This window comes from Hemiscyllium ocellatum, chromosome 14 (genome assembly GCF_020745735.1).
Source record: "Hemiscyllium ocellatum isolate sHemOce1 chromosome 14, sHemOce1.pat.X.cur, whole genome shotgun sequence".
Taxonomy (NCBI): Eukaryota; Metazoa; Chordata; class Chondrichthyes; order Orectolobiformes; family Hemiscylliidae; genus Hemiscyllium; species Hemiscyllium ocellatum.
In genome coordinates, this window is record NC_083414.1 from 4,799,451 (window position 1) to 4,942,877 (window position 143,427).

The following is a 143,427-nucleotide window of genomic DNA, read 5'->3' on the forward strand; positions in this document are numbered from 1 at the left end:
GGCCAGGGGTTGGGAAACTGACAAGCACAGCTAATTGCATCGAATTTACAGGCCAGGGGTAGGTCACCAAACCCAGTAGGTCTGTTTATTTTAAATTCATTTATGGGATGTAGGTGCCACTGGCTGAGCTGGTAGTTATTGCCAGTCCTAGCTGTGTTTTAGAAGGTGGGGGTGAGCTGCTTTCTTGAACTGCTGCAGGCCGTGTGCTGTAGGTAGCCCCACAATGCCCTGAGGGAGGCAATTCCAGGATTTTAACCCAGCGACACTGAAGGAACGGTGATATACTTCCAAGTCAGGATGGTGAGCAGCTGGGGGAGGAACTCGCAGACAGCAGTGGTCCCTGAGCTGGTGTTCAGGATCTCACCCTATCAGTGTACCTGTTCTTTCTGAGCTGCTCCAGGTCACCAAGCGGTCAAACAGGAGACTTTGATAATGTGACTCCGACAGATCATGCACTTCCACCTGAGTGAGAACATTAACAGGATTACATAATTACACATTTACAGAAATAGGCCCATTTTGCCCAAACAATCCAGTTTCTTCTCCCAGGGTTGGGGAGTCCAAAACTGGAAAGTGTAGCTTTATGATGAGAGGGAAAAGATTTCAAATGGACCTGAGGGGCAGCTTTTTCACACAGAGGGTGGTACGTGTATGGAATGAGCTGCCAGAGGAAGTGGTGGAGGCTGGTACAATTACAACATTTAAAAGGCACCTGGATGGGTATATGAATAGGAAGGGTTTGGAGGGATACGGGCAGAGTGCTGGCAAATGGGACGAGATGAGATTGGGATGTCGGGTCGGCATGGACGAGTTGGACCAAAGGGTCTGTTTCTGTGCTGGACAGTTCTACGACTCTATGACATTCATATTCTATATGCTGAAAGGACAAGCCTTTTTGGTAAACGTAACGGAGACTGTGCCTGCCCTTTCCGAGAGACATAAACCAATGATTCCACAACAGGATTTTGTAGGATCCTCTGTGTTGTTCTGGTGAATATATATGCTTCAATCAACATCACTAAATTCAAGTGACCTTTTTACAAACAATCAGCTGTTTGGTGGGGTTTTGCTGTACTCAAACTGACGATTAGTTTCCCTACATTGCAGCAGCAAAGCACAATGTCAGGGGGTTGGAGAAAACTGTGTTCTCTCGGGAGTGTGGTGGCTGAATCCAAGAATATATTCAGGGCTGAATAAAATAGAGCTTTATGGGTCACATGGCCTACTCCAGCTGAGGGAGTGCCACATTGTCAGAGGGTCAGTACTGAGGGAGTGCCGCACTATCGGAGGGTCTGTACTGAGGGAGTACCGCACTGTCAGAGGGTCAGTGCTGAGGGAGTGCCGCACTGTCGGAGGGTCAGTATTGAGGAAGTATACACAGTGCAGCACTCCCTCAGCACTGACACTCTGACAGTGCAGCACTCCCTCAGTACTGACCCTCCGACAGTGCAGCACTCCCTCAGCACTGACCCTCTGACAGTGCGGCGCTCCCTCAGCACTGACCCTCTGACAGTGCGGCGCTCCCTCAGCATTGACCCTCCGACAGTGCGGCACTCCCTCAGCACTGACCGTCCGACAGTGCGGCACTCCCTCAGCACTGACCCTCTGACAGTGCAGCACTCCCTCAGCACTGATCGTCCGACAGTGCGGCACTCCCTCAGCACTGACCCTCTGACAGTGCGGCACTCCCTCAGCACTGACCCTCTGACAGTGTGGCACTCCCTCAGCACTGACCGTCCGACAGTGTGGCACTCCCTCAGCACTGACCCTCTGACAGTGTGGCACTCCCTCAGCACTGACCCTCTGACAGTGCGGCACTCCCTCAGCACTGACCCTCTGACAGTGCGGCACTCCCTCAGCACTGACCCTCTGACAGTGTGGCACTCCCTCAGCACTGACCCTCTGACAGTGTGGCACTCCCTCAGCACTGACACTCTGACAGTGTGGCACTCCCTCAGCACTGACCCTCTGACAGTGCGGCACTCCCTCAGCACTGACCGTCCGACAGTGTGGCACTCCCTCAGCACTGACCGTCCGACAGTGTGGCACTCCCTCAGCACTGACCCTCTGACAGTGTGGCACTCCCTCAGCACTCTCTTTCTGGGGTATTTATTGCAGACCCAGGAGGGGGTCTGTATTGAAATGCGTCAGGTGAGAATGTGAACCATATTTGTGAAACTCTTGCTCATGAATATGGTTTGATTGAAGACATGTGAACAGTTGAGGAACTGAGCAGGAACTCCTCCTCATTCCCTGTCTCTATTTATTTTACACATTTCTCTTTGGGTTTGAATGTATTTAAAGGAGATGAAAGGGATGGTGGAACACAGGGGCTTCCTGTTGTTTGCAATCCATTCATTCCTCTGGCTCTGGGTGACAGTAATATCCCGGAGTCCAGGTGATTACACGGTGTCTATCTCCCCTGTGATTGTTTTGCTGTGATTCAACTGTTGAATAAAGAAATCTTTGATATTGTCGCTTGTGTACAGTTGGATCAGTAATGCTTTGTCCTGTTAAATGAAGTGAAAACCTTGAACTGTCAGTTGGAAAAATTCCTGATCAGAGAGAGCAGAAAGAAACTGGAAACTAAACATGCCGAACCTGCTGGTGACTGGATATTGCCAGTTTTTCCTGTCAGTTGTTGTTCCTTTCTGGTCATTTGTCCGCCTCTCCTTATTTTTCCATGCTTTATCCCCCACTCCCTCTCCTCTCCTGTGTGGATCCAGGTCTGAGGCTGTGAGACATCGGATAGTCACTCAGACCATGGCTGACCTGATCACCCTCAACTCCACTTCCTTATCGATTCCCTTTTCCTCGTCCAAGACTGACTTGGCAGAGGGTGATAGTCCACCACGTGTGAGTGTGCAGTCAGTTGTTTAGCTGTGGGAACACCGTACCAGGAGGTGACCTCTGTCCCTCCCAGTAACCGTGTAGGGAGGGTCTCTCTCTGTCCCTGGCCACAACCAGATGTGGGAACTGAGGGCGGTGGCTAGTGTGGTGGGAAATGGGTTTTGTAGTAAACCACAACACCCACCCCCAACATCATTAACCTTGGTCACTGTTTGTCTATTTTAGAGTCATAGAGATGTACAGCATGGAAAGAGACCCTCCGGTCCAACTCATCCATGCCGACCAGATATTCCAATCCAATCTAGACTCACCTGTCAGCACCCGGCCCATATCCCTCCAACTCCTTCCTAATCTTATACCCATCCAAATGCCTTTTAATGTTGCAATTATACCAGCCTCCACCACTTCCTCTGGATCAGTGGTGCTGGAAGAGCACAGCAGTTCAGGCAGCATCCAACGAGCAGCAAAATTGATGTTTCGGGCAAAAGCCCTTCATCAGGAATGCCCATGATGCCTGAACTGCTGTGCTCTTCCAGCACCACTGATCCAGAATCTGGTTTCCAGCATCTGCAGTCATTGTTTTTATCTCCACCACCTCCTCTGGCAGCTCATTCCATACATGTACCACCCTCTGTGTGAAAAAGTTGCCCCTCAGGTCTCTTTTATATCTTTCCCCTCTCACCCCAAAACAATGCCCTCTAGTTCTGGACTCCCCCAACCCCAGGGAAAAGACCTTGTCTATTTACCCTATTCATGCCCCTCATGATTTTATAAACCTCTATAAGGTCACTCCTCATCTTCTGACGCTCCAGGGAAAACAGCCCCAGCCTATTCAGCCTCTCCCTATAGCTCAAACCCTCCAACATCCTTGTAGATCTTTTCTAAACCCTTTCAAGTTTCACAACATCTTTCCGATAGGAAGGAGACCAGAATTGCGCGCAATATTCCAACTGTGGCCTAACCAATGTCCTGTACAGCCGCAACATGACCTCCCAACTACTGTACTCAATACTCTGACCAATAAAGGAAAGCATACCAAACGCCTTCTTCACTATCCTATCTACCTGCAACTCCACTTTCAAGGAGCTATGAACCTGAACTCCAAGGTCTCTTTGTTCAGCAACACTCCCTCGGACATTACCATTAAGTGTATAAGTCCTGCTAAGATTTGCTTTCCCAAAATGCAGCACCTCGCATTTATCTAAAATAACCCCTGTGGGATCTTGTTGGACCACTGCATTTCCAACTAAGCAACATCAAAGTGAGGGCGATGGGCTGTCACCAATTCCACAAACAGCAGCAATGACCCAGTGTCTCGCCTGGTTTATTTTTGTGGTGCTGAGCAAGGGGTACGCTTTGACCAGAACCCCAGCGAGAGCGCCCCTTCATAATAACAGGAGAGGCCACAGGATCTTTCACAGCCCCCTGAGGGGGCAGGCATCCCGACTGGACATCAGCACCTCAGCCAATGCAGCACTCCCTCAGCACTGCACTGGGAGGGTAGCTGCGACAATAGCTTCAGCTCTCTAGCATGGGGAGTTGAACTCACAACCTTCAGACTCAAAGTGACGCAATCATCTGGTTTACTCTTGCCTTTCAGGGAGGGAAAACCGCCATCCTTACCCGGTCTGGCCGACATGTGAGTCCAGACCTGCAGCAATGCGGTTGTCTCTTAACAGCCTTCTCGGTAACTGGGAATGGGCAGCAAACGCTGACTTAGCCAGAGGTGCCCACATCCTGTGAATGAATAAAGAACTGGAGAGAGTGTGTGTGACACCCAGTGAGGTACAACTGAACCACAAGGAATCAGAAAGAGGGTGGCATGGTGGCTCAGTGGTTAGCACTGCTGCCTCCTGGTGGCGGGGACCTGGGTTCAATCCCAGCCATGGGTGACTGTCTGTGTGGAGTTTGCATGTTCTCCCTGTGTCTGCATGGGTTTCTTCTGGAAATCCAAAGATGTGCAGCTAAGGTGAATTGCTAACTTGCCCATTGTGTTCCAGGATGTGTAGGTTAGGACATGAGCCAGAGGGTCAATGTACGGGAACAGGTCTGAGTGGGTTACTCTTCAGAGGGTTAATGGGCCAAATGGCCTGTTTCCTCAATGTAGGGATTATGTGGTTCTATTCTATGGAATCCTCACAGGAACACAGCAACAAGACAAACAAAAAACTGCAAGGGTTTCTGAAGAAGTCCTTTTAGCCTGATGTTGCTGTTTACAATCTGAAAAGGTCAGTGTGCAGGCTCGAAATACAAACACTCAACCTTCCAAGGATTTGCCAGGAAGCTGGTCTCTGTCCCGCTCCTGTCCAAACACGCAGCTAGTCTTTCACCTTCTCTGGCTTCACCAAGTCGCATTGCTTCCTGCTCTTCCAGCCAGGCTTCCGGGCCATTTCCTCATGTTAAACAGCGTGGATCAAAAAGAAGTGGGATTTATTCAGTGCCTCCTGTTTAACCAGCCCTCTCCCCCCACACCCCTGCCCACCCCACTCACAGTCAGCTGTAGGATATAAAGTCTGGCACAGGTCACAGAAACAGGATTCACAAAATGAGCTGCAGCATTCAGGAGCGAGTTACCGAGGGGCACAGGATCTTAAACACAGAAAACGACCCTTGACCTATTTTGATCTCCTGTTCGATTTCTTCATTACTCTAAACATGTTCCCTTTCAGATATATACATGTTTTATAAACAGTTCCCTTTTGAAGTTACGATGGAATTTATTTTCAGGAGGACACTTCAGATCATAACAAACAGTTCATCCTATCGCAGACCAACATAGACAGATACAAATGAGGTTAGAGACAAAAACAACAACGGATGCTGGAATCCAAAGTAGACAATCAGGAGGCTGGGGGAACACAGCAAGGCAGGCAGTATCAGGAGGGAGGGGGACACAGCAAGGCAGGCAGCATCAGGAGGGAGAGGGACACAGCAAGGCAGGCAGCATCAGGAGGTGCAGAAGACGACGTTTTGTGTGTAACCCTCCTTCAGGACAAATAAGTAGCAATAGCAGGCCATTCAGCTATTCAAGAGGTTAGAATTGATCTGATTGTAAACTCAAATTCACAGTCCTGCCTGACGGTAGTAGTTTGGCGCACCGACCTTTACACCGCTGAGGGTAAACGCCAGCTCACGGACACCTCCTCCTACTGCCCCCTTGACCATGACCCCACCTCCCACCACCAAACCATCATCTCCCAGACCATCCATAACCTCATCACCTCAGGGGATCTCCCATCCACCGCCTCCAACCTCATAGTCCCACAACCCTGCACCGCCCGTTTCTACCTCCTGCCCAAAATCCACAAACCTGAATGCCCCGGCCGACCCATTGTTTCAGCCTGCTCCTGCCCCACAGAACTCATCTCCGCGTACCTCGACACGGTTCTGTCCCCTTTAGTCCAAGAACTCCCCACCTACGTTCGGGACACCACCCACGCCCTCCACCTCCTCCATGATTTTCGCTTCCCCGGTCCCCAATGCCTAATTTTCACTATGGACATCCAGTCCCTGTACACCTCCATCCCCCATCACGAAGGACTCAAAGCCCTCCGCTTCTTCCTTTCCCGCCGCACCAACCAGTATCCTTCCACTGACACCCTCCTTCGACTGACTGAACTGGTCCTCACCCTGAATAACTTCTCTTTCCAATCCTCCCACTTCCTCCAAACTAAAGGAGTTGCCATGGGCACCCGCATGGGCCCCAGCTATGCCTGCCTCTTCGTAGGATATGTGGAACAGTCCATCTTCCACAACTACACTGGCACCACCCCCCACCTTTTCCTCCGCTACATCGATGACTGTATCGGCTCTGCCTCGTGCTCCCACGAGGAGGTTGAACAGTTCATCCACTTTACCAACACCTTCCATCCTGACCTCAAATTTACCTGGACCATCTCAGACTCCTCCCCCCCCCCTTCCTAGACCTCTCCATTTCTATCTCGCAACCAAATCAACACAGACATCTACTATAAACCGACTGACTCCCACAGCTACCTGGACTACACCTCCTCTCACCCTGCCCCCTGTAAAAACGCCATCCCATATTCCCAATTCCTTCGTCTCCGCCGCATCTGCTCCCAGGAGGACCAGTTCCAATACCGTACAGCTCAGATGGTCTCCTTCTTCAAGGACCGCAGATTCCCCCCAGACGTGATCGACGATGCCCTCCACCGCATCTCCTCCACTTCCCGCTCCTCCGCCCTTGAGCCCCTCCCCTCCAACCGCCACCAAGACAGAACCCCACTGGTCCTCACCTACCACCCCACCAACCTCCATTTACAGCGTATCATCCGCTGTCATTTCCGCCACCTCCAAACGGACCCCACCACCAGAGATATATTTACCTCCCCTCCCCTATCAGCGTTCTGAAAAGACCATTCCCTCCGTGACTCCCTCGTCAGGTCCACACCCCCCCACCAACCCAACCTCCACTCCCGGCACCTTCCCCTGCAACCACAAGAAATGCAAAACTTGCGCCCACACCTCCCCCCTCACTTCTCTCCAAGGCCCCAAGGGATCCTTCCATATCCGCCACAAATTCACCTGCACCTCCACACACATCATTTACTGCACCCGATGCACCCGATGTGGCCTCCTCTATATTGGGGAGACAGGCTGCCTATTTGCGGAACGTTTCAGAGAACACCTCTGGGACACCCGGACCAACCAACCCAACCACCCCGTGGCTCAACTCTTCAACTCCCCCTCCCACTCCCCCAAGGACATGCAGGTCCTTGGCCTCCTCCATCGCCAGACCATAGCAACATGGCGCCTGGTGGAAGAGAGCCTCATCGTCCGCCTAGGAACCCTCCAACCACACGAGATGAACTCAGATTTCTCCAGTTTCCTCATTTTCCCTCCCCCCATCTTGTCTCAGTCCCAAACCCTTGAACTCAGCACCACCTTCCTAACCTGCAATCTTCTTCCTGACCTCTCCGCCCCCACCCCACTCCGGCCTATCACCCTCACCTTGACCTCCTTCCACCTATCGCATCTCCAACGTCCCTCCCCCAAGTCCCTCCTCCCTACCTTTTACCTTAGCCTGCTGGACACACTTTCCTCATTCCTGAAGAAGGGCTTATGCCCGAAACGTTGACTCTCCTGTTCCTTGGATGCTGCCTGACCTGCTGCGCTTTTCCAGCAACACATTTTCAGCTCTGATCTCCAGCATCTCACTTTCTCCTCCCTGATTAACTGATGACAGGGGTACGGCAGGGATCAGTGCTCAGGCCCCAGCTATTCACGTTAAATATAAATGACCTGGATTGGGGAACAAAATGCATTATTTCCAAGTTTGTTGATGATATGAAACAAGTCAGGATTGTGAGGAGGAGGCGTGTTAACTTCAGGATCTTCGAGATGGGTTGAGTGAGAGAGTGGGTAAACACACATTGGATGCAGTATAATATGACTAAATATGAAAAACAGAAAAGTAGGGTTTTATTTCATTGGTGATATTTTGAGAAATGTGGGTGTACAAAGGGATCTCCATGTTTTTATGCACCATTTAGTTTACAGGCAGCTACAGTGAGAATGAAGAAGGTAAATAGTTTATAGTATTAGCCTTTATTCAAGAGGATTCAATTCAGAAGTTGGGAGGTTTTACTGCATTTATACAGGGCCTTGGTGAGACTACATTTCGACTCTTGAGTGCAGTTTTGACTATCTATCTAAGAAAGGATATTCCTGCCTGAATGGGAGTTGCAGCACAGGTTTACTCGGGCTGAGACTGGGGATGAGAGGACTGCTGTAGGAGGAGAGATTGGTTTGACTGGGCCTGTATTCACTAGAGTTTAAAAGGATTAGAGGGATCAGATTGAAATGTATAAAATTCTAATAGGGCTGGACAGACTAGACACAGGGAGGGTGTTTCTCCTGGTTAGAGAGTCAAAACCCAGGGGACACAGTCACAGGATGCAGGGTAGGAAGAAATTCTTCGTTTAGAGGTTAGTGAAGCTGTGGAACAGACAACGACAGGAGGCTGTGGACACATTCTCACTGAGCATATTTAAAAACAGATTTTCTTTTAGATTCTAAATGGATCAAGTGGGAATGGAGGGAAAGTGGGAATATGGGATTGAGATAGAGGACCAGCCATGATCGTATTGAATGGTGTAGCAGGCTTGAGGGGCCGAATGGCATACTCTTGCTTCCAGTTTCTATGTTAATTAACTTTCAACCCCGGCTTTAAAAATATTCAAAGAGTCTACTTCAACCATGACGTTTTCAGAAAGACTGATGCAGCTCAGAGAACGAAATTGTCCTCATTCCTGTTCTAAATCTAATGTGGAGGCGCTGTGTGGGGGTAGTGTGAGGAGGTGCTGTGTGGAGGGGGTGTGTGGGGGTGGTGTGTGGGGGTAGTGTGAGGAGGTGCTGTGTGGAGGGGGTGTGTGGGGGTGGTGTGTGGGGGTGGTGTGTCGAGGTGGTGTGTGGAGGTGCTGTGTGGAGGGGGTGTGTGGGGGTGGTGTGTCGAGGTGGTGTGTGGAGGTGCTGTGTGGAGGTGCTGTGTGGAGGGGGTGTGTGGGGGTGGTGTGTGGAGGGGGTGTGTGGGGGTGGTGTGTCGAGGTGGTGTGTGGAGGTGCTGTGTGGAGGGGGTGTGTGGGGGTGGTGTGTCGAGGTGGTGTGTGGAGGTGCTGTGTGGAGGGGGTGTGTGGGGGTGGTGTGTGGGGGTGGTGTGTGGAGGTGTTGTGTGGAGGTGCTGTGTGGAGGGGGTGTGTGGGGGTGGTGTGTCGAGGTGGTGTGTGGAGGTGGTGTGTGGAGGTGCTGTGTGGAGGGGGTGTGTGGAGGGGGTGTGTGGGGGTGGTGTGTGGTGGTGGTGTGTCGAGGTGGTGTGTGGAGGTGCTGTGTGGAGGGGGTGTGTGGGGGTGGTGTGTCGAGGTGGTGTGTGGAGGTGGTGTGTGGAGGTGCTAAGTGGAGGTGCTGTGTGGAGGGGGTGTGTGGGGGTGGTGTGTCGAGGTGGTGTGTGGAGGTGGTGTGTCGAGGTGGTGTGTGGAGGTGCTGTGTGGAGGGGGTGTGTGGGGGTGGTGTGTGGTGGTGGTGTGTCGAGGTGGTGTGTGGAGGTGCTGTGTGGAGGGGGTGTGTGGGGGTGGTGTGTGGAGGTGGTGTGTGGAGGTGGTGTGTGGAGGTGCTAAGTGGACGTGCTGTGTGGAGGGGGTGTGTGGAGGTGGTGTGTCGAGGTGCTGTGTGGAGGTGGTGTGTGGAGGTGCTAAGTGGAGGTGCTGTGTGGAGGTGCTGTGTCGAGGTGGTGTGTGGAGGTGCTGTGTGGAGGTGCTGTGTGGAGGTGGTGTGTGGAGGTGCTAAGTGGAGGTGCTGTGTGGAGGTGATGTGTGGAGGTGATGTGTAGAGGTGGTGTGTGGAGGTGATGTGTAGAGGTGGTGTGTGGAGGTGATGTGTGGAGGGGGTGTGTGGAGGTGCTAAGTGGAGGTGCTGTGTGGAGGGGGTGTGTGGAGATGCTGTGTGGTGGTGGTGTGTGGAGGCGCTGTGAAGGTGCTGTGTGGAGGTGCTGTGTAGAGGTGTTGTGTGGAGGGGGTGTGTGGAGGTGCTGTGTGGAGGTGCTATGTAGAGGTGTTGTGTGGAGGTGGTGTGTGGAGGCACTGTGTGGAGGTGCTATGTAGAGGTGTTGTGTAGAGCTGCTGTGTGGAGCCGTTGTGTGGAGGTGCTGTGTGGAGGTGCTGTATGGAGGTGCTGTGTGGAGGTGCTATGAGGATGTGCTGTATGGAAGTGTTGTGTAGAGGTACTAAGTGGAGGTGATGTGTGAAGGTGCTTTGTGAAGGCGGTGTGTGGAGGTGCTGTGTGGAGGCGCTGTGTGGAGGTGGTGTGTCGAGGTGGTGTGTCGAGGTGCTGTGTGGAGGTGGTGTGTGGAGGTGCTGTGTGGAGGAGCTGTGTGGAGGTTGTGTGTGGAGGTTTTGTTTGGAGGTGCTGTGTGGAGGTGCTGTGTGGAGGAGCTGTGTGGAGGTGCTGTGTGGTGGCGTTGTGTGGAGGTGGTGTGTGTGGAGGTGCTGTGTGGAGGTGCTGTGTGGAGGCGGTGTGTGGAGGTGGTGTGTGGAGGTGGTGTGTGGAGGTGCTGTGTGGAGGTGCTGTGTGGAGGGGGTGTGTGGAGATGCTGTGTGGAGGTGCTGTATGTAGGTGCTGTGTGGAGGTGCTGTGTGGAGGTGCTGTGTGGAGGTGTTGTGTGGAGGCGGTGTGTGGAGGTGCTGTTTGGAGGCGGTGTGTGGAGGTGCTTTGTGCAGGTGGAGTGTGGAGGTGGTGTGTGGAGGTGCTGTGTGGAGGTTGTGTGTGGAGGTACGGTGTGGAGGAGCTGTGTAGACGTGCTGTGTGGAGATGCTGTGTGGAGGTGCTGTGTGTTGGTGGTGTGTGGAGGTGCTATGTGGAGGTGTTGTGTGGAGGTGGTGTGTGGAGGCACTGTGTGGAGGTGCTATGTAAAGGTGTTGTGTAGAGCTGCTGTGTGGAGCCGTTGTGTGGAGATGCTGTATGGAGGTGCTATGAGGATGTGCTGTATGGAAGTATTGTGTGGAGGTACTAAGTGGAGGTGATGTGTGGAGGTGCTTTGTGGAGGTGCTGTGTGGAGGGGGTGTGTGGAGGTGGTGTGTGGAGGTGCTATGAGGATGTGCTGTATGGAAGTGTTGTGTAGAGGTACTAAGTGGAGGTGATGTGTGAAGGTGCTTTGTGAAGGCGGTGTGTGGAGGTGCTGTGTGGAGGTGCTGTGTGGAGGTTGTGTGTGGAGGTACGGTGTGGAGGAGCTGTGTGGAGGTGGTGTGTGGATGTGGTGTGTGGAGGTTTTGTTTGGAGGTGCTGTGTGGAGGTGCTGTGTGGAGGTGCTGTGTGGCGGTGCTGTGTGGAGGTGCGGTGTGGTGGCGTTGTGTGGAGGTGGTGTGTGTGGAGGTGCTGTGTGGAGGTGCTGTGTGAAGGGGGTGTGTGGAGATGCTGTGTGGAGGGGGTGTGTGGAGGTGCTGTGTGGAGGTGTTGTGTGGAGGTGCTAAGTGGAAGTGGTGTGTGGAGGTGATGTGTGGAGGTGTTGTGTGGAGGTGCTGTGTGGAGGCGCTGTGTGGAGGCGCTGTGTGGAGGTGGTGTGTGGAGGTGGTGTGTGGAGGTGCTGTGTGGAGGCGGTGTGTGGAGGCGCTGTGTGGAGGCGCTGTGTGGAGGCGCTGTGTGCAGGTAGTGTGTGGAGGTGCTTTGTGAAGTTGCTGTGTAGATGTGCTGTGTGGAGGTGCTTTGTGGAGGTGCTTTGTGGTGGTGGTGTGTGGTGGTGGTGTGTGGAGGCGCTGTGTGGAGGTGCTGTGTGGAGGTGCTATGTAGAGGTGCTGTGTGGAGGTGCTGTGTGGAGCCGTTGTGTGGAGGTGCTGTGTGGAGGTTTTGTTTGGAGGTGTTGTGTGGTGGTGCTGTGTGGAGGCATTGTGTGGAGGTGGTGTGTAGGTGATGTGTGGAGGTGGTGTGTAGAGGTTGTTTGTGGAAGTGGTGTGTGGAGGTGCTGAGTGGAGTGCTCTGTAGAGGTGCTTGGTGGAGGTGCAGTGCGGAGGTGGTGTGTTGAGGTGCTGTGTGGAGGTGGTGTGTGGAGATGCTGTGTGGAGGTGTTGTGTGGAGGTGTGTGTGGAGGTGCTAAATGGAGGTGCAGTGTAGAGGTGGTGTGTGGAGGTGGTGTGTGGAGGTGTGTGTGGAGGTGCTAAATGGAGGTGCAGTGTAGAGGTGGTGTGTGGAGGTGGTGTGTGGAGGTGCTATGAGGATGTGCTGTATGGAGGTGTTGTGTAGAGGTACTAAGTGGAGGTGATGTGTGAAGGTGCTTTGTGAAGGCGGTGTGTGGAGGTGCTGTGTGGAGGTGCTGTGTGGAGGGGGTGTGTGGAGATGCTGTGTGGAGGTGCTGTATGTAGGTGCTGTGTGGAGGTGCTGTGTGGAGGTGCTGTGTGGAGGCGGTGTGTGGAGGTGCTGTGTGGAGGTGCTATGAGGATGTGCTGTATGGAAGTGTTGTGTGGAGGTACTAAGTGGAGGTGATGTGTGAAGGTGCTTTGTGAAGGCGGTGTGTGGAGGTGCTGTGTGGAGGTGCTGTGTGGAGGGGGTGTGTGGAGATGCTGTGTGGAGGTGCTGTGTGGTGGTGGTGTGTGGAGGCGCTGTGAAGGTGCTGTGTGGAGGTGCTGTGTGGAGGGGGTGTGTGGAGGTGCTGTGTGGTGGTGGTGTGTGGAGGCGCTGTGAAGGTGCTGTGTGGAGGTGCTGTGTGGAGGGGGTGTGTGGAGATGCTGTGTGGAGGTGCTGTGTGTTGGTGGTGTGTGGAGGTGCTATGTGGAGGTGTTGTGTGGAGGTGGTGTGTGGAGGCACTGTGTGGAGGTGCTATGTAAAGGTGTTGTGTAGAGCTGCTGTGTGGAGCCGTTGTGTGGTGGTGCTGTGTGGAGGTGCTGTGTGGATGTGCTGTGTGGAAGTTTTGTGTGGTGGTGCTGTGTGGAGGTGCTGTGTGGAGGTGCTATGAGGATGTGCTGTATGGAAGTGTTGTGTGGAGGTACTAAGTGGAGGTGATGTGTGGAGGTGCTTTGTGGAGGTGCTGTGTGGAGGGGGTGTGTGGAGGTGGTGTGTGGAGGTGCTATGAGGATGTGCTGTATGGAAGTGTTGTGTGGAGGTACTAAGTGGAGGTGCTGTGTGAAGGTGCTTTGTGAAGGCGGTGTGTGGAGGTGCTGTGTGGAGGTGCTGTGTGGAGGAGCTGTGTGGAGGTTGTGTGTGGAGGTACGGTGTGGAGGAGCTGTGTGGAGGCGGTGTGTGGATGTGGTGTGTGGAGGTTTTGTTTGGAGGTGCTGTGTGGAGGTGCTGTGTGGTGGGTGTGTGTGGAGTTGCTGCGTAGAGGTGATGTGTGGAGGTGCTGTGTGGAGGTGCTGTGTGGCGGTGCTGTGTGGAGGTGTTGTGTGGAGGTGCTAAGTGGAAGTGGTGTGTGGAGGTGATGTGTGGAGGTGTTGTGTGGAGGTGCTGTGTGGAGGCGGTGTGTGGAGGCGGTGTGTGGAGGCGCTGTGTGCAGGTAGTGTGTGGAGGTGCTTTGTGAAGTTGCTGTGTAGACGTGCTGTGTGGAGGTGCTGTGTGGCGCCGTTGTGTGGAGGTGCTGTGTGGAGGTGCTGTATGGAGGTGCTGTGTGGAGGTGCTATGAGGATGTGCTGTATGGAAGTGTTGTGTAGAGGTACTAAGTGGAGGTGATGTGTGAAGGTGCTTTGTGAAGGCGGTGTGTGGAGGTGCTGTGTGGAGGCGCTGTGTGGAGGTGGTGTGTCGAGGTGCTGTGTGGAGGTGCTGTGTGGAGGTGGTGTGTGGAGGTGCTGTGTGGAGGAGCTGTGTGGAGGTTGTGTGTGGAGGTTTTGTTTGGAGGTGCTGTGTGGAGGTGCTGTGTGGAGGAGCTGTGTGGAGGTGCTGTGTGGTGGCGTTGTGTGGAGGTGGTGTGTGTGGAGGTGCTGTGTGGAGGTGCTGTGTGGAGGCGGTGTGTGGAGGTGGTGTGTGGAGGTGGTGTGTGGAGGTGCTGTGTGGAGGTGCTGTGTGGAGGTGCTGTATGTAGGTGCTGTGTGGAGGTGTTGTGTGGAGGCGGTGTGTGGAGGTGCTGTGTGGAGGCGGTGTGTGGAGGTGCTTTGTGCAGGTGGTGTGTGGAGGTGGTGTGTGGAGGTGCTGTGTGGAGGTTGTGTGTGGAGGTACGGTGTGGAGGAGCTGTGTAGACGTGCTGTGTGGAGATGCTGTGTGGAGGTGCTGTGTGTTGGTGGTGTGTGGAGGTGCTATGTGGAGGTGTTGTGTGGAGGTGGTGTGTGGAGGCACTGTGTGGAGGTGCTATGTAAAGGTGTTGTGTAGAGCTGCTGTGTGGAGCCGTTGTGTGGAGATGCTGTATGGAGGTGCTATGAGGATGTGCTGTATGGAAGTGTTGTGTGGAGGTACTAAGTGGAGGTGATGTGTGGAGGTGCTTTGTGGAGGTGCTGTGTGGAGGGGGTGTGTGGAGGTGGTGTGTGGAGGTGCTATGAGGATGTGCTGTATGGAAGTGTTGTGTAGAGGTACTAAGTGGAGGTGATGTGTGAAGGTGCTTTGTGAAGGCGGTGTGTGGAGGTGCTGTGTGGAGGTGCTGTGTGGAGGTTGTGTGTGGAGGTACGGTGTGGAGGAGCTGTGTGGAGGCGGTGTGTGGATGTGGTGTGTGGAGGTTTTGTTTGGAGGTGCTGTGTGGAGGTGCTGTGTGGAGGTGCTGTGTGGCGGTGCTGTGTGGAGGTGCGGTGTGGTGGCGTTGTGTGGAGGTGGTGTGTGTGGAGGTGCTGTGTGGAGGTGCTGTGTGAAGGGGGTGTGTGGAGATGCTGTGTGGAGGGGGTGTGTGGAGGTGCTGTGTGGAGGTGTTGTGTGGAGGTGCTAAGTGGAAGTGGTGTGTGGAGGTGATGTGTGGAGGTGTTGTGTGGAGGTGCTGTGTGGAGGCGCTGTGTGGAGGCGCTGTGTGGAGGTGGTGTGTGGAGGTGGTGTGTGGAGGTGCTGTGTGGAGGCGGTGTGTGGAGGTGCTGTGTGGAGGCGCTGTGTGCAGGTAGTGTGTGGAGGTGCTTTGTGAAGTTGCTGTGTAGACGTGCTGTGTGGAGGTGCTTTGTGGAGGTGCTTTGTGGTGGTGGTGTGTGGTGGTGGTGTGTGGAGGCGCTGTGTGGAGGTGCTGTGTGGAGGTGCTATGTAGAGGTGCTGTGTGGAGGTGCTGTGTGGAGCCGTTGTGTGGAGGTGCTGTGTGGAGGTTTTGTTTGGAGGTGTTGTGTGGTGGTGCTGTGTGGAGGCATTGTGTGGAGGTGGTGTGTAGGTGATGTGTGGAGGTGGTGTGTAGAGGTTGTTTGTGGAAGTGGTGTGTGGAGGTGCTGAGTGGAGTGCTCTGTAGAGGTGCTTGGTGGAGGTGCAGTGCGGAGGTGGTGTGTTGAGGTGCTGTGTGGAGGTGGTGTGTGGAGATGCTGTGTGGAGGTGTTGTGTGGAGGTGTGTGTGGAGGTGCTAAATGGAGGTGCAGTGTAGAGGTGGTGTGTGGAGGTGGTGTGTGGAGGTGTGTGTGGAGGTGCTAAATGGAGGTGCAGTGTAGAGGTGGTGTGTGGAGGTGGTGTGTGGAGGTGCTATGAGGATGTGCTGTATGGAGGTGTTGTGTAGAGGTACTAAGTGGAGGTGATGTGTGAAGGTGCTTTGTGAAGGCGATGTGTGGAGGTGCTGTGTGGAGGTGCTGTGTGGAGGGGGTGTGTGGAGATGCTGTGTGGAGGTGCTGTATGTAGGTGCTGTGTGGAGGTGCTGTGTGGAGGTGCTGTGTGGAGGCGGTGTGTGGAGGTGCTGTGTGGAGGTTGTGTGTGGAGGTACGGTGTGGAGGAGCTGTGTAGACGTGCTGTGTGGAGATGCTGTGTGGAGGTGCTGTGTGGTGGTGGTGTGTGGAGGCGCTGTGAAGGTGCTGTGTGGAGGTGCTGTGTGGAGGGGGTGTGTGGAGATGCTGTGTGGAGGTGCTGTGTGTTGGTGGTGTGTGGAGGTGCTATGTGGAGGTGTTGTGTGGAGGTGGTGTGTGGAGGCACTGTGTGGAGGTGCTATGTAAAGGTGTTGTGTAGAGCTGCTGTGTGGAGCCGTTGTGTGGTGGTGCTGTGTGGAGGTGCTGTGTGGATGTGCTGTGTGGAAGTTTTGTGTGGTGGTGCTGTGTGGAGGTGCTGTGTGGAGGTGCTATGAGGATGTGCTGTATGGAAGTGTTGTGTGGAGGTACTAAGTGGAGGTGATGTGTGGAGGTGCTTTGTGGAGGTGCTGTGTGGAGGGGGTGTGTGGAGGTGGTGTGTGGAGGTGCTATGAGGATGTGCTGTATGGAAGTGTTGTGTGGAGGTACTAAGTGGAGGTGCTGTGTGAAGGTGCTTTGTGAAGGCGGTGTGTGGAGGTGCTGTGTGGAGGTGCTGTGTGGAGGTGGTGTGTGGAGGTGCTATGTGGAGGTGCTATGTGGAGGTTTTGTGTGGAGGTGATGTGTGGAGGTTGTGTGTGGAGATGCTGTGTGGAGGTTGTGTGTGGAGGTGCTGTGTGAAGGGGGTGTGTGGAGGTGGTGTGTGGTGGTGCTAAGTGGAGGTGCTATGTGGAGGTGTTGTGTGGAGGTGATGTGTGGAGGTGCTGTGTGGAGATGCTGTGTGGAGGTGCTGTGTGGAGGTGGTGTGTGGTGGTGCTGTGTGGAGGTGCTGTGTGGAGGCGGTGTGTGGAGGCGCTGTGTGCAGGTAGTGTGTGAAGGTGCTTTGTGGAGTTGCTGTGTAGATGTGCTGTGTGGAGGTACTAAGTGGAGGTGATGTGTGGAGGTGCTTTGTGGAGGTGCTGTGTGGAGGGGGTGTGTGGAGGTGGTGTGTGGAGGTGCTATGAGGATGTGCTGTATGGAAGTGTTGTGTGGAGGTACTAAGTGGAGTGCTCTGTAGAGGTGCTTGGTGGAGGTGCAGTGCGGAGGTGGTGTGTGGAGGTGGTGTGTGGTGGTGCTAAGTGGAGGTGCTATGTGGAGGTGTTGTGTGGAGGTGATGTGTGGAGGTGCTGTGTGGAGATGCTGTGTGGAGGTGCTGTGTGGAGGCAGTGTGTGGAGTTGCTGTGTGGAGGTGCTGTGTTTAGGCGGTGTGTGGAGCTACTGTGTGGAGGTGCTGTGTGGAGGTGTTGTGTGGAGATGCTGTGTGGAGGTGCTGTGCAGAGGTGGTGTGTGGAGGTGGTGTGTGGAGGTGTTGTGTGGAGGCGCTGTGTGGAGGTGCTGTGTGGAGGCGGTGTGTGTGGAGTTGCTGTGTGGAAGTTTTGTGTGGTGGTGCTGTGTGGAGGTGCTGTATGGAGGTGCTGTGTGGAGGTGTTGTGTGGAGGTACTAAGTGGAGGTGATGTGTGGAGGTGCTTTGTGGAGGTACTGTATGGAGGTGCTGTGTGGAGGTGGTGTGTGGAGGTGGTGTGTGAAGGGGGTGTGTGGAGATGCTGTGTGGAGGTGCTGTGTGGAGTTGGTGTGTGGAGGTGCTATGTGGAGGTGCTATGTGGAGGTTTTGTGTGGAGGTGATGTGTGGAGGTTGTGTGTGGAGATGCTGTGTGGAGGTTGTGTGTGGAGGTGCTGTGTGAAGGGGGTGTGTGGAGGTGGTGTGTGGTGGTGCTAAGTGGAGGTGCTATGTGGAGGTGTTGTGTGGAGGTGATGTGTGGAGGTGCTGTGTGGAGATGCTGTGTGGAGGTGCTGTGTGGAGGTGGTGTGTGGTGGTGCTGTGTGGAGGTGCTGTGTGGAGGCGGTGTGTGGAGGCGCTGTGTGCAGGTAGTGTGTGAAGGTGCTTTGTGGAGTTGCTGTGTAGATGTGCTGTGTGGAGGTGCTGTGTGGAGGTGGTGTGTGGAGGCGGTGTGTGGAGGTGCTGTGTGGAGGGGGTGTTTGGAGATGCTGTGTGGAGGTGCAGTGTGGTGGTGGTGTGTGGAGGTGCTGTGTGGAGGTGCTGTGTGGAGGCGCTGTGTGGAGGTGCTGTGTGGAGGCGCTGTGTTCAGATGATGTGTGGAGGAGGTGCGTGGAGGCGGTGTGTGGAGGTGATGTATGGGTGATGTGTGGAGGTGCTTTGTGGAGGCGGTGTGTGGAGGTTTTGTTGGGAGATGCTGTGTGGAGATGCTGTGTGGAGGTGCTGTGTGGAGGCGGTGTGTGGAGGCGCTGTGTGGAGGTGCTGTGTTGCGCTGCTGTGTGGAGGTGCTATGTTCAGGCGGTATGTGGAGGTGCTGTTTGGAGGCGCTGTGTAGAGCTGCTGTGTGGAAGGCGGTGTGTGGAGGCGCTGTGTGGAGGTGGTGCGTGAAGGTGTTGTGTGGAGGTGCTGTGTAGAGGTGTTGTGTGGAGGTGTTGTGTGGAGGTGCTATGTGGAGGTGGTGTGTGGAGGTGGTGTGCAGAGGTGGTGTGTGGAGGTGCTGTGTGGAGGTGTTGTGTGGAGGTGCTAAATGGAGGTGCAGTGTAGAGGTGGTGTGTTGAGGTGCTGTGTGGAGGTGCTGTGTGGAGGCAGTGTGTGGAGTTGCTGTGTGGAGGTGCTGTGTTTAGGCGGTGTGTGGAGCTACTGTGTGGAGATGCTGTGTGGAGGTGCTGTGTAGAGGTGGTGTGTGGAGGTGGTGTGTGGAGGTGTTGTGTGGAGGCGCTGTGTGGAGGTGCTGTGTGGAGGTGCTGTGTGGAGGTGTTGTGTGGAGGTACTAAGTGGAGGTGATGTGTGGAGGTGCTTTGTGGAGGTGCTATGTGGAGGTGGTGTGTGGAGGTGGTGTGTGGAGGTGCTGTGTGGAGTTGGTGTGTGGAGGTGCTGTGTGGAGGTTTTGTGTGGAGGTGATGTGTGGAGGTTGTGTGTGGAGATGCTGTGTGGAGGGGGTGTGTGGAGGTGTTGCGTGGAGGTGCTGTGTGGAGGTTGTGTGTGGAGGTGCTGTGTGGAGGCGCTGTGTGCAGGTAGTGTGTGGAGGTGCTGTGTGGAGGTGCTGTGTGGAGGCGCTGTGTTCAGATGATGTGTGGAGGAGGTGCGTGGAGGTAGTGTGTGGAGGTGATGTATGGGTGATGTGTGGAGGTGCTTTGTGGAGGCGGTGTGTGGAGGTTTTGTTGGGAGATGCTGTATGGAGGTGTTGTGTGGAGCTGTTGTGTGGATGTGCTGTGTGGAAGTGGTGTGTGAAGGTGTTGTGTGGAGGTGTTGTGTGGAGATGCTGTGTGGAGCTGGTGTGTGGAGGTGCTGTGTGGAGATGCTGTGTGGAGATGCTGTGTGGAGGTGCTGTGTGGAGGCGGTGTGTGGAGGCGCTGTGTGGAGGTGCTGTGTTGCGCTGCTGTGTGGAGGTGCTATGTTCAGGCGGTATGTGGAGGTGCTGTTTGGAGGCGCTGTGTAGAGCTGCTGTGTGGAAGGCGGTGTGTGGAGGCGCTGTGTGGAGGTTGTGTGTGGAGGTACGGTGTGGAGGAGCTGTGTGGAGGCGGTGTGTGGATGTGGTGTGTGGAGGTTTTGTTTGGAGGTGCTGTGTGGAGGTGCTGTGTGGTGGGTGTGTGTGGAGTTGCTGCGTAGAGGTGATGTGTGGAGGTGCTGTGTGGAGGTGCTGTGTGGCGGTGCTGTGTGGAGGTGCTGTGTGGAGGTGCGGTGTGGTGGCGTTGTGTGGAGGTGGTGTGTGTGGAGGTGCTGTGTGGAGGTGCTGTGTGAAGGGGGTGTGTGGAGATGCTGTGTGGAGGGGGTGTGTGGAGGTGCTGTGTGGAGGTGTTGTGTGGAGGTGCTAAGTGGAAGTGGTGTGTGGAGGTGATGTGTGGAGGTGTTGTGTGGAGGTGCTGTGTGGAGGCGGTGTGTGGAGGCGCTGTGTGGAGGCGCTGTGTGGAGGCGCTGTGTGCAGGTAGTGTGTGGAGGTGCTTTGTGAAGTTGCTGTGTAGACGTGCTGTGTGGAGGTGCTGTGTGGAGGTGCTGTGTAGACGTGCTGTGTGGAGGTGCTGTGTGGAGCCGTTGTGTGGAGGTGCTGTGTGGAGGTTTTGTTTGGAGGTGTTGTGTGGTGGTGCTGTGTGGAGGCATTGTGTGGAGGTGGTGTGTAGGTGATGTGTGGAGGTGGTGTGTAGAGGTTGTTTGTGGAAGTGGTGTGTGGAGGTGCTGAGTGGAGTGCTCTGTAGAGGTGCTTGGTGGAGGTGCAGTGCGGAGGTGGTGTGTGGAGGTGGTGTGTGGAGATGCTGTGTGGAGGTGCTGTGTGGAGGTGTTGTGTGGAGGTGTTGTGTGGAGGCGCTGTGTTGAGGTGCTGTGTGGAGGTGGTGTGTGGAGATGCTGTGTGGAGGTGTTGTGTGGAGGTGTGTGTGGAGGTGCTAAATGGAGGTGCAGTGTAGAGGTGGTGTGTTGAGGTGCTGTGTGGAGGTGCTGTGTGGAGGCAGTGTGTGGAGTTGCTGTGTGGAGGTGCTGTGTTTAGGCGGTGTGTGGAGCTACTGTGTGGAGGTGCTGTGTGGAGGTGTTGTGTGGAGATGCTGTGTGGAGGTGCTGTGCAGAGGTGGTGTGTGGAGGTGGTGTGTGGAGGTGTTGTGTGGAGGCGCTGTGTGGAGGTGCTGTGTGGAGGCGGTGTGTGTGGAGTTGCTGTGTGGAAGTTTTGTGTGGTGGTGCTGTGTGGAGGTGCTGTATGGAGGTGCTGTGTGGAGGTGTTGTGTGGAGGTACTAAGTGGAGGTGATGTGTGGAGGTGCTTTGTGGAGGTACTGTATGGAGGTGCTGTGTGGAGGTGGTGTGTGGAGGTGGTGTGTGAAGGGGGTGTGTGGAGATGCTGTGTGGAGGTGCTGTGTGGAGTTGGTGTGTGGAGGTGCTATGTGGAGGTGCTATGTGGAGGTTTTGTGTGGAGGTGATGTGTGGAGGTTGTGTGTGGAGATGCTGTGTGGAGGTTGTGTGTGGAGGTGCTGTGTGAAGGGGGTGTGTGGAGGTGGTGTGTGGTGGTGCTAAGTGGAGGTGCTATGTGGAGGTGTTGTGTGGAGGTGATGTGTGGAGGTGCTGTGTGGAGATGCTGTGTGGAGGTGCTGTGTGGAGGTGGTGTGTGGTGGTGCTGTGTGGAGGTGCTGTGTGGAGGCGGTGTGTGGAGGCGCTGTGTGCAGGTAGTGTGTGAAGGTGTTGTGTGGAGGTGCTGTGTAGAGGTGTTGTGTGGAGGTGTTGTGTGGAGGTGCTATGTGGAGGTGGTGTGTGGAGGTGGTGTGCAGAGGTGGTGTGTGGAGGTGCTGTGTGGAGGTGTTGTGTGGAGGTGCTAAATGGAGGTGCAGTGTAGAGGTGGTGTGTTGAGGTGCTGTGTGGAGGTGCTGTGTGGAGGCAGTGTGTGGAGTTGCTGTGTGGAGGTGCTGTGTTTAGGCGGTGTGTGGAGCTACTGTGTGGAGATGCTGTGTGGAGGTGCTGTGTAGAGGTGGTGTGTGGAGGTGGTGTGTGGAGGTGTTGTGTGGAGGCGCTGTGTGGAGGTGCTGTGTGGAGGTGCTGTGTGGAGGTGTTGTGTGGAGGTACTAAGTGGAGGTGATGTGTGGAGGTGCTTTGTGGAGGTGCTATGTGGAGGTGGTGTGTGGAGGTGGTGTGTGGAGGTGCTGTGTGGAGTTGGTGTGTGGAGGTTTTGTGTGGAGGTTTTGTGTGGAGATGCTGTGTGGAGGTTGTGTGTGGAGATGCTGTGTGGAGGTGCTGTGTAGAGGTGGTGTGTGGAGGTGGTGTGTGGAGGTGTTGTGTGGAGGCGCTGTGTGGAGGTGCTGTGTGGAGGTGCTGTGTGGAGGTGTTGTGTGGAGGTACTAAGTGGAGGTGATGTGTGGAGGTGCTTTGTGGAGGTGCTATGTGGAGGTGGTGTGTGGAGGTGGTGTGTGGAGGTGCTGTGTGGAGTTGGTGTGTGGAGGTGCTGTGTGGAGGTTTTGTGTGGAGGTGATGTGTGGAGGTTGTGTGTGGAGATGCTGTGTGGAGGGGGTGTGTGGAGGTGTTGCGTGGAGGTGCTGTGTGGAGGTTGTGTGTGGAGGTGCTGTGTGGAGGCGCCGTGTGCAGGTAGTGTGTGGAGGTGCTGTGTGGAGGTGCTGTGTGGAGGCGCTGTGTTCAGATGATGTGTGGAGGAGGTGCGTGGAGGTAGTGTGTGGAGGTGATGTATGGGTGATGTGTGGAGGTGCTTTGTGGAGGCGGTGTGTGGAGGTTTTGTTGGGAGATGCTGTGTGGAGATGCTGTGTGGAGGTGCTGTGTGGAGGCGGTGTGTGGAGGCGCTGTGTGGAGGTGCTGTGTTGCGCTGCTGTGTGGAGGTGCTATGTTCAGGCGGTATGTGGAGGTGCTGTTTGGAGGCGCTGTGTAGAGCTGCTGTGTGGAAGGCGGTGTGTGGAGGCGCTGTGTGGAGGTGGTGCGTGAAGGTGTTGTGTGGAGGTGCTGTGTAGAGGTGTTGTGTGGAGGTGTTGTGTGGAGGTGCTATGTGGAGGTGGTGTGTGGAGGTGGTGTGCAGAGGTGGTGTGTGGAGGTGCTGTGTGGAGGTGTTGTGTGGAGGTGCTAAATGGAGGTGCAGTGTAGAGGTGGTGTGTTGAGGTGCTGTGTGGAGGTGCTGTGTGGAGGCAGTGTGTGGAGTTGCTGTGTGGAGGTGCTGTGTTTAGGCGGTGTGTGGAGCTACTGTGTGGAGATGCTGTGTGGAGGTGCTGTGTAGAGGTGGTGTGTGGAGGTGGTGTGTGGAGGTGTTGTGTGGAGGCGCTGTGTGGAGGTGCTGTGTGGAGGTGCTGTGTGGAGGTGTTGTGTGGAGGTACTAAGTGGAGGTGATGTGTGGAGGTGCTTTGTGGAGGTGCTATGTGGAGGTGGTGTGTGGAGGTGGTGTGTGGAGGTGCTGTGTGGAGTTGGTGTGTGGAGGTGCTGTGTGGAGGTTTTGTGTGGAGGTGATGTGTGGAGGTTGTGTGTGGAGATGCTGTGTGGAGGGGGTGTGTGGAGGTGTTGCGTGGAGGTGCTGTGTGGAGGTTGTGTGTGGAGGTGCTGTGTGGAGGCGCTGTGTGCAGGTAGTGTGTGGAGGTGCTGTGTGGAGGTGCTGTGTGGAGGCGCTGTGTTCAGATGATGTGTGGAGGAGGTGCGTGGAGGTAGTGTGTGGAGGTGATGTATGGGTGATGTGTGGAGGTGCTTTGTGGAGGCGGTGTGTGGAGGTTTTGTTGGGAGATGCTGTATGGAGGTGTTGTGTGGAGCTGTTGTGTGGATGTGCTGTGTGGAAGTGGTGTGTGAAGGTGTTGTGTGGAGGTGTTGTGTGGAGGTGCTGTGTGGAGCTGGTGTGTGGAGGTGCTGTGTGGAGATGCTGTGTGGAGATGCTGTGTGGAGGTGCTGTGTGGAGGCGGTGTGTGGAGGCGCTGTGTGGAGGTGCTGTGTTGCGCTGCTGTGTGGAGGTGCTATGTTCAGGCGGTATGTGGAGGTGCTGTTTGGAGGCGCTGTGTAGAGCTGCTGTGTGGAAGGCGGTGTGTGGAGGCGCTGTGTGGAGGTGTTGTGTGGAGGTGTTGTGTGGAGGTGTTGTGTGGAGGTTTTGTGTGGAGGTGCTATGTGGAGGTGCTGTGTAGAGGTGGTGTGCAGAGGTGTTGTGTGGAGGTGTTGTGTGGAGGTGTTGTGTGGAGGTTTTGTGTGGAGGTGCTGTGTGAAGGTGCTGTGTGGAGGCGGTGTGTGGAGGCGCTGTGTGGAGGTGCTGTGTGGAGGTGCTGTGTGGAGGTGCTGTGTGGTGTTGAGAGGTGTGATGCTGTGTGGAGATGTGTGTAGAGGTGCTGTGTGGAGGCGGTGGGTGGCATTGCTTTGTGGTGTTAGGGTGTGGAGGTGATGTGTGGAGGTGGTGTGTGGAGGTGCTCTGTTGCGCTGCAGTGTGGAGGTGCTGTGTGGAGGTGCTGTGTTCAGGGAGTATGTGGAGGTGCTGTGTGGAGCCGGTGTGTGGAGATGTTGTGTGGAGGTGCTGTGTGGAGATTAGATTAGATTAGATTACTTACAGTGTGGAAACAGGCCCTTCAGCCCAACAAGTCCACACCGACCCGCCTATGCGCAACCCACCCATACCCCTACATATACCCCTTTCCTAACACTACGGGCAATTTAGCATGGCCAATTCACCTAACCCGCACATCTTTGGACTGTGGGAGGAAACCGGAGCACCCGGAGGAAACCCACACAGACACGGGGAGAATGTGCAAACTCCAATGCTGTGTGGAGCTGTTGTGTGGAGGCGGTGTGTGGAGGTGGTGTGCGGAGGCGGTGTGTGAAGTTGCTGTTTGGAGGTGCTGTGGGGAGATGCTGTGTGGAGATGCTGAGTGGAGGTGGAGTGTAGAGGTGCTGTGTGGTGGTGTGTGGAGGTGCTGTGTTCAGATGATGTGTGCAGGAGGTGCGTGGAGGTAGTGTGTGGAGCTGGCGTGTTGAGGTGGTGTGTGGACATGCTGTGTTAAGTTGGTGTGTGGAGCTGCTGTGTGGAGGTGATGTGTATAGGTGGTGTGTTGAGGTGGTGTGTGGAGGTGCTATGTGGCGATGCTGTGTGGAGGTGGTGTGTGAAGGTGTTGTGTGGAGGTGCTGTGTAGAGGTGCTGTGTGGAGGTGGTTTGTGGAAGTTGTGTGTGTACGTGCTGTGTGGAGGTGATTGTGGAGGTGCTGTGTGAAGGTGCTGTGTGGTGGCGGTGTGTGGAGGCGCTGTGTGGAGGTGCTATGTGGAGATGCTGTGTGGAGGCGGTGTGTGGCAGCGGTGTGTGGAGGCGCTGTGTGGAGGTGCTGTGTGGAGGGGGTGTGTGGAGGTGCTGTGTGGAGGGGGTGTGTGGAGGCGGTGTGTGGAGGCGCTGTGTGGAGGTGCTGTGTGGAGGTGCTGTGTTGCGCTGCTGTGTGGAGGTGCTGTGTTGCGCTGCTGTGTGGAGGTGCTGTGTTCAGGCGGTATGTGGAGGTGCTGTTTGGAGGCGCTGTGTAGAGCTGCTGTTTGGAAGGTGGTGTGTGGAGGCGGTGTGTGGAGGTGCTGCGTGGAGGTGGTGTGTGGAGGTGTTGTGTTGAGCTGTTGTGTGGAGGTGCTATGTAGAGGTGGTGTGTTGAGGTGCTGTGTGGAGGTGCTGTGTGGAGGTGCTGTGTGGAGGTGCTGTGTAGAGGTGGTGTGTTGAGGTGCTGTGTGGAGGTGCTGTGTGGAGGTGCTGTGTGGGGTAAGGGGGTATGATGCTGTGTGGAGGTGTGTGTAGAGGTGCTGTGTGAAGGTGCTGTGTGGAGGCGGTGGGTGGAATTGCTTTGTGGAGTTAGTGTGTGGAGGTGATGTGTGGAGGTGGTGAGTGGAGGCGGTGTGTGGAGATGCTGTGTTGCGCTGCAGTGTGGAGGTGCTGTGTTCAGGCAGTATGTGGAGGTGCTGTGTGGAGCCGGTGTGTGGAGATGTTGTGTGGAGCTGCTGTGTGGAGGCGGTGTGTGGAGGCGGAGTTTGGAGGTGCTGTGTTTAGGCGGTGTGTGGAGCTACTGTGTGGAGGTGCTGTGTGGTGTTGAGGGGTGTGATGCTGTGTGGAGGTGTGTGTAGAGGTGCTGTGTGGAGGCGGTGGGTGGCATTGCTTTGTGGAGTTAGTGTGTGGAGGTGATGTATGGAGGTGGTGTGTGGAGGTGCTCTGTTGCGCTGCTGTGTGGAGGTGCTGTGTTCAGGGAGTATGTGGAGGTGCTGTGTGGAGCCGGTGTGTGGAGATGTTGTGTGGAGGTGCTGTGTGGAGATTAGATTAGATTAGATTAGATTAGATTACTTACAGTGTGGAAACAGGCCCTTCAGCCCAACAAGTCCACACTGACCCCCTAAGCGCAACCCACCCATACCCCAACATATACCCCTTTCCTAACACTACGGGCAATTTAGCATGGCCAATTCACCTAACCCGCACATCTTTGGACTGTGGGAGGAAACCGGAGCACCCGGAGGAAACCCACGCAGACACGGGGAGAACGTGCAAACTCCAATGCTGTGTGGAGCTGCTGTGTGGAGGCGGTGTGTGGAGGCGGTGTGTGGAGGCGGTGTTGGGAGGTGCTGTGTGGAGGTGCTGTGGGGAGATGCTGTGTGGAGATGCTGAGTGGAGGTGGAGTGTGGAGGTGCTGTGTGGTGGTGTGTGGAGGTGCTGTGTTCAGATGATGTGTGGAGGAGGTGCGTGGAGGTAGTGTGTGGAGGTGATGTGTGGAGCTGGCGTGTTGAGGTGGTGTGTGGAGATGCTGTGTTAAGTTGGTGTGTGGAGCTGCTGTGTGGAGGTGATGTGTATAGGTGGTGTGTGGAGGTGTTGTGTGGAAGTGCTATGTGGCGATGCTGAGTGGAGGTGGTGTGTGAAGGTGCTGTGTGAAGGTGCTGTGTGGAGGCGGTGTGTGGAGGCGCTGTGTGGAGGTGCTATGTGGAGGTGCTGTGTGAAGGCGGTGTGTGGATGCAGTGTGTAGAGGTGCTGTGTGGAGGTGCTGTGTGGAGATGCTGTGTGGAGGCGGTATGTGGAGGTGCTGTGTGGAGGTGCTGTGTTCAGACGGTGTGTGGAGGAGGTGCGTGGAGGTAGTGTGTGGAGGTGATGTGTGGAGCAGGCATGTTGAGGTGGTGTGTGGAGATGCTGTGTGGAGGTGATATGTGGAGGTGGCATGTTGAGGTGCTGTGTGAAGGTGCCGTGAGGAGGCGCTGTGTGCAGGTGTTGTGTGGCAGTGATGTGTGGAGGTGCTATTTGGAGCTGCTGTGCGGAGGTGCTGTGTGGAGGTTGTATGTGGAGGTCCTGTGTGGAGAAGTGTGTGAAGTTGCTGTTTGGAGGCGCTCTGTGGAGTTGCTGTGTGGAGGTGCTGTGTGGAGGTGCTGTGTTGAGGCAGTGTGTGGTACTGCTGTGTGGAGGTGCTGTGTGGAGGTGCTGTGTGGAGGCGGTGTGTGGTACTGCTGTGTGGAGGTGCTGTGTGGAGGCGCTGTGTGGAGGTGCTGTGTGGAGGCGGTGTGTGGTACTGCTGTGTGGAGGTGCTGTGTGGAGGCGCTGTGTTCAGACGGTATGTGGAGGAGGTGCGTGGAGGTAGTATGTGGAGGTGATGTATGGGTGATGTGTGGAGGTGCTTTGTGGAGGCGGTGTGTGGAGGTTTTGTTTGGAGATGCTGTGTGGAGGTGTTGTGTGGAGGTACTGTGTGGATGTGCTGTGTGGAAGTGGTGTGTGAAGGTGTTGTGTGGAGGTGGTGTGTGAAGGTGTTGTGTGGAGGTGTGTGGAGGTACTGTGTGGCGATGTTGTGTGGAGGTGATGTGTGGATGCAGTGTGTAGAGGTGCTGTGTGGAGGCGCTGTGTGGAGATGCTGTGTTGCGCTGCTGTGTGGAGGTGCTGTGTTCAGGCGGTATGTGGAGGTGCTGTTTGGAGGCGCTGTGTAGAGCTGCTGTGTGGAAGGCGGTGTGTGGAGGTGTTGTGTGGAGGTGCTATGTGGAGGTGCTGTGTAGAGGTGGTGTGTGGAGGTGGTGTGCAGAGGTGGTGTGTGGAGGTGCTGTGTGGAGGTGTTGTGTGGAGGTGCTATGTGGAGGTGCTGTGTAGAGGTGGTGTGTGGAGGTGGTGTGCAGAGGTGGTGGGTGGAGGTGGTGTGTGAAGGTGTTGTGTGGAGGTGTTGTGTGGAGGTGCTAAATGGAGGTGCAGTGTAGAGGTGGTGTGTTGAGGTGCTGTGTGGAGGCGGTGTGTGGAGTTGCTGTGTGGAGGTGCTGTGTTTAGGCGGTGTGTGGAGCTACTGTGTGGAGGTAGTGTGTGGAGGTGATGTGTGGAGCAGGCGTGTTGAGGTGGTGTGTGGAGATGCTGTGTGGAGGTGATATGTGGAGGTGGCATGTTGAGGTGCTGTGTGAAGGTGCCGTGAGGAGGCGCTGTGTGCAGGTGTTGTGTGGCAGTGATGTGTGGAGGTGCTATTTGGAGCTGCTGTGCGGAGGTGCTGTGTGGAGGTTGTATGTGGAGGTCCTGTGTGGAGAAGTGTGTGAAGTTGCTGTTTGGAGGCGCTCTGTGGAGTTGCTGTGTGAGGTGCTGTGTTGAGGCAGTGTGTGGAGGCGCTGTGTGGAGGTGCTGTGTCAAGGCGGTGTGTGGTACTGCTGTGTGGAGGTGCTGTGTGGAGGTGGTGTGTGGTGGTGCTGTGTGGAGGTGCTGTGTGGAAGTGCTGTGTGGAGGTGCTGTGTGGAGGCGCTGTGTGGAGGTGCTGTGTTCAGACGGTATGTGGAGGAGGTGCGTGGAGGTAGTGTGTGGAGGCGATGTGTGTAGGTGGCGTGTTGAGGTGGTGTGTGGAGATGCTGTGTTAAGTTTGTGTATGGAACTGCTGTGTGGAGGTGGTGTGTGGACGTGCTGTGTGGATGTGCTGTGTGGAGGTGTTGTGTGGAGGTGTTGTGTGGAGGTGCTGTGTGGACGTGGTGTGTGAAGGTGGAATGTGGAGGTGAGGCGGTGTGTGGAGGTGCTGTGTTGAGATGCTGTGTTGAGGTGCTGTGTTGAGGTGCTGCGTGGAAGTGTTGTATGGAGGTGCTGTGTGGAGGTGGTGTTTGGAGGCGGTGTGTGGAGGTGCTGTGTGGACGTGGTGTGTGAAGGTGCTGTGTGGAGGTGAGGTGGTGTGTGGAGGTGCTGTGTGGAGGTGCTGTGTTGAGGTGCTGTGTTGAGGTGCTGCGTGGAGGTGCTGTATGGAGGAGGTGTGTGGAGGTGCTGTGTTGCGCTGCTGTGTGGACGTGCTGTGTTCAGGCGGTATGTGGAGGTGCTGTGTGGAGGTGCTGTGTGGAGGCGGTGTGTGGAGGTGGTGTGTGGAGGCGGTGTTTGGAGGTGCTGTGTGGAGGTGCTGTGTGGAAGCGCTGTGTGGAGGTGGTATGTGGAGGCAGTGTGTGGGGGTGCTGTGTTCAGGCAGTATGTGGAGGTACTGTGTTGAGGCCGTGTGTGGACATGTTGTGTGGAGGTGCGGTGTGGAGGTGCTGTGTTGTGGCGCTGTGTGGAAGCGTTGTGTGGAGGTGGTGTGTGGATGTGCTGTGTGGATGTGCTATGTGGATGTGCTGTGTGGAGGTGGTGTGTTGTGGCGCTGTGTGGAAGCGTTGTGTGGAGGTGGTGTGTGGATGTGCTGTGTGGAGGTGCTGTGTGGATGTGCTGTGTGGAGGTGGTGTGTGGATGTGCTGTGTGGAGGTGTTGTGTGGAGGTGTTGTGTGGATGTGCTGTGTGGAGGTGGTGTGTGGAGGTGCTGTGTGGATGTGCTGTGTGGAGGTGCTGTGTTGTGGCGCTGTGTGGAAGCGTTGTGTGGAGGTGGTGTGTGGATGTGCTGTGCGGAGGTGCTGTGTGGATGTGCTGTGTGGAGGTGGTGTGTGGATGTGCTGTGTGGAGGTGCTGTGTGGATGTGCTGTGTGGAGGTGGTGTGTGGATGTGCTGTGTGGAGGTGTTGTGTGGATGTGCTGTGTGGAGGTGGTGTGTGGATGTGCTGTGTGGAGGTGGTGTGTGGATGTGCTGTGTGGAGGTGGTGTGTGGATGTGCTGTGTGGATGTGCTATGTGGATGTGCTGTGTGGAGGTGGTGTGTGGATGTGCTGTGTGGATGTGCTGTGTGGATGTGCTGTGTGGAGGTGGTGTGTGGATGTGCTGTGTGGAGGTGGTGAGTGGACGCAGTGTGATTTCAAATAAATCTGCTGGTCTGTAACCTGTTGGACTGTGCTGTGTGACTGTTGTTTTAACCCTTGAATTTTAGACAGTGACTCCCAATTCTAGATTCTCCCTTAATAGAAAATTACCTCTCCACATCTCGTCTGCCATGACCCCTCAATATTTTATATATTTAAATTGAGTCAACTTTTACCATTCTAAACTCTAGTAAATACAAACATAGCCTGTCCAACATTTCCTAATAAAACAATCCACTAATTCCATATATTAGTCTACAAAACCTCCTCGGAATTGCCTCAAATGGATTTATATCCTTTCTTCAGTGTGGTGACCAATGGTCTACCCAGCTCTCTGAATGTGATCTCACCAGTGTGCTGTATTACTAAAGCATAACCCTCCTAGATTTATATTAAATTCCTCTTGCACCATATGATAACATTCTATCAGCTTTCTTAATTAATTGCTGTCCCAACATTTTGCAATTCGGGAACGGAGACCTTCTGATCTTGCCTCTCCCGCTGTTTATCAACTATGTCCCGTCATTACTGAACTTCTTAAACTCAGAGCAATTTCTCCTTACTTATTCTCTCAAAACCCACATCATTTTCTACCAAATCTCCCCGGAATGCCATTTCCTCTCGGCTGCAGATTCTCCAATCGGGGCACAGAGTCTCAGGATAAAGCGTAGGCCATTTCAGTCTGAGATCTCTTCACTCAGAGTGTGGTGAATATGAGGAACTCTCTATGGGAGTTGTGAGTGCTCACTCATGGACTATAATCAAAGTGATGTGGAGTTCTTTTGGTTTATTGGGGAATCAAGGGAGACAGAGAGCAGGAAGGAACAAGAAGATAGGGTAGATGGCTAGCGATGAGTGTATTGATGGGAGATGTTACATATTCAGCACTCTGCTGAATAGGAGTATGATTTATCCAGAGTCATGCAGAAGTTGTAATAGCTCTACAAGGAGTTTATAATACAAGTACTTTAAAGTATCTCAGAACTCACTGGATTTCAATAATGAGCAGCATAAAGGAGGGTCAATGTTACGGACCAGACCAGAGCAGACCAGATCCCCTCAAAATATTTGCAGTAGGTTGGTTCAACCCTAACTTTTTCTTATTTTGAACACAGATGTGAGGTGCTGTGTTCCGGATGAGATGTGACTGGTCAAACCATTTGACGTTAAGCCAAATACAATTTATCTAAACACTATCATTAAAATATAAACAAAAGAAAGAGGAATTTTGAATAATTTAACTCTTTTGGAAAACTTAACTGAATATTAGGTACAGTACCTATTACTGATCAACTCTTCCAAGACAGAAACATACCATAAACACAGCCCTTGGCACAAAGGCAAAGACAGACATAGATTCTCACGTGTAATGCAGGAAGCAAAACATCAAGAGAGAGTAGCAGCCAGGAGACTTTCACTGAAGCCCCCAACTCTGTTGAGACCCCAAAGGCTTTGCCTTAAAACTGAACCTCAAAGCTAAAAAACTCTAGAAAACCTGTTTTGTGAGAGCTGGCCTCACCCAAGGTACCCAAGGTACCTCTATTGGTTACTTTCTTTGAGAGATCACCTCTGCCTTATAACCTCTCTTCAAAAAACCCAGGACAAAATAACCTCTTCAAGTGACAGCATTGTCCCAGTCAATTTCAGGCTGAGATGGGGAGGAATTTCTTGGCTCAGAGTGTTGGGAGTCTCTAGAATTCCTTACCACAGAGAGAGCTGTGGGGGCAGAGGCCTTGTGGATAGTGAAGGCTGAGAGAGAGAGAGAGAGAGAGAGAGAGAGAGAGAAATTCTGGGTCAGTCGGGGAATCGAGAGGAAAGGGCAGGGAAGTGAGGAATTTCGGATCAGCCAGGATCCTATTGAGCAGGGGCCGAAAGGCCAAATGACCTACTCCTGTTCCTATTCCTCAGGGTCCAACGGACAGGAAAGTGGCACTATCTCAATTTGGATAGCTGATGCAGATAGGATGGGGCAAGTGACCTTCTTCAGCATTGTAATAATTCTGTGAGTCCACACACAAGATCTCAGCTCAGAGTTTAAAATCTTCCTGGAATCTGTTCAGTTTCAAACAAAGACCAATCAAACCTTAAACATTTAAGACAGAGCAGTCTTGAGAGGCAATCAAGTCTATTTAATCTCCTATTTCTTAAGAAATTAAACTTGCCCTGCATGATAACAATTCTGTTATTGTTCTTGCGTTTTAGCATTGAAGCCAAAATCACCATTTGCGCTCTTTAATTTTGTTTTGACAAAATATTGCTTGATGGATATTAGTCTACTTACAGTGTGGAAACAGGCCCTTTGGCCCAACAAGTCCACACCAGCCCAGACCCATTCCCCTAACACTACAGGCAATTTAGCACCTAACCTGCACAGTTTTGTGGATGTTGGGAGGAAACTGGAGCACACCCACACAGAGAATGTACAAACTCCACACAGCCAGTTGCCTGAGGCAGAAATTGAACCCAGGTCCCTGGTGCTGTGAGGTAGATTAGATTACTTACAGTGTGGAAACAGGCCTTTCGGCCCAACAAGTCCACACCGACCTGCCAAAGCGCAACCCACCCATACTCCTACATTTACCCCTTACCTAACACTACGGGCAATTTAGCATGGCCAATTCACCTGACCCGCACATCTTTATGACTGTGGGAGGAAACCGGAGCACCCGGAGGAAACCCACGCAGACACGGGGAGAACGTGCAAACTCCACACAGTCAGTTGCCTGAGTCGGGAATTGAACCTGGGTCTCAGGCGCTGTGAGGTAGCAGTGCTAACCACTGTGCCATAACATCAGGACAAATCCAGCTCAGTAAACCAGTGGAACCTCCCTGCTCTTCATCCAAGCAGTGCAGGGGAAGGTTTCTGATTCACCTGAGAGAAGAGACTGGATCTCAGTTTATCCTCCCTCCCAGAGCTGTCGCCTCTGACAGTGCAGCACTCCCTCCTTGGCAGGGCAAGTGTCAGCCTGGATTAAGGGGCTCCACTTTCTGAAATTGGACTCAATTCCGCCACCACAACCAGGTGCTTTAGACAAGGAAGAATTCACAAGTCATTCACAATATGTTGCTGTAGTGTCCAGTGACTCTAACATTTCATATTGTTTAATACCCACAGCCCCATTATAAGCTGGAGCCCAGCTCTGGCTGTGGGGCAGGAGGAGGGAACGCGCCCTCTGGTGGCCTTCTTAAAAACGGATCTGCCGAATGTCTCTAGAACAAAGACTCCCTGCGGAAAATATCTATCCCCTCCAAACCCAAATGCCCCTGATAAATAACAGAAATACTGACGGCAATTAATAAATAATGCGTTTGATGACAATAATTACGATGGAAATCCAGTCTTTTTCTTTCGACATAAATAATTTTGTCAGGATCCATAAATGTTCTTATTCCTTTAATTACATAACGATTTACTTCGATGTGAATCATACTCAGAAGCGTTTATTGGTTAATCTGGTAAACTCCTCACCCACACCCGTTACAAAAATCCATCTTTTTCAAACCGATGGGGTTTTTTGTCCCCCCGATAACCCCCTCGCTCGGTCTCGGGAATATTGTGTCCAAATCTCAGGCAGTTTTGATGTTGATAAGAGCAGATGAGGGGGTCTCAAACATTTAATCTGCTCCAATATTATCCCAACTCTCCACTAAAAAAAACAAAACGAACAGCTTTTGTTCTCAAGGTCTAACTGCAGGGAAAAAAACAGGATTGTCCCCGAGTTGGTTCACAAATTATTTGATATTGTTGCCCACAGTTTTGATTTAAGATTAGAAACCTTACTTTGTAAACTGCAGCAATAATTTGAGTAACCCCCTCTCCTCCTGGTTAAATGGAGAGAGCAATGCTATTATTTTGGGTTGACGCTAGACTGGCGGAGCTAACTCGATGGGCTGAGTGGCCTCTCTCTCTCTCTCCCTGTACAGATGCGGCCTGGCCTCCTAAGTCCAGCAGCTCCTGGTCTTGCCACGAAGACTCCTTCCCCCCCACCCCCAACCCCCCCCCCCCAAAAAAATCGTTAAAACGGCGGCCAGAGTTGTGGCTTTCCGCCTTCCTGACACCGGGCCCCGGCTCTGACACGGGTTCCAGCTGGAAAAAGGGATCCATTTCGGCATAAAAATACTTGGGATTGGAACGATGTTGGACCCAGTAATTAATCTATCTATCTGTCAAGCTGAGGAGTCACACAACACCAGGTTATAGTTCCAATCGGTTTGTTTGAAATCAGAAGAATCTGCCCTTGTCCATCCCAGTCTCCACATCCTCGGATCCTGCAGCACCACTGACCCAGAATCTGGTCTCCAACATCTGCAGTCATTGCTTTTACCTGTTACATCATTATGCACCCCTATCTTTACTTATAAATCAATTTATTCACAAACGAATTTATGTTACAATTTGCGAAACTATATCTGTAATTTATTGATTATAAATTATATTGTAAATTCCGTCCCGATTGAATGAGCTCAGATTACAGATACACGCCGGTCTACCTCACTATTCATTCATGCATTAATGAGTTGGATTTCGTTCAGCACATTTGTTCAGGTTATTGTTGGGAGTTTCAGCTCTCGGGAATATTAGGTCTGATGAAATAGGTCCCGCACACAAACCTGGAGTACATTACAACCCAGACGTGCGCCACTCTGTTAATGACCGCTCTATAGAATGCCATAACTGTAATAAAAACTTAACTTGAATAATATTCCTCCTCCCCCCCCCTTTTTTTCTTAAGTACATGCAGTTCTGAGTTGTAAATGGGAGGGTTTATATGTCATTTGGCTTTTGTCGTGTTCAGGGAGAGAAGGAAATGTCCCAGTCAACTCTAGCAGATCCCTGGGTGGCCTATATTGACAGATTGCGCCATAAATATAGGATGAATTATATACGTATTTTTAGAGAATAACAAATATTGTTGCTTTTGTTCTAAGACACACAGTCCGCCTGTTATCTGTCAGTACTTGAATCCAGTTGGCGCCACCTCCCGTCTCAGAGACTCTCTCCATCATTGAACAACAATGAGATAAATTAAATGATTTTTCTACGCACGGTTTGAACGCACAACAGGGCCTGAAATGAACTAATTACCATCCACCATCAAAAATCCTCCCCCTCCAGCGATCTGGAAAATGAAGGCACCGGCCGTAACTCCGCTAGATGGCGCCCGATGTCCGCAAATGATCCCCAGCCGCATTCTCAGCTTGGAGGGACCGTAATACAAACCCAATCATGTGGGTAAGACCAGATAAGATCACTTCTTGTTTGCGACGAATTTACATGAGTACACAATACCTCAGATATAATTTAAACCAATAAGTTCTGTTGTCGTCTCCCCCGTTACCAGGTCATTAAATGTCAGACACGCACATTGCAACAAAAACAGAAATTGCTGGCAAAACTCAGCAGGTCTGGCAGCGTGTGTGGGCAGAAAGCAGAGTTAATGTTTCGGGTCCAGGCACCCTCCTTTGCAACATTTCAATGCCTACGTGCATTTATCTTAGTGGTCACCTCCTGTTTGAGTGATCCGTTACCAATTCATTTTGCCTGGCTTCAAACCAGACCCCGCCAACTTGTTGGCCACCTCCTGACTGCAGCGCCTTCGCTGGCCAGAGGGTGTAATGACAGCGTGACATGTTTACATAGGCACAGCCGGTGAATGCCCAGAAACAAGCCCACCTCTCCAGCCACTCTTCTATACCCATCAACCATGTGCAGGGAGGTAATGGGGGTTGGGGTGGAGGTGAGGATGGGAAATGGGGTTCGGTTCATTTCGCCTCTTTCACAATGGCGAGAATCAGAGTGTGTCATCTCCCTGATCATGATGAGACTTATGAATTCTTTCGGATAATGGACTTTAATATGAATGGGGGAGGAGGGAATTGCAAGTTTACTTATTGTCTCAGTTACAAACGATACAATCTGAATTACGAGCCTGCGCTTATTAAACGTGTGTGTGTGTGTTATCACGCATTTGGGTTTTAATCATCAAAGCATTTTTCTTTTTGAAAGGAATCTCCTCCAAACACCAGCAGCAAGGTCTAAAGTACCTGAACTTCCAAGGGTTTCACTTCATTGCGTGCACAGTAACAAAGAGCTGTCTTGGATCCAACATCCCTCTTTCTTCCCAGTTGGTTAGGAGCGGGTAAAACTCGGGATAATGTAGGAACATGTATGTCTGTGTGGAATCCGTCTCTCCTCCTGCCCTGGGTTTCCGGGTGAGGCAGTAACGAATATTCCTGGGAATGAATGGACAATGTTGAATGTATTTCGCGTTAAATATCCCTCTGATGTAACCTCCAATCCACAGGTACCTGAACATCCCTGAAGGATACCTGCTCGGTCTTTATAACTTGGCTAGGCTCGCTGTAAGCCGTTAACCAGGCAGGCTGGTCGGTGTGTGTTAGTGACGGTGAGTAACTCCACCTTTCCAACTGTCCCATGAAATCAACACAACTATTTATTTATCTGAATTTTGTCCGTTACAGCGAGTTGTGGGGAACGAAGGAGAGGGAGAATGGGACTTGGAAGAATTGTGTGTGGTTTTGTGTGTATGTGCGTACGTGTGTGTGTGTGGGGGGGGGGGGGTGAGTGTGTGTGTCTGTGTTTATGTGTGTGGTTTGTGATTATGTGTGTGGTTGTGTGTATGTCTGTGTGGGGGGCGGGTTGTGTGTGTGTATGTATGTGTCTGTGTGTATGTGTGTGGTTATGTGTATGTGTCTGTGTGTGGGGGGTGCGGGTTGTGTGTGTGTATGTGTCTGTGTGTATGTGTGTGGTTATGTGTGTGTTTGTGTGTGTCTGTGTGGGGGGAGCGGGTTGTGTATGTGTGTGTGTGTCTGTGTGTATGTGCGTGGTTGTGTGTATGTGTCTGTGTGGGGGGGAGCGGGTTGTGTGTGTGTATGTATGTGTCTGTGTGTATGTGTGTGTTTGTGTGTGGGGGGGGGCGCGGGAATTGTGTGTGTCTGTGTCTATGTGTATGTGTGTGGTTGTGTGTGTGTCTGTGTGTGGGGGGGAGCGGGTTATGTGTGTGTGTGTGGCGGGGTTTGGGGGAGGGGGTGGTATAAGGTGATATGGAGAGATTGTGAAGAGTCAAATAGAATTAACAAGCTTTATTGGTCAAAAGCGGCTAAAAGAGGCCGAGCCGCCAATGTTGCTTACAAAAACACAACTTGGAAAATATAATGAAATGTTAAATGTTTGTCGAGTAGGACTGTAAATTGTAACAAACCCTCGGGAGTACCTGTATGTGGAACTCTCCTGCTTCCTTTACTCGTTCAGTTCAGAGTCGATAATAATTAACGTGCTTTCGGATAGAGAATTGAAATCAGCTACAAACATCGGTCTGGGGGTGTGATGGGGGAAAGCTATAAACGTCTTCTAACCCACGGGAGTTTCACTCAATTTCACATCTTGATGCCTCGCCGAGACAAAATAAAAGCACGTGAATGAATTCACTCCCTTATTTGAAAATCACCTTGGACTGTCAGATACATATTGTCTATTGTAATGGGTGAGGCTGGAGTTTAATGAGAAGTTCGGCTCAGCATCGTGTACTGGTTTATTTTCTGTCGGGGTTTAATATCAAGAGCTCTGGGAGAAGAATTGTTGGAGTTACCTGTCAGTAATTGAACTGCGGACGCGGTCCCTGTTTAGTTGGTGCCTGAGATATTGAGATAATCGGGGAGAGAAGGAGAGACGCAGGAAGCAAATTGAAAGGTTGATAATCTGTGAGAGGGAGATAAGGACACATTTATCTCATATAAGATTAAAGGCAATCTAACTCTGTGTCTTCCCCGAATGATCAGCGGCGGCACACCAACACTGTGAGTCCCCGAGATAAGGGTTCGCCTGTTTATTATGGTCTGTCCCCTATTGGGGGGGAGGCGGAATAATAAAAGATTAGTTTTCTAGGAATGAAAAATTGCTCTGTATTAATGAGAGCGGAGCTCACGTGGAAATGAGTTTATATATGTATATATATATATGTATATGTATATGCCTATCTGGATACATATGGATTTGTGTATTTTATTAACGTGAGTACCCTCTGGATGAGGCGTCACGATTAGGGTGTTAATTTGTGTGTTGTTTTGATTTAAAAAAAACTAATTTATTTTCCCTGTCGCCTACTCCGGGCAGAGGGATATAGAGACGTAGCAGGAATGATACTGTATTGTCATTCCATGGAATTAAACTGAAGACAGGCTGGAGTTGGGGGAAGGGGATTTTAGTTACTTTCATATCGATCAGACTCCGGTCAATTAAAGAAGAAAAACAAAACTGGGTGCTGGCTTTTTAGAAATCTATTCGATCAGATTAAATCACAGGCACGGGGCAATATTTCGTTCAAAGATGCTTAGAGTATTTGCAGCATTTGCTTTTTGTTGGCATATTTGTTGTTTGTAATGTTTATTAGGTTTGTAACATTTGGAGGAAATTAGTTGAGAATCTTTCAGCGTTAAATATCTGTAATAATTTGAAACTGCTCTCTTCCTTTCACTGAAACCAAAACGAAACGACTTTCAAAGTTAACCATCCTTTAAATCACGCAGGGTAAAATTAGATCATAAACAGCAAAATATTTATTTATTCAAAATAATATATTTTCAAGTATATTAATTTAATCCCCACCCTGAATGATTATTAACATCGCTGATTTCATAAAAAGATATCACTCGACAACTGTGATGCGAGTTTTAGAACATCTAATTCAGTTAAATTGTTACCCATCAAGTTTGTAAATTATAACCATGTGAGATTTAAACTCCAGAATTACTGCAATCGCAATCCCTGATGGTTCATTTCATTTCTTGTGAAAATTGCTACCGTCCTATATTAATCATGTGGAATTATCTGATCCTACCTCCGCCTCAGATTTGGAGATTAATTAAAGTACGGACTGTGGGCATATGACTGCGAATTACTGATAACACCTTATCGGTCTAACATCAAAGATCTTTCCCCAGAACCGTGGTGTTAAAGACAGGCAGGAATTATAGCATTACAAAGATGAGTTTTATTGGCAATTTCACTCCCTGATCTGTGATAAATATTTATTTTCTGATTCTGGTTCATTCTGATGTTAATGCCGTTTATATTTTTTCAAATCCCATTTTAAACCGGAGCTTTCTCTCTCCCTCCCCCACAGACAGACAAACACCTCCCCTCAATGTGGGGCCCGCCCCCTCCCGTCTGAAATGTTTAATTTCGATTTATTTGAGGGAGATTCTGAGGGATATCTATTTAAACTTAACTCCCGATATTGGTAGATTAATGAGATGTGCAGAGCGGTCTCAGGTTGACTCGGCTAATACAATCTCGCAGCATTTTGTCGCCTCGAAATAAGACTCACGGAGCCGACGGTATACTTAGAACGTTGGGTGATTTTTAAAAAATCTTAATGTCTCTTTAAACGAAACCAGATCTTGGCTGCACGAGCGTCGTTAACAGAGCATGATGTATAGGATATGATATACAAAGTAGGTGAGTGTTTGATATACGGTGTTTTTATACATTGTCTGATTCACTTGTTACCTTCTGTGTACTGTAGACATCATGTATTATAAGTCGAGCATATGGAATTGTATTTGATGGCGATGTTTACAAAGCTTTTCATTATTCCGTATGTATTGTACAGATTTATATACCGTACATTCGGCATATGATTTAGAATAATGTATATACATTGAATATGACCCCAGTCTTGTACCAGACTGTGAGCAAGGATCCAGTGGGTTATATACAGAGCTATGTACAAACCAACAATATACGGGAGCTAGATTTTGTCCTCCTAGAAGCTATTGAGTATGTCTATGTATCTCTAACATATAGTTCAAATTATTTTGGCATCATTTTATTTTGAATAAATTAAGTCACGGTAGCTCAGTGGTGAGCACTGCTGCCTCACAGCGCCAGGGACCCGGGTTCGATTCCAGCCTGGGGTGAGCATTGCACATTCTGCCCGCGTCTGTGCGGGTTTCCTCTGGGTGCTCCGGTTTCCTCCCACACTCCAAGGATGTGCAGGTTAGGGCGAATTAGTCAGGGGTAAAACAAAATAGGGTAGGGGAATAGGTCTGGGTGGGTTACTCTTCGGAGGGTCGGTGTGGGCCGAAGGACCTGTTTCCACACTGTAGGGAATCTATATAAAAAAATCAAAAGGAAAATCAAAAAGAATCAAATGAAAAATTCGGAACTGTATCTAAGAGATGCGTGACATACTCACTGGCTTCTAGAGGGTCAGGAAAAAGTACAGAAGTGGTTGTTTATATAATTTAGTGTCCATGCTGTATACATTAAATCACGTGTACCAGCAAGCTGCTATATTGATGTTTGTCTCGAGCTGTGTATTGGGCTCCAGACCAGGCTATGTACCTGACTCTATATGTGTTCCTGACCCTGTGTATACTTGACTCTGTGTGTACCTGATTCTGCATATTCCTGACCCTGTGCATACCTGACACTGTGAGTACCTGCTTCTGTGTATACCTGACTCTGTGTGTACCTGACCCTGTGTATACCTGACCCTTTTTATACCTGATCCTGTGTGTACCTGACCCTGGTGTACCTGACCCTGTGCATACCTGACACTGTGAGTACCTGCTTCTGTGTATACCTGACTCTGTGTGTACCTGACCCTGTGTATACCTGACCCTTTTTATACCTGACCCTGTGTGTACCTGACCCTGGTGTACCTGACCCTGTGCATACCTGACACTGAATACCTGCTTCTCTGTATACCTGACTCTGTGTATACCTGACCCTGTGTATACCTGACTCTGTGTATACCTGGCCCTGTGTATACCTGACCCTTTTTATACCTGACCCTGTGTGTACCTGACCCTTTGTATACCTGACCCTGTGTGTATCTGATTCTGTGGTGTACCTGATTCTATACGAGGGTGTACAATGCGCTGTATACCTGGCTGTGCACAGATTCTGTTTATTTGCTATTTGTTTACGGTACACCCGGACGGAAAGCTTCCTCGGTGGGCTGGCGGACGGTTCCGCCGCTGCTTTCCCCGTCGCGTTTCAATTCACCTGAAATTTGAAAAAAGTCGAGTGTTTCAGAGAGCGGCAGAGAATGAACAAAAGCTGCAAACGGAGAAAGAGAGAGACAGAGAGAGAGAGAGTGTGAGAGAGAGTGCGAGAGAGTGAGAGAGAGTGTGAGAGAGAGAGTGAGAGAGAGTGTGAGAGAGAGTGTGAGAGAGAATGTGAGAGAGAGAGTGTGAGAGAGTGAGAGAGTGTGAGAGAGAGAGTGTGAGAGTGTGAGAGAGAGTGTGAGAGAGTGAGAGAGTGCGAGAGAGAGTGTGAGAGAGAGTGAGAGAGAGTGTGAGAGAGAGTGTGAGAGAGAGTGAGAGAGAGTGTGAGAGAGAGTGTGAGAGTGTGAGAGAGAGTGAGAGAGAGAGAGTGTGAGAGAGAGTGTGAGAGAGTGAGAGAGTGTGAGAGAGAGTGAGAGAGAGAGTGTGAGAGAGTGAGAGAGAGTGTGAGAGTGTGAGAGAGAGAGTGTGAGAGAGAGTGTGAGAGAGTGAGAGAGAGAGAGTGTGAGAGAGAGAGAGTGTGAGAGAGTGAGAGAGAGAGAGTGTGAGAAAGAGAGTGAGAGAGTGAGGGGATGAGCACGACTTGCCCCCATTGCCATGGTGCACAGTCAATGCCAACAGGACAGGCCTCTGTTCCAACGCGCCTAGTTCCTGAGACTGCTCTTTTATATAAAATAATATCTTTGAATTAGGGCCGGAGAGACGGGAATGGGGGGGGTGGGGGGGGGAGGGGGGAGGTGAATCCGGAATTAGTGCCAGGTTTTGTTTTTCCCCGACGTCTTGGCAGCCCCTGAGTTTGTGTGTGTGTGTGTGTGTGTGTGTGTGGGGGGGGGGGTGTGTGTGGGGTGTGTGTGTGTGTGTGTGTGGTGTGTGTGTGGGTGTGTGTGTGTGTGTGTGGGGGGGGTGTGTGGGGTGTGTGTGTGAGTGTGTGTGTGAGTGCGGGTGTGGGTGTGTGGCTGTGTGCGTGTGTGTGTGGGGTGTGTGTGTGTGTGTGTGTGTGGGGGGGTGTGTGTGTGGGTGTGTGTGTGGGTGGGTGTGTGTATGTGGGTGTGTGTGTGTGTGTGTGAGTGTGTGTGTGAGTGTGTGGGTGTGTGTGTGTGGGTGTGTGTGTGAGTGTGTGTGTGTGTGTGAGTGTGTGTGTGAGTGTGTGGGTGTGTGTGTGTGGGTGTGTGTGTGTGTGAGTGTGTGTGTGAGTGCGGGTGTGGGTGTGTGGCTGTGTGAGTGTGTGTGCGTGTGGGTGTGGGTGTGTGTGTGTGTGGGTGTGTGTGTGTGGGTGTGTGTGTGTGTGTGTGTGAGTGTGTGTGTGAATGCGGGTGTGGGTGTGTGGCTGTGTGTGCGTGTGTGTGTGTGTGTTTTCAGGCGGTTCGCCTTTTCAACGCTAACCCTCCATCCCTGGCTGACTGCGTGTTCGGGAGTTAATGGTCAGGGTCTGTTCGCTTTGGACGGGACAGCTGCAAATGGACTGGCCAAAAAACAAGGCCTGTGCCGTGCAACAGAGGGAGGAGGCGAATGGGGGTCTCCGAAACCATCCAGGCTGATAGTTACTGACAATCCGTGGGTGGAGAATTGAGAGAAAAAAAGGAAGGCCAGTTACCGAAACCCCACGGAAAGCGATTAATTTGATTTTAAACAGAATGAACTGCTGTATAGAATGATTAGCATTTCCAGAAAGTAAAAATACAACCAGCCTTTCCTGGGTATAGTCAAGAGGCAGTGGGAATAAAATGGACAACAAGCCGCATATTTATTTATATTTTGATATAATTGTAACAAAACTCAAATTGGCAATAACAAATTAGCGATAAATATAGCCAATTAGAGACCAGGAAAATAAATTGTGACTCTCAGCTCAGACAGACCCAACCCCAAATGAAACGAGTTCAGTTATATAGTTGCAGCACACAGGGGGGAAACTAAGCAAATAAACTGAATCCGCCTTTCTGTATGTTCGTGAATATTCAGTTTCTCCCGCTTTAGTTATGAATAACTGGAAATCATACGGATTATTCGGAGAGACAGAACGCTCGATCAAACAGAGAAATAGACACTTGCTTGAACTCTGCAGGGTTCAACAATTTTCTATCCACTTTGTGTAGGGTCTTAGATTATTGTAGTCCACCAGAATTGATGATATTTTCAAACAAACACAGAAATTGCTGGAGAGACTCAGCAGGTCTGGCAGTCTCTGAGGAGAGAAATACAGAGTTAGCATTTCGAATCCAATGACCCATCAGAATTTTCAGCACTGCGCATTCAATGTATGGGAGGTTGTTTGATCCGTTATAATTCCTAATGCGTTGGTACCTGGACGCGTTAATACTACCGTGATACACCTTTTTTTTTAAAAAAAGAAAATCATTTCTCAAGATCTGACCCACGGAGAGAATTGTAATCCAGTCCGATTGGATAAAAATTAAAATGTAAATTCACAAGAGCAAAATGCTTGACCGAAATGCTATATTTTAATAAGGGCTAATAAAAAAAAAGAGACTCTTAGCAATTGCTAAGAGGAGTAAAAGAGAGAGAGAGAGAGAGAGAAAACTGCATGGAGATGTATTTTGTCATCATCTTGGCTCTGGGATTGTCGCGTTCTGCACCTGCTCGGTAACTCCATCCCGCCGCCCAGTCCCGTGCCTCAGCTTTTACACAGCTTTGCATTTTCAATCAACATTTCTTTTTTTCTTTAGAGCGGCTGAAAATGAGGAATCTTTTGTTGCAATCTGACTCCGGCTTTTTTTTTAAAATAAACAATTGCCAGTGCAATGTCAGATCACTGGCGACTGGCAAACCCCTAAAACAAAAGGGACACAGAGGCAAGAATAGAAAAAGCAGGTTCCGTTTATTTTAAGTAATGAGATGTCGCTTGCTGCCCGCTGTCAGAATATGGATATCTTTGTAATAGCAACCAGCCCCTGATCCTTTTCATTCAGAGAAGGCGAGAGATTTAAACAGCTTAAAGGGACTGGGGTGGGGGGAATGAGCGACCCGCGATCTGAACCGCCCCGCAGCCAAAATAATCGCTATAACCAACCAATGCATCTCAAACGACAAACCTGCCTTTGTAATATTGAATATCGCTCTTAAACCGTAAATATAACATTTAACCGGGACGCTGCACGGCTGAGAGGGGCCTGTGTGATCCATTTGCCCACTCTGTTAGCATCTCTCCCATAGCCCACAAACCCCCAACCCACACAGAGGTAAATCTAAGGAAATATATCAGTTCCATTTAAAAAAAAACGCAACCTCATGTTAGATGTAGGTGAATTATTTAGGGTTTAGGGCGGCGGGAACTGAGGTAACTCAATCCTCGATGATTTTGGAGAAATTTATCGAGACTACATTGTTTGACATCAGAACGAGGACCTTGGAGGGAAATCCCCTTCCTCCATCACTAACCCACACCCTCCCACAACCTCTCTCAGCTACCTCTCAGCTCCTGTCCTTTTTTTTAACTGTCCTGTATTATTTCAAAGAGGAAGTGAGATCTAATAAAATTCCCAATTCTCCATCGTCCAGTTTTTTTTGGGGGGGAGTGGGGGTGGGTTCACTGTAAAACGGGCGGGTGTACACAGGATACGCGAGTGATAGGTCGAAGGGGCGGAATAAGAGAAAGCATCTTGCGGAGCAGCTAGTAAGTTGCAGTGTGGCATCAGCTAAAAGGTGTTTATACACCAGTGAGTGCACTGCAGGTCAGTCCAAGTCAGAGAGAGAGGGAGAGAGACAGGTATGGGTATGAACATTCACAAGGACTGCAGTTTGTTTTAAAACGTGTAATTATTTCATACACCACAAAACGTTACTGGGGAACAATTTGTTTTTGGTTTTCTTTGTTAAAACATTGGACTGGGCCAGCTTCCCTCTCACCTCCATCTCCCTCTCTCTGCCTGACTTTCTATCCGTTAGCGGCAGAACCTTAATCCCACCCGCTCCCCTCCTCCCAAATTACACAGTGTTGTGGTGTGTATATATCTAATTGATGGGCAGGTCCATGGAATGATAAAGGACTCATCGAGCGGCTCACATTCGAGGGGACAGTACGGCCAGCACACACCTCTGCATAAGAGCTTTACAAATTCACTAGAAGGAAGCGGTGAGGGAACGGGGGAATAGTTACGTTGTGAGATGCACTTATCCCGGGGTCTAACAAAAAAAACATAATGTTAGTACAATCACAATTAATCTTCCTCCATACAAACGGTTTATCTATGACTCTCCGCGCCTTTTCATACTCCTTAGGTTTCCCCAAAGTGTTATAATAATGTAGACTTTGTGTGTGACTGTGTACATACATCTGTGTTTGATAGTAAATAAATATGTGTGACAGTTTGTGAATTCATGTGAATACGTGATTGTGTGGGTCCGTGCCTGTAACTGGCTCACGCTGCGTGACTGTGTGCGTGGTTCTGTATGACCCTGTAACTGTGTTACTGTGTCTAACTGCGTGAAATTACTCCTGTGTAACCGTGTAAATATGTGTTTGGGTTATAGCTTGCTGAAAAGGAGAGGGAAGTCAATTCCTTGTGTCCCTTCAGTAATATTTAGACCGTGTGTGACTGTGTGTGACTGTGTAACTGTGTAACACTGGGTGTGTTGTATGTAACCATCTGTGTATCTCTGTGACTGTGTGTTATTTTGTGTAACTGTGTGTTTGCTGGGTTTCACTCTGTAACAGGGTTAATCTGTTATTATTTGTATGATTGAGAGTTTGTCTGTACCCGTATACGTGACGACTCTATGACAGTGTGTTTGCGTCACTGTGGTTGTATAAATACTTGAAACACGAAGCTTGGAAGTTTATACTGTGGAGTTTGAGAAATATTAAAATAACTTACTCAATAAATGTATTTTAAGTATAAATGATATTCGCCCCCATACTTTCTTACAGAATCATGTCTATGATGCCCACTGCGTGTTTGTCTGGCATCCTACACTGTGTTGGTGGAGGGTTGTATGTATTATGTGTGTTGAAGATTTTGTACTGTGTAAGAGAGGGTGTGTGTGTATGTGTATGTGTATGTGAGTACGTGTCTGTGTGCGTGAGGTGTATGTCTGTGTATCTGTGAGAAATGTGTGTGTGTCTCTGTGAGTGTGTCTGAGTGTGTGTATGTGAGTGCGTGTCTGTGTGAGTTTGTGAGTGTCTGTGTGAAAGAGGGTGTGTGTGTCTGTGATTGTGTCTGTGTGAGAGAGGGTGGGTGTGTCTGTGAGTGTGTCTAGTGTGTGTGTGAGGGTGCGTGTCTTTGTGTGTGAGAGAGGGCGGTTGTGTGTCTGTGAGTGTGTTTGAGTGTGTGTGAGAGAGGGTGCGTGTCTTTGTGTGTGAGAGAGGGCGGTTGTGTGTCTGTGAGTGTGTTTGAGTGTGTGTGAGAGAGGGTGCGTGTCTTTGTGTGTGAGAGAGGGTGTGTGTGTCTGAATGCGTGTGTGAGGGTGCGTGTCTATATGTGTATGAGAGGATGTGTGTATCTGTGAGTGTGTCTGAGTGTGTTGAGAGGGTGTGTGTCTATGTGTGTGAGAGAGGGTGGCTGTCTATGTGTTTCTGAGAGAGGGTGTGTGTTTGTGAGTGTGTCTGAGTGTGTTGAGAGGGTGTGTGTCTATGTGTGTGAGAGAGGGTGTGTGTCTATGTGTGAGAGAGGGTGTGTGTCTGAGTGTGTTGAGAGGGTCTATGTGTGTCTGTGTCTGTATGTGTTTATTGCTGGGGATGAAGTCTGCCCACAGCGAGGGCAGGCTGCGTTCTATGATGGGTATGGGACCCTGTGTAAACACTGAGGTAGTGAGACTCTGTTCCAGGAGAGGGTACATGCGGGTTTCACCTGAATGTCTGTGTTGCAGTGTAACCCGGAAGAGCTGGTGTTGAGCAGAGCTGTACGTGTCTGAATTTTTGGTCCACCTGAATCCGCCGCTCATTGGCCAGTGCTGGGACCGGGATCATTAAACCCTCAAAGTCCAACTGCCAGCCCCCGGGAGGAGTGCCTGCATTCAGTGCGACTTCGCCGAGGACGGAGAGAGAGAGAGAGGGAGAGACATCGCCTGCATTAGCTCCCGCGCCTCACCGCCTTACAAGAAAGGTCAGTCACTCAATTCAAACCATTTTATCACTCACACACTAGAGAAGCCTGACAATTTAAAACGTTACTGATCCGGAGGAGGGTGGCGAGATTTAAAACTCACCTTTCCTGCTATCTCGCAGGTCCGGCTCGATAAGATACACGCTGGACCAAGGGTTAACATTTGACGGCGATAATAACGCTTAGGGTTAACTATCGCACAATTTACACCTTCGCTCGTAACCTGACTGACCAGAGAACGCTGCAGCGGCTGTAGCTTTCCCCAATTAAAGAGATTTTAATCTCTTAAATACCCGCGACCAGTAACAAAACCGATCAAGCTATTCCGAGTCTTTTAGAATCAAACTCTGAATGCACTGTGTATAAAACATTAATTTAACACAAGATAAACTTCACCAAACAAGTGTTCAGCCTTTTCTGTCCAGATCCAAATTGATAATAACTTCAACAATTTAAATCACCGCGGCCCGTATTCATATAAACCGCGTTTATTAATAAAAACGCATGGGAATGATTAATTCAGGATGGTGTGAACAGCGAGGTTAATTTTAAGGGTTTTTGGAGCGAGAGTGGGATCTGATATATTGGGCTGAAGTTCATTTCAAGTTTTAAAAAAAAAGTTAAGCTTACAAATATTGTATCGAAGTGTGGAACCTCGCCTGTTTTCCAGGAGGATTTTTTTCTCTGTGTGTATCTCTCTCTCTCCCCTTTGCCACAGAATCCCCTCGATTTTCGGTTTTCTCTGAAGCGGCGAACAACCGAAAATAACAGCGAGATTAATCCGAGTCGATTTTTGTTCAATATTCCGTTCCCCCCAGCCCCCAGATTAAAATTGCGTGTAAAATACTTTCAACACGGTTTTTTTTTCCCTTGGAATGTTCGCGGCGTGAAATTGCAATTGACATGAAATTTGCGAAGGGACTCGGTGCCGGGTGAAGGGGTGGGGGTGGTGGTGGTGGGGTGCGGAGCGCAGTCCGGATAGTTGGACCGGGTAATGCTCGATAATCCGCCTTAACGGTCCGTTCACTCCCGGGATGAAGGGACTGAAACATTCTGGTTACGGGTTAACTTAGGGCGGGCGGGGGACCAGCGCTGAGGAATAGTTAGATTCCCTAGTGTGTTAACTGTAACACGGTTCTGGGGTTAGTTTTAAGAACTCTGTGTGTGTGTGTGTGTGTGTGTCTTTGAAGAGGGTGATGAGAAAACAAAAGCGACCCCCTCCCACACACACAGAGACACACACACACACACAGACACACACACACACACACAAACACACACACACACACCCACACACCCACACAAACACACACACCCACACACATACAGACACACATACACACACACACCCACACACACACACACACACACACCCTAAAGGTGAAAGCAGGGTCATTTGGTATAAAATTGTACCTTTACATCCACCGGTAACCTACTTTTAAAATTCATTTCCAATGTTACCCCAATCCCCTTTCAAACAGCATTGTCTCCTTTAAAAATAAATCCCTCCAGCTTGTCCACAATCGTCTCTGTTGAACATACTCTCAGCATTCCGAGCATTTTCTGATTTAGTTTTAGATAAAATGAAATAGTTCGTTCCTTTTTTATTAATAAAACGGTGTGAATTCAGTCTCAGGATAACTGGCAGGATTTCGTGCGGAACGTGTGAGGGACCAGGCAAGGTGAGAGCTCTCCAAAGCCGAGATTTAAATGAATTTGCCCGAGTCTTGCTGCTGGCGCTGAGGGTGCACCCTGCCTTCCACCTTTAGGTTTATTTTGATGTTTTAAGAAGCGACTTGAGTGACCGGGATGCGCGGAGCCCTGCTCAGTGAAACGCTGAGCTTTCCCGAAATGAGCACATTTCTTATACTCAGAAATCTCCCAAAATTCACGCCAAACACGAGCAATCAAACTCTGCTTTCTGTCTCAGTCAGATCAATGTAGGTACAGGGAGTAACAGCGAACAGAGAGAGCCGGGGCAATTGGGTGAATTATTAGTTTAATCTGAATAGTTTATGGCCCTGTCTGATATCCCAGTTATCCCTGTTTCCCCTCCACGTGGAGAACCGGGGGGTTGGGGACACACACACACGTAAGATTCCGTCTCCCGTCAGCTCTCAGCTAGGATTGTATGTGTCTTTGGTTTCTGCTTCTAGCCTTGTTTTTAGTATTGAGTGAAAATTAGCCAGCCGGGAGGTGCTGAAGGGAGTATGACACGGTAGAGCAGAGCAAAAGGCCAGCCGGCCCATCGCAACAGTGCTGGCCCTTTGAAAGGGATGATCAGTTAATCCCACTCTTTCCTTGTCCCCTCACGGCCTCCCTCCCAGTCAGAAATTGATCAAATTCTTTAATATTATTGGACTATCTTGTTCAGAGTATTCCGGATGCCCGCAGGTCGCTGCTTTAATGATTGTTTTTGTTAAATCAGTCTTAGTGTTCCCGCTGGTTCATTTGCCGATCATCTTAGACCAGTCTCTCTCTCTCTCTCTGTATGGACATTGACTCTCCAGTCAATGGGAACATTCCCCCTTCTATCTTCCCTCTTCCTCCTACTTTCAAACACGCAGTTAGGCCCACTGATACATAGAGAGGGGGTTAGGGGGTAAACTCAGTTGAGGAGACAGTGAGGACTGCAGATGCTGGAGATCAGAGCTGAAAATGTGTTGCTGGAAAAGCGCAGCAGGTCAGGCAGCATCCAAGGAACAGGAAATTCGACGTTTTGGGCATAAGCCCTTCATCAGGAAGGTAACAAGGTAAACTCAGTTACCTTGTTCACAAACTGACCGCTTTCCCCAGGACCCTGATAACGCCTGAATGTGAATTTGAACTTTTTACATCGGAGTCCCTTGTTTCGACAATGGCGCGGGTCAGTTCACTACTAATTACAAATGGACTCTACTAAATACACATCTCTCGCCCAAAACAAGCACGAAATGATTGCGGGTCTGATTAGGGTTCCAGCGAGTTTAGTGCTGGCGAAAGGAATTCCTGGATCCGAGAGAGATCGTTGATGTTTGACACAGCAAACTGCCCACTCGGGAAGGATGATTTGAAATGGTACTCGGCTCACATCGGGGACGCAGCTAAATGAGATGGGGGGGGGGGGGGGGGAAACTGAAGAACAAAAACACAGAAACTGCTGAGAGAAACTCAGCAGGTCTGGCAGCATCCGTGGAGAGAGGGAGAGAGAGAGAAACAGGACCTTGTAACCGTTCTCCAGTACTTTTATTCTGCTTCACACTCACAGCATTTTTAGATTTTTGATTTGTTCGGGGGATTGGGAAATGAATTTGCCGTTCAAAAAAAGACAGCGATTTCTCTCTCTCACACTCTCTTCGATTCCTGCCCGTTTCGCCACTTTGAACCCTGTCAGAATCCAGGTTTGTTCAGCGTTAGCACAGACAGGGGCAGCGGGTCGCAATCGAATTCCGTGACTTTAAAATCCACAACACTGCCTGCTGGAAATATCAGCTCGCTGTCTCCAGAATTCTAATTCTGCCCACATTTTTATATCTACCGTGTTCAACACACCAGACGCGCGTAGAAATTATTCAGCAATACGGGGGTGGGGGTAAATTAGAGGGAGAGAGTTTTTTTTAACAGGAGATGGAAACATTTTCACAAAGTGCTTTCTGAAGTATTTCATGGCACGCAGAATCGTGCTGCTGTTTTAACAGGAAACTGTGGACTAAGCATATTCACACAAGAGTACACTGCAGACCCTGCTCCCAACTGACTCCCTGCACAATTCTCCCCCACCCCCCCCCCACGCCCCCCACCTCAGTCTCTAAACCTTGACCCCCGGCAGGTTTGGGACAAAAATATAAAGCGAGATTTCGATGATAGTCTTTGCAATTCCTGCCTCGTTTTACTCGTTCCTATCCCTAGAGACTACCTTCCCCCCCACCCCCAAGAAAAACTTTATGTTTGAAGGGAAGGGGGAGATAGTGAGGATTGGGGGTTGGTGGGGGGGGGGAGAGAAAATTTTCATTTCCTGGTTAAATTTTTGCAAGATAGGTGACGTCAGACCGTCGGCGTCAGGGTGGCGGGATATGTGACTCTGTAGCTTGTATTAAACCGAGTCCCTCCCATTACCCAATTACACACCGCCTTAACCCCCCCCCCAACCCCTGGCAAAACTAATGCAAAAAGACTAACAGGGCGAGAGAGAGAGAGAGAGAGACCCTGGGGGCACTGGTGTCCCGACCCAGTCTGAAAGTGCGCACTTTATGTGGCTTTGTTGACAAAAGTTAATTCAATCGAACCTGTAAAAGTGAGTTACAATGACGCCCCCCCTCCCCACCCCCAGCCCCCTTCATGTTTAAACCGCCACTCTGCTCATGACACATTTACAGTGAAAGCAGCCCTGTCCTTCAATAAAGTTACAATCAATTGTAGGTCATGGTATTGAACAAACAAAACCTATTTCATTCCTTAAACCCGTCTCTGTTTAAGGAAAAGATGTTGACAAACAGAATGACTTAGTTACCCAGTTTATCAAAACCACGCGGTTGGGTTTATAGTTTGGTTTATTTTCATGGTGGCAGTAGAAGATTTGTTTAATTTTGAAATTGTAAACATACAGATTATTGTATATGTATATGTGTGTGTCTCTCTCTCTTTCTCTCTGAGAGCCAATGAGGTCTTGAGTTGGCTTCCCTACAGTTCGCCCTCTCTCATTGGCTGCCTGTCATTATTATTGACGGGTGTTTCACACTATGTTTACGGACCAGACTGGGCTCCTTGGCGCCAGTGTGAGGCATGGAATGGTTTCAGGAACACAAAAACCAGTGATGCTTTGCATTTTATCAGCCTTTCGCCCAGCGCCCCTTAATACATTCTGTCTCTCATTCTGTGTCTCTCCCTCTCCCAATAAACCGACTACAGCAACACAAGATTATACAGCGGGGGAACTATTTTGTTAGCAGTCCGGACTTGTTAAACTTTCCAAAACTTGTGTGAGTATTTATCAACATATCTTGTTCAAATTATGCATTTGTTTATCGGCCTGGCTCTCTCTCTCTCGCTGTTTTCTGTCACTAACTGCTCTCTCCCTCGGTTTTGTTTTGCAGGTGCGAGTTACTCCGTGTTACATCGTGATCAGCAAGTCCACTCGGCCCGTCCGAGTTTCAGTTTTGCTTTAACTTTGAAAAAAAAAGTCCCCTCACCTTCCCCCGCCCTCCCCCCTCTCCAAAAAAAAGGATAAGGAGAGTGTGACCCATTCTGGAAGAGGCTATGGAAGTGGCTGCAGAGCAGTCTCGCTGGATGAGCCATCACGCCGTCCTGAACAGCCAACACCCGGAATCTCACCCGAACCTTTCTCATAACTACATGGAAACCAGTCAGCTGCTACCTCCGGATGAGGTCGACGTGTTTTTTAACCATCTCGACAGCCAGGGTAGCCCGGTCTCTCCTTATTACAGCAACTCTCCGCACGCCCGAGCCACCGTCTCATACCGACAAGCCCACGGTGAGAGATATTATTTAACACCTCCCCAACTAACAAACCCCCCTTCTCCTCCTCCTCCCTCCCCCCCCTTTACAAATACGCGACCCGTGCCTTGATTTCGATCCGAAGTCCCTAATTTCCTCGATACGTTTCCCTGTTCTGAGCTGGAAGAGGAGGGGGCGAGTTTCTGTGTTTTTTTTTCTGTTTGTTGTAAATCCTCCCCGGGGGTTTCGCAAAATTGTTAACAAGAGAAAGGGGGGGGGGGGGGGGGTGAAGAGAGAGCTGAGAGGAAGAGAGAGAGAGAGAGAGAGAACAGGCGAACAAAACCGTCTACTTCCCGGATATGAAATCAAAAAAAAAGAGATATTAGATTTTCTCAGGTTGTGGAAAATAATCTTTCGGTTTGAAGGTGAAGGGGAAGGGGGTTGGGGGCGGGAGGCTCGGGATTAGCTCCTCTCTCTCTGTCTGTTTGGAGTTTAGAAGTTTTAGGAGCTGACTTTTTGAGTTGGTGAGGATGTTGGCTGCGTGCGTTTATTGAGCGAAACTAACACATCGTCGTTAACGCCGGGGAATGTCTCACAAATTGCTTGCAGCTCGCCTGGCGGGTGGACAGGTCTGTCGGCCTCACCTCCTCCACAGTCCCGGGCTGTCGTGGCTGGACAGCGGGAAAGCGCTGGTCACGGCTCATCACCATCACCACAACAGCGCGGCGTGGACCGTCAGCCCGTTCAGCAAGGGAGCGCTGCACCCAGGCGCCCCGGGCGGCATCACCGTGTACCCGGGCAGCGGCACCACACCGTCCCTGTCCCAGGCGGCGGCGGCGGCGGCGGCGGCGGCAGCAGCTCACTCCAGCCCCCATCACCTCTTCAGTTTCCCACCCACACCGCCCAAGGACGTCTCGCCGGATCTGGGCGCTCACAGCTCGGTGTCTCCCTCCAGCTCGGCGGCGGCGGCAGCAGCAGGTCGGCAAGATGATAAGGGATCCCTTAAATATCATGTGTCTATGGCTGAGGGTATGAAACTGGAATGTTCTAGAACTTCTATACCATCGCTTGGAGCGAGTGCAGCTTCCACTCACCACCCTCTCCCCACCTACCCTGCCTATGTTCACGGTGCACACGATTACAGCGGCCATCTCTTCCATTCCAGCGGTCTGCTAGCCGGCGCCTCCTCTAATTTCACACCTAAATCCAGGAGCAAAACACGGTCATGTGCCGGTAAGCAAGTACCTTTTTAAGTGGGCGGCAAACATAAAAAAAACAATTCTATCTTAAAATAAACTTTGTTTAAATACCTTTCACCCATTGTCACGGGTTAATCTTCCTGTGTTTCTTTTAAAAAATACATATTTAAAATTAAAACACTTCGAATTTAATAGATGAAATTAGACTATTTCAGCTTAAATATCCCACTCCATTTCTCTCCTTTTGCTGGCGTACTGTTTATAATTAACCTACACCATCAGAAACTTAACACAACTGGAATAGATTAAAGAAGACCATATTAAATATTCTTTTCATTGTTTTAATTTTTTAAAATAATATTGACATAAAGTAGGTTTGTATAAACTAATCTTGAGAGAAAAAAGGCGATTCGGAACATTTTAATTGAGGTTTTGCGTCTCGTTTTCAGTGTGTGGGGGGGATAGGGGCTCCTAAGTTTCTAAAATTAAACGTTTAAAAATTCCTCAGTCGTTTTTTTCAGGCCTTAAATCATTAAAGAAATCGCCGTTTAGTTCGATTAAAAGTTTCACAACTAGGAAGGGGCTGGGGGGTCGTTATTAAGAACGGAGTGTTTGGACACGCCACCCCCCCCCCTTCTCCCAGAAACCCCCAACTTGTTAAATCAGACTCGGTTTCTGTTCCGTTTAGCGCTCAGTGTCTCTGTCACTGATCCGTGTGAGCACAGTCAGTTTCTCTTCCGCTGACTGTATCCCGGAGGGTCTCAAACGCCAAGTCACTTCAAGGGAATGATCGGACCGATTCCCAACCTGACCTGAATCCCCCCTAAACAACACCCCCTCCCGCCCGCTCCCTCCAACATAAACTATCCTGATCCTTAAAAGGCTGCTCATCCCTCAGACACAGATTTGGATTCCAGTGTGAACTCTGAGCCATCACATTTGCAACTCGTATAATTATTTTTTAAAAAATGTGAAACTGCTTTTGTTACTGTTGGTGTGAAATGATACTAATTGGATACATTTCTTAACACACAGGAGGGTCAGATGTGGGGAGGTATAATTTTCTGTGTAACCGATTGGTAAAGAGGAAACAATTTCTGTCTCAAAAAAAATGTAACGAAAGGAATACTTTTTCGTCAGCTACTTTTATTCGTCAATGGCGGTAAATTCTGGTCTGGTTTACACCCAGGCACGTCTCAACCATATCGCTCCGTGTATTCCAATCCGACTTTTAAACAAGTTGATTTGGAACTTCCTCTTAGCTTTACTGAGCTGCCCAAAATAAATCGTCCAAATAACACGCTGCTCCGAGCAATACTGTAGTTGGAAACAAGATATGAAACAGGGGGAGTTACAGAATCTGAGATTCACGGCTGCTGACAATCTGAAACAAGAATAGAAATTGCTGCCGAGGATGAGCAGGTCTGGCGGCATCTGTGGACAGACAGAAACAGTTTTGTGTCCAGTGAGCCACCTTCAGATCTCCAGAGTTGCTGAGTTTGTTTCTGAAATTAGCATTTCACCTCAGTTTAAAAAATAAGTCCCATTCCTGGCGAATTGAACTAAAAAAAAATTGCTTTAAAAAATAAAACTGTCTTCGACCTGGAAGCCAAGGATGTGTTTTCGCTGCCAATAATTTGGGTTTGGTGATTCTGGAAGGTAAAATGATTGCACGGGACAGCTCCAGCTACCGTGAATCTGTCACAACGGGGAGGGGGTGGGGGGGAGGGTTATAATGGGAGTAGTTCCAGACAGTTGCAACCCACTGAAATATTCAGCTCTCTGGCAGAGGCTCGATTCTACAGGAGCACAGTAGATGCTGGAGTCTGCACTGAAAACAATACACACCGGCCCGCTGTCAGCTCCGACAGTGTTGTTTTCACAGGACACGCTCTGGGCCGGTGTATCTGTGTGTGTCTTCACTGTCACGTTTACTGTCATCACGTCGGCTAAATCTTATGTAAATAAAGCGTAATATTTCCAGGGTATAAGCTGTCCATTAGCGCCTCGCGTCCTCCGCCTTAAATACTGTATCAAGTTGCCCTTGGACAAGCACAACTTGCCAATTATTTGTTTCCCCTTAAAGCAAGGTGACTACATTGTGTGTTCATTTACAGTTCTGTCTTTTTTTTGGGCGGGGGGGGGGGGTGGGAATGTGGAGGGAAATTTTAAAAATGCTGGTCAGTTGATTAAGTAAACATTGAGGATGTAGAGACGACAAATGCAGCGACAGAAATGGCGAGTGAACGTTTTTTTGAACCAATCGCTTTGACAAATTCAGTGCACCCTTGGCCTGGTTTGACTCTGGCTCTAGAGATAATAAATGCTGATTTCACGGGTTTTAATCGGTAGAAATCGGTTTAATCCCCTTCCCCACTTCCACCTGACGAAGGAACAGCGCTCTGAAAGCTAGTGCTTCCAATAAACCTGTTGGACTATAACCTGGTGATTTTTAACTTTGTCCAGTTCAGTCCCAACACTGGCTCCTCCAAATCGTGTCCACCTGCTCCTGACTGAATCTTCCACAATTCATATGTTTTCTGAAATAAAGATGACAATTCGTCATTTCACTTGGTGTGTTTTAGCCTGGCCTCCACACCCCCCCCCCCCCCAACCCAAAAAGAATAAACTGAGTCACCAGTTTTTATTTTGTTTAGAAATCACAATTTGATTGTAAATAAGCAACATTGGAGCGTTAATAGGAGGAAGTATTTGGAAACAGTTGAAGGTAGAACATCAAAAACTTCTAATCTCCAGCTTAATTTGACAGTGTCTGCACCATGCGCCTTTGTCCGTTACATAGAAACATTGATTCCTGATGAAGATCTTATGCCCGAAGCGTCGAATTTCCTGTTCCTTGGATGCTGCCTGACCTGCTGTGCTTTAACCAGCTACACATTTTCAGCTCTGATCTCCAGCATCTGCAGACCTCACTTTTTAGTCGGTTACATAGAAACCTTGAATTTCCTGTACCTTGGTTTGGACAGTAGGAAATTCTGAAATAAATGAGCGTGATGTGACTGGGCGTGAGCTGGTGAGATATTGATTCGTGCATTTGATTCCTGGCTGGCCAGTGATGTTTTGCTTTCCCATTTCTCCCTGATTTCAGAGGGACGAGAGTGTGTAAACTGTGGAGCCACCTCTACCCCGTTGTGGAGGAGAGATGGAACGGGACATTACCTCTGTAATGCATGTGGCCTTTACCATAAGATGAACGGGCAGAACAGGCCCCTCATTAAACCTAAAAGGAGATTGGTAAGTATGACGCTGTGATGGTAGCCGTGACCTTGTTTGTGATTCACTGTTCCAAATGGGTCCCTGAACAAGGTGTATGAGAATGGGCACTGGGATTCTGGGGTTGGAGGGACTCTGGGTGTGTGTGTGTGTGTGAATGTGTGTGTGAATGTGAGTGTGTGAGTGTGTGTGTGAGTGTGAGTGTGTGTGTGTGTTTGAGTGTGTGTGTGTGTGTGTGTATATAATTATAACAAAGCTCTTACCAGAAACCACCACAATGACCAAAACAGATTGCTAATGATTCTAACACACAATTCAACAAGCACTCTTACCATACAAAACTTTAACAAGTCCCCAAACCAGGCGTGTTAAAACAAGACACTGCATTTCAAAAGCGCCTTTATTCTGATGGAGTGACTCTGCATGGTAGGCCACCTGACTGCCCTACATTCACCTTAACCGATCCAGAGATATTGCGAAGTCATTTTTCGCTCCCTGCCCAGCAAATTTGTGAATCAGTCCGTACTAATCAATTTTAAAATTGAAAGGGACGGTGAAGATGGGTAAATGTTGGGTCCCAGAGGAAAGAAAATGGACTGTGCAATTTCTATTTATCTCTCTAGCTGTTAAACCGGAATAAAACGGTGAGATCAAAACCAGGAGATGAGAAACGATTAAATTCATATTTTTCTGCGTTCGATATTTATTTTTCTAATTGCAGCCCTGTAATGAGACCGTATCTGGACGTATCCATATTGTGTGCTCCCAGAGTGTGAGTGAGTGAGTTGTGTGTGTGTGTGAATATATTTATTTTTTTATAAAACAACTGTTTTCTTTGTGGTAATGGTCAATAATTTGCACTTTCGTTTGGGTGGTTTTAAATAGCCTTTATAAATACTGACAGCAAGTTCCGAACCGGATGTCTGTTTGTTAAAGATAAGGAACTAAGCTGGTTGTGTTCCGTGACACTAGCGAGAGAGAGAGAGAGAGATCTTCAAATTGGTCCCGACCAGACTTGTTTTAAATTCTGCTTAGAAAGTGTGGGAGGTGAAAAATCAAATCAGACACGTTTTTTTAAAAAGAAAACCTCACCATCGCCAATCGGTTCATTTTAAGTGAAAGGAATTAATATTCTGCAAAATAATTAGAGGAAAATCGGCGTTGAGTTTCTCAATTGTGTTTGTTTGTAACGGTCCGAAATCTCTCGGCGGGTTTTTTTTTTAAACATTGGCTGGAGGTAACAGCCCAATGCAGGGAATTCAACTTAAAATAACATTCACACCAACCCCTCCTAGCCAGGTCCCCTTCCCCCTGTATTTGGGACAGGGAGTACTGAGGGAGAGAGGGGTTGGAATTTTTAGTTCCACTCAATAATATCTCTGCCTGGAATTTTTGAATCAGGGCATTTATTCACAATACTGCACAGGTCTTGCAACGTTTCCCACGTACGCACATGTTTTATATATGAACAAGTGGGGGACATTATGAACTCGGGGGAAATTGCTGAGATGTTAAGACGGTTGGCCTGCAGGATAAAGGGGAGGATATGAAATTGGGGTGGGGGTGGGGGGGTTTCTTGTCCTGCACTCCCCCACCCCACACACACATACAGCGCCGTCTGTGCCGGGGATGGAGGGCGGGGACTGTAGTTAAGACTAAGTGTTCTGTACAAGGTGCTGGCGTTTGTTAGCAATGCAGACATGGGGAAAGTTTTCTAGATTTAATGTTTTTTTTTCGCAGTTCTATAAACCTCCCCCCATTCTCTCCCCTTCCCCTCTTCATTCTTATTCTACTCCTCTTCCTTCAGAGTGGGCAGTCCGAATGAAATCTCCCCGTGTTTTATTTCCCTGTAGTCGGCCGCCCGGAGAGCAGGAACATCCTGTGCTAACTGTCAGACCAGTACCACAACCTTATGGCGGCGGAACGCGAACGGGGACCCGGTGTGTAACGCCTGTGGCCTTTACTTCAAACTTCACAATGTGAGTAACCAGGTTACAAAATGAGACAGCAGAAGTTCATGATCCCTCTACCTGTGTGTGTGTTTGTGTGCGTGTGTGAGCGTGTTTCTGTGCGTGTGTATGAGTGTGTGTGTGAGCGTGTTGTGTGAGTGAGAGGATGTGTGTGTGTAAGTGTGTATTGTGAATGAGTGTGTGTGAGAGAGAATTAATGTGTGTGTATGAGCGAGTGCGTGTGTGAGCGTGTGTATGTATGTGTGTGTGTCTGAGCGTGTTTCTGTGCGTGTATATGAGTGAGTGTGTGTGAGCGTGTTGTGTGAGTGAGAGTATGTGTGTGTGCGTAAGTGTGTATGTGAATGAGTGTGTGTATGTGAGAATGTGCGTGTGTGAGTGAATGTGTATGTGTGTAAGTGTGTTTGTGAATGAGTGTGTGTGTGTGGGAGAGCGTGTGAGAGAGAATGTATGTGTGTGTGAGTGAGTGAATGTGTGTGTTGGGATGGAGAATTGCTGATTGAATGAATCCACACCAAAGTGGAAATTTACGGGGAATCACGAGTTCCGAAGAAGGGTCCCTGAATCCTAAACATTAAGTCTGTTTTCTCCCCAAAGATGTTGCCAAATCTGTTGAAATTTTGCAGCAAATTTTGTTTTTATTTCAGATTTCCAGTGTCTGCGCTTCTTTAAAAAAAAAGTATTTTGGGAATTACAGGGTTCTGATTGTCGGCGTTCTTTTTTTTAATGGAGAGGGAACAGTTTTGCTCCGATAAATATTGTATCATACTTTGGAATGTATTTCTGCTCCCTGTACTCTAATTGGCTTGGCCTAGTTCCGAGGTTTTGAAAATGCATCTTAAATTAAGCAGCAGTCTGATTTTAAGAGCGTCTCTTTAACGATAAATGAGTGCTCCTTAATAAATCATATGGTTATGCAGTTCAACTAATTCCAACCTTTGTGCGCCCCAAGTTACTTGGAAAGATAAAATTTTGGGTAGTTGCCCGTTGACACAGCTACCCTTGAGTCGATTAACTGGACAATGATATTCAACTCCGCGATTACATTGGCAGAATTGACTCAAAATTAAGAAACTGACCTGTGAAATCGACCAACAGGAGTCAACGGACCAAAAATAAAAATAAAATTAACCTCTCTTTTCAACATAATAAATTTTCACTGAATGCGAAATCTCCCAACTGTTTTCATTCTGTTCCTTGCCTAGGGAAATGTCAATAGTTGGTCATCACAAGATTGGACCCAAAGTCAATTATCTATTTTCACCAGATTTGAAGGTCAATTTTTATTCTTTTCCCTCTTACAAATGTCACGTTGAAAAGCGTTTGTTTTTTGTTGATTACTCTCAGTTAGTGTTTCAGATAACTGCTCAGATGAAAGAAACCAGGGTAGTTATCTGACAAGGGAGGGCTGGAGACATCAGTAAATTGTTAGGTTTACCATCCCAAAACAATTCCTTTTCCCAGTTTGTAAATCGGACTGAAAAGGCAACGTTCTCTCGATTCTGCAACCCTTGTGTTTTTACTCCCACCTGTCCGCCCATTTATTTATTTTCGTTGGACATCAGAGGAAAATAACAAACCCTCCTGATTGGCCCTCTTTAAAAGTCATTGTTGCTTTGTTAGTTTTATTGTTTAGAGTGCCCTCCTGCCTTCACTATTCAGTGAATCCCGGGCCCGAGGCAGTCCTTCACAAGTGCCACTGTTGAGGAGACTATAGGAACATGAACAGACCATTCGGTCCATCAGGCCTGGTCTGCCATTTAATATGATCATGGCTAATCAAGCACTTTTCCCCGCACCACCACATAACCCTTTGTATCAATCCCGACTTTAAATTTGTTCCAATACTGAGCCTCCACAGCCTTCTGGGGTAAAGACTTCTAGAGATTCACTACCCTTAGAATAAAAGTAATTCTCTTCATCTCTGTCCTAATCAGCCTACCCCTAATTTTAAAGTTGTGCCACTTTGGTTCTAGACCCCCAAACCGTGTGAAACATCTTCCCTGCATTTACCTTGTCTAATCCCTTTGAGTATTTTGAGGATTTCAATGGGATGACCTCCCATTCTTTGAAACTCAAGAGAAGACAGGCCCATGTGTTGCTTCGTAGACAGTTCCACCATCCCGGGTAGAAGTCTGGTGAATCTGTGCTGGATGCCCTCTATGGCAATAATATCCCTCCTGAGATAAAGAGACCGATAAAGAAACTGACTTGTGAAATTGACCAGCAGGTGTCAACGGACCAAAAATAAAAATAAAATTAACCTCTCTTTTCAACCAAAACAACACAGAGCGCAGCGCGGTCTCACCTTCTCCTATACAACTGAGACAAAACATCACTAATGCCAGGGGCTGTAATATAATGGGTGCTACTCTCTGAAGCCTATGAAGTAATAGTCAGACTGCCGCTTTCCACTTGATTGTGAGTTTGAGATGTGACCCGAGGTGTTCAGTGTGGGAGGTTGATGGGCTCACACCTTTCCTTCATGATAGATGCTCATTGGCAAACTGAAAGGACATTGTTGGATTAATGTTCTTGTTGATTCAAGTCCTGGTTTTAACAATGCAGCTGCTATGACCCTTAACAAGGAGTTGGGAGGTGGGGGATTTGGGCATTTGGGAATTGGAGAAGGTGGGAGTAGTGAATTATAATTAAAGAAATTGACACATCCCAAATAGTTACAACATGACAGTCGGTGAATTTAGGTCAGGAAGATTCGCTTAACGACAATGAAAAACACTTTATGTTTTGTCTGCTCTCTGTCTGTGGGCCTGCAGCTTTCTCTGTGATACGATAGGGTACTAGGGAGGATACATCGGAAACCCCGAGCTGCTTTTTATCAACAGCTCAGTTACTCTCTGTCCAACTCACCCCATCCCGACAGGTGGAAATAGGATTCAATTTCGGGAATTCTTGGTTCAGAACTTAACCTCTTTAACAAAGTAATAAAAACAGAAAATGTGGAAAGACTCAGCAGGTCTGGCAACTTCTCATGGAGAGAGAAACAGGGTTAATGTTTCAGGTCCCTTGATCATTTCTGATCATTTAACAAAACTGAAAGAAGTTGGAAACAACAGTTTTGAAGCCGGTGGAAGAGGGGAGGGAGGTATTTGGTGACTTGTTCAGATATCTCGTTTATTTCAGTGTCAAGTTTTATCTGATTTTTATTCAAAATCATTGGATTAATTAATTGTTTTAAAGGCACAAGCTGATTTTGTTAATGTACTGCATTTATATTTTACGTTCGTTTATGAAAAGAATGATGTTGAAAGCGCAGGGGTTGATGCTCCTTCTTTAAGACAGAATGTTTTGGGATTAAGTCTCAATTGAGACAACTGAATACAAAATCCCATATCCAACAGTGTAACACTGGAGGTCATTGCTAAGGTGGAGACACAATGTTGGAGGGTCAGTACTGCGTGAGTGCCACACTGTATGAAGGTCAATTTTGAGGGAGTGCTGCACCGTCAGAGAGTCAGTACTGAGGGAGTGCCACACTGTCGGAGGGTCAGTACTGAGGGAGTGCCACACTGTCGGAGGGTCAGTACTGAGGGAGTGCCACACTGTCGGAGGGTCAGTAATGAGGGAGTGCTGCACTGTCAGAGAGTCAGTATTGAGGGAGTGTTGCACTGTTGGAGGCCCAGTACTGAGGGAGTGCTGCACTGTCAGAGGTGTCAGTGCTGAGGGTGTGCTGCACTGTCAGAGGTGTCAGTGCTGAGGGTGTGCTGCACTGTCGGAGGGTCAGTGCTGAGGGAGTGCCGCACTGTCGAAGGGTCAGTGCTGAGGGAGTGCCGCACTGTTGAAGGGTCAGTGCTGAGGGAGTGCCGCACTGTCGGAGGGTCAGTACTGAGGGAGGGCCGCACTGTCGGAGGATCAGTGTTGAGGCAGTGCTGCACTGTCAGAGAGTCAGCTTTCTTTATTTGTTCACTGAATGTGAGTATTGCTGGCTAGCCTTGTGTTTATTATCTGTCAAACATTGCAACAGAGAAACTGTTAGTGAATCAACCTCTTCAACTGCTGCGATACCCTTGTGATGCCCTCTCTGCTGTTAGGGAGGGAATTCTGGGATTTTGACCCAGTGACAATGAAGGGATGGCAATATTTTTCCAAGTCCGGATGGGGAGTGTCTTGGAGGGGGACTTGCAGGGGGTGGTGTTCCCATGTATCCGCTGCCCTTGTCCTCGTAGATGGAAGAGGTCGTGGCTATGGAAGGTGCTGTCTGAGAATCTTTGATAAATTTCTGCAGTACATCTTGTATATGGCACACACTGCTGTTACTGAGCGTCAGTGGGGGAGGGAGGGAGTGTTTGTGGATCTGGGGCCAATCAAGCGGCTGCTTTGTCCTGGAAGATGTCGAGCTTCTTGAGTGTTGTTGGAGCTGCCCCATCCAGGGCAAGTGGGAAATATTTCATCACACTCCTGATGTGTGCCTTGTGGATGGTGGACAGGCTTCAGAGAGTCAGTAGATGAGACAATTGCTCCAGATTTCCTTGTTTCTGACCTACTGCTGTCGTTATATAATTCATATGGCTGATTGACTTCAGTTTCTAAGCAATAGTAACCTCGATTCAGTTCCGTTTCTCGACAATTAATAATCCTCAGGAAGTTGCCAGTGTGGGATTCAGCAATGGTGATGACGTTGAATGTCACAGGGTGGGGGTTAGAACCTCCTCTGTTGATGTTGTCATTATCGGGCAATTTGTCGCACAGATAGTATTTAACACTGATAACCCCAAACCTGAATATTGTCCCGGTCTTTCTGTATATGAACAAGGACTGTGAGAGAGTGCTGCTCTGATGCAGGGTCAATGCTGAGGGAGTGCTGCACTGTCATAGGGTCAGTACTGATGGAGTGCCGCACTGTCAGAGGGTCAGTACTGAGGGAGTGCTGCACTTTGGGAGGGTTAGTGCTGAGGAGGTGCTGCACTATCGAAGGATCAGTGCTGAGCGAGCACCACACTGAGGGAGTGCTGCACTGTCAGAGGATCCGTACTGAGGGAGTGCCGCACTGTTGGAGGATCAGTGCTGAGGGAGTGCTGCACTGTTGGAGAGTCAGTGCTGAGGGAGTGCCGCATTGTTGGAAGGTCACTGCTGAGGGAGTGCCGCACTGTCGGCGTGTCAGTGCTGAGGGAGTGCTGCGCTATTGGACACTCAATGATAACGGGTGCCACGCTGTTGGTGGGTTAGTACAAAGAGGTGCCATAATGCCAGTGGCACCTGTGGGAGTGCCGCACTGTTGTAACGTCAATACTGAGGGAGGTCTGCACTGTTGTAGGGTCTGTACTGAGCGAGTACCGCTCTGTCAGAGGGTCAGTGTTGAGGGAGTACCGCACTGTCGGAGGGTCAGCATTGAGACAATGCAACTCTGATGGTGATGCTGTCTTTGGATTGAGTTTTTAAGCTCGGGCTCTGTTCCTTGTACGTGTTCTAGATCCTGGGCTTTTTGCAAAGAAGAGCAGTGCATGTTTTCAGTGTTCTGTTGCTGCATGAGTAACGTAGCACTGTGTTACTGGATTTGTAATCAAGAATCTTGAACTATGTTTTGGAATTGAGTTCACGTTCTATGCAGCAACTGGGGAGTTTAACTTTGCCCGAAATCCGAAATTAAACTGCCTGTTTTAGAAATGGAGACTCAGAGTCCCCAGATTGCCTTGAAAATCCAGCTGATTCACTGATGACCTTTAGGGAAGGAAGTCTGCTGCTCTTACTTGGTCTGGTCTACATGAAACTCCAGACCCACAGCAATGTGGATCATACTTAACTGCTCCCTGTAATTCTCATCCAAAGCACTATAATATGTTAAAGGAAACAGCTGACTGCCATCTTCAAGAGGATAGATGGGGGATGGGCAACAAATTTTGGTCTCGCCAATGACCCCAAAACTCTGTGATTGAGTAAATAAAACAAAAAACAGGCTTGTGCAGACCCTAAAGCAAACACAGATAATGCTGGGGAAACCATAGCAGGTTCAGGCAGCACCTGTGGAGAGAGAAACAGTACTATCATTGCAGGTCCAATACCAATTCACCAGAATTAACTGTGACTGTCCTGTGGAGACACTGAGGTCTGCAGGTGCTGGAGATCAGAGTCGAGAATGTGGTGCTGGAAAAGCACAGCAGGTCAGGCAGCATCCGAGGAGCAGGAGAGTCGACGTTTCGGGCCGGAGCCCTTTATCGTGACTCTCCTGCGGGTGAGCTAATTCTGCTTACCTGGCCTCGCACAGTCCATCGCTGCACCATGTACAGCACGGTTTCACTGAGCTGAATACATGTTGCTTTTCCAAAGTGGGGGAACTCGTTTCACGCTGCTCTGAAACGTGACTGGAGCAGGGCTGTGTTTTCCAAAGATGAGGAATTTGGGTAAAGAGATGCACTCACTAACACATGTAAGAAGAGCTGGCACATGCTGAATGGACCGAATGTCCTCCAGGTGTTCCCCTTTCTCCATATCCTTTCATGGGGATGGACATCACCAGCAAGGATTTGTCTGTCCTTAATTGCCCTTGGACTGAGTGGCTGCTCCACATTTGAGAGGGCAGTTAAGAGATGTAGTTTGGGCCTGGAATCACATGTAGACCAAACCAAATAAGAACAGTAGACTTCCTTCCCTGAAAGACAGTATTTAACCAGGTGGGTTTTTAAAATCAATACTTTATGCCAGTTCTAACAGTGGCATTTCTGAGCATTCAATTATAGGTCATTTAATGAATTGAATTCATATTTTACTTGCTCCCATGATGGAATTGGATCCAATGCACCCAGAAGGTTTGTTTGGCTCTCTGACCATTTACCTGACTTGGAAATATATCACCGTTCCTTCAGTGTCGCTGAGTCAGAATCCTGGAATTCCCTCCCTAAGGACACTGTGGGTCTACCCACAGCACATGGACTGCAGCGGGTCAAGAAGGCAGCTCACCCCCACCTTCTCAAGGGGCAACCAGGGATGAGCAATAAATGCTGGGCCCAGCCAGCAACACCCACATCCCATGAATAAATAAAACAAAAACTAGTGACAACGCTAGTCAGCCCCCTCTCCCTCCAGCTGTCAGTGCAGCTATTGCCAGGGATCCTTTGGAGGAGATCTGCATTGTTGGATAGCAAGATAGGGCCCAACTGCCCCTCTCTAGGGATAAATGACACAACAGAGCACCTTCCCATCTGATCTTGGGTTTGTGATACTTGTGGCGTTAGGGAGTTGGTGGGGCACGGTGGCTCAGGGGTTAGCACCGCTGCTTCTCAACACCAGGTTAGATTCCAGCCTCCGATAACTGTCTGGGTGGAGTTTGCACATTCCCCCTGTGTCTGTGCAGGTTTAGTCCAGGTGCTCTGGTCTCCTCCCACAGTCCAAAGATGTGCAGGTTAGGATGGATTGACCAGGGGAAATACAGGGATGGTGAAGGGTGGTGTCTGGACAGGATGTCCTTTAGAGGGTTGGTGTGGACTCAGTGGGCTGAATGGCCTTCTTTCACACTGTAGGGATTCTGTGATAGGAAAGTGGGAGAAGGGAGTGATTAATTGCAAGTGTTGTTAGTTTTGAGGTAAGTGTTGAGGAGTACCAGTTTGAGGGTGATTAGAGCTCCATTCAGATTACCAGATTGTTGACTATCAGGAACATACTAAAGTTTTAAGTTGGAACAAATGGTTATTCTGGAGGTGACTGGAAACAAAATAGGCTAACACCTAATGTATTCCTGAATCTACTACCTCACTGCGGTGCCTTTGCTTTAATTTAAATACCAATACCATTAATGTCGGAACTTGCATTTTCCTAGCACCTTGAGCACAGTTAAACATCCCAAGGGGCTGAGCTGAAGCAAGAATAAGGACGAGAGAGGGCTGTGCTGTCAGTGCATATAGAGTCAGTTCATCATCACATGGTAGCCTGCTAGTCACAGTGGTCAGGCTGTATCAGTCAGAGTCAGTGACTGGTCAGTCAGGTAGACAGGATAATGAAGAATGTGTTTGGTATGCTTTCCTTTATTGGTCAGAGTATTGAGTACAGGCGTTGGGAGGTCATGTTGTGGCTGTACAGGACATTGGTTAGGCCACTATTGGAATATTGCGTGCAATTCTGGTCTCCTTCCTATCAGAAAGATCTTATGAAACTTGAAAGGGTTCAGAAAAGATTTATAAGGATGTTGCCAGTGTTGGAGGATTTGAGCTATAGGGAGAGGCTGAACAGGCTGGGGCTGTTTTCCTTGGAGCGTCGGAGGCCGAGGGGTGACCTTATAGAGGTTTATAAAATCATGAGGGGCATGGATAGGGTAAATCGGCAAAGTCTTTTCCCTGGAATGGGGGAGTCCAGAACTAGAGGGCATAGGTTTAGGGTGAGATGTGAAAGATATAAAAGAGACTGAAGGGGCAACCTTTCACGAAGAGGGTGGTACGTGTATGCAGTGAGTTGCCAGAAGAAGTGGTGGAGGCTGGTCCAATTGCAACATTTAAGAGGCATTTGGATGGGTATATGAATAGGAAGGGTTTGGAGGGATATGGGCCGGGTGCTGGCAGGTGGGACTAGATTGGGTTGGGATATATCTGGTCGACATGGATGGGTTGGACCGAAGGGTCTGTTTACGTGCTGTACATCTCTATGGCTCTATGACCCCTGGGTGAATGAGCTGGAAACAATCTCACAGAATTCCCACTGAACAGCTGATGATTTTCAGTCATCATTTGGGCATTGGGTGAACATGAGATTGTGTAATATGCAGAAGGAGAAGTGTGTAAACACATGAGGGAAGACAGGACAGAAGGAAGCAGTAACGGGGTGTGTTTAGAGGAACGAGAGGAGACTTTATTGAAAAATCCAAGATTCTTAGGGGACTTGACAGAGGGTTTGTGGAGAGATTGTTTCCCCTTGTGGGAGAGTCTAGCACCAGGGCACAATTGCAGAATAAGGATCGCACATTGAAGACAAAGATGAGGAGAAATTTCTTCTCATAGAGAGTAGTAAGTCTGTGGAATTCTTAATCACAGAGGTCTATTGACGCTGTGTGGTTAAGTTAGTGAGATTACTTAGATAGTTAGACTTTTAATCAGTAAGGGAATTGAGAGAAAAGGCAGGAGCGTGGTATTGAAGATTATCAAATCAGCCATGAACTTATTGGATGGCAGAGCAGACCTGATCGGCTGATCAGGTGACTTCTCCTCTTCCTTGAAATGTTTGATACTAGGCAGCGTGCATTTAAAGTGAGAGGGGGGAAGTTCAAAGGAGAGGTGGGGGGCAAGTTTTTACACAGAGAGTGGTTGGTGCCTGGTATGTGCTGGTGGTGGTGGAGCCAGATATAAAAAGGGGCAAATAAAGGCTTTTAGATAAGCAAGTGAATATGCAAGGGATGGACGGGTATGGACCAGGGACAGGCAGAGGAATTTGGTAAATTTGGTGTCATGTTTAGCATAACATCATGGGTTGACGGGCCTGTTCCTGTGCTGTACTGGCCTATGTTCTACACCTTATGGAGTTGGAATTGGAGGTCAAGGAGACATCATTCTATATCGTTATTTTTAACGGCATCAGAGGCTGTTGATACTCATTGTCTAAGTCCACTTGCGTTGCGCTTTACTGGGTAGCTGGTGACAGTGTGATCATTCCATGGGGTGAGTTAGCACTTTGGGGAGGGAATCCAAGGAATGGGACCATCTAAAAAGGCAGAGGAACCCTGTGCAAACCATAGGAACATGTCGAGGCTATTAATCCCCTGATTCACTTTCAATGAGATCAAGATTTATCTGTGGCCTAACTCGATATGCTTGTTTTGGTGGCCTATCTTTTTTAATACCTTTGCTTAACAAACAAATGATTTATTTCAGCTCTAAAGTTAACAATTATTCTAATACCAGCTTTCATTGTGGTAGACATTCCAAACCTCAGTCACCATTTGTTTGTTGAAGTGCTTCCTAACATCGTTCCTGAATGGGCTGGTCTTAATTGTCAGACTGTGTCTTTGGAATCCCCAACTTGATGGAAATAGTTTATCTTCATCTACCCTGCCTCTTCTGGTTAATATCTTGAAGACTTTGATCTGATCACCCTTAACCTTCTAAATCCTAGAGAAAATGGACCTATTCTCTCCTTATAACTCAATCCCCTGAAGTCTCCAGGTTTCATCTTGCAAACCCAATGCTTACACCCAATTAACCAGCAGCTGAAAGCCCTGCTAGGAAAATTGGACAGTGACTCATTGAAATAGATTGAATTTTTGAGTTGATCCGTATGTTCACTCTATGTACCTTGGTGCTGTCACCCATCATAACATATCTACCTCAGTTCTTTAATTTTTAACTGGCTCTCCAGCCTCAGAAGCTTTCTGGGGGAAGCATGGTCCTGATTTCCAAACCCTTTTGGGTAAAGGAGTTTTTCCTGACACTGGGAGAAAGTGAGGACTGCAGATGTTGGAGATCAGAGCTGAAAAATGTGTTGCTGGAAAAGAGCAGCAGGTCAGGCAGCATCCAAGGAACAGGAGATTCGACATTTCGGGCATAACCCCGATTCCTGAAGAAGGATTGTGGATTCTGTGAATCCACAGCATTGTGGATCATTCTTAACTACCCAATTGGCAACAAATGTTGGCCAGGCCAGTGACCTCCATGGCCTATGAATAAAAATAAATGCTTTACCTGATTCATTCAACACCATGGGCACCTCAATAAATCTTCTGTACTTAAACGTCAAACTCAGACAGGGTTTGACAGAGTAAACAAAGAGAAACTGTCTCCATTAATGCAAGGGTCAAAAGCCAGAGTACACTGTTTTAAGATGATTGCTAAAATATGACATAGAAACTGTTTTCCTTGGAACAAGCAGTTGGGTGTGGAGTGTGCTTCGTGAGTGTGTGGTGAAGTTTCAAGAGGGAATTTCAGGGCAATTTGGAGTGGGTGATGCTGTTCTATCAGCAAGCTAGCAGGAACTCAATGGGCCAAATGGCTTCTATTGATGCTGCGCCATTATAGAATTCTGTGAATATAGGGACAAATCTAGTCTTTATAATATTAACCCTTTTAGGCCAGGTCCATCAATGGCCTAATGGTATTATAGTTGTCTGTTAATCTAGAGACCCAGGTAATGTTCTGGGGAGAAAGTGAGGACTGCAGATGCTGGAGATCAGAGCTGAAAATGTGTTGCTGGAAAAGCGCAGCGGGTCAGGCAGCATCCAAGGAGCAGGAGATTCGACGTTTCGGGCATTCCTGAAGAAGGGCTTATGCCTGAAACGTCAAATCTCCTGTTCCTTGGATGCTGCCTGACCTGCTGCGCTTTTTCAGTAATGTTCTGGAGACCCAGGTTCAAATCCTCCGATGGCAGATGGTGGAATGGAATTCAAATAGGGGGAGAAAACCCTGGAATTAAGAATCTAATATGACCATGAATCCATGGTTGGGGGAAAAAAAAACATCTGGTTCAGGGAAGGAAACGGCCTTCTTTATCTGGTCTGGCCTACCTATAACTCCAGACCTACAGTACTGTGGTTGACTCTGGGCAATAAATGGTAGCCCAGCCAGGGACACTGTCATCCCGAGAATTCATTTTAAAAAGTACCATTTGGTAAAGTCAATAGATCTGAAGCTGGAAAAGCACAGCAGGTCAGAGAGCATCTGAGGAGCAGGAAAGTCAACATTACGGCCCGAATGAAGGGGTTTAGCCTGAAACGTTGACTCTCCTGCCTCTCGGGTACTGTCTGACCTGCTGTGTTTTTCCAGCTTCACACCTATTGACTCTGACCTCCGGTATCTGCCGTCCTCACTGTGCCACTGGGGGAAGTGGGTTGACGTGATTTTTTTTTTGTCGTGATCTCAGGTGAACCGGCCCCTAACGATGAAGAAGGAAGGCATTCAGACCCGGAACAGGAAGATGTCAAGCAAGTCAAAGAAAAGCAAGAGGTTGTCGGATGGTTTCGAGGAGCTCTCCAAGTGCATGCAAGACAAGACCTCATCGTTCAGCTTGGCGAGTCACATGCAGCACATGGGCCACCTGCCCCCTTTCAGCCATGCGGGGCACGTATTGCCCACACCGACCCCCATTCACCCATCATCCAGCCTCTCGTTTGCACACCCTCACCCCTCCAGCATGGTGACTGCCATGGGCTAGAAGGAACGGCCACTCCCTCAGAGGAAGAAGACACAGAGAGTGAGAAAGGCAGGAGAGAAGTGAGAAAAACAAACAGTTACACAAGGTTTTTGCCTTTTATCTTGTTTTTCCTTAAGAAAAGAGTGAAGGGAAATCACGGACAGTGTGTTGTTTGGAAACACTGGAGGGTTTGGGGAGGTGCGGGGGAACAGGCTCCCAGTGATTGGCTGGTCATCTTTGCAAAACTTTTGGGTGGGAGTCAAATTTAAAATTATATACATGTTACTGTGCCCTTCTTCATAAATGTACCAAGAAACTGTACATCATTGGCATCGCCTCTTCGGAATAACTTGAGAGACACAAAGAGGGAGGATTGCATCAGTAAAGTATCAAGGATTTCCATCCATCTTATTGATGTGAATATTGTAAATCAGAGAATTTGGGATAAATTGACTGGTAAAACCTAATAGCTGATGCTGGATTCTTTTCATTTTAAAAACACAAAAAAATTCTCAAAAAATAAGCAAAGCCACTTAACTTTGAAATATAGTTCTTTCTGTTTGTCTTGCTTTAATTATTTCATGTTGTGCAGATGTTTTTGTTTTGAGGGGAAGGTTAGCATCGATTCTGTGATGAGATGCATGCTTAGAGTATGCTTCCTGGGCCAGGGTCATGACGTTAACTGTACCGTCTGGGCGTAGATTCTGGGTGTTGTCCACGTTGACCCCCCACCCTCAGTCATCTGGTTGTGGTGAGTTAACTGGTGAAAGGTGGGTCATGTCAGGGAAGACACCTTCAGGGAGAATGGGCATACTAGAGGCATCATGATGCGGTGAGACAGTGTGAGATGAAGCAGGGGGACAGAACCCATTGTGATAGCAGACTTGTTTGTTTATTTGTGGGACTGGGTGAACAATGTCAGTTTGAGGTGGGTGGGGGAACATCGTTGGGGGGTGGGTCAGAGTTCCTGGAAGACACTGGGAATCACCTGAGCAAGATGAGAGGAAGGATGAGGCGTGTGGGGAGTGGGCAAGACAGTGAGAGCCTGCATCCATGAACAAATGAGTCTGTTATCTTCCAAATCGGTTCTCAGACACACACACCAAATCAATGAATAAAGACCTTTCAGTGTAGATAATTAATTGTGTACATTATTATTAATATTTCACGAGCTGGCAGGTAAACACACACGAGATCTTCAGCATGTCTGCCATCTTCATCTTAACCTAAAGTGACAGATCACTGCTCCCACTTTAGACCTAAAAGGGTCATTGTGCTTTAACAATAAATTAGGCCCAATATAAGAGAACACATTGGGGAGCATGCAAACTCGTCGTAACACTAGTCACTGTATCCTGGAGCATCTTGCCAAACAGCCCTGAGAACGTGTCAACAAATTTAACAACAAAGAAATGCATTTATGTGGCACCTTTAATATAGCAAAATATTTCTAAATATGTCAAATAAGGCAAAATTTGACATGGAGCTGGATTTTGTGAAACTTTTGGGGAGGGGACCAGCAATTTGGTAAAAATTATAGGTTTTAAAGAGAGTCGTAAAGAGGAAAGACTTTGAGAAGGAGCAGTTTGGGAGTACCACACACGCGTTTCATAGTGGGGCCAAGGTGGAAGGTGTTTTAAAGGTTGCTTTGAGATACACAGTTGTTTTATGATGGTCATTTAGATTTGAGTTGTGCATTCTCAACTTCAGAATCAGTGTGCCATTTAAACAAAGCTGATTCCTTCCAACAGTGTAACCTCAGAGCTGAAAAATAGCAATGATGATGCAGAGGAATTCTTACCATTATTTTATAACTCCCTCAAAATTAAACTTCCCTTCCTCCTTCTCGTACTCCAGACACGTCCACTGAGAAAGCTTGACACACGTGATGAAGGAAATTCTCACTGTGCAATGTTGAATTAGATACAGGGTGAAGAAAAGAGAACAGTGTCCTATTCAATAGTTTTTCCCTGTGCTCTTTGTCTGTGCTATGAAAATTTATAACTTGCAGAAAAGGGATGGATATATATGACCTTGCAATTGAGAACTGATGACTATATAGTGTCATTGAGTTACATAATGATGTATAAGACAGGAAAGATATTGAGGAATGGGATCTCATCAACACAGTTCACTCAGTAAAAATTCACAGTATGAGCCCCTTTCTCCTAATGCACCCTGAAATATTTTCTGCTCTGCATATGCATCAAAATAGCATTGGAAATAAAATGTGCTGTCCATTACCACATAACAACAGTGACTCTACAGTAGTTCTTTGAATGTGAAGTTTCGCCTTGAGAATTTGCAAAGGCATGTTATAAATGCAAGTTGCTTCTTTATTCCATTCCACCATCTCAAACGCACATCAGCAGCATTTTAAAACAAAGAGTGCAGCAAAAAAGACACGTCTACAGATTGGGTTTAACCTTAGTTCAGCATTCTTTCAAAGTGGGAGTAAAGGGAGACAGCAAAGTGTACCTTCAACTGGTGGTCACATTGTTTTCCTTTTCAACTTCGTATTGGGTTGATAAAAATATTTTCTGAATATTTCTCAAGGACTGAACAGCCATATTAAAAAAAAACTGCTTTAAATGTTTATATGATGGTTTGCTAGTGGCACTCAGCATATATAGCTGCACTTTGTATAGGTTACATGTAATATCAGAGAGGGTGGGAGAGAAGGAAGGCAATTACTGTCATGTGTGAGATACAAGTTAAAAAACAATCCTTTTTCTCTTTTGTTGAATAAATTGACACTCGGTGTGTGTTCTTTTTCAAATATGGTACAGCGAATAATAATTTGAAAGGAAACTGATTTTTTAAAATCTGGGAATGTCAAGGGGAGAGTTACTGACAAAAATATTTTTAAAAAATAAAAAGCAAAAAAAATCAGAATAAGAGGACAAGGTGCAATATATTGTCACTCACTGCAGTATAGCCTTTTCCGCAGTGAAGATTTTTAAATTATTTTGTATCTATCACTATAAACATATGTTGTTTTCTTGCAGTATTTACATTTTTCTCCTTGTTTTATTTTTTGTCGGTAGATTAAGTTATTGGTTAAATATGTACAACATGTTTATATAATTATCTGTATAAATGTGTATCTTATCATCATTATTCCCCATGAACATTGCTAAAGGTAATAATAAAAAAAATTTAAAACCAGTTGTTTTTGCAAACAACTTTGTTTTTAGCTGACGATTTTTAACTTCTGTCTGGCGTACTTACAAACATTGGACTGTATGAATTCTTAGCAGGAGTTGACTGTACTCTCAAATCCATATTCCTGCCTATCCCTGATAACCTTTCACCCCTTGGTTTATCAAGGATCTATCAATCCCTGCCTTAAAATATTTAAGGACTCTGTTTCCTTTATCTTTTGAGAACTCATGAGAGGAAAATTAAATGACCTCATCTCGGTCTTAAGCTGGAAAACTCTGATTTTTAAGCAGTAATCCCTGGTTGTAGACTCCCCCAAGACAGGAAGCAACGTCTCTATGTCCATCCTGTCAAGACCCCTTAGGACCTTATATATTTCAAGCAATTCACCGATTGCTGTTCCCAACTCCAGCACATAGAGTTGAACAATTTTGCAAAAGAATGGCAGAGGTCAATTATGTTTCATTTTCGGGTGACTCCAGACCCCAGTTGTGTAGATCATCCCAGTAACTATTGGAATCAGGGCCAAGAATTCTACAAGTCCTTTTCTGAACACTTCCACTCAGAATATGTTGCTGTGTTGTGACTATTCCACTCAAAATGCATAGGAGGCGCTGGTGAGGCCCAGTAGTGTCAGAGAGACGGAAATGGGGACTCTCTGCAATCATACTAATGTGTGGGTCAGACACTCAACTAGGTTATGCACTTGTGAGTCACCTTGGACTGTTTTATACCCAACGCTCTGTGTGGATGTAGGTTTTTGCTAAAAATTGGAACAATTTTCCATTCTGGGTTTCAATATCAAACATTTTTCAACATCAACCATTCTTTCTTGGGTTCAGCATGAAGGTGAAGATCTGTTTTTCACTGCTTCAACCACATGATCAGTGACAGCTCCACACTGCACGGATATGATAGTTATATTTCACACTGTCCTTCTGCTCTTGCAGAACACTATCAGATGCCTGAACAACTTCTTCAAATATGGGACTGGGAGCACACCAAATCTATTTGAAATCACACTAATGAGAGAGAATCTTAACCTGCCCTGGGCCAGGATTGAAAAACCCCTTCCAGAAACCATCCAAACTTTCCAAATTTGCACTTTGATCAAGTTGATCAAGGATTCCAATGGAAGCAGATCCTGGGGTTCTCCTAGTGACCTGGTCAACATTCATTCCTCAGCCAAGTTCCTGAGAGCAGTGTTATGCCTGACTGGAGTACTACACTGGAAATCAAGTGCCAGAGTCATCACAAAAGTTAAAAAGATTTTATAAAAGTCTGCTCAATTTACTTGCCTTTCTTAAATTCAAGTTAATAAAAAGCAATTTTCTGTACTTAACAAGAATAACTATTTATTTCAAATTAATCAGTCCTAACTACAGATAAATGAATTCAAATTGACAATATAAAACTCTACAACTTACAACTCTAGCCCCTTACAAACCTCCTTTATGCGTACGGACCGACAGACAAAAAACAAAGTCTAATCATTCCTGAGATGCTGCCTGGCCTGCTGTGCTTTGACCAGCAACACATTTGCAGCTAATCAGGGCTTAGATCTGTTCTGAATTTGGAAAGTTCCAAAACCATCCCTTCAAATATACTTCCACGAATCATCGGCTTTTTGATCTCTCCCTCACAAGCTATAGCCCTTCCCCACCCGCACTCACTGTTTTAAAATCTTTCTCTTGCTCTGTTCTCTCTGCCTGATACTGGGAAATTCCAGCAAGTCAGCTCAATGGTCCCTGCCCACCCACTTCACTGAAATGATCTTTTTATTTGCTGTTCGTCGATCTCTCCCTTTTTCCCAGCTGCTTTTCACTTCCTTGCAGCAGGCACTGGGTTATAAATTATAAAAGTATCTTAGTTACTGGTTAAAAGCTATAGTTTACTACAACTGGGCTAGGAGCTTTTGTCAGTCTCTTGGTGTTTGTTATTACTGGAAAGAGAGAGAGAGACACCACCTCCCCAGTCTAAAGGTCTGAGGGCCTCTGGCCATACCATTCACACCCACAAACTGCTCAGCTCCCTAGGAGCCAATCACACAGTTGTTGTCAGGTAGAAGGCCTTTCTTGTCAAAACTGGACACCAATCAGCTAATTGTTGCTGGCTGCATCACATAATGCTGATGCCAGCCTGTCTGCAACACTGCTTGAAGAAGCATCAGTGTAAACACCCATTTCCAATACCTGCTCCTAGAAACATAGAAAATAGTTGCAGGAATTGGCCCTTCAAGCCTGGACCACCACTCAATATGGTCATGCCAAAGCATGCAATGTCAATATCCCGTCCCCGCTTTCTCTCCTTGATCCCTTTAGCCACAAGGGCTGTGTCCAGCTCTCTCTGGAATGTATCTAATGAACTGGCCCCAACAGCTTCCTGTGGGAGAGAATTCCACGGTTCCCAACTCTCTGAGTGAAGAAATTCTTCCTCATCTCAGTCTTGAATGGCTTACCACTTATTCTTAGACTGTGAAAGTACACCGATCCCCTCCACAGTGCCTGCTTTTACAATAGTCCCTTTCCTATTTCAGTCCAGTATCAAAAATAACAGAAAGATTTTAAAAAATTACAAAGTTAGAACAGACTTTTACTCCCTTCAATGTGGATGATTGAGGATGAGCTGATTGAGGTGTTGACGCTGCCACAAGTAGTTCTATATGGTAGATAGAGAGAAATTCTGTCCTCTGATGGGAATACCAAGAGGAAAGGGACATAATTTAGAGAGGAAATCAGGAAACATTTCTTCAGACAAAGCAGAGCGGAAATCCCTCCTTCAAAAAGCTGCGGGAGGAAATGGAAACGTTATGAATGAGACTTTTGTGAGGTTAAGAAATGAAGCGTTTTGGAGCAAAGGTGGGCTTACAAAGCATGGGTGCAAAATGTCAGAACAGGTTTGAAGGGCTGAATGGCCTCCACCTTCACTTTGCTGAGTCATGTGACTAGCTGCCTGCCAGTCCCTCTGGGCGTATGTAGGTATAAGGGGGTCACTATCTGCGGTATGCTCTCTGAGGGCCTAATGGTCCCAGGTAGAGAGAGCAGAGAAAGAGAAAGATTTTAAAACAGTGAGTGCGGGTAGGATAAGACTATAGCTAGCAAGGGAGAGATCAGAATGCCGATGATTCGGAATGCAAGATGATCTGTGGAATTATATTTGAAGGGATGAACAGATCTAAGTCCCACCTGTTGCAGCCTCACAAATTCTGCTGTCTCCCTCCCATCACGACTGGGACATCGTTGAGATGTTTTGCTTCTGTGTTTTCTGCAGTGTTGTTTCACATTTGTTTTGAAAGGTCAAGCACAAATCGGACACATTGATAAATCAGTTAGATTTGTGTCCTGCCAGATGTCAAATTTGGTGACTTTTTTATTTCTTTTCTTACTTCTGAGCTGAGATGAGGAACATGAATGTGTTTTTTTTTTAACATTTTGATTCTTTCTCACAGGTCTGTGCTGACTTGAAAAGTTTACATGCTTTTAATAAAAGGGGAACTGACTGGGCTATTGAGAGAGAAAATTGCAACAAGAACCACTTCTATTACAAAGACATTCCAGGAAAAGTTACTCAAATATTTCAAATCATGAAATAGATCTGAATGCACTTTCATTGCTATAGTGCCTTTTTGTGCTATTACAGGAGGTTTCAGTACACTTTACGGATGGTGAAAGTTGTTTGAAGTGTAAGGGTAAAGTCACAATAGTCCTACCAGACCATCGGGCTGCTGTCTCATTAGAGAGAGACAGTGGGGTGGTTCACCATAAGAAAATCAGAACTAGGAGGAGGAGCAGGCCATCCGGCCCATCGAGCCTGACCCCGCCATTCAATAAGATTATGGCTGATCTTTTCATGGCCTCAGCTCCACCATAACCCTTAATTCCTTTACTGTTCAAAAATCTATCTTTGCCTTAAAAACATTCAACGATGAAGCCTCAACTGCTTCCCTGGGCAGGAAATTCCACAGATTCACAACCCTCTGGGTGAAAGAGTTTCTCCTCAACTCAGTCCGAAACCTGCTCCCCCTTATTCTGAGGCTATGCACCCCACGTTCTAGTTTCACCTGCCAGTGGGAACAACCTCCCTGCTTCTTTATTATCCAATCCCTTCATCGTTTTGTTTCTATAGGATTTCCCATCATTCTTCTAAATTCCAATGAGTATAGTCCCAGTCTACTCAACCTCTTCTCCACACATAAACCCTGTCCACTCTGGAGGCAACCGAGTGAACCTTCTCTGCAGCCCCTCCAGCGCCAGTACATCCTTTCTCAAGTAAGGAGACCCAAGGGCACAGGGCGATGTTGAGAAGGAGAGCCCATCATGGTAACCTCAGCCGGTGTGGGGATTGAACCCACACTAGCTGCATTGCAAACTGGCCATCCAACCAACTTAACTAACTGAGCCCCTGTTGAAGAGCACTCGTTGTTGTAATGCAGAAAAGTGACGATAGTCCTGGCCGTTACTGCCTCGAATGTACTCATTCAGTGTGAGGACCTGCCATGTCCGTGTGCAGAAATCCCTTCTGAAACCATCGGTCAGTGTGTCAATGTGCCAATCACACCGATCGGCAAACACCAAACCTGGGGTGGTGGGTGGGGGTCAGCAGTGCAGCTGTGTAGCTTGGAGGGTGCATTGGTCCTGAGAAATGGCAGGTCGTGCTTCTCATTCTGAGGGGAGGCTTGCACTGTTGGAGGTTCCACCTTTTGGATGAGATGTTGAAGTGAGAACTCTCTATCTACCGACTCAGGTAGGTGTCACTCAAATAGGATCAGGGGTTTTCTTGGGTATCTGGGACTGAGATGTGTCTTTGAACCAATGTTACTAAAAATGATCCTATCTGGTCATTCATCACATTGCAGTTTGTGGAATCTTGCTGTGTATTTGCATTTCCTTACATCCCAGCAGTGACTCTGCCCAAGTGGTGTTTCACTGGCTGCATAATGTTTTGGGCTGTCCTGAATTCGTGAAGGTTGCTATAAAAATGCACGCCCCTTCTTTACTTTCTGTGCTCCTAACCCATTCCAAACAAATCACATTTTAAAACATTTCCCTGGTCCTGCAGGTCACACCTCCAGGTTTCTGTTGTGATCTCCCCCTCCTACAGACTGCGAAGACCGTTACAGAATCGAAATGAAGTTCCCCTTTACTGTTTAGCCAACCGCATGTTCACAAACGAACCCCTGACTGGCTGTGATTTTGTGCTGTAGCAACTGGAAGTGGCTATTGGCAGGAAATACTGAAGGTGTTGACCTGACCTCCACCCAGCTCCTGAGAAAGATGACATACTCACTCCTTCAGAGCAGTTAGAATGTAATGAGTCACAAAAAACTCTTTTAAGTGTCCCCACCGCCCATCGAAAGTTTGATTATGTTGATAGATGTAAAGTGTGTGTGGTTTGCAGTGTGGTAATGCGGATGCTGAAAGAGTGGCAGTTATCTAGTCTGAAAACGTAGCTCATGCAAACCAATCAAGCTGAAAGACTCTACGAATACATTGCAGTGTGATTGTTTCCTATGTAAGTGTTATAAATAGCAACGGATCACAAGCACAGATAATATTTCCTGAATATGGCCAGCAATGGTTTTACAATAAGCACAATTGATGCTCACAGATAAAGTTGTATTTCCTCTGCTTGAGTCATTTCGTATGGCCACTTTGTTATGCATTTAGCAGACGGAGTGGAGTGTGATTTGTTTCTGAACTGAATTACAACCACATGGGCATGAGAGGAGGCCATTTTGCCCTTCGTGCTAGCACCCATCCTACATCTAGTGTTTCTAGACTTCCTCATCATCAGTCTCAAACACTCCCAGGACAGGGACAGCACTGAGTTAGATAGAGAGTAAAGCTCCCTCTACACTGTCCCCATCATCTACTCCCAGGGCAGGGACAGCACAGGGTTCAGTACAGAATAAAGCTCCCTCTCCACTGTCCACCATCAAAGACTAACAGGACAGAGACAGAGTTAAAAATCACACAACACTAGGTTATGGTCCAACAGGTTTAATTGGAAGCACACTAGCTTTCGATCAGCTGATGAAGGATCTTAGATTAGATTAGATTAGATTACTTACAGTGTGGAAACAGGCCCTTCGGCCCAACAAGTCCACACCGACCCGCCGAAGCGCAACCCATCCATACCCCTACATATACCCCTTACCTAACACTACGGGCAATTTAGCATGGCCAATTCACCTGACCCACACATCTTTGGACTGTGGGAGGAAACCGGAGCACCCGGAGGAAACCCACGCAGACACGGGGAGAACGTGCAAACTCCACACAGTCAGTCGCCTGAGGCGGGAATCGAACCCAGGTCCCTGGCGCTGTGAGGCAGCAGTGCTAACCACTGTGCCACCGTGCCACTGTCCCCATCGTCGCTCTGAAAACTAGTGCTTCCAAATAAACCTGTTGGACTATAACCTGGTGTTGTGTGATTTTTAACTTTGTACACCCCAGTCCAACACAGGCATCTCCAAATCAGGACAGAGACAGGACAGGGTTAGATACAGGATAAAGCTCCCTTTACACTGTCCCTCATTAAAAACTTACAGAACAGGGACAGCACAGGGTTAGATACAGAGTAAAGCTCCATCTATACTGTCCCTGCATCAAACACTCACAGGATAGGGACAGCATGGGGTTGATGCATAGTAAAGCTCCCTCTACACTGTCCCCATCAAATACTCCCAGGACAGGGACAGCACGGGGTTAGAGACAGAATAAACCTCCCTCTCTCCCATCAAACTGCTGATATTACAGGATTTGTATCATTTCCTGCTTCCTTTTCTGTGTTATAATTCTTTTTCTCTTGCATTTGAAACAGTCACCAAGTAAGGGAATAAATTGACTCATTGTGTTAAAAAATAGCATCCCTCCTCTTTGTTCCTTTACACTTTCAGTGACAGTGGCCCTTGTTCCATTGTGTGACTCTATACAGCCTCTTAGCAGCAATAATGTGACTGAAAACAAAATATAAGTTTGCAGGCCTGAGTTAAGTGTGTCTCTCATTATCCTGGATCAGTATGTCAGTGACAAATTAAAATTGGTGAGCTGTCATTCAGTGGGCCAGTAATTCTAGAGCTCTTCACCTGCCAGTGTCAGCCAAAGCAATATCTTGTCACAGCCCAATTAATTGGGAGAGCAGCCAGATCGAGATGTTAATCCATCCACCAACCCCTTATCTCCCATTCAGGAACCTAATGCTAAATTATGGAAACAAAAAAGACAGGGCTTTCATCAAATGTGTGCTCTTTCCCCACCCCCAAGAAAATTATTCCGTGTACCTGCAGGGTCAGTGATCCCTTGTTGGGGTTCGTTCTGCTGTTTGAATGGGTTAGATTGTCAGTAATACACCGAGTCGCTGTCACTTGTTGCCCCCAAAGTGTATGAGTGTGTGTTGGGTTGGAAATAAAAATTGTCATTGCAGTTTGTATCTTTGTTGTCTTAATCGTGAAGTTATGATACCTTTGCTATTTTCACAACTTGAACGATAAAGTTTTGTTTGGAAACTGAAAAGTTCTTTTGATCTCATTCATAGAGTCATAGAGTCCTACAGCACGGAGACAGGCCCTTTGGCCCACACTGGTCCATGCTGACCAAAATGTCCATCCACACTGACCACATCTCCCTGCACTGGCCTGTATCCTTCTAAACCTTTCCTATTCATGTATTTGTACTATTGCCTTTCAAATATTGTTAATGTACCTGCCTCAACCATTTCCACTAGCAGCTCATTCCATATGCATACCACCCTCTGTGTAAAAAAACATTGCCTCTCAGGTTCCCTTTTATTCTTTCCCCTCTAACCTTAACCTGATGCCCTCTAGTCCTCAATTCCCCAACGCTGGGAAAAAGACTGAGTGCATTCACTTCATCCATGCCTCTCAGGATCTTATGCAGATATCCCCCTCAGTCTCCTAAAGAAGGTCAAAAGCCTTCTTCACTGCCCTGTCTACCTGTGAGCTCCACTTTCAGTGCCTGACCTGACCTGCTGCACTTTTCCAGCAACACATTTTCAGCTCTGATCTCCAGCATCTGCAGTCCTCACTTTCTCCTCCACTTTCAGTGAACCATGCACCAGAACTCCAAGGTCTCTCCGTTTCACTACACTCCTTAAGGCCCTGTCATTCACAATGAAACTCTTATCTTGGTTTGAATTTCCAAAATGCAAGACCTCTCACTTGTGTATTAAAGTCCGTTTGCCATTTCTCGGCCTACTTCCCCAGCTGATCAAAGTCCAGCTGCAGTTTCTGTGAACCTTCCTCACTGTCCTCAATACTACCTATTTTAGTGTCATCTGCAAACTTACTTATCATGTTTTGTACATTCTCATCCAAATCATTGCTATGGATAACAAACAGCAATGGGACTAGCACTGACCCCTGAGATACACCAGTAGTCACAGGCCTCGGACAAGCATCACAAGCCTTACTGAAATCTATATAGACTACGTTTACTGCCCTGCCCTTATCAATCTTCCTGGTCACTTCACTAAAATATGGAAAATTGGATAAGGTAAAAGAGCACAAATGTGCTCATGTAGTGTACAATTTGGTGTAGTGTAACCATCCTGGATACAGTCAAAAAATATTGAAACTCATTTGTGAAGGTATTTTGAGAAAATTCTACACACTGAGCCTTTGTAAATCTTTTGGAAAAGGTTCTTGATATGTCAGTGAATCAAAAGGTATGGGGAAAAGGGCAGGAAAGTGGACATGAGGAATGTTGGATCAGCCATGATCCTATGAAATGTCAGACCAGGCTTGAGGGGCTGAATGGCCTACTCCAGTTCCTATTTCTGATGGTCTGATGGCCTTCAGATGATGAAACTGTAAGAAATAGGAACAGGAGAATGCCATTTGGTCTCAGCAACACATTTTCAGATTTGGTCTCTCAAGTCTACCTTGCCATTCAATAAGAATATAGACGATCAAACATTCCTCATGTCCACTTCCCTCCCTTTTACCTCCACCCCTTACCCTGACTGATTAAAAATCTGTCTGCCTCTGTCTTGAATATTCATAACAACCCAACTTTGACAGCCCCCTGCAGTAAAGAATTGCACAGATTCACTCCCTTCAGAGAGGAGGAATTCCTCCTCATCTCTGTCTTCAATGTGTGACCCCTTACTCTGAGATGATGCCCCTCTGGTCCCCTACTCCCCCACACAGGGAAACAACCTCTCCACATCCCCCCCACCACCACCGTCTAAGAATCTTGTATGTTTTAATCAGGTCAAAAAAAGATCTCTTGGTTAATTTCGGAACATCTGAAAAGTATTTAGAGCCAATCAGATACTTCAGTGGAGTGTTGCGCGTTAAGAAACATGACAGCTGAGTAATACCCATCAAGATCCGAGAAACAGTGATGTTACAGTGAACAGATAATCTATTTTGTTTTGTGTTGTTGGCTGAGGGACAAATGCCAGTGAGCTTTATCCTGGACAACATGTTCCCTCTAAGAGAACCCGAGGTGAACAGTCACACAATTCAACTGCAGCCTTATATCTCTGAGCCAACCCTCTCTCATCTGTTGTAATGCAGTACCACACACTGCATAAAGCATGTCCTGGGTCTTGCGGGATAGCACGTGTTTATTGAGTTGAATCAAAGACCTTTTGTAATAAGATACAGAGTATTTCACATGAACACCTCCTTCAAAATGTCTTGGCCACTGTGTGAATGTTGAACAGAATTGCTATTCAATACGGACGGCTCTTACATTTTAATTAATAAAGCAATTAACAAACTGCGTTGAGAATATTCTCATCCCTTTCTCAGAGAATATGGGAGGTTGAGGAATATTAGTTCATTTGTAATTCAGGTTCAGATCCTCTTCCTACCCCTTCCCCACCCGAATTTTTTCCAATATACTGCTTGAATTACCATCCTTCGTTTGTCAGCCTGGGTTATGAGGGTCAGCAAGCTTTTCCACTGCAAAAGGCATTGGGACAATTCCCCATCATGTAGTAATGCACCTTTTGTTAGCAGGGGTGGGTGGGGGCCTTGGTGTCTTTTTTGTGTCTTTCCCGGCTATCAAAATATGCACGAGAATCAACAAAAACAGCCTGCATTTGTATAGCTGTTTTCTGGGACACTGAAGTCAGTAGACCACCTTGCTCTTTTTTCATAGAATCCCTACAGTGTGGAAACAGGCCATTTGGCCCAACAAGTCCACACCGACCCTCCAAAGAGTATTCTACCCTGACTCATTTCCTTACCCTACTACCCTCCATTTCTCATGACTAATGCACAAAACCTACATGTCCCTGAACACTATGGGCAATTTCCCATGGCCCATTCCCCTAACCTGAACATCTTTGGATTGTGGGTGGAATCTGGAGCACCAGGAGGAAACCCACACAGACATGGGGAGAATGTGCAAACTGCACACAGGCAGTCACCCAAGGTGGGAATCAAAGCCGTGTCCCTGCTACTGTGAGGCAGCAGTGCTAACTATTGAGCCACTGTGCTACCCTTATCAGGGACTGACCCACCATCTTCAGTTCCCTGACTCCATAAGGTAACTCTACGGTCTGGCTGCCCCTCCCCATCAATCCTTCAGGATCGCTGTGCTCCTTACAACTCTGTTTTCTTGAACACCCTGCTCTTAATCACTTTGCTGTTGCTGGCTATGCCTTCAGCTGCCCGAGCACCAGGTCTGGAAGTCCCACCGTAAAACTCTCCATCTCTCTGCCTTGCTTTCCTCCTCCAGACTCAACCTCTGTGGCCATGTGTTTTGGTCACCTGTCCACACATAGGTCTTAGGAGGCTCAAACCCGCCCCTTCACTCAATAAAATGGTGGCAAAACTGGTTGTGGTCTCAGCCCTACCTTGCTGACTGATCCTCTAACCCTCAAGGCACTTGTCAATCAAAATCCAATGCTCTCAGTCCTGAATAAATCCCAAGATGCAATTCTCCTCATCTATCTCACAAGGCAAACCTCTTCATCTTAAACTATACCTCCAGTCTAATCTCTGCCACATGGGAAACAGCTTCCTGATAGCCACCTTGTCCAGAATGTTTCAATGAGATCATTATTATGTCACACGAGAACGTAAGATCAGGAGGAGGCCATTCAGCCCCTCAAGTAAGATCATAGTTGATGTCATCTCGGCCTCAACTCCACTCTCCTGCCCGTCCTCTGTCACCCTTCACCCGTTACTGATTAAAAATCTGTCTATCACCTCCTTAAACTTACTCAAAGGCCCAGCATCCACCGCACTCTGGGAGAGTGAATTCCACAGGTTCATGATCCTTTGAGAGCAGGGATTTCTCATCACTTCTGTTTTAAATCTGCTGCCCATTATCCTAAAACCATCGCCTCTCGTTCCTGATTGTCCCACGTGAGGATCCATCCTCTCTACATCTACTGTGTTAATCCCCTTGAGCATCTTATAGACCTCAATTAGATCTCCCCTCATTCTTCTAAGCCCAAGAGGGTATTGGCCTAAACTCTCCTTATCTGACAAACCCCTCATCCCTGGAACTGATCTCATGAACCATTGCTTAGTTTTGTGGCTTTCTGTCAAATTTTTCCTGATTCACATCACTTGGAACATCTCGTCACGTCAAAGCCATTGTGTAAATACTCAATTATTGCTGTTTTACAAAGTTAGGGAATAACATAAGAAGTGAATTGTAGGTGAGTCCCAGAGAAAGCAGCTTGTTTGTCCAGTATTTATAACCCCTTGGGCCTGTATCCCCTCACTGCCTGCCTCATGCTCTCAGTGATGCTGATAAATTAAAGCAGGCAATGGGGCCGATACTCACATGCATCAGTGAGTCTCAGGAGGTTGACAGAGTGAGTTGAATATCCCCAATTAAGTTTCCCATGTTACACCAATTGACTAATGAGATTAGTGCACGTTCATAAACTGTGATCAAACAGGATGTAATGACTACATGGGAGTGAATACATGGCACTAATCTAATTGAGGCAGTCAGATGATTTCAAAATGCATGAGAGGTGAATCAAGAGATTCACATCCATCATCTCGATCTTGACATCTGATTAATTTTTATTTCCTAGTTCTCTCTGTGCTGACAGACTTGTTTCATATCTAATATCCCTAATTTGGCAGGTAGTATATTTTTGCCTTGCCTTGTCAAGCACAAACATTTATCTCAACATCTCCCTGGTCATTACCTGATCATCCAATTTAGAATCATCATAGAATCCCTACACTGTGGAAACAGGCCATATGGTCCAACAATCGACACCGATCCTCCAAAGAGTAAACCTCCCAGACCCATTCTCCTCCCCTATTTTTACCCCTGACTAATGCACCTAGCCTATACAACCCTAAACACTCTGTGCAATTTAGCATGGCCAATCCACCCTAACCTGCACATCTTTTGGACTGTGGGAGGAAACTGGAGCACCTGAAGGAAACACACACAGACACAGGGAGAATGTGCAAACTCCACACAGACAGTCACTCGAGGCTGGTCCTTGCTGTTGTAAGGCAGCAGTGCTAACCACCGAGTCACTATGTTGTCCTCCAACAGTGCAACACACAGTTATCCTTTCTGTAGTGAAAAAAAGAATCAGCTCCAACCTGCTCAGACCTTTCCCGCACTCACAAACTCTCTCTTCTGGGATCATTCTTGTGAATTTCCGTCCTTGCATTTTTGACAGTGTCTCTATCCATTCTATGATACAAAGACCAGAACTGCTCACAGTGCTCTGGGTATGGTCTAACTGAGAAAGTAATTCTCCAATCTGTCTTGTCTCCTTTTCAGAAACTGTGGCTCAGTGGCCAGCACTGCTGCCTCACAGCACCAGGGTCCCCGGTTCAATTCCGGCCTTGGATGACTGTGTGGAGTTTGCACATTCTCCCCGTGTCTGTGTGGGTTTCCTTCAGGTGCTCCAGTTTCCTCCCACAGTCCAAAAGATGTGAAGGTCAGGTGAATTGGCCATGTCAAATTGCCCAGAGTGTTAGGTGCATTAGTCAGAGGGAAATGTGTCTGGGTGGGTTACTCTTCGGAGGGTCGGTGTGGACTTGTTGGGCTGAAGGGCCTGTTTCCACACTGTAGGGGATCTAAAAACAAATGCTGGAGATCACAGTGGGTCAGGCAGTCCATGGAGACAGAGCAAGCTAACATTTCAACTCTTCAACAGAGCTTGGTCTTCTTTCCAAATAGAATAGTCAACATGGCTCCCCCTACCCTTACTAAATCCAAAAACTATTTCATGTTTAACATATGGAAGCACTGTGTTGAAAGAGTTGCAAGTCTTATTTTATGAAACTGATTATCCATTTTTGTCTGGTCTTGGTCTTCCTACACTTGCTCTCCTCTCCCAAGTAAGGCTGCCGGTATCCCCTGTACCTCGAGCAGTCTTTCTCTGTTCGCAATTCAGCCTTTCATCTTATCTCAGGGACATCTGAAATGTCTTTAATAACCACCTCCCCCCAAGTGTCTGTCTGCTCATCCATGATTAAGAAGTTTAAAATAGTTTCACTAGGTTTTGAATTCTAATCCTCTATAAATAACAAATAGCACAAGAACAGGCCCTTTGGCCCATGCGCCCCCTTTATAAACTAAAAACATTCATGTATCTGTTAACATGCTTCTTAAAAGTTGCGTTTGAATCTGCCTCTACCACCTCCTCTGGCAATGCATTTCATGCATTTACCATCTTCTGTGTAAAAAAACCTCAACTCTCACATCTCCTTTAAACTTTCCCCCTTTCACTTTAAACCTATATCCCTGAGCAATGCTTCCCTGGAATAAAGACCCGTACCCCTCATAATTTTGTGAACCTCTATCAGGTTGCTCCTCATCTAAACTAAGTTCAAACCAAGTTTGTGCAATCTCTCCTCGCCGCTAATACCCTCCAAACCATTCAGCATCCTGGCCAACCGTTCTGTACCTCTGTCCAAAGCCTCCACATCCTTCTGGTAGTGTGGAGACCAGAACTGTGCACAGTATTTCAAGTGTGAAAAAACTAAAGTTCTGTACAGTTGCAATTCCTGGCCAATTTTTATACTCTGTGCATTGACCGATGAAGACAAGCATGCCATCTGCCTTCTTGACCAACTTATCCTCTTGCATTACCACTTTCAGAGAACTGTGGACCTGTACACCTAGCTCCCTCTGCATGTTAATGCGACCAAGGGTCTTACCATTTACTGGATACTTCCTTCCTGCATTAGACCATCCAAAAAACATTTCTTTGTCTAGATTAAATTCCATCTGCCATTTCTCAGCCCGGGTCTCCAGCCTATCTATACCCTGCCCAAGTGTCCAGCCTATCTATACCCTGCCCAAGTGTTCAACCTATCTATACCCTGCCCAAGTGTCCAGCCTATCTATACCCTGCCCAAGTGTTCAACCTATCTATACCCTGCCCAAGTCTCCAGCCTATCTATACCCTGCCCAAGTGTCCAGCCTATCTATACCCTGCCCAAGTCTCCAGCCTATCTATACCCTGCCCAAGTCTCCAGCCTATCTATACCCTGCCCAAATGTCCAGCCTATCTATAGCCTGCCCAAGTCTCCAGCCTATCTATACCCTGCCCAAGTGTCCAGCCTATCTATACCCTGCCCAAGTGTTCAACCTATCTATACCCTGCCCAAGTCTCCAGCCTATCTATACCCTGCCCACGTGTCCAGCCTATCTATACCCTGCCCAAGTCTCCAGCCTATCTATACCCTGCCCAAGTCTCCAGCCTATCTATACCCTGCCCAAATGTCCAGCCTATCTATAGCCTGCCCAAGTCTCCAGCCTATCTATACCCTGCCCAAGTCTCCAGCCTATCTATACCCTGCCCAAGTCTCCAGCCTATCTATACCCTGCCCAAGTGTTCAACCTATCTATACCCTGCCCAAGTCTCCAGCCTATCTATACCCTGCCCAAGTGTCCAGCCTATCTATACCCTGCCCAAGTCTCCAGCCTATCTATACCCTGCCCAAGTCTCCAGCCTATCTATACCCTGCCCAAGTGTTCAACCTATCTATACCCTGCCCAAGTCTCCAGCCTATCTATACCCTGCCCAAGTCTCCAGCCTATCTATACCCTGCCCAAGTGTCCAGCCTATCTATACCCTGCCCAAGTGTTCAACCTATCTATACCCTGCCCAAGTCTCCAGCCTATCTATACCCTGCCCAAGTCTCCAGCCTATCTATACCCTGCCCAAATGTCCAGCCTATCTATAGCCTGCCCAAGTCTCCAGCCTATCTATACCCTGCCCAAGTGTCCAGCCTATCTATACCCTGCCCAAGTGTTCAACCTATCTATACCCTGCCCAAGTCTCCAGCCTATCTCTACCCTGCCCAAGTCTCCAGCCTATCTATACCCTGCCCAAGTGTCCAGCCTATCTATACCCTGCCCAAGTCTCCAGCCTATCTATACCCTGCCCAAGTGTCCAGCCTATCTATACCCTGCCCAAGTCTCCAACCTATCTATTATCCTCTGGTAATCCTCCTCACTACCTGTAGCTTTCCCAATCTTTGCATCACCCACAAACTTACTAATGAGGTCACCTACATTCTCCTCCAAACCATTTTCACAAGCATTTTATATTTACAAATTCTGAATATATAAATTATATATATATAAAAAAATTAAATTCTGTGTATATAAATTATATATGTATATAAATGTGTATATATAAATTAAATGTGTTAAACATTCTATATATATAAATTATATGTGTATATAATTCTGTATATATAAATTATATATGTTACAATTCTGTATATATAAATTACATATAGATAAAATTCTGGTCCGAGTGAGCATTGCTGAACAAAGAGACCTTGGCGTGCAGGTTCATAGCTCCTTGAAAGTGGAGTTGCAGGTAGATAGAATAGTGAAGAAGGTGTTTGGTATGCTTTCCTTCGTTGGCCAGAGTATTGAGTACAGGAGTTGGGAGGTCATGTTGCGGCTGTACAGGACATTGGTTAGGCCCCTGTTGGAATATGGTGTGCAATTCTGGTCTCCTTCCTATCGGAAAGATGTTGTGAAACTTGAAAGGGTTCAGAAAAGTTTCACAAGGATGTTTCCAGAGTTGGACGATTTGAGCTATAGGGAGAGGCTGAATAGGCTGGGGCTGTTTGCCCTGGAGCGTCGGAGGCTGAGGGCTCACCTTATAGAGGTTTACAAAATTATGAGGGGCATGGATAGGGTAAATCGGCAAAGTCTTTTCCCTGGGGTTGGGGAGTCCAGAACTAAAGGGGCATAGGTTTAGAGTGAGAGGGAAAAGATATAAAAGAGACCTAAAGGGCAACTTTTTCACACAGAAGGTGGTATGTGTATGGAATGAGCTGCCAGAGGAAGTGGTGAAGGCTGATACAATTGCAACATTTAAGAGGCATTTGGATGGGTATATGCATAGGAAGGGTTTGGAGGGATATGGTCCGGGTGCTGGCAGGTGGGACTAGATTGTGTTGGGATATCTGGTCAGCATGGACGGGTTGGACCGAAGGGTCTGTTTCCGTGCTGTACATCTCTATGACTCTATATAAATTATATATATATATATATATATATTAAAATTCTGCATATGTAAATTATATTTTATATATACTAAAATTCTGTATATGTAATTTATATATGTACATAAGTCCGCATGTATAAATTATATATATATTAAAATTGTGTATATATAATTTATATATGTACATAATTCCGCATGTATAAATTATATATATATTAAAATTCTGTATATATAAATTGTATATATACACAATTCTGCATATATTAATTATATACAAATTCTGTATATATATAAATTATATATATATTAAAATTCTGTACATATAAATTATATATGTACATAATTCTGCATATATAAATTATATATATATTAAAATTTTGTATATATAAATTATATGTACGTAATTCTCCATGTATAAATTATATAAAAATTCTGTATATATAAATAATACATATATTAAAATTCTGTATCTATAAATTATATATGTACATAATTCTGTATATATAAATCATATATTTATATAAATTCTTAAGATGGAGGTGGCAAAGTAGCAATGTTTGGGCCATTGAACCCAGGACTCATCCAGTCCTGTCTGCTTTTCTTTTCTTTCTTCATTTTTGTCTTCTTACTTTTTTTCTGTTTTCTTTAAAGTCCTTCCTCCTATCTGTTCTCCTCAGGAGCAGGAGCATTGGCGAGAGCTCAGTCTGTGCAGAGTGATGGGACAAAGATGGCAGCACGGGGTCAGGCAGAGACAGCAGCAATGCCAGGATGAGGTGGACATGGCTCTTCCCCAGCCCAAGGTTTCCTGGTGATCAATGAGTCGGTCCCAGGCCTAATCCCCTGGTCTAGATGTACAGGCTGAACTGAGGCTCCAGGTCCGTGACCAGGCCCAGGCATGGTGATGGCGGCGAGGTTGACCAAGTGTGAAGCCATGGTGCCAGTTGGTGAAGGCAAGATGGCGCCAGTGAGGGGCGACTCTGTGTTCCAGAGGTGATGGTGCGGAGAGGCACAGTTACACACAGAGTTGCCAGTTTAGCTGCAGGGACTTGAGGTATCGGGCTAGAGGAGATCCAGGCCCAGGGCTGAGCTAGAAGTGGGAGCTGTTCCAAATATCACCTCACGTCTCTGAGACATTTTTGAAATTGGAGCATAAGAAGTAGAAGCAAGAGTAGGCCATTCAGCCCCTCAAGCCTGCTATACTCATGTAAGACCATGGCTGACCTGCCTCAGGTTCAGTTCTTCTTTCACATCAGCTCCTAATAGCCCTCAGTTCTCTGACATTTCAAGATCTACTTACCTCTGTCTTAATCCCTTCCATGGATGTCACTTTTTTTTCCACAACTCTCTGGTCCAAGAGATTCCTTTGCATCTCAGTTTTAAACAACTATCCCCTTATTTTGTAACAGTGTCCCCTAGTTCAGATTTACTATAAATTCTGTGTCTGACAATTGTGCCCTCCACAACCACCTGCTGAAGGAGCGATGCTCCGAACGCTAGTGTGCTTCCAATTAAACTTGTCGGACTAAAGTGATTAGATTACTTACAGTGTAGAAACAGCTCCTTCAGCCCAACAAGTCCACATCGACCCTCCGAAGAGCAACCCACCCAGATCCAATCCCCTACATTTTCCCCTTCACCTAACACTCCAGGTGATTTAGCATGGCCAATTCACCTAACTTGCACATTTTTGGATTGTGGGAGGAAACCCACACAGACACAGGGAGAATGTGCAAACTCCACACAGTCAGTTGCCTGAGGCGGGAATTGAACCCAGGTCTCTGGCGCTGCGAGGCAGCAGTGCTAACCACTGTACCACCACTATAACCTGATACTGTGTGATTTTAACTTTGTGCACCCTATTTCAGGATTCATCTTGAAATGGTGCAATGGAATCCCCTGATGAGTGCAGATGGGGACCCCGTTTAACTCCACACCCAAGAGGGGCATCTCAGACACTGCAGCCCTCCCTCAGAGCACACCAACACGGGAAAGGGTCAAGCTGGGTTCTCACCTTGAGTCTGCACTGGGACTTGAACCCACAACCTTCTGATTCAGAAGCAACATTTATAACCACTGAATCATTACTGGAACTTAAATGTGTCGTGATCTTGAGCCAGAGAGTGATGGGAATGCAGCAAAATACCTTGGGAAGTGTTTCTGATTTTGACTATGAACCAACTTTCTGTACCGGTCTGAAAAGTGCAGATGCAGGCCGCAGCTCTCTATAGTCAGACCTTTCTCCCTTTAGTACTGACACACCCATGAAGGGTCCCCTGGGGAGCCCAGTTCAGCTCTCATTCTCTGAAACAATATACAAGTGGGATTTCATTAGAGGCCAGGTGCCAGTAAGTCTGACCCCACTCAGTCAGAGTGACAATGCTTGTGTCAGAAAATGCAAATTTATACATTTGCGACAGTTAGAGAAAAGCTCAAGGCCGTTGGTTCTCTAGTTATATTTTTACATCCTTACTTACTACTGAAAGAATTCTCACTGAGTGCTCGTCAGATGTAAGTATGTGATTTATGCTTTTGTTATCTCAATCCATGACACTCTCTGACCTGGTCCCTCACTGTCTACTCCCAATCTCTGTCTGTCTGTCTGTCTCTCTATCTGGAAAAGCGCAGCAGGTCAGGCAGCATCCAAGGAACAGGAAATTCGACGTTTCGGGCATAAGCCCTACATCCTGATGAAGGGCTTATGCCTGAAACGTCGAATTTCCTGTTCCTTGGATGCTGCCTGACCTGCTGCGCTTTTCCAGCAACACATTTTCAGCTCTGATCTCCAGCATCTGCAGACCTCACTTTCTCCTAGAAGGTGTGGGCGCAAGTTTTGCATTTCTTGCGGTTGCAGGGGAAGGTGCTGGGAGTGGAGGTTGGATTGGTGGGGGGTGTGGACCTGACGAGGGAATCGTGGAGGGAGTGGTCTTTTCAGAACGCTGGTAGGGGAGGGGAGGGAAATATATCCTTGGTGGTGGGGTCTGTTTGGAGGTGGCGGAAATGACGACAGATGATACGATACATATGGAGGTTGGTGGGGTGGTAGGTGAGGACCAGTGGGGGTCTGTCCTGGTGGCGATTGATGGGGCTCAAGGGCGGAGGAGTGGGAAGTGGAGGAGATGCGGTGGAGAGCGTCGTCGACCACGTCAGAGGGGAAATTGCGGTCTTTGAAGAAGGAGGCCATCTGGGTTGTACCCAGATGGGTTGTATACTGTACAATATAATTTCCCCCCAGATGTGATCAACGATAAATTTCCCCCCAGATGTGATTGACAATACCTCCTTTTTCAAAGACCGCAATTTCCCCCCAGATGTGATCGACGATCGACCTTTACACCGCTGAGGCTAAATGCCAGCTCGCAGACACCTCCTCCTACTGCCCCCTTGACTATGACCCCACCTCCCACCACCAAACCATCATCTCCCAGACCATCCATAACCTCATCACCTCAGGGGATCTCCCATCCACCGCCTCCAACCTCATAGTCCCACAACCCCGCACCGCCCGTTTCTACCTCCTGCCCAAAATCCACAAACCTGACTGCCCCGGCCGACCCATTGTCTCAGCCTGCTCCTGCCCCACCGAACTCATCTCCTCATACCTCGACACAGTCCTGTCCCCATTAGTCCAAGAACTCCCCACCTACGTTTGGGACACCACCCACGCCCTCCACCTCCTCCATGATTTTCGCTTCCCCGATCCCCAACGCCTTATTTTCACGATGGACATCCAGTCCCTGTACACCTCCATCCCCCATCACAAAGGACTCGAAGACCTCCGCTTCTTCCTTTCCCGCCGCACCAACCAGTACCCTTCCACCGACACCCTCCTTCGACTGACTGAACTGGTTCTCACCCTGAACAACTTCTCTTTCCAATCCTCCCACTTCCTCCAAACTAAAGGAGTTGCCATGGGCACCCGCATGGGCCCCAGCTATGCCTGCCTCTTCATCGGATATGTGGAACAGTCCATCTTCCGCAGCTACACTGGCACCACCCCCCACCTTTTCCTCTGCTACATCGATGACTATATCAGCGTTGTCTCGTGCTCCCTAGTGGAGGTTAAACAGTTCATCCATTTTACCAACACCTTCCACCCTGACCTCAAATTTACCTGGACCGTCTCGGGTGACCGAATCAACATGGACATTTACTACAAACCGACCGACTCCCACAGCTATCTAGCTTACACCTCCTCCCACCCTGCCCCCTGTAAAAACGCCATCCCATCTACCCAATTCCTTCGTCTCCGCCGCATCTGCTCCCAGGAGGACCAGTTCCAATACCGTACAGCCCAGATGGCCTCCTTCTTCAAAGACCGCAATTTCCCCCCAGACGTGATCGACGATGCTCTCCACCGCATCTCCTCCACTTCCCACTCCTCCGCCCTTGAACCCCGCCCCTCCAACTGCCACCAGGACAGAACCCCACTGGTCCTCACCTAACACCCCACCAACCTCCATTTACAGCGTATCGTCCGTCGTCATTTCCGCCACCTCCAAACAGACCCCACCACCAGAGATATATTTCCCTCCCCTCCCCTATCAGCGTTCCAAAAAGACCACTCCCTCCTTGACTCCCTCATCAGATCCACACCCCCCCACCAACCCAACCTCCACTCCCGGCACCTTCCCCTGCAACCGCAAGACATGCAAAACTTGCGCCCACACCTCCCCCCTCACTTCCCTCCAAGGCCCCAAGGGATCCTTCCATATCCACCACAAATTCACCTGCACCTCCACACACATCATTAACTGCATCCGCTGCACCCGATGTGGCCTCCTCTATATTGGGGAGACAGGGCGCCTACCTGCGGAACATTTCAGAGAACACCTCTGGGACACCCGGACCAACCAACCCAACCCCCTGTGGCTCAACACTTCAACTCCCCCTCCCACTCCACCAAGGACATGCAGGTCCTTGGACTCCTCCATCGCCAGACCATAGCAACACGACGGTTGGAGGAAGAGCACCTCATCTTCCGCCTAGGAACCCTCCAACCACAAGGGATGAACTCAGATTTCTCCAGTTTCCTCAGTTCCCCTCCCCCCACCTTGTCTCAGTCCCAACCCTTGAACTCAGCACCACCTTCCTAACCTGCAATCTTCTTCCTGACCTCTCCGCCCCCACCCCCACTCCAGCCTATCACCCTCACCTTAACCTCCTTCCACCTATCACATCTCCAACACCCCTCCCCCAAGTCCCTCCTCCCTACCTGCCTGCTGGACACACTTTCCTCATTCCTGAAGAAGGACTCATACCCGAAACGTTGATTCTCCTGCTCCTTGGATGCTGCCTGATCTGCTGCGCTTTTCCACCAACACATTTTCAGCCCTAATTGCCCACTTCCCAATGTCTCTCATTCTCTTCCTAGCCTGGTTTCTCACTGTCTCCTCCCCACTCTCTCTCCCTGCCCTGGTCTCTCATTGTCCACTCCCCAATTTCTCTTTCCCTGACCTGGTCTCTCACTGTTTTCTCCCCAATCTCTCTGTCCCTCCCTGATCTGCTCTGTCACTATCCAACCCAATCTTTCTCTCTCTCTCTCTCTCTATCTGACCTGGCCCCTCACTGGCCACTCCCCAATCTTGTGTTCATCCAAACTTGTGCTCCTTACGTCCGCCAATTCCTGTTCACCAATATCCATTGCTGCTCGCTGTCTGACAGTGACTCTCAGTCCAGTGGTACCTGGTTTTACAATTCTCACATTTGTGCTCAAATTCTTCTGTGACCTCAACTCCTCCCGACCTCTCTAAATTCTTTGCATTTGAGAAAACAGTGGTCTCCTGCTCTGACCTTGCTTCCATCCCTCTCATTCTAAGCTTGGTAGCTGTGTCTTTAGCTGCCTGGACCCTGAGCTCACTTAAGGTCTCTGCCTTGAGGCGGCTACCCTACTTCCCTTCTCTAAGTTGCTCCTTACAAACCATCTCTTTCAGCAGTCCTGTGGTCACCTGACTAGCTCCTCTTCCTTTGGCTCCCTTTCAGTTTATTTCATTAAAACACTCCTGTGGGAATAAACTGCATTGAGACATTTTATCATCTTAATGAAAATGAGATGTTGAAGTGGCCACAATTGGAGGTTCCAATCTCTTGGCTGTAGGACTAGAGGAGTTCATAGAGATTGGGAGGAAAGAAACCATAGAATAATGGAATGTTACAGCACAGCAGGAGGCCATTCAACCTATCATGTCTGTACTGGCTCCCAAACGATCTATCCAGCTAGTCCTAAATGATCTATCCAGCCCTCACTTTCAAATATATACCCAGCTTCTTTGAAATCTCCAATGGAATCTACCTCCAACACTCTACCAGGCAATGCGTTCCAAATCCAAACTGAATAAAGCAGTTTCTCCTTTTCTCATTCCTAGCTGTCTTGCTGACAAATCTTGAAATTCTGATCCCGAGTTACTGACATTCCAAGTCGTGGAGACAGAATATACTTCTTTATTCTGTTGTTCATAATTTTGAACACCTTAATAAGGTCACATCTCCCACAGTCCAAAGATGTGCGGGTCAGGTGAATTGGCCATGCTAAATTGCCCGTAGTGTTAGATAAGGGGTAAATGTAGGGGTATGGGTGGGTTGCGTTTCGGCGGGTCGGTGTGGACTTGTTGGGCTGAAGGGCCTGTTTCCACACTGTAAGTCTAATCTAATCTAATTTAATCTTAGTCTTCTCTGTTCCAAGGAAAATAAGCCCAATTTCTTAAATCTGTCCTTGTCTCTGAAATCTCTCATTCCTGTTATCATTCTAGTAAATCTCATTTACAATCTCTCCAGAGATTTAATGTCCTTCCTTAGTTAGGGTGCTCAGAACTGAAGACAATTTTCCAAATCTGGTCTGACCAATGATTTTTAGAGGTGTAACATCACTTCCATGCTTTCATATTCTATACTTCTATTTATAAGCCTAACCTGTAGGATAATTCAAAAGAGTGATGGGGCAGAGCTGAGTCTGGTGGCCATCACCAAGGAGAAGGTGCTCGAAAATCTGAATGGCCTGAAGGTGGATAAATCACCTCGACCAGATGGACTACACCTCAGGGTTCTAAAGGAGATAGCTGAAAAGATAATGGAGGCGTTAGTGGTGAACTTTCAGGAATTGCTAGAATCAGGGACAGTACCAGAGGACTGAAAAATTGCTAACGTGACACCCTGTTTAAAAAGGGAGTCAGACAAAAGACGGAAAATTACAGACTGATTAGCCTGACCTTGGTCGTGGGTAAGTTCCTGGAATCCATTGTGAAGGATGAGATATCTGAATACTTGGAAGTGTATGGTAAAATAGGGCCAAGTCAGCATGGTTTCATCAGGGGGAGGTCATGCCTGACAAATCTGTTGAAATTCTTTGAGGAGGTAACGCACAGGTTAGACCAAGGAGAGCCAATGGATGTTGTCTACCTGGACTTCAAGAAGGCATTTGACAAGGTGCCACTCAGGAGGCTACTGAGTAAGATAAGGGCCCATGGTGTCAGAGGCAAGGTGCTAGCATGGATAGAAGCCTGGCTGTCTGGCAGTAAGTGGGGATAAAAGGGTCCTTCTCAGGATGGCAGCCGGTGACAAGTGGTGTTCTGCAAGGCTCAGTGTTGGGACCACAAATTTTCCCTTTATACATTAACAATCTAGATGAAGGAACTGAACGCATTCTGGCTAAGTATCTCAGATGATACAAAGATAGGTAGAGGGACAGGTAGCATTGAGGAGGCGGGGAGGCTGCAGAAGGATTTGGACAGGTTAGGAGAGTGGGCAAACAAGTGGCAGATTGGGTACAACATGGGAAAGTGTGAGGTCATGCACTTTGGTAGGAAGAATAAATGGGGAGAAAATTTGGAAGTTTGAAGTGCAAAGAGACTTGGGATTCTCTCAAGGTAAACTTACAGGTTGAGTCAGTAGTTAGGAAGGCAAAAGCGGTGATGGCATTTATTTTGAGAGGACTTGAATATGAAAGCAAGGATGTACTTCTGAGTATTGTGTGCAATTTTGGGCCCCATATCTCAGGAAGGATGTACTGGCCCTGGAGTGTGTTCAGAGGAGGTTCATGAGAAAGGTGTCAGGAGTGAAAAGCTTAACATATGAGGAATGTTTGAGGATTCTGGGTCTGTACTTGATGGAGTTTAGAAGGATGAGGGGGGAAATCTAATTAAAACATACAGAATACTGAATGGCCTGGACAGAGTGGATGTTGGGAAGGTGTTTCCATTGGCAGGTGACATTAGCGCCTGAGGGCACAGCCTTAGAGTAATTGGAAGACCTTTTAAAATGGAGATGAGGAGAAACGTCTTCAGCCAGAGAGTGGTGAATCTATGGAATTCACTGCCACAGAAAGCTGTGGAGGCCAGGTCATTGAATTTATTGAAGATGGAGATAAATAAGTTCTTGAGTATCAAGGGGATCAAGGTTTATGGGGAGAAAGTGGAAGAATGGGGTTAAGAAACTTATGATTGAATGATAGAGCAGATTCGATGGGCTGATTGGCCCGATTTCTGCTCCGAAGTCTAATGGACCCCTAAGCCTTCTTAAGTGTTTCAACTTGCCTGGTCACCTGCAGAGAATTACATAAGTGAACCCCAAGGTACCTCTGCTCCTGTACTCCATTAACAGTTGAACCATTGAGCCTGTATGGTCTGTCTATGTCTCTCTGTTTTTTCTAACAAATTGCATTACCTCACATTTCTCTGTGCTAAAATTCATCCGCCAGGTGTCTGCCCATTTGGCTAACTTGTAAATATCCCTCTGAAGTCACTCAGTATCATCCTCACAATTCATTATTCACCCTAGTTTAGTATCATCTGCAAACTCAGAGCATTTGTCTTCAGTACCCATCTCGAAATTGTTTTTATAAATCAGAAAAAGCAAAGTCCCAATATTAATCCCTGGGAAGTACCACCTTCATCTCTTCTCCACTCTGAGGAATGTCCATCTATACCTATTCTCTGCTTCCTACCTTTTAATAAATTTCAAATCCATGCTACCAAAGCATGACATAGAAGATCAATCCCAAACATTACTAATTTTCTAACCAACCTGCCATGTGGTGCCGTATCAAATGCTTTCTGAATCGTCCAAATGTACAACATTCACAGCACTATCCTCATCCACTCACTGTCTGTGTCACTTTGTCAAAGAACTCAGTTAAATTTGTCAGAGATGACAAAGCCATGTTGACTGTCTAGTATTAGTTTATTTTTCCCTGAGTGTGTATTTGTCGTTTCCCATATTATGGCATCCATCAGTTTTCCCGCTATTAATGTCAAGCAGACAGGTCTGTAGTTTCCTGGGTGATCCTTTGCACCTTTCTTAAACAATGGCATCACATTTGCAATCCACCAGTTCCCCAGAATATTCAGAGAGGCCTAGAAAATTTCTGTTCACCACTCAGCAATTTGCTCCCTTATCTCTCTTAGCAATCTGGGAAGCATCTTGCCTGGACCTGGTAACTTCTCTACCTGGAGTGCTGCCAGGCTTTTTAGCACCTCTTCTTTATCTATCACTACACAACTCAGTTGCTCAACACCCACATTTTCAACTGAGCCATTGTCACCATTTTCTAATTTGGTAAAGACAGAAACAATGTACTTATTTAGTACCTCTGCTTTACACTTTTCTTCAGTGAATAGCTTACCATATTTGTTTCCTTATAGGCCCCACTCTATCCTTCGTGAAACCTTTGCTATTAATCTGCTTAAAGAAGTTGCTACTATTTGTTTTAGTGCAGCCTGCCATCCTTTCGTCATGCTTCCTCTTAGCCTTCCTTAGAACATAGAACACTGTAGCACAGTACAGGCCCTTTAGCCCTCAATGTTGGGCCGACCTGTGGAACCAATCTGAAGCCTATCTAACCTACACTACTCCATTCTCATCCATATGTTTACCTAATGACCATTTAAATGCCTTTAAAGTTGCCAAGTATAGTACTGTTGCAGGCAGAGCGTTCCAATCCCCTACTACTCCTGAATAAAGAAACTACCTCTGACATCTGTCCTATATCTATCACCCCTCAATTTAAAGCTTTGTCCCTGTGTGCTAGCTATCATCATCTGAGGAAAAGGTCTCTCACTGTCCAACCTATCGAACCCTCTGATTATCTTATATGTCTCAATTAAGTCACCTTTCAATCTTCTTCTCTCTAATGAAAACAGCCTCAAGTCCCTCAGCCTTTCCTCATAAGACCTTCCCTCCATACCAGGCAACATCCTAGTAAATATCCTCTTAACCCTTTCCAAAGCTTCCACATCCTTCTTATAAGTGATTGCTGGGCCTCTTGGTGACCAGAACTGTACACAATACTCCAAGCTCAGCTACACCAGAGCTGAAAATGTGTTGCTGCAAAAGCGCAGCAGGTCAGGCAGCATCCAAGGAGCAGGAGAATCGACGTTTCAGGGCATGAGCCCTTCTTCAGGAATGAGCCCTGAAGAAGGGCTCATGCCTGAAGAAGGGCTCATGCCCGAACTGTCGATTCTCCTGCTCCTTGGATCCTGCCTGACCTGCTGCGCTTTTCCAGCAACACATTTTCAGCTCTGATCTCCAGCATCTGCAGTCCTCACTTTCTCCTTGCGGCTACACCAGAGTTTTGTACAGCTGCAGCATGACCTCGTGGCTCTGAAACTCAATCCTTGCTCCAATCCTAGCCTCTCTGCTGCATTTGAGATATTACTTCAGATTTATATTGCATTCTATGCCTACTTTTTCTCCCTTATTTTCTCATCAATATTCAGTCATCCAGGACACTGTACTTTTGGAGACCCCAGGATTTATTTTGCATGTCTGTGTTTCTAGTTTGCCCTCTTTTCATCTCTCTTTTGAAAGTCTCCTATTTTTCATCCACTGTTTTATCCATCAAAATGTGTTTGCAATTAACCTGTACCAGTTCAACTTCTAGACCCCTAAAAGCTGCCCTTTTCCACTCTAGGACCTCAATCCTTGACTGATTTTTAGCCTTTTCCAACTTAATATTGAGCCTTATTGCATTCTGATCGTTTCTTTGGGAAAACACCCCACTCTGACATTCTCCACTTAGTCTGCCTCATTTCTTGGGACTAGTTCCTGCAAAGCATCCTTCCTGGTAGGACTGGAAATCTACTGTTCCAGAAAGGTCTCCTGCGCACATTCTAGGAATTTCTTCCCTTCCTGTCCACACTCGCCCCTTTTCCCAATCTATCCTGAGCCAATTTAAAATCACCATCAATCACAACCCTACCGACCCTGCAGCTTTCTCATATCCGCCTACAAATGCTCTCTTCTACTTCTTTCCTGCTATTTGGAGATCTATAATAAATATCCAACAAGGCCACTGCTCCCTTCCTGTTTCTCACGGCTAACCATATAGATTCTAATTCAGGAACTGCATCTTGTTCAAGAGTAATGATATGATCTTAGACCAACTCTGTTATACCTCTTCCCTTTTAACCACCATCTTAGTTATAGCATGTTCAACATGGAAACAGACCCTTCGGTCCAACACGTCCATGCCAACCAGATATCCCAACCCAACCTAGTCCCACCTGCCAGCACCCAGCCCATATCCCTCCAAACCCTTCCTATTCATGTGCCCATCCAAGTGCCTCAATTGTACCAGCCTCCACCACTTCCTCTGGCAGCTCATTCCATATACATACCACCCTCTGTGTGAAAAGGTTGCCCCTTAGATATCTTTTATATCTTTCCCTTCTCACCCTAAACCTATACCCTCTAGTTTTGGACTCCCCAACCCCAGGGTAAAGACTTTGTCTATTTATCCTATCCATGCCCCCTCATGATTTGATAAACCTCTATAAGGTCACCCCTCAGCCTCCGACGTTCCAGGGAAAACAGCCCCAGCCTGTTCAACCTCTCCCTAAAGCTCAAATACTCCAACCCTGGCAACATCCTTGTAAATCTTTTCTGAACCCTTTCAAGTTTCACAACATCTTTCCGATAGGAAGGAGACCAGAATTGCACACAATATTCCAACAGTGGCCTAACCAATGTCCTGTACAGCCACAACATGACCTCCCAACTCTGTACTCAATACTCTGACCAATAAAGGAAAGCATACCAAACATCTTCTTCACTATCCTATCTACCTGCGACTCCACTTTCAAGGAGCTATGACCCTGCACTCCAAGGTCTCTTTGTTCAACAACACACTCCCCAGGACCTTACCATTAAGTGTATAAGTCCTGTTAAGATTTGCTTTCCCAAAATGCAGCACCTCGCATTTATCTGAATTAAACTCCATCTGCCACTTCTCAGCCCATTGGCCCATGTGGTCCAGATCCTGTTGTAATCTGAGGTAACCCTCTTCGCTGTCCACTACACTTCCAATTTTGGTGTCATCTGCAAACTTACTAACTATACCTCGCATCCAAATCATTTATGTAAATGATAGAAAGTAGAGGACCCAGCACCAATCCTTGTGGGACACTCCATTGGTCACAGGCCTCCAGTCTGAAAAACAACGACCCCCTCCCCCCCACCCCTCACCACCCTCTGTCTTCTACCTTTGAGCCAGTTCTGTATCCAAGTGGCTAGTTCTCCCTGTATTCCGTGAGATCTAACCTTGCTAATCAGTCTCCCATGGGGAACCTTATCGAACGCCTTACTGAAGTCCATATAGATCACATCTACTGCTCTGCCCTCATCAATATTCTTTGTTACTTCTTCAAAAAACTCAATCAAGTCTGTGAGACATGATTTCCCACGCACAAAGCCACGTTGACTATCCCTAATCAGTCCTTGCCTTTTCAAATACATGTACATCCTGTCCCTCAGGATTCCCTCCAACAACTTGCCCACCACCAATGTCAGGCTCACTGGTCTATAGTTCCCTGGCTTGACTGTACCACCCTTCTTAATCAGTGGCACCAGGTTAGCCAACTTCCAGTCTTCCGGCACTCACCTGTGACTATCGATGATACAAATATCTCAGCAAGAGGCCCAGCAATCACTTCTCTAGCTTCCCACAGAGTTCTAGGGTACACCTGATCATGTCCTGTGGATTTATCTATCTTTACCCGTTTCAAGACATCCTGCACTTCCTCCTCTGTAATATAGACATTTTGCAAGGTGTCACCATCTATTTCCCTACAGTCTATATCTTCCATATCCTTTTCCACAGTAAATACTGATGCAAAATATTCATTTAGTATCTCCCCCATTTTCTGTGGCTCCACTCAAAGGCTGCCTTGCTGATCTTTGAGGGGCCCTGTTCTCCCCCTAGTTACCCTTTTGTCCTTAATATATTTGTAAAAACCCTTTTGATTCTCCTTAATTCTGTTTACCAAAGCTATCGCATGTCCCCTTTTTGCCCTCCTGATTTCCCTCTTAAGTATACTCCTACTTCCTTTAAACTCGATCTATCCTGTCTATACCTGACATATGCTTCCTTCTTTTACTTAAACAAACTCTCGATTTCTATAGTCATCCAACATTCCCTATATCTACCAGCCTTTCCTTTCACCCTGACAGGAATATACTTTCTTTGGATTCTTGTTATCACATTTCTGAAGGCTTCCCATTTTCCAGCTGTCCCTTTACCTGCGAACATCTGCCCCCAATCTGCTTTTGAAAGTTCTTGCTTAATACCATCAAAATTAGCCTTTCTCCAATTTAGAACTTCAATTTTTAGATCTGGTCTATCCTTTTCCATCACTATTTTAAAACGAATAGAATTATGGTTGCTGGCCCCAAAGTGCTCCCCCTCTGACACCTCAGTCACCTGCCCTGCCTTATTTCCCAAGAGTAGATCAAGTTTTGCACCTTCTCTAGTAGGTACATCCACATACTGAATCAGAAAATTGTCTTGTACACACTTAAGAAATTCCTCTCCATCTAAACCTTTAACACTATGGCAGTCCCAGTTGATGTTTGGAAAGTTAAAATCCCCTACCATAACCACCCTCTTATTCTCAGAGATAGCTGAGATCTTACAAGTTTGTTTCTCAATTTCCTGCTGACTACTGGGGGGTCTGTAATACAATCCCAATAAGGTGATCATCCCTTTCTTATTTCTCAGTTCCACCCAAATAACTTCCCTGGATGTATTTCCAGGAATATCCTCCGTCAGCACAGCTGTAATGCTATCCCTTATCAAAAATGCCACTCCCCCTCCTCTCTTGCCTCCCTTTCTATCCTTCCTGTAGCATTTGTATCCTGGAACAGGATCCTGCCAGTCCTGCCCATCCCTGAGCCATGTTTCTGTAATTGCTATGATATCCCAGTCCCATGTTCCTAACCATGCCCTGAGTTCATCTACCTTCCCTGTTAGGCCCCTTGCATTGAAATAAATGCAGTTTAATTCATTAGTCCTATTTTGTCCCTGCCTGCCCTGACTGTTCGACTTGCTTCTGTTCTCAACTGTAACAGTCTCAGATCGATCTCTTTCCTCACTATTTCCCTGCCAGTATATTAGTCCCCTTCCAATTTAGGTGCAATCTGTCCTTCTTGTACAGGTCACTTCTACCCCAAAAGAGATTCCAATGATCCAAAAATGTGAATCCTTCTCCCATACACCAGCTCCTCAGCCATGCATTCATCTGCTCTATCCTCCTATTCCTGCCCTCACTGGCTCATAGCACTGGGAGTAATCCAGATATTACTACTCTCAAGGACCTCCTTTTTAAATTTCTGCCTAACTCTCTGTAATCTCCATTCAGAATCTCAACCCTTTCCTTTCCAATGTCGTTGGTTCCAATGTGGACAATGACCTCCTGCTGGCCCTCTCCCCCGTGAGAACACTCTGCACCCTCTCTGAGACATCCTTGATCCTGGCATCAGGGAAGCAACACACCATTCTGCGTTTTCGCTGCTGGACAGAAACGTCTGTCTATACCTCGGCTAGAGAATCCCCTAACACAATTGATCTCTTGGAACCCAACATACCCCTTGTTTCATTAGAGCCAGTCTCAATACCAGAAACTTGGCTGTTCGTGCTACGTTCCCCTGAGAATCCGTCACCCCATACATTTTCCAAAACAGCATACCTGTTTAAAATAGGTATATCCACAAAAGACTCCTACCCTAGGTGCCGACCTCTCTCGCCCTTCCTGGAGTTAACCCATCTATGTGACTGTATCTGAGACTTCCCCCCCTTCCTATAACTGCCGTCCATCACATAGTGGTGCTGTTGCAAATTCCTCATCGCTTCTAACCGTTTCTCCAACCAGTCCATTCGATCTGATAAGATTTGCAGCCAACAGCATTTATGACAGATATAATCCGCAGTAACCCTTAAACTCTCTTTAAACTCCCACATCTGACAAGAAGTACATATCACTGCAAAGGCCATTTTTGCTCCTTCACAATCTACAGACCCAGAAAATAGCACCGTCTTATTCCTCTACAAACACTGCCCCAGGTTAAATTAGTAGTTATGGCTTATATTTTAAGTTTAATCAAGAGACATATCTCCAAAAACATATAATCAAGAAAGAACCCACTCTACTCACTACTGCAGATGCTCTGTAGGCCACACTTAAAACAACAATTAACTTATCTGATTCTGTGCTGTGAACTTTGCCCAACATTTCCTCCAAGATCAGTTGTGAATTTCACTGTTTGTTAATTTTCCCAGATGCACTCCGACGTCCAGTGATACACGAATTCAAACAGCAAAGGCGGTAACTGTGCAGGTTCTCTCTCTCTCTCTCCTGCAATGATTTCACCATTTGCTTCCTTTGTCTGTTCTTCTCCCTTTTAAAACTGCTGTTGTTTTGACTTTTTTTGTTCCAAAGTTCCAAAACAATGCAACAGCAAATAAAACAGTAATTGCTGCTCCTGGAATTTGAGGAAATCACCTCCAACATCTAAAATCTCTCAAAAAAGGAGCAGGTGTTACAGCCAGAAATTTGTCCCGTCCTCCATCTTGGATTACCCAGCATCCAGCTTCCTCCTTTTCCAAAAATGATCCCAATGCTCCAAAACTGTAAAGCTGTCCCTTCTACACCACTCCTGAAGCCATGCATTTACCTCCCTGATCTGCCTTTGTCTAAATAGTGAAGTATTATTCTCAGTAATATTCTGAGATTACTGCCCTGCAAGAATGTGCTTCAACCTGAGGATGGCACAGTGGCTCAGTGGTTAACACTACTGCCTCACAGCACCAGGGACCCCACGTTCAATTCCAGCATTGAACGACTGTCTGTGTGGAGTTTGCACCTTCTCCTTGTGTCTGTGTGGGTTTCCTCCCACAGTCCAAAGATGTGCAGGTTAGCATGAATTGGCCATGCTAAATTGGCCTTGGTGTTCAGGGGTGTGTAGGGTAGATGCATTCATCAGGTGTAAATATGGGGTATGTTGGGCTGAGGGGCCTGTTTCCACACTGTGGGGATTTTATGAAACTGCACACCAACTCCTGAAACTGATTCTGTGAGACCTCCAAGCTCTCCCTTCCTATACTCATGGACCCTCATGGACCACAGCCACTGCTCATTCACCCTCACTTTCCAAAAACTTATCCAGTTCTGTTCTGTCCTGAACCCTGGCCCCCAGGGAGGCAACAGATGGTTTAGACTCACAATCTTGGCTGCAAACTAGACTGTCTATCCCTCAGAATATTGAGCCACTATTACTACTACATTTCAAATCTGCCGACCAACTCTTTTCCCAGAGTAACTTTAGGCTCCATGGTGGTTTTGCCTTGTGGGCAGCACGGTGGCACAGTGGTTAGCACTGCTGTCTCACAGCGCCAGAGTCCTGGGTTCAATTCCCACCTCAGGCGACTGTCTGTGTGGCGTTTGCACATTCTCCCCGTGTCTGCATGGGTTTCCTCGGGTGCTCTGGTTTCTTCCCACAGTCCAAAGATGTGCAGGTCAGGTGAATTGGCCATGCTAAATTGCCCGTAGTGTTAGGCGAAGGGGTAAATGTAGAGGAATGGGTCTGGGTGGGTTGTGCTTTGGCGGGTCGGTGTGGACTTGTTGGGCCGAAGGGCCTGTTTCCACACTGTAAGTAATCTAATCATATCCACCCTCCTGTCAGTCATATAATATTTCATCTAATATTTCATAGTTGTTCCACATCTCCAAGGAGTCCTGGGTTTCCTTGACCTACTGTTCCTTTTCCTTTCAGTGAATGGTCACCCACTCCCCTGCTGTCTCTACACTCCTCCTTGCCTGCCTGTCGAGGTGGTCTCCCTGTCATTGGAATGGTGTTGTTAATCTTAGAGTCAGAGAGTTGTATAGCACAGAAACAGACCCTTCGGTGCAGACAGTCCATGCTGACCATAATCTCACCTCAACAAGTCCCACCTGCCTGCACCTGGCCCATATCCCTTTCCTCCTCATGTACTTATCCAAATGTCTTTAAAACGTTGTAACTGAACCCACACCCACCACTTCCTCAGGAAGTTCATTCCACACGTGAACCACCCTCTGTGTCAAATATTGCTCCTTATGTCTATTTCAAATCTTTCTCCTCTCACCTTAAACATCTGCCCCCAGTCTTGAAATCCCCCACTTTATAGAAAACACACCAGCCATTTTCCTTATCTATGCCCCTCATGATTTTATAAACCTCTATAAGGTCATCCCTCCCCCTCCTATGCTCCAGTGAATAAAGTCTCAGCCTATCCAGCCTCTTCTTATAATTCAGACTCTCCATAGCTGACAATATCCCGGTAAATCTCTTCAGAACCCTCTCCTGCTTAATAAGATCCATTCTATAACAGGGCGACCAGAACTGGACACAATATTCCAGAAAATGCCCCACCAATGTCCTGTACAACCTCAACATGACATCCCAACTCCTATACCCATTGGTCTTAAAAGGGCATAGTTTTAAGGTGAGAGGGGAAAGATTTAAAAAGGACCTGAGGGGTGACTTTTTCACAGAGGATGGTATGTGTAAGGAATGAGCTGCCAGAGGAAGGCTGGTACAATTACAACATTTAAAAGGCACCTGGATGGGTACATGAATAGGAAGGGTTTAGAGGGATATGGGTCAAACGTTGGAAAATGGGACTAGATTCATTTAAGATATCTCATCGGTGTGGACAAAATGGACAGGAGGGTCTGTTTCTGCACTGAATGACTCTATGATTTATGACCATTCTCTGTTACAGAGATAGGGATTTGAGCACAAAGCTATGTTAAATTCAGCAAATTGCTGGACTGAGAGCCAACAGGTCAGTGTTCAGAAGGGGAGATAGGTGAATGGAAGTTGATGCGAATTGGGAAGTGAGTTTTGGATGAGCTGTGGTTTATGGAATGTGGAAATGGGAGAACACACAAGAGAGTGCTGGAATAGTGAATTTGAAAGTTAACAGATGAGCTGGGTGTGGACAGCGTCAGTCTGGAGAGGGTGCTGCATCTTATGGGAGAATCCAGAGTCAGGGCTCATTATTTAAAGATAAGGGTCTCCTTAAAACAGAGATGAGGATACATGTAGTTTCTCACAGTAAGTTGAGAGTCTTGGAACTCTCTTCCTCAAAAGGTATGAAAGCAGAGTGTTTAAATATATTTAAGGAAGAGGGAGACAGATTCTTGAGAAAGAAGGAGGCGAAAGGTTATAAGGGGAGTAGACAGAAATGTGGAGTCATCAGATCAGTGATCATGGTGGAACAGGCTTGAAAGGCCGAATGACCTACTCCTACTCCTACTCCTAATTTGTACTTTCATATGAATTAGGAGCAGAGAAGGGTAATACTACAGCAGTAGAAATCTCAGTGATGGAGCTGTATGTGGTTGGAACCTCAAGCCAGGGTCAAACAGGATGCCAAGCTCAGAAAGAGGGAAGAAAATGAGAAAAAAAGAAAAGTCACAGAGATTCTGTGATTTCTGATGTAAGCTGTAGTTCCCTCTGATTTTCACTGGAATAATCCACGGTAACCACTTCTGCAATACCATTAAATCTTACACCATATTCAATAACTACCCCTGTATTCACCGACCTACATTGGATAAGCAACGTTCTTTTCATATATCCATATTGTGGGATGTAGGTGTCACTGTCTGGGACCAGCATTTATTGCCTGTCCCTAGTTACCCCTTGAGAAGGTGGGGGTGAGCTGCCTTCTTGACCCGCTGCAGTCCATATGCTGTAGGTAGATCCCCAATGCCCTTAAGGAGGGAATTCCAGGATTCTGACCCAGTGACACTGAAGGAACAGATATATTTCCAAGTCAGGATGGTGAGTGGCTTGGAGGGGAACTTACAGAGGGTGGTGTTCCCATGTACCTGCTTCCCTTGTCCTTCTAGATGGAAGGGGTCGAGTGTTTGGAAGGTCCTGTCTGAGGATCTTTGGTGAATTTCTGCAGTGCCTCTTGTAGATGGTACACACTGCTGTTACTGAGCGTCGGTGGGGGAGGGAGTGGATATTTGTGGATGTGGGGCCAATCAAGCGGCTGCTTTGTCCTGGATGGTGTCGAGCTTCTTGAGTGTTGTTGGAGCTGCCCCCATCCAGGCAAGTGGGGAGGATTCCATCACACTCCTGACTTGTGCCTTGTAGATGGTGGACAGGCTTTGGGGAGCCAGGAGGGGAGTTACTCACCGCAGTATTCCCAGCCTCTGACCTGTTCTTGTAGCCATTGGGTTTATTGGTGAGTCCAGTTGAGCTTCTGATCAATGGTAACCCCCAGGATGTTGACAGTGGGGGATTCAGTGATGGTAACACCATTGAATGTCAAAGAGCAGTGGTTAGATTGTCTCGTAGTGGTGATGGCCATAGCCTGGCATTTGTGGGGTGTGAATGTACCTTCTCTCACACACACACACACACACACACACACACACACACACACACACACACACACCTGACTTATCTGTCCACCCTGGAGACTCCCTGTCTCCATTCCTGATGAAGGGCTTTTGCCCGAAACATCGATTTTCCTGCTTCTCGGATGCTGCCTGACCTGGTGTGCTTTTCCAGCACCACTTTAATCTGAATGCTTATTGCCACTTGTTAGCCCAAGCCTGAGTATTGTCCAGATCTTGCTGCATTTGAACACAGAATGCTTCAGTATCTGGGGAGATGTGAGTGGTGCTGAACATTGTGCGATCATCGGTGACCATCCCCACTTCTGACCTTATGATGGAGGGAAGTTCATTGATGAAGCAGCTGAAGATGGTTGGGCCTAGGACACTACCCTGAGGAACTCCTGCAGAGATGTCCTGGAGCTGAGATGACTGACCTCCAACAACCACAACCATCTTCCCATGTGCCAGGTATGACTCTAACCACCAGGAAGGTGGTTTCAGTTTCTCTAGGGCTCCTTGATGCCACACTTGGTCAAGTGCAGGCTTGGTGTCAAGAGTTTTCACTCTCACCTCCCCTCTGGGATTCAGCTCCTTTGTCCATGTTTGAACCAAGGCCGTAATGAAGTCAGGAGCTGAGTGACCCTGGGGGAACCAAACTGGGCGTCACTCAGCAGGTTATTGCTGAACAGGTGCTGCTTAATAGCTCTGTTGATGACTCCTTTCATCACTTTACTGATGGTTGAGAGTAGGCTGATGGGGTGGTAATTGACTGGGTTAGAATTGTCCTGCTTTTCACATACAAGGAATACTTGGGCAATTTTTTGACATTGTAGTGTAGGTGCCGGTTTTGTAATTGTACTGGAACAGCATGGCTAGGGGAGTGGCAAGAGAGCACAAGTCTTTAGTACTATTGCCAGAATGTTTCAGGGCCCATAGCCTTGCAGTATCCAACTGTCTTTGGATGTCACGTGGAGTGAATCGAATTGGCTGAAAACTGGTCTCTGTGATGCTGGGGACCACTGGAGGAGGCTGAGATGGATCATCCACTCAGCACTACGGGCTGAAGATTGCTGTATTGATGTGCTGGGTTCTTCCATCATTGAGGATGGGATATTTGTGGATCCTCCTCCACCAATGAATTGTTTAATTGTCCACCACCGTTCATGACTGGATGTGGTAGATTGCCGAGCTTAGATCTGATCTATTGGTCATAAAATCATTTCGCTCTATCTACCATTTGCTGCTTATGCTGTTTGTTATGCGAGTAGTCCTGTTTGGAGCTTCATCAGGTTGGCACCTCATCTTCAGGCATGCCTGGTGCTGCTCCTGGCATGCCATCCTGCACCTCCACTGAACCAGGGTTGATGCCCTGCTTTGATGGTAATGGTTGAGTGGGGGATATGCCAGGCCATGAGGGTACAGATTGTGCTGGAGTACAGTTCTGCTGCTGTTGATGGCCCACAGCGCCTCATAATTGCCTAGTCTTGAGTTGTTAGATCTGTTTGATCTATTTAGCACACTGATAGTGCTACACAACACGATGGAGAGTATTCTCAATGTGAAGGTGGGACTTTGTCTCCACAAGGACAGTGCGGTCATGGACAGATGGATCTGCAGCTGGCAGATTGGTAAGGATGGGGTCAGGTATGTTTCATCCTCTTGTTGGTTCCCTCACCTAGGAGAAAGTGAGATCTGCAGATGCTGGAGATCAGAGCTGAAAATGTGTTGCTGGAAAAGTGCAGCAGGTCAGGCAGCATCCAAGGAACAGGAGATTCGACGTTTCGGGCATAAGCCTGAAGAAGGGCTTATGCCCGAAACGTCGAATCTCCTGTTCCTTGGATGCTGCCTGACGTGCTGCGCTTTTCCAGCAACACATTTTCAGCTTGGTTCCCTCACCACCTACCACAGACCCAGTCTAGCAGCTATATCCTTTAGGACCCAACCAGCTCGGTCAGTATTACTGCTACCAAGCCACTCTTGGTGGACATTGAAATCCTCCCCTACCCCAAGTACATTCTGTGCCCTTGCTTCCTCAGTGCTTCCTCCAAGTATTGTTCAACATGGGAGAATATTGATTTATCAGCCGAGGCAGGATGGTCCTCAGCAGGAGGTTCCCTTTCCCATGTTTAACCTGAAGCCATGAGACTTCACTCATTCTGGAGTCAATGTTATGAACTCCCAGGGCCAATGCTAGAAGAATTACTAACTGTAACAGAACCCAGGCTATCCAGCTGAAGATACTTCATAGGGCCCATATAGCTCCGGCTCGATTGGCAAAATTTAAGGCAGGAGCATCTCCGATGTGTCCCAAATGCAAAATAGAGGTGGGCACTCTGGTACATTGCCTATGGACTTGTCATAAGATCTGTAGATATTGGACTAAAGTAGCAAGTACCCTGACAGATATTTTAGGAATGGAAATTAGAGTGGACCCTGTATCTCTCCTTTTGGGCTTTTCGAACTTTTCCTCCCTGGATATGCACGGGAAGAGACTATTTTCTATTCTCTCTTTCTGTGCAAGGAAAAATATTTTGGTGAACTGGGTGGCTGAGGGCCCCCCTGGACTTTCAAATTGGCACAGATTAATTATGGAATATATCCCCCTTGACTTCCTCACAAATATGGTGCACCGAAAGACTGAATTATTTAATAAAATATGGCAGCCCTTTTTGAATTACATAAATGCAGATATTTCGGCTATACTAACAAGGGCCTTTATTTAGTGAAGATTACAAACCTGGCTGCTGCTGCCGAATTCCCTATTCCTGAGATGCTGCCGAATTCCCTATTCCTGAGATGCTGCCGAATTCCCTATTCCTGAGATGCTGCCTGGCCTGCTGTGCTTTGACCAGCAACACATTTTCAGCTGCTCCGGGGCCCCTTGGGAGAGGAATCCTGCACGAATACGGGTTTTATTACATTTGACGTTAACACATTCCGAGCATGTAAGAGACTTAAGTATACACTCTGGTTAGTTATAGGTTAGATTAGTAGAAAGATGAGTTTTGTTTTTTTTTATTTTATTTTGGTTTTTGTTTTTTTCTCTTTCCTTTGTTAAATTTTGACTATTGTATATTTGATTTAATTGTACATCAAGGTTTGTATTTGAGAGTTTTGTTTATTTTTTTAAACTTACAAAAATGTTAAATTTCTAATAAAAATATCTATAAAAAAAAGAACTCCCAGGGCCACTCCCTCCTGACTGCATCCCACTGTGCGGCCCCCTCTGCTGGGTCTATCCTGCCAGTGGGACAAGGACTTATTCAAGTGTGGTGATGGTGGGGTCTGGGACATAGTCTGTGAGGTAGGATTCCCTGAGTATGACTGGTCTGTGAGACAGCTCTCCCAATGTTGGCACTGGCCCTCAGGTGTTAGTGAGGAGGATGTTGCAGGGTTGACAGGGCTGTTTCTGCCGTTGTCTTTTGCGGTGCATAGATTGACACCGGGTGATCCATCCGGTTTCATTCCTTTGAGATTTTGAAGCGATGCGTACAACGGAATGGATTGCTAGGCCTTCTCAGACTGTAGAGAGAGTCAACCATACTGCTGTGGGTCTGGAGTCACATGTAGGTCAAACCAGGTGAGGAGGGCAGTTTCCTTCCCTAAAGGCCACTAATGAACCGTATTCCTGATGAAGGGCTTTTGCTCGAAACGTCGATTTTACTGCTCCTCGGATGCTGTCTGACCTGCTGTGCTCTTCCAGCACCACTGATCCAGAATCTGGTTTCCAGCATCTGCAGTCATTGTTTTTACCCATTAATGAACCAACAATTGACAATGATTTTAGGGTGATCAGTAGATTCTTAGCTGCAGATTTTTTTTTGATTTTTACAATTTCACTTTTGTTTTCAAATCCCGCAGTGGATTCCCCTAGCCTTATCTCTGTAACCACCTCCTGTACCACCACACCCAGCACGCAAAGTAACTGGATGCATTCAATCCCTCATTCCCACCAGGAGGTGGGTCATGCTTTCAGCAGCCTGAACTTCAAGCTGATGAATTTCCTCTGTAAAACCTCCCTGACCCTCCATCTCTCTGCCATCTGCCACTTCTCAGCCCATTGGCTCATCTGATCAAGATCCCATTGTAGTCTGAGGTAACCTTCTTCGCTGTCCACTACACCTCCAATTTTGGCGTCATCAGCAAGCTTACTAACTGTACCGCTTAAGCTCACATGCAAATCATTTATATAAATGATGAAAGGTAGAGGGCTCAGCACCGATCCTTATGGCAATCCACTGGTCACAGGCCTCCAGTCTGAAAAACAACCCTCCACCACCACCCTCTGTCTTTTACCTTTGAGCCAGTTCTGTATCTAAATGGCTAGTTCTCCCTGTATTCCATGAGATCTAACTTTGCTCATCTATCTCCCATGGGGAACCTTGTCGAACACCTTGCTGAAGTCCATATAGATCACATCTACTGCTCTGCCCTCATCAATCTTCTTTGTTACTTCTTCAAAAAACTCAATCAAATTTGTGAGACATGATTTCCCACGCACAAAGCCATGTTGCCTATCCCTAATCAGTCCTTGCCTTTCCAAATACGTGTACATCCTGTCCCTCAGGATTCCCTCCAACAACTTGCCCACCACCGACATCAGGCTCACTGGTCTATAGTTCCCTGGCTTGTCCTTGCACTCTTCTTAACGGTAGCTCAGTTGGTAGCACTGCTGCCTCACAGCGCCAGGGACCCGGGTTCAATTCCCGCCTCGGGCAACTGTCTGTGTGGAGTTTGCACATTCTCCCCGTGTCTGTGTGGGTTTCCTTTGGGTGCTCCACTTTTCTCCCACAGTCCAAAGATGTGCAGGTAGGTGGAATGGCTGTGCTAAATTGTCCGAAGTGTTAGGTGGATTAGTCAGGGGTAAATATAGGGGGGTGGGTTTCTCTTTGGAGGGTCGGTGTGGACTTGTTGGGCTGAAGGGCCTGTTTCCACACTGTAGGTAATCTAATTTAATCTAAAAAAATTAGTGACACCATGTTAGCCAACCTCCAGCCTTCCAGCACCTCACCTGTTACTATCGATGATACAAATATCTCAGTAAGAGGCCTAGTAATCACTTCTCTAGCTTCCCACAGAGATCTAGGGTACACCTGATGAGGTCCTGGGGAATTATTCACTTTTATGCATTTCAAGACATCCAGCACTTCCTCTTCTGCAATTTGGACATTTTTCAAGATATCACCATCTATTTTCCTACATTTTATATTTTCCATATCCTTGTCCACAGTAAATACTGATGCAAAATACTTGTTTATTATCTCCCCCATTTCCTGCAGCTCCACACAAAGGCTACTTTGCTGATCTTTGAAGAGCCCTATTCTCTCCCTAGTTACCCTTTTGTCCTTAATGTATTTGTAAAAACCCTTTGGATTCTCCTCAATTCTATTTGACAAAGCAATCTCATGTCCCCTCTTTGCCCTCCTGATTTCCCTCTTAAGAATATTCCTACTGCCTTTATACTCTTCTAAGGATTCACTCGATGTATCCTGTCTATACCTGACATATGCTTCCTTCTTTTTCTTAACCAAACCCTCTATTTCTTTAGTCATCCAGCATTCCCTATACCTACCAGCCTTCCCTTTCACCCTGACAGGAATATACTGTCTCTGGACTCATTATCTCATTTCTGAAGGCTTCCCATTTTCCAGCCATCCCTTTACCTGTGAACATCTGCACCTAATCAGCTTTTGAAAGTTCTTGCCTAATACCGTCAAAATTGGCCTTCCTCCAATTTAGAACTTCAACTTTTAGATCTGGTCTATCCTTTTCCATCACTATTTTAAAACGAATAAAATTACGGTCGCTTGGAGTGGAAGGAGCAACAGCAAACACCAGAGGCCTGATGGGAAGGTAAAGTTAAAATATGTCAAAGGTTACCTTGTGTATAGGTGGAGCACACATTGAGCAGGAGCGGGATACAGGACTGCTGGGTAAGTGAGGCTTTATACTTGGGAGGTTGCTTTACCCAAAACAATACTTGGGTAGTGTCTCCCACTCATCCTCCTCCTCTCACCAACACAAAAGGTTCTGTGTGCTGGATTGGTAAGGTGACTGGTTTCTTTTTTTTAGGTTTCAGTAGTCTCGCTGGGAACTTAGAATAGTGGGAATGGAGTTGAATATTCCTCCTGCAGAATGTGGGAGGTAAGGGTCACCAGTAGTGCTCCTGCTGACTGCATCTGTGGCCCCCAACTCCAGCTCCTTCAAACTGCGTTAGGGAAATGGAGCTGGAACTGGATGAAGTCAGATCATTCGGGAGGTGGAAGGGTTATTGAGAGGAGATACGGGGAGGTACTCACAGCTCAGGTAAAAGAAGAAGGTAGATGGGTTACTGTCAAGTACAGATATTGAACCAGCAGGCAGTGCAGGGATTCCGTGTGGCCATTCCCCTCAATATACCGTTTTGGATACTGTTGGTGGGGTGGGGTTGGAAACTTACCAGGGGTAAGCCATGGGGTACAGGTCTCTGGCATAGAGTCTGTCCCTGTTGCTCAGCAGGGAAAGGAATAGAGGAGCATGAGTCATTGGGGAGTCTATTGTTAGGGGACAGATAGGAAGTTCTGTGGGAACAAGGGAGACTCACGGTTGATGTGTTGCCTCCCAGGTGCCAGGGTTCATGATGCCTCTGATCATATTTTCAGGATCCTTGAGGGGGAGGGGGAGGGGGAGCAGCCCCGAGCTGTGGTCTACATAGGCACCAACGATGTTGGTAGGAAGAGAGATGGGGATTTAAGGTAGAAATTCAGGGAGTTAGGGTGGAAGCTTAGAGCTAGGACAAACAGAGTTGTTATCTCTGGTTTTCGCAAGGTTTGTGAAGGTTTGTAGCTCAGGTTGAGGTTTAGGGTGTAGGTTTGCTCGCTGAGCTGTAGGTTTGATACCCAGACGTTTCATTACCTGGCTAGGTAACATCATCAGTGGCGACCTCCAAGTGAAGCGAAGCTGTTGTCTCCTGCTTTCTATTTATATCTTTCTCCTGGATGGGGTTCCTGGGGTTTGTGGTGATGTCATTTCCTGTTCGTTTTCTGAGGGGTTGATAGATGGTATCTAGGTCTATGTGTTTGTTTATGGCGTTGTGGTTGGAGTGCCAGGCCTCTAGGAATTCTCTGGCATGTCTTTGCTTAGTCTGTCCCAGGATAGATGTGTTGTCTAAGTCGAATTGGTGGCTTTTTTTTCCTTCTGTGTGTTGGGCTATGAGGGAGAGAGGGTCATGTCTTTTTGTGGCTAGCTGGTGTTCGTGTATCCTGGTGGCTAACTTTCTTCCTGTTTGTCCTATGTAGTGTTTGTGGCAGTCCTTACATGGAATTTTGTAGATGACGTTGGTTTTGTCTACGGGTTGTACTGGGTCTTTTAAGTTTGTTAGTTTTTGTTTGAGAGTGTTGGTGGGTTTGTGTGCTACTAGGATTCTGAGGGGTCTTAGTGGTCTGGCTGTCACTTCTGAAACTTCTTTGATGTATGGTAAGGTGGTTAGGGTTTCTGGCTGTGTTTTGTCTGCTTGTCATTGTTTGTTCTTGAGGAATCTGTGCACTGAATTTTTTGAGTATCCGTTCTTCTTGAATACGTTGTATAGGTGGTTCTCCTCTGTTTTCCGAAGTTTGTCTGTGCTGCAGGGTGTGGTGGCTCATTTGAATAGTTTTGTTTGTGTGTGTTGGGATGGTTGCTGATGTAGTTAAGTATCTCTGGTTTGTTGCCTGTGCCATGTGTTAGTGAGGTGAGGAACAGGGAGACAGAGGAGTTGAACACGTGGCTACAGGGGTGTTACAGGAATGAGAGTTTTGATTTCTTGGATAATTGGGGCTCTTTCTGGGGTTGGTGGGACCTCTACAAACAGGATGGTCTTCACCTGAACCAGAGGGGTACCAATATTCTGGGGGTGGTGATATTTGCTAATGCTCTTCGGGTGGGTTTAAACTAAATGAGCAGGGGGATGGGAACCAAAATTGTAATTCAAGTATATAGGAGGTTGAGAGGAGGGAGGACAGAACTAAGGTTTCAAGATCGCATGATGGCACTTGCAAGCAAGAAGTTGGTTTGAAGTGTGTCTACTTCAACGCCAGGAACATCCGGGATAAGGTGGGTGAACTTACAGCATGGGCTGGTACCTGGGACTTCGATGTTGTGGCCATTTTAGAGCAGGGACAGGAATGGTTATCGCAGGTTCCAGGATTCAGATGTTTCAGTAAAAACATAAAAAATGGTAAAAGAGAGGGTGGTTTGGCACTGTTATTCATGTACAGTTTTATGGTTGCAAAAAGGATGTTTGAGGACTCCTCTACTGAAGTAGTATGGGCTGAGATTAGAAACAGGAAAGGAGAGGTTACCCTGTTGGGAGTTTTCTATAGGCCTCCAAATTGTTCCAGAGATGTAGAGGATAGGTTAGCAAAGATCATTCTGGATTGGAGCGAGGGTGACAGGGAGTTATCATGGGGAACTTTAAATTTCCAAATATTGACTGGGAATACTATAGCTGAAAATGTGTTGCTGGTTAAAGCACAGCAGGTCAGGCAGCATCCAAGGAACAGGAAATTCGACGTTTCGGACCAGAGCCCTTCATCAGGAAAGTTTTTATTTTTTACTGGGAATACTATAGTTCAAGTACTCTAGATGTGTCAGTTTTTGTCCAATGTGTGGAGGAGGGTTTCTTGACACAGTATGTAGTCAGGCCAACAAGGGGGGAGGCCACATTAGATTTGGTGCTGGGTAATGAACCCGGCCAGGTGTTAGATTTGGAGGTAAGTGAGCACTTTGATGACAGCAACCACAATTTGGTTATGTTTACTTTAGTGATAGAAATGGATAGGTATGTACCGCAGGGCAGGAGTTATAGTGGGGGGAAAGGCAATTCGATGTGAGTAGGCTAGATTTAGGATGCATAGGATGGGGAAGGAAACTGCAGGGGCATGGGCGCAATTGAAATGTGGAGCTTATTCAAGGAACAGCTACTGCGTGTCTTTGATAAGTAGGTACCTGTCAGGCAGGGAGGACGTTGTTGAGTGCGGGAGACGTGGTTTACTAAGAAGGTTGAATCTCTTGTTAAGAGGAAGAAGGCTTATGTTAGGATGAGATGTGAAGGCTCAGTTAGGGCGCTTGAGAATTACAAGGTAGCCAGGAAAGACCTAAAGAGAGAGCTAACAAGAGCCAGGAGGGGACACGAAAAATTGTTGGCGGATAGGATCAGGGAAAATCCTGAGGCTTTCTATTAGTATATTAGGAATAAATGAATGACTAGAGTAAGATTAGGGCCAATCAAGGATAGTAGTAAGAGGTTGTGCGTAGAGTTAGTAGAGATAGGGGAAGCGCTAAATGAATACTTTTCATCAGTATTCACACTAGAAAAATAAAATACCGTTGAGGACAATACTGAGATACAGGCCACTAGTCTAAATGGGATTGAGGTTCACAAGGAGGAGGTGTTAGCAATTCTGGAATATGTAAAAATAAACAAGTGCCCTGGGCTGGATGGGATTTATCCTAGGATTCTCTGGGAATACAGGAAGGAGATTGCTGAGCCTTTGGCTTTAATCTTTATGTCATCATTGTCTACAGGAATAGTGCCAGAAGACTGGAGGATAGCAAATGTTGTCCCCTTGTTTAAGAAGGAAATTTGAGACAGCTCTGGTAATTATAGACCAGTGAGCCTTAGTTCTGTTGTGGGTAAAGTATTGGAAAGGATTATAAGAGACAGGATTTATAATCATCTCGGTAGGAATATGTTGATTAGGGACAGTCGACATGGCTTTGTGAAGGGTAGATCGTAGCTCACAAACCTTATTAAGTTCTTTAAGAAGGTGACCAAACAAGTGGATGAGGGTAAAGTGGTTGATGTGGTGTATATGGGTTTCAGTAAGACATTTGGTAAGTTTCCCCATGGTAGGCTATTGCAGAAAATACAGAGGCATGGGATTGAGGGTGATTTAGGGGTTTGGATCAGAATTGGCTAGCTGAAAGGAGACAGAGGATGGTGGTTGATGGAAAATATTCATCCTGGAGTTCAGTTACTAGTAGTGTACCACAAGGACCTGTTTTGGGTCCACTGCTCTTTGTTATTTTCATAAATGACCTGGATGAGGGCAACTAAGGATGGGTTAGTAAATTTGTGGATAAGGTCGCTGGAGTTGAGGATAGTGATGAATGATGTTGTAGGTTACAAAGAGACAGAGATAAGCTGCAGAGCTGGGCTGAGAGGTGGCAAATGGAGTTTAATGTGGAAAAGTGTGAGGTGATTCACTTTGGAAGGAGCAACAGGAATAAAGAATAAGGGCTAATGATAAGATTCTTGGCAGTGTAGATGAGCAGAGAGATCTCAGTGTCCAGGTACATGGATCCTTGAAAGTTGCCATCCAAGTTGATAGGGTTGTTAAGAAGGCATACGGTGTGTTAGCTTTTATCAGTAGAGGGATTGAGTTTTGGAACCATGCGATCATGCTGCAGCTGGACAAAACTCTGGTGCGGCCACACTTGGACTAATGCATACAATTCTGGTCACCACATTATAGGAAGGATGTGGAAGCTTTGGAAAGGGTTCAGAGGAGGTTTACTAGAATGTTGCCTGGTATGGAGGAAAGATCTTACGAGGAAAGGCTGAGGGATTTGAGACTGTTTTCTGTAGACAGAAGAAAATTGAAAAGTGACTTAATTGAGATATATACGATAATCAGAGGGTTAGATAGGTTGGACAGTGAGAGCCTTTTTCCTCAGATAGCAATGGCTAGCATGAGGGGACGTAGCTTTAAATTGAGGGGTGATAGATATAGGACAGATGTCAGAGGTAGTTTCTTTACTCAGAGAGTAATAGGGCGTGGAACACACTGCCTACAACAGTAGTAGACTCGCCAACTTTAAGGGCATTTAATAGTCATTGAATAGGATGAGAATGGAGTAGTGTAATTTAGATGGGCTTCAGATTGATTTCACAGGTCGGTGCAACATAGAAGGCCAAAGGACCTGGACTGTGCTGTCGTGTTCTATGTTCTATGTTCTAAGTCAGGATGGTGAGTGGCTTGGAGGGAATCTTGCAGGGAATGGTGTTCCCATACATCTGCTGCCCTTGTCCTTCTGGATGGAAGTTGTTGTGGCTTTGGAAGGTGCTGTCTGAGGAGACCTGGTGAATCATTGAGGTGCAAAGTACTATGAACAGTGGAAATCCGAGACTGCTACAGAAAATGCTACAGCAGGGACCTTGATCAGATGGGCCAATGGGCCAAGGAGTGACAGATAGATAGATGTGAGGTGTTGCATTTTGGAAAGGCAAACTAGGGCAGCACTTTTACACTTAATAGTAAGATCCTGGGAAGTGTTGCTGAACAAAGAGACCCATGCGTGCAGGTTCATAGTTCCTTGAAAGTGGAGTTACAGGTCGATAGGATAGTGAAGAAGGCATTTGGTATGCTTACCTTTATTGAACATTGAGTAAAGGAGTTGGGATATCATGTTGTGGCTGTGCAGGAGATTGGTGAGGCCATTTTTGGAATACTGCATTCAATTCTGGTTGCCCTTCTATAGGAGGGATGTTGCTAAACTTGAGAGCGTGCAGAAAAGATTTATAAGAATGTTGCTGGGACTGGAGGCTTTGGGTTACAGGGAAAGGCTGAATAGGCTGGAGGTTGAAAGGTGATCTTACGGAGGTTTATAAAATCATGATTGGCATCGATAGGGTGAATAGCTAAGATATTTTTCCTAGGGTGGAAATCTAAAACTTGGGGTTTAAGGTGAGAGGAGAAAGATTTTAAAAGGTCCCGAGGGGCAATATTTTCATACAGAGGGTGGTGCATGTATGGAATGAGTTGCCAGATGAAATGGTGGGGGTGGAATAATTGCAACATTTAAAAGATAAAAATCACACAACACCAGGTTATAGTCCAACAGGTTCAATTGGAAGCACTAGCTTTCGGAGCGCTGCTCCTTCATCAGGTGGTTGTGGAGAATAAGATTGTAAGACACAGAATTTATAGCCAAAGCTTACAATGTGATGTAACTGAAATTATATATTGAAAAGACCTGAATTTTTTGTTGAGTCTCTCATCTTTTAGAATGACCATGTTGGTTTCGGTTCTTTCATATGTTAATCACAGTACTTTTTTAAAAAGTTACATTCTCAAGTGAACTTTAACAATTGGTGTCATGTCGGCCCAGAGAAGGTATTGAAGGTGTTAGCTTCCTGTGTGAGGCTGTCTGTGCCACAATGGTCAGGCTGATTCTAATCTAAAAAACGGATTTACAGAAACTTACGTGCAGTTTTTGAGCAAAATAAAATGTAATTCTGCAAGTACAAATTCAACTCACAAACTTATATGTGTGTGTGTGTTGTGGGGGGTTATGTGTGTCTGTGAGGGAGCGTGTGTATTGTGTGAGTGTGAGTGTAAAGGATTATAAGTCTGTGAAAGGGTGTGTGTGGGAGCGTATGTGTGAGCATGTGAGAGAGGGTCTGCGTGAGTGTGAGTGTCTGTAGGAGTGTGTGTGTGTGTGTGTATGTGTTGGAGTGTGTGTGTCTGTGTATGTGTGTCAGTGTGTGTGTGTGTTTATCTGTCTGTGTGTGTATAGTGTAGTGGGGTCACCTGTAGTGTGACATGAACCCAAGGTCCTGGTTGAGGCCATTCCCATGGGTACCTAACCTGGCTATCAGCCTCTGCTCGGCCACTTTCCGTTGTTGCCTGTCCAGAAGTTCACTTGGAGGATGGTCACCTGAAGGTCCGTGATCAAATGTCCTGGACTGCTGAAGTGTTCTCCGACTGGGAGGGAACCCTCCTGTCTGTTGATTGCTGTGTGGTGTCCATTCATCTGTTCTCCACAACCACCTGACGAAGAAGCAGCGCTCTGAAAGCTAGTGCTTCTGAGTAAACCTGTTGGACTATAACCTGGTGTTGTGTGATTTTTAACTTTGTACATCCCAGTGCAAGGAGAAAGTGAGGATTGCAGATGCTGGAGATCAGAGCTGAAAATGTGTTGCTGGAAAAGCGCAGCAGGTCAGGCAGCATCCAAGGAGCAGGAGAGTCGATGTTTCGGGCATGAGCCCTGAAGAAGGGCTCATGCCTGAAACGTCGATTCTCCTGCTCTTTGGATGCTGCCTGACCTGCTGCGCTTTTCCAGCAAAACATCCCAGTGCAACACCAGTGTCTCCGAATCATAACCTTTAAAAGGTAACTGGATGAGTAAATGAACAGAAAGGGTTGAGAGGGATATCGGCCAAATGCTGGCAAATGGGACTAGATCAGATCGGGATGTCGAGTCAGCATAGACAAGTTGGACTGAGGGGTCTATTTATGTGCTGTATGGCTTGATCTCTAAGTCTGGCAGCATCTCTGGAGAGAAAACAATGTTAAAGTTTTGAGTCTTTTCAGAAGAAGGATCACTGGATTCGACACATTAACTCTTCCTCTCTCCACAAATGCTGCTAGATCCACTGAGTTTCTCCAGTACTCCCTGTTTTCCCTCCTGCAGTGGATCAGAGTCAGATAATACTGAACCCCTTGAGCTGATTTGTTATATTTAAGTGGCTACATAAATGCAAGTTGTCAGTGCAGCCCGGTTACATGGAGAAGGCACTCACTGAGTGTTCTGCTTTGTGTATGCACTGGAGGTAGTGTATGGTTTTGGGACAAACACTTTCACTGATTGACTATGTGTGGTTTTACAGGCATTCCCTGTGTTATCCCACACTGGGGGTTTTCTCTCACAGTTCCCCACAGGCGCTCCAATAATGTTGCATTCAGCTGACCTCCGGAGGAAACGTGCCCCTGTTTAGACAAGGAACAGGAAGGCAGTTAGAGAAAGGGAACTGGTGGATAAATAGAGTGTGAAAGATGATCAGAGGGACAGAGAATGAAGCTAAAATGGACAGGGAGACAGAGAGGATTAGTGGTGCTGGAAGAGCACAGCAGGTCAGGCAGCATCCGAGAAGCAGTAAAATTGACGTTTCGGGCAAAAGCCCTTCATCAGGAGGTTTTGCCCGAAACGTCGGTTTTACTGCTCCTCGGATGCTGCCTGAACTGCTGTGCTCTTCCAGCACCACTGATCCAGAATCTGGTTTCCAGCATCTGCAGTCATTGCTTTTACCAGGGAGACAGAGAGACCTAAGGCTTCAGGTAGATAACTCTTTGAAGTTTGCATCACATAGAGACAGGTTAGTTAAGAAGGCATTTAGCACGCTTGCCTTCATTGCTCAGACCATTGAGTATAGGAGTTGGGACGCCATTTTGAGGTTGTACTGGACATTGGTGAGTCCCCTTCTGGCATCCACTTCTGGTCGCCCTGTCATAAGAAGGATATTCTTAAGGTAGAGAGGGTTTAGAAGAGATTTACCAGGATGTTGCCAGAAAAGGAGAATTTGAATTAGAAGGAGAGGCTGGAGTAGGCTGGGGCTTTTTTTCACTGGAGTGTAGTAGGTTGAGGGGTGGCTATAATAGAGGTTTATAAAATCATGAGGGGTATGACTAGGATGAATGGCAGGTGTCTTTTCCCTAGGGTTGGGGATTTCAAGATTAGGGGGCATGATTTTAAGATGAGAGGAGAAAGTTTTGAAAAAGACTTGAAGGGTGAGCTTTTTTACACAGAGTGATGAGTGTGGGGAATGCATTTCAAAAGGCAGTGGTGGATGTGGGTACAGTTATGATGTTTAAAAGACAGCTTGATAAGTACATGAATAGAAAAGGTTTGGAGGAATATGGGCCAGGAGTAGGCGGGAGGGACTAATTTAGTTTGGGATGGTTTTCACCATGAACTGGTTGGAGCGAAGGGTCTGTGTCCGTGCTGTGTGACTCTATGACTATGAGACAGGTAAAACAGATGGATATCGAAGTGAATGGAGAAATGTTTACTCAGCAGCAGCCAATTTTTACATGGGAAGATCTCACAAACTTGGGAATCACCAGATAATCATTTTTGTGAATTATAAAAATATTTATTTGTTGGTAAGGTACGAGCATCACTGGAAAGGGCCAGCAATTATTGCTCATTCTTAATTGTTCAGGAGATGATGGTGAGCTGCCTTTTTGAACTGTTATGACCCTTGATTGATAGGGACATGCACAGTGCTAGCAGGGAGGGAATTCCAGGATTTTGACCCAGTGACACTGAAGGAATGGTTTATATTTCCAAGTCAGGATGGTGAGTAGCTTGGAGGGGAACTTGCAGGAGGCGTAGTATTGCCATGTATCTGCTACCCTTGTCCTTCTAGATGGAAGTGGTTGTTAGTTTGGAAGGTGCTGTTGGGAGATGTTGGTTGACAATAAAACATTGACCAGAACATGGACCACCTTTTCTGCTCTTCTTTGGAATATTCTCACAGCATCTTTTATATGCACCTGAGAGGCCAGATGGGTTCAGTAGCTCACCTGGAACATGACACCTTTGACAAAAGGACTCTCCACACTACATTGGCAGTGCCAACCTGGACTCATGTCTCCAGAGTGGGATTTTAGGTGAGAGATTGGTTCCCAGGATGGACACCCATACTTTGCACTGGGGAACCTTGTAAGTCCTCCATGTTTCATTATGAAATTAAGGCTGGGACTTCTGCTGGTTTAAGTTCTGTCTGCTTGTATTATAAGATTATGAAAGGATTGGACACTCTGGCAGCAGGAAACATGTTTCCGCTGATGGGTGAGTGCCAAACCAGAGAACACAGCTTAAAAATACGGGGTAGACCATTTAGGACAGAGATGAGGAGAAACTTCTTCACCCAGAGAGTGGTGGCTGTGTGGAATGCTCTGCCCCAGAGGGCAGTGGAGGCCCAGTCTCTGGATTCATTTAAGAAAGAGTTGGATAGAGGTCTCAAAGATAGTGGAATCAAGGGTTATGGAGATAAGGCAGAAACAGGATACTGATTAAGGGTGGTCAGCCATGATCTTATTGAATGGCGGGGCAGGCTCGAAGGGCTAAATGGCCTACCCCTGCACCTATTGTCTTTTGTCCATTGCATTAGCTTCCTAAAACAGCATGTTCCCCACAATCGGTGTGCTGTTTCATGAAAAAATTCTGGCATTGTGTTGGGGAGCTGCATTTTGGTAACATGTCAGAAAATGCAATTTACTTCTAACCTCCAAACTACTTCATTGGTTTGCTTATGTAGAAAATCACCATGTGCTGAGGTCATGAGAGGTGCAGTTTAAGTTATAGTTCTTTTTAACTAAACAAAATTGACCCCCAATTCAATAACTGAATGGGAGAGATATCAGGATTTAGACTGGGTCTGAGGGAGAGACAGAGAGAGAGACTGTGAGTCAGAAAAATGAAGAGAAATAGAGAAAGGAAGGTGGGGATAGAAATAGACCAATAGACAGGTTTTGTTTTGGACTTAGCAAATACAAATTCCGGGACTTGAGTGGTTGCCTCCATGTTTGCTGAGTTTAAGGTTTTGAAATCGCCACTTATTCTGCTCTCGGATAAGCTGCAGCTTTGTCTGCATCTCTCCAGAGACCATCTGGGGTTTGTACTGAAGTCCCAGGTGGAAATAGGCTGCACAGGGCTCCTGGGTCTTTTAGGAAGGATCACTCTCACTGACGTTCAAAAACTGCAGTTTGACAGACGGGAGGTTTTCCCCAGGAACGTGTCAATGACTTCAAGTGTTAAAGTTAATATTTTGGGTCTGGTGACCCTTCCTCAAAACTGGTTTCTGAGGAAGGCTCACCAGACCTGAAACAATACCTCTGATTTCTCTTCAGAGAGCTGAGCTTTTCCAGCAACTTCTGTTTTTGAACTGTATAAAATCTCCTCCTAACTTTCTCTAAGGAGAACAGTGCTAGCTTCTCTTTACACATGACAAAGTTCCTGTCCCAGCTACCATTCTAGGACAGTGAATCCCCTCTGTACCTTCTCCAAGACTTGACATCCTTCGTAGAGTTTAATATTCACATTTGAACACAATCCAACTGGGGCCCAGCCATACTTTTCTAAAGGTTTAACATTACTTCCTTACTTTTGCTCTGTATGTTTCTATTTATAAAGCCAAGGACTCATTTGCTTTTTTTAAATGCAGACTTCTCAACTTGTCCTCTCGACTTCAAAGAAATGTCAAGATATGCCCCCAGGTCTCTATGTTTCTGCATCCCATTTCAAATTGTAGCATTCTGTTTATATTGCCTTCACTCATTCTTTCTATGAAAATATATAATTTAATAGCCTCTTTGTTTACTTTAATTGGTCATGTGTCTGTTCATTTAACCGGGCTGTCTATGTTCCCATGGAGCCCCTTCACCATCCTCCTCGCTGCTTACTATATTTCTGAAACCTTTGAAATTATGCCAGGCCTGACCCAGCTCTGGTGGAAGAAGGTCAGACCGAAAGAGCAGACATAACACACATTCCTGGAAATTGTACTCATGCAAAGCCTTTCGCAACCTCAGCATTTCTCCAAAGTGCTTCACCAAGCAACTTGCTGAACTGTAGTTGTTGCAGGAAACATGGTCAAGAAACTCTGCTCCCACCTTCCCTCTTGGGTTGATGCTAAAGAACAGTTGGTACAGTTTTGAAGAGGAGCAGGGTGATTCCCTCGGGTGTTCACTGGCGAAAATCTGTTCCTCAACCAACATCACCGAAAAATGCTCATTGGGTCATTTATCACCTTGTGACCTTGCCGTGCGTGAATGGGCTGCTGCATCACCATCATCACAACAGTGTCTACACTTTGGAGAAAAGAGTACTTCATCATCCACAAAGCTGATTGAGATGTCCTAAGGATGGGAATGGTACAAGAGAAATCAATCGTTCTGTCAGCCTGTCTGTCTGTATGTTTGTCTATCTGGCCATTACGCCCTTTGAGCCTGCCCTGCCATTCCTCATGATCATGACTGGTCATCCAACTTAATAGCTGAAAATGTGTTGCTGGAAAAGCGCAGCAGGTCAGGCAGCATCCAAGGAGCAGGAGAATCAATGTTTCGGGCATGAGCCCTTCTTCAGGCATGAGCCCTTCTTCAGGGCTCAGGGCTCATGCCTAAAGAAGGGCTCATGCCTGAAACGTCGATTCTCCTGTTCCTTGGATGCTGCCTGACCTGCTGCACTTTTCCAGCAACACATTTTCAGCTCTGATCTCCAGCATCTACAGTCCTCACTTTCTCCATCCAACTTAATAGCCTGTTCCCTATTTTCCCTGTAGTGAAAAGTGCTATGTCCAACTCCCTCTTGAGATCATTTAATGGCTTGACATTGACTGCTTTCTGTAGTAGTGAATTCCACAAACTCTGGGTAAAGAAATTTCTCTTCACGTTAGTCCTAAGTAGTTTATCCTGTGTCCTTAAACTGTGACCCTGGTTCTGGACTTCCCTGCATCTACACTGTCTAGTCCTGTTAAAATTTTATAGGTTCCTATGAAATCACCCCTCATTCGTCTAAACTCCACTGAAAATATAATCCTAACTAATTACCCATACATCAGTCCCATCATCCCAGGAATCAGTCTGGGAAACCTTCAGTGCATTCCCCCTTTTGCTGGGATGTTCCTCATTAGGTAAGGAGACAATTGCACAAAGTATTCCAAGTATGGCCTCACCAAGGTCCTGTATAATTTCAGCAAGGTCCCTGCTTATGTATTTGAATCCTCCCACTATGAAGGCCAACATATCATTGCCTGCTTCATTGCTTGCGCTTTCTGTGCATTTACCTTCAGTGACAGAGGAAAAGGTGGATGCAGGTACCGCAACATTTAAAAGACATTTGGATAAACACATAAATAGGAAAAGTTTGGAGGTATATGGGCCGATTGCAGATAGGTGGGACCAGGCAGACCGATGGGTCAGTTCCCATGCTGTATGACATTATGACTGGTGTGAAAGGACATTTAGGTCTCATTGCATATTCCCCTCTCTACATTCAAATCCATTCCGATAATAACCTGCCTTCTTGGTTTTGCTACCAAAGTGAATAGCCTCACATTTATCCACATTATACTTCATCCGCCATCTATTTATTTGTTTCTTTTTTCTTCCTCCCTCTGTTAATTTTTCTCTAGGTCCCCAAAGCCCAAATGATATTAGACCATAAGACCATAAGACATAGGAATGGAAGCAAGGCCATTCAGCCCATCGAGTCCACTCTGCCATTCAATCATGACTGATGGGTGTTTCAATTGTTGAAAATGCGTTGCTGGTTAAAGCACAGCAGGTTAGGCAGCATCCAAGGAATAGGAAATTCGACGTTTCGGGCATAAGCCCTTCATCAGGAATGATGAAGGGCTTATTCCCGAAACGTCGAATTTCCTATTCCTTGGATGCTGCCTAACCTGCTGTGCTTTAACCAGCAACACATTTTCAACTGTGATCTCCAGCATCTGCAGACCCCACTTTTTACCTGATGGGTGTTTCAATTCCACTTACCCACACTCTCCCTGTAGCCCTTAATTAACCATTTATCTATCTATCTATGTATCTATCTATCTATTTATCTATCTATTTCTCTTTCTTTCTCTCTCCCTCTCCCCTTTCTGTTCGTTCTCCCCCAGACCCCAAAACCCATGAGATATTAACCAATGCAACATGTCCACATGACCATAGCCCTGCTGAGGGTGGTAATGGATTAACATCTGACGTGGTTTGTTACCCTGCTTCCCAATAGGAATCCAGAAAGTAGGCTACATGGGGGACTCAATTACAGAATGACGTGTCTCTGAATAGTGGTCATTATTCTGTTTAATGCATGATGTGCCCTGTTCTTGTAATTTTCCCAAGGGCCTACAGAATTCAGGTTGCTTTTTGAGAAAAGACTGAAAATGGAATCTAGCCTCTCTCTCTCTCTCTCTCTCCTCAACTAACAGGAGTAATCCAGCCTGGTATTTACCTCTCTGAGTCAGGCCATCTAGTATTTATGCTCCACATGAACTTCCTCCCATTCGCAGGTCAGCTCACCTTAATGTACCCTACGGTACCTGTGTGCTCATGGACTTTGTAGTTTCCTCTTCTCTGCAATTATATTGTTCGCCTCAACTGCCCTGTGTGGGAGCAAGTCGCACATTCTCACCATTTCTTGGTGAACACATTTCTCATGAATGCAATGTTGAATTTTCCAAACGGATATCCATAACCCATGGGTTTTGGACTTGGTCACAAATGGAAACATATTCTGTCTGTCTACCTCATCTGACCCCAACACAGTCCTAATAATCTTTATCAGGAATCTCCCTAATCAGACACAGGACCATGAAGTGGAGATCCAATGTTCAGATATGGTTAGAATCTCTTTCAGTCAAATATGATAGGAGGAGTTGAAGGCATGGCTCTCAGCCAGAGCATCTCCCTTTAAACAGATTGTTGAACTGACTCAGACTGTCTCCACAGTTGACCTAGTGTGTTTCCATTTGCCAGTTTGGGGGTGGGGAGGGGGGGGGTGCGGGCAGGGATGTGGGGTGGTGGGGAGTGGGGATGTTGGTCAGGATTTTCCATGAATCTGAGATTATTCACAGCTTTTTGAACTGACACTAAATCCTGATTGCTCAGTCAACTCCTGTACTCACTGACCAACACTGGATCCACCCATGCGTCCCTTTCATCATTCTTACCCTTGCTCTTCACTCTCTGTAACCTTCTCCACCCTCATAACCATCTGAGATCTCTGTAACCTTCTCCACCCTCATAGCCCTCTGAGATCTCTGTGCTCCCCCAAATTCTGGCTCCTAGAGCACTCCTGATTTCAATTAGTGTCACAGAGTCATACAGCATGGAAACAGACCCTTCGGTCCAACCAGTCCATGCTGACTACAGTCCCAAACTAAATTAGTCCCTCCTCCCTGCACTTGGCCCAGCATTTATTGCCCATTCCTAATTACCCAGAAGGCTGTTAAGAGTCAACCACATGACTGTGGGTCTGGAGTCACAAATAGGCCAGACCAGGTAAGGATGGCAGTTTCCTTCCCTAAAGGACATTGTGACCCAGATATGTTTTTGACAATGGACTCACAATCATTAGACTCTTAATTCTGGATTTTACTGAATCCAGATTAAACCATCTGCTATGGTGGGATTTGAACCCATGTGGAAAAAGTGAGGTCTGCAGATGCTGGAGATCAGATCTGAAAATGTGTTGCTGGTTAAAACGCAGCAGGTCAGGCAGCATCCAAGGAACAGGAAATTCGACGTTTCGGGCATAAGCCCTTCCTGATGAAGTTTGGAGGTATATGCCTGACCTGCTGCGTTTTAACCAGCAGCACATTTTCAGCTTTGAACCCATGTCCCCAGAACATGATCTTAATCTTTGGATTAATAGTCTAGTGATAATATCACTGGGCCATTGCCTCCCATGTACTTATCTAAATGTCTTTTATATGTTGTAACTGTAGCCGCATCCACCACTTCCTCATTCAACACTCAAACCACTCTCTGTGTTAAAAAAAATTGCACCTCGTGTCTTTCTCAGATCTGTCTCCTCTCACCTTAAAAATCCCCATTGTCTTGAAATCCCGACCCTAGGAACAAAGGACACCTGCCATCCACCTCATGATTTTATAAACTCTTCAACCTCCTACACTCCAGTGACAAAAGTCCAGCCTATTCAGCTTTTCGTTATAACTCAAACCCTCCATTCCCTGCAACATCCTGGTAAATCTCTTTTGAACCATTTCCAGCTTAATATTATCCTTCCTAGTTTGGGAGAAGATTTGTAGCTCGGGTGCTCGTTGTTGTGGTTCTGTTCGCCGAGCTGGGAGTTTGTGTTGCAGACATTTCGTCCCCTGTCTAGGTGACATTCTCAGTGCTTGGGAGCCTCCTGTGAGACTTCCAAGTATTGAGGATGTCACCTTGACAGGGGACGAAACGTTTGCAACACAAACTCCCAGCTCGGCGAACAGAACCACAACATTATCCTTCCTATAACAGAGCAGCCAGAACTGCACTCCAGAAGAGGCCTCACCAATGTCCTGTACAACCTCACCATAACATCCCAGCTCCAATACTTAAGTGTCTGAGCAATGAAAGCAAGCATGCTAAACACCTTCTTAGCCACCCTGTCTATATGTGACATAAACTTCAAAGAATTATCTACCTGAGCCCCTATGTTTCTCTGTTTCAGAAGGCCCTAATTTTAATTGTGTAAGTCTTGCCCTTGTTTGTTTTACCAAAATTCAATACCATGCACTTATCCAAATTAAACTCCATCTGCCACTCTTCAGCCCATTGGGCCAATTGATCAAGATCTCTTTGTAATCTGAGATAACCTTCTTCATGGTCCACTATACCACCAACTTTGATGACATCCACAAACTTACTAACAAGGCCTCCTATATTCTCATCTAAATCATGTCAATAATTGACGAACAAAAGTGGACCCAGCACTGATCCCTGTGAAATGCCGCCAGTCACAGGCCTCCAGTCCATAAACAATCACTCTCTGCCTTCCATTATTAAGCCAACTTTATATCCGATGGACAAGTTCATCCTGAATCCCATGTGATCTAACTTTATTGATTAGTTTGCCATATGGAACCTTGTCAAAGGCTTTACTAAAGTTCAAGTAAACAATATCGACATCATCAGAGGCTGCACCTTCAGCTACCAAGATCCAGCTCTGGAATAATTTCCCCAGAACCTCTGCCTCTTTTCTCCTTTCAGATGCTACTAAAGCTTAGCTTTCTGACCAAGCTTCTGCCCAGACGTCTTCTTCCTTATTTATAAAGGTAAATATAGACCAGTCAGCTCAGCATCAGTTATTGGGAAAATACCAGCATGTCGTACAAAGATGTTGTGGCAGAGCACTTCGAAACACACAATATGATCAAGTAGAGCCAGCATGGCTTTATGAAGGGGAGACAATGTCTGACAAATTTGTTAGAATTCTTTGTGGAGGTAACGAGCAGGACAGATAAAGGGGAACCTAGTGGATGTAATACCTATTTGGATTTTCAGCAGGCATTTGATAAAGTACCACACAGAAAGTAGTAATTAGCATAAATAGAGGATTACCTCATTGATAGAAGATAGAGAGTTGGGATAAAGGGGCATTTTCAGAATCGCAACCAATAATTAGGTTTCTCTGCTGGGGCCACAATAATTTATGATAGGTATTAATGACTTGGATGAGGAGAGTTGCCAGGTTTACAGATGACTCAAAATTAGGTGGGATGGCAAGAAGGCATTATTGAAAGTAAGTTCCCCTCACTGAACTCACCCATATCCACTTACCTCGATTTAAAAATGCAAATCTTAAAATATCATCTGTATGTTACATAGCTTTCATTGTGACTGCAATATTTAACTTTATTTGATTGCCATGATTGAGTCACTTTATCTGTAGGCTTTTTGTACCATAGAGGAATGTTGATCTGTCGTAGATCATGTTTTTTTTCATTTCTAAAATATACTTTACTCATAAAAATGTCTTTATATACACGCATAGTCACTAAAGCAGTTCTGTTCTGTACAGTAGCTTATGGAGAAACTAACAAATGTCAGAGACAGTGTCGACTCAGCCTTGGGCTCAGGTCTTGGCTTAAAACCTAATCCAGGTCCGGCCCTTTGATGGCCACACGCCTTTCAGCAGTCATTGGTTTCTTTGCCACCGAGAACATGAAACCAAGCATTGTGGGTATTAGCCCTACAGGAATGGAAGCCGGGCCAGTCTCGAGTTGTCAACTGTGATTTAATCTATCCCTGGAAGTTTCATCATGTGACTTACCCCACATGCTGCAGCCATTGGTCAGCCCCCCTTGTAACACATTGCCTTCCTAGATCAATCAGAAAGCAGACACACATTACCCAATTGGATGATGCTTAATTATCGGTCAAACCACCTTGTTACCCATTTTCAATATCTTTACATCTGCTGAAGAGAATTATTTCAGGAAAAGAAAACAACATTCCCCCTTTAAGGTCCCCATGATTTATGGCCAGGGTTGCACACTGGAAATTGATCTTCAATTCCTGGAGGTTCCAGGTTGATCTGGGAATGTTGGCAACTGCTGCCCCAGTCTTAGTTCCAGACCCAGTAGTCTGCTCTTTCACAGAGATTGAGTCACTGTGAAATCCAGACAGTGTCAGTATAAAGCCAGCACATTCAGTTCCCATCCACTCAGTCCCCGCCTGGGATCTGAGTTCACTCATCACTTTGCAAGGTTGACTTACATTATTTACTGTAAAACACATCAATGATTAAAAAGGCTGTACTTACTTTCTCAACTTGTGTTTGTGGTTACTGATAATTTAAAACGTGTCACAAGGTAAAACTATCCAAACTATTCATCACTCATTGATCTCTTCAAACCATCCAGTTTCCTGGATCATCCTGAGTTAGCAATAAGGTGCGAAATGGATTGGCACCAGGGGTCTCCGACATGTCCAATCCATTTCATGTACCTCACCTGTTCTCCTCACCCCACCACCTTCCACTCTCACCAGCCTCTGTATTCAACAAACCATCCTCCACCATTTCCACCATCTCCAGTATAATGCCACTCCTTCCCTCATTTTCCCTTGCACCCCACCTTCAGCATTCCCCAGAGACCATTCCCTCCGCAAGACCCTAGATCAGTCCTCAGTCAGCTCCAACTCCTTCTCTTACCCAGGAGTGGCAGATGGAGTTTAATTTGGATAAATGTGAGGTATTGCATTTTGGTAAAACAAACAAGGGCAAGACTTATACAATTAAAAGTAAGGCCTTGGGTGGTATTGTAGAACAGAGAGACCTAGGGTTTCAAATACATATGTTTGTGCCACGGCAGACAGGGTGGTTAAGAAGGCACTTAGCACACTTACCTTTATTGCTCAGACCTTTGAGTATAGGAGTTGGGATGCCACATGCAGGACCTTGGTGCAACCTCTTCTAGAGTACTGTATGTAGTTCAGGTTGCCCTATTATAGGAAGGATATTATTAAACTGGAGAGGGTTCAGAAAAGATTTACAGGATGTTGCCAGAAATGGAGGGTTTGAGTTATAGCGAGAGGCTGGACAGGCTGGGACTGTTTTCACTGGAGTGTAGGAGACTGAGGGATGACCTTATAGAGGTTTATAAAACAATGAGGGTACAGATAAGGTGAATGGCAAGTGTCTTTCCCCTGGGGTGAGGGATTTCAAGACAAGTGGACTTATTTTTAAGGTGAGAGGAGAAAAATTCAAAAAGACATGACAGGCAACTTTTTTCACGCAGAGAGTGGTTCGTGTGTGGAATGAACTTCAAGAGGAAGTGGTGGATGTGGCTACAGTTACAACATTTAAAATACATTGGGATAAATACATGAATAAGAAATGTTGGGAAGGATATGGGCCAGGTGGCACTAGTTTAGTTTGGGATTATGGGTGGCATGGACTGGTTGGACCAAAAGGTCTGTTTCCATGCTATATGACTCTCGGTCTCTCTGTTAGACCTCCCCTTGTACCTTCCCTCTTCCCAATGTCCAACACCCCAAACACTCCTTAAAGGTGAAACTTGTACCTCTGTCAATGTAATACATTTTATTCATTGATTACAATGTGGTCTCATGTAAATGTGGACAATAAATGCAGACTGTGGGCTTTGGAGAACATCTTCATTTCTGTCCACAAGTATGACCCTGAACATCCAATTATTTGATATTTTAATTCTCCACATTGCTGCCATGGTCTCCACACTGAGTTTGACAACCTTAGACCAGAACCCTACTTTCATCTTTCATTTCTTCCCCTTTTTCTACCCTGTTGCTTTGTAAGTTGATCTTCATCTTGTTTCTTTATCCCTCCATGTTGCGTTTAAACGATATTTTATGTGACAGTTCATGCCTCATTTGAACACGAGTTTTGTTTAGTCACCATATCCATCATCCCATTCATTGGCTGGTGCTTCATGAAATGTTTTGGTATTTAATCTCTCCCCAGCCTCCACCTTATCACAGTCCTTCTCCTTTGTTCCTCCTGCACCCCTTTCCAGTGGCTTGAAAACTCTCAAATCTCTATTTCTCTTCCGCTGTGATGAAAGACCATTGGCCTTTCAGTGTGCAAAGATGTGCAGGTTAGGTGGATTGGCAATGCTAAATTGCTCAGAGTGTCCAGGGATGTGAAGGCCTGGTGGGTTAGCCAAAAGAAATGTGGGGTTACAGGAATGGGGTGTGTCTGGGTGGAATGTTCTTTCAAGGGTCTATGTGAACTCCATGGGATAAATGGCATGCTTCCACACTACAGGGATTCTATGATTCTATTTTATCTGAAACATTAACTTTGTTTCTCTTCACTGATGCTGCCTGACATCTGAGGTCTAGGAGAAAGTGAGGACTGCGGATGCTGGAGATCAGAGCTGAAAATGTGTTGCTGGAAAAGTGCAGCAGGTCAGGCAGCATCCAAGGAACAGGAGAATCGACATTTCAGGCATGAGCCCTTCTTCAGGAATGAGGAAGGTGTGCCAAGCAGGCTAAGATAAAAGGTAGGGAGGAGGCACTTGAGGGAGAGGTGTTGGAAGTGTGATAGGTGGAAGGAGGTTAAGGTGAGGGTGATAGGCCGGAGTGGGGTGGGGGCGGAGAGGTCAGGAAGAAGATTGCAGGTTAGGAAGGTGGTGCTGAGTTCGAGGGTTGGGACTGAGACAAGGTGGGGGGAGGGGAAATGAGGAAACTGGAGAAATCTGAGTTCATCCCTTGTGGTTAGAGGGTTCCTAGGCGGAAGATGAGGCTCTCTTCCTCCAGCCATCGTGCTGCCATGGTCTGGCGATGGAGGAGTCCAAGGACCTGCATGTCCTTGGTGGAGTGGGAGAGGGAGTTGAAGTGTTGAGCCACGGGGTGGTTGGGTTGGTTGGTGTGGGTGTCCCAGAGGTGTTCTCTGAAACGTTCCGCAAGTAGGCGGCCTGTCTCCCCAATATAGAGGAGGCCACATCGGGTGCAGCGGATGCAGTAAATGATGTGTGTGGAGGTGCAGGTGAATTTGTGGCGGATATGGAAGGATCTACGGTCTTCCAGTCTTTTTTTGTTTTGATCGCAGAGTTCCAGCGTTTGTGGTATTTTGGTTTGATGACACCAAGCTCAGTTCATTGGGATTTGCTGAGATCACAGGATAAAAAATGAGGTCTGCAGATGCTGGAGATCACAGCTGAAAATGTGTTGCTGGTTAAAGCACAGCAGGTTAGGCAGCATCCAAGGAACAGGAAATTCGACGTTTCGGGCATAAGGTTCCTGATGAAGGGCTTATGCCCGAAACGTCGAATTTCCTGTTCCTTGGATGCTGCCTGACCTGCTGCGCTTTAACTAAGATCACAGGATGCCAGATAAGCAGAAAAGTAGCCCTGGGCCAATATTCATCCCTCAGCCAATTGCATTTAAGAGTGCATTATCTGATTATTGATCTTGTTGTGGAAATAATGAGCACCATTCAAAATGTATTCAATGTCTGGTGATGTCCTGAGAGTGTGAAATATGTGGAAAGAATGTGAAGTGTTTCCCAGTGGTTATGGGGGTGAGTGGGATAGAGAGACTGGAGAGGGCTGTGGGAATATACATTGGCTAGATAGTTTGAGGAGGCATGTGATGAATCCAGACTGGAATTATTGATTTGTTACAGAGTGAAGGAGGCCATTGGGCCCATCTCGTCTGCACTGGAGGAGATTGTGGCAAAGGGCTGGTTGGTTTGGCTGAGGGATGTAAAGACGAGGAATTCGAATTTAATGTCCGTGAGAGGCTGTGGCAAAACCAGCACCTCACAGGGCAGCTGTGAGCCACTTCACCATGAACTCTACATTCACAGCCTTTTCTAAAGTGCTCAACCTCCAATATTGTTGGACATGGAACATGGAACATAGAACAGTACAGCACACTACAGGCCCTTGAAGTTGTGTCACCCTTTTGTCCTCCTCTAAGATCATAGAATATAGGACATAGAACAATACAGCGCAGAACAGGCCCTTCAGCCATCAATGTTGCGCTGACCTGTGAACTATTCTCAGCTCGTCCCCCTACACTATCCCATCATCATCCATGTGCTTATCCAAGGATTGTTTAAATCTCCCTAATGGGGCTGAGTTAACTACATTGGCAGGTAGGGCATTCCATGCCCTTACCACTCTCTGAGTAAAGAACCTGCCTCTGACATCTGTCTTAAATCTATCACCCCTCAATTTGTAGCTATGCCCCCTTATACAAACTGATGTCATCATCCTAGGAAAATGGCTCCATTGTCCACACTATCTAATCTTCTGGTCATCTTGTATGTCTCTATTAAATTCCCTCTTAGCCTTCTTCTCTCCAATGAGAACAGACCCAAGTCTCTCAGCCTTTCCTCATCAGATCTTCGCCCCAGACCAGGCAGCATCCTGGTAAATCTCCTCTGCACCTTTTCCAATGCTTCCACATCCTTCCTGTAATGGTGCAACCAGATCTGTACACAATATTCCAAGTGTGGCTGCACCAGCATTTTGTATAGTTGCAGCATGATAATACGGCTCCAGAACTCAATCCCTCTACCAATAAAGCCTAACACACCTACATATGTACTATATGTAGATTAGGATGGGATACCTGGTTGGCGTGGACAAGTTGGACCGAAGGGTGTGTTTCCGTGCTGTACATCTCTATGACTCAATGACTTTATGACTAGAAAACACGAGCTCTATGTTCTGAGGGCAGGAATTCAAATCCCACTCATAACAAATAGTAAAATACAATTTCAAGAAAGAGCAGCCTGAAAAGTAAGAGTAAAAACTCATTTGGTTCATGAATGCCCTTTAGAGAAGGGAAATCTGTTACCTTTACCCGGTTAGTTTATTACATCTGTTCTGGGTAAACCAGCCTAATCCCACTTTCTAGCTCCTGGTCTGTAGCTATAGAGTCATACAGCATAGAAACGAACCCTTCAGCCTAACTCATCTATGCTGACCAGGTTTCCCAACTAGAGGCCCATGTCCCTCTAAACCCTTCCTATTCACATACTCATCCAGATGCCTTTTAAATGTTGTAATTGTACCAGCTTCCACATTTCCTCTGGCAGCTGGTTCCATTACTGCACCACCCTCTGGGTGAAAAAGTTGCCCCTTAGGTCCCTTTTAAATCTCACCCCTCTCACCTTAAACCAACTGCTTCTGGTTTTGGACTCCCCTTTCCCAGGGAAAAGACCTTGGGTATTCACCTTATCTGTGCCCCCCACAATTTTATAAACCACTATCAGGTCACTCCTCAGTCTCCAATGCTCCAGGGAAAAAAGTCTCAGCCTCCCCTTATAATTCACACCGCCCAGTCTCAGTAACATCCTTGTAAATCTTTTCTCTGTAGGTTTTGGCATTATATATCCAAACTTGGCTTTTTCAACATGATGAGCGTTTCTGTCTCTCCCGCTCAGACATTGAGTTCCAGGCCCCCGAACCATCTGAATGAAACAATTTCTCCTCAAACCTGATCGTATCCTTGGACTGACATTGGGACCATCAATGGTTTTCTTAACGTTTTTCATTTTGATTTGGAACTGTGGGCTGAGTTGAGAGGAGAACTTTGGACTTTGAGCAGCAGCAGCTTGTTCTCCTAAAATAGGAAAGAACAAGCAAACTGCTAATTGTTGATGGGAACTGGCCTGGAAAGGTATGTGCAGGTTGATTATTGTTGTTTGAGTACCCAAGCACTGGCAGCTGCTTGGATGTTAAAAGGGTAAATCAAAGGGAAGCCAGTGCCACCCAGTCAAACAAAGCGAGTGTTGAAAAAACAGAAAGAGAAACCAAACATTAAAATAGTTTGGATTGGCTTTTGGGCATAAGGCAATATCATTGTGAAAGTTGCTGGATGGAACTTTGGTTTCGCTCTAGTTATCTGCCAGTTATTGAATTATTGAAAGTTTTGAGAAAAGAACTCCAAGTGTAAAGCAAAATTATAAGTAAATGTCGCCAGCAGTGTGCATTGGCTGATTACTTTGGAATTCCTGCGAGGTATACAGTCCCATGTGCCTGCGAACAACTCATTATTCAAGGATTGCATGAAGGTTTAACAATCATCATTGGAAACTACTTAGGTGAACTGGCCAATTACAATTTCTTTTATCTTTTTAACTTAACCCTTAACTTTGTCTGTCTGTCTGCTCCAAAAGCTTGTGTTTTCAAATAAACCTGTTGGACTGAACCTAGTGTTATGTGATTTTTGACTTTTCCCACCCCAGTCCAACACTGGCACCCCGACATCAACTTGTGTAAGTTAGGGTCATGTTCAAACAAGATTGAGGTTAAATCATAGACATTAGTTAGATTACCTTATCGTTTAGCTTTGCTTTGTCAAAGTTACAATATTAAAAATAAATTATTCATTTCTGATTAAGCTGTAAACTGGTCTGATTTTATTGTAGAGTCTGGTTAGGAACAATTAGGCAATTTCAGGGATAATTAAATATTTTAATTTCACTACATTGCAATGGGTGGCACAGTGGTTGGCACTGTTGCATCATGGTGCCAGGGACCCAGGTTCGATTCCAGCCTCGGGTGACTGTCTGTGTGGAGTTAGCACATTCTCCCCGTGTCTGCATGGGCTTCCTCCGGGTGCTCTGGTTTCTTCCCATGATTCAAAGGTGTGCAGGTTAGGGTGGATTGGCCATGATAAATTGCCCATTACTTTAAATCTTTGCATGTCCTATTTGATGATGTCGCCAAGAAAATTGGTCTTTCTCATCCACTCTGTCAGGATTCCTCAATTAAATTTCCCTTCATCCTCCTCTGTTGTAAAGAAGACAAGAGGATCTGAGAGTGAGAGAATGCACGAGATGGACAGAGGGATTGACAGAATGAGAGAGAGAATGTGTAAGAGAGTGAGAGAGAGGGATTGACAAGGTCAGAAAGAGAGAGAATGAGAGATGGATTGACAGGATAAAAGAGAGAGAGAGAGAGTGGGTGTTGGATGGGTTTCGATTGCTTGAGTGAAGTGGCATCTGTCGTGCCTCCCTGGGATATGATGCTGAGAATCAAGTACCACTATTCCTGGAACCATGGCAGAGATAAAAGATTGTGCAAAGTACACAAAATACCCCACTTACCCGATTTTCAGACCCAGGATAACAGCAAGCATGGACCAGGTTTCTGTACTTTACAAGAATCATTATTTATTACAAGTAAGTGGACTCTAGCTACAGCTAAACTATGATACATTACCAGCATATAACACTAGTAATTAAAACTCATCCCCTTCCCCTTCAGACACACACACACATACACACACACACACACACACACACAGTCACACGCACACAGGTTGAAGATAATTGACAGAAGAACCAGAGACAAGATGAGGATTTTTGTTTTGGGAGGTGGGAGTGAAATTCACACCCCTTCCCGATCTCTGTAACCCCCTGCAGTCCCTACACCCCCCTTTCTACCTCTGTAACCCCCTGTAGTCCCTACACCCCCTCCCTATCTCTGTAACCCCCTACAGCCCCTACACCCCCTCCCTATCTCTGTAACCCTCTGCTGTCCCTACATCCCTCCCTATCTGTGTAACTCCCTCCAGTCCCTACACCCCTTCCCATTTCTGTAACCCCCTCCAGTCCTTACACCCCTCCCTATCTCTATCATACCCTTCAGCCCCTACACCCCCTCCCTATCTCGGTCACCTCCTCCAGCCCCTCTAGTGATTAACAGTGATATGTGAAGGAAGCAGGGGTGAGGTGGGGAAATCTTTCACACCCAGTGAGTGGTTCCGGTCTCAAATGCACAGCCAGGAAATGTGGTGGAGGATGGTTCAATCGAGACAGCCAAGACAGCACTGGATAATTATTTGGATAAATGAGTGTGCAAGGGTAAGGGAGAGAAACAGGAGAGGAGCACCAGGTAATGAAGTTAAATTATCAATGGGCCGAACAGCTTCCTCCTACTCTGGTAACAATTCTGTGATTCTGAGAGTGTGATTGGCTCTAAACTGCCCTCTGAAATGACCTTGAGCAAGCCTTAGGCACTCAGGGCAACCAACCTGGGTCCTGGCATTGGATGGAAAGACAGAGGGGAAGTTTGATATGTGAGATAGAGGAGGAGGTTCATTTCACTCAGTCATCCACCTGGAGGTGGAAAGAGAGTAGTTCTTTCCCAAGTGGGGTGGAGAAGGTGCAGGGGCGGTGATGGCCCCGAAATAGTAAACCCAGAGAGCCAGGTGATGGTCTGGAGACCCTGGTTTGATTCCTGTCTTGACAGATGATGGAATTTGATTTCAATAAAAATACGGGAATTATGAATCTAACAATGAGTGTGAAATCATCATCTACTGTCAGACAAACCCATCTAGTTCACTCATCTACTTTAGGGAAGGAAGCTGCCATCTTAACCTAGTGCGGCCTACATGTGACTCCAGACTCACAGCAATGTGGTTGACTTGTGGGAGAGGCTGAACAAGCTGGGGCTGTTTTCCCTGGAGTGTCGGAGGCTGAGGGATGACCTTATAGAGGTTTCTAAAATCATGAGGGGCATGGATAAGATAAATAGACAAAGTCTTTTCCCTGGGGTGGGGGAGTCTGGAACTAGAGGGCTTAGGTTTAGGGTGAGAGGGGAAAGATCTAAAAGAGACCTAAGGGGCTACGTTTTCACTCAGAGGGTGGTGCGTGTATGGAATGAATTGCCAGTGGAAGTGGTGGAGGCTGGTACAATTACAGCATTTAAAAGACATCTGGATGGGCATATGAATAGGAAGGGTTTGGAGGGATATGGGCCGGGTGCTGGCAGGTGGGACTAGACTGGGTTGGGATATCTGGTTGACATGGACGAGTTGGACCGAAGGGTCTGTTTCTGTGCTGTACATCTCTATGACTATGACTCTTAACTGCCCCCTGGGTAATTAGGGATGGGCAATAAATGCTGGCCCAGACAGTGGTGCATTATTCTATGAATGCAAAGCAACGTGATGATGGACATATCAGATACAGCCTTCCATCGCACAATCTGAGGCTAAATATGGCCTCAGTGGAGTACAGGTCACTGCATGAACTGGTTACTTTTGGGTCAAACAGTGTGGTACTGGAAAAGCACAGCAGGTCAGTCAGCATCCGAGGAGCAGGGGAGTCGCTGTTTCAGGGTTACCAGGTCAGGTACATGAGGCTTGCTTCGTCTGCTCTGAGCAGTGAGTCGGTACCGTCAGCAATGGGGTTTAGTCCAAAACAGGTACACGGAGAGAAAAGTGATACCCATTCCTGCTTTCTGCAATAATCAGAACGAGGTTCCAGGCAAGTATCCAACTCCCTGTTGGCTGACGACTCCTGCAGAAATGCAAAGACTTTTGGAACAACTGAGTGCTGGTGTCAGATTAACACCGTGGGTGATGCCAGGATCGGATTGCCAGCACTTCTCAAATAAATGTATTGTCACAATCTGAAACTGCTCTCCTGAATGAAAGCTCAGTGTCACAATCGTGGCAGATTAGCTGCAAATGTTTGGCTGATATTTTCACACAATCCCCCTGACTCTACATGGAGTTTCCTCATCTTCACAATCTGGCCAACTCCAGCTATGCCTGTGTTGAAACTACCCCACACTGTTGGAGGGTCAGTACTGAGGGAGTGCCGCACTGTTGGAGGGTCAGTGCTGAGG

The 143,427-nt window shown here is 47.0% G+C and overlaps 1 protein-coding gene and 1 long non-coding RNA gene across 6 annotated transcripts; one reads left to right on the forward strand and one right to left on the reverse strand.

Moving 5' to 3' along the window:
• Window positions 1–378: 378 nt before the first annotated feature.
• On the reverse strand, window positions 379–37,085 carry LOC132822227 (uncharacterized). Its single transcript, XR_009645423.1, has 3 exons — window positions 37,020–37,085; window positions 35,830–36,018; window positions 379–462 (listed from the first exon to the last, which is right to left on the reverse strand). It is a non-coding gene; the product is annotated as an uncharacterized LOC132822227 (long non-coding RNA).
• On the forward strand, window positions 35,793–73,938 carry LOC132822226 (GATA-binding factor 2-like). Of its 5 annotated transcripts, none has more exons than XM_060835328.1 (8): window positions 35,793–36,191; window positions 46,642–46,877; window positions 51,765–51,835; window positions 51,950–52,347; window positions 52,920–53,543; window positions 56,619–56,764; window positions 58,597–58,722; window positions 70,501–73,938. In XM_060835328.1, exons 4-8 carry the CDS (start codon window positions 52,113–52,115, stop codon window positions 70,789–70,791), a joined length of 1,422 nt encoding a protein of 473 aa, XP_060691311.1. In that variant the 5' UTR covers window positions 35,793–36,191; window positions 46,642–46,877; window positions 51,765–51,835; window positions 51,950–52,112; the 3' UTR covers window positions 70,792–73,938. The 5 variants fall into 5 exon arrangements, with proteins under 5 accessions (XP_060691311.1, XP_060691310.1, XP_060691312.1 ...); XM_060835327.1 differs by lacking the exon at window positions 35,793–36,191 and adding an exon at window positions 39,009–39,262; XM_060835329.1 differs by lacking the exon at window positions 35,793–36,191 and adding an exon at window positions 39,009–39,258.
• Window positions 73,939–143,427: the final 69,489 nt, after the last annotated feature.

Excerpts from the sequence above, each read along its gene's own strand:
- LOC132822226 (XM_060835328.1), top strand. The coding sequence starts at position 52,113 with ATGGAAGTGGCTGCAGAGCAGTCTCGCTGGATGAGCCATCACGCCGTC. Across the intron at positions 52,348-52,919 it reads CTCATACCGACAAGCCCACG|CTCGCCTGGCGGGTGGACAG; the intron begins GTGAGAGATATT and ends AATTGCTTGCAG. Across the intron at positions 56,765-58,596 it reads TTAAACCTAAAAGGAGATTG|TCGGCCGCCCGGAGAGCAGG; the intron begins GTAAGTATGACG and ends ATTTCCCTGTAG.